The sequence below is a fragment of the Leptidea sinapis genome, chromosome 2 (assembly GCF_905404315.1).
Source record: "Leptidea sinapis chromosome 2, ilLepSina1.1, whole genome shotgun sequence".
In the NCBI taxonomy this organism is placed as follows: Eukaryota; Metazoa; Arthropoda; class Insecta; order Lepidoptera; family Pieridae; genus Leptidea; species Leptidea sinapis.
In genome coordinates this window covers 14612282-14756460 of record NC_066266.1, presented here as the reverse complement: position 1 = coordinate 14756460, position 144179 = coordinate 14612282, and the positions used below count along the sequence as shown (strand labels likewise).

The 144179-nt window shown below is 35.1% G+C and overlaps 2 protein-coding genes across 3 annotated transcripts; one reads left to right on the top strand and one right to left on the bottom strand.

The window, feature by feature from the left end:
* The first annotated feature begins 49392 nt into the window (after window positions 1-49392).
* LOC126976834 (uncharacterized) lies at window positions 49393-110583 on the top strand. 2 transcript variants are annotated; one of them, XM_050825471.1, is made up of 7 exons: window positions 49393-49416; window positions 49703-49776; window positions 99311-99387; window positions 102518-102567; window positions 104041-104197; window positions 105351-105466; window positions 106462-110583. In XM_050825471.1, exons 3-7 carry the CDS (start codon window positions 99318-99320, stop codon window positions 109879-109881), a joined length of 3813 nt encoding a protein of 1270 aa, XP_050681428.1. In that variant the 5' UTR covers window positions 49393-49416; window positions 49703-49776; window positions 99311-99317; the 3' UTR covers window positions 109882-110583. The 2 variants fall into 2 exon arrangements, with proteins under 2 accessions (XP_050681428.1, XP_050681419.1); XM_050825462.1 differs by lacking the exons at window positions 49393-49416; window positions 49703-49776 and having other exon boundaries at window positions 99303-99387.
* Window positions 110584-111183: 600 nt separating this feature from the next.
* On the bottom strand, window positions 111184-123342 carry LOC126977122 (ribosome biogenesis protein NOP53). Its single transcript, XM_050825828.1, has 8 exons — window positions 123150-123342; window positions 122718-122880; window positions 122289-122502; window positions 120102-120283; window positions 118863-118982; window positions 114534-114748; window positions 113181-113377; window positions 111184-111378 (listed from the first exon to the last, which is right to left on the bottom strand). Exons 1-8 carry the CDS (start codon window positions 123269-123271, stop codon window positions 111200-111202), a joined length of 1392 nt encoding a protein of 463 aa, XP_050681785.1. The 5' UTR covers window positions 123272-123342; the 3' UTR covers window positions 111184-111199.
* Between the last annotated feature and the right edge of the window lie 20837 nt (window positions 123343-144179).

Sequence of the window (144179 nt, the reverse complement as noted above, 5' to 3'; positions counted from 1 at the left end):
TAATCTATCCGGCATCCTGTGCAAAGGAGGCTCCCACTAATAGTACAGTATCGTGATTTTAGGTATGGTATCTACCACAATGGTGGTGCACTTGTTCTGTTGTGTTCTGATGTGAAGATTTATAGTTGGTGATTGAAGTAGGATAAACACGTGTTCTTGATGGTAAGTTTTCTGCTGCCCACTTTTTCCTGCAATACCATATGAATCTATGAGCTTAGCTGGGTTTTATGTAGGTGATTGCGAGCTTTGACGTAACCATGTCGTACTGACAATTCTATTATTCTAATTCTACTATTTCGTCAACATATCATAAAAAATAAAGTCATACTTAAAGTTGGAACATCTACCTGGAATGCACAATAATTACAAATACTGACCGGGACTCCCGACAGAAGTGATAACGTAAACTAATCTAAGTTAAACTATTTAATATTAAAACTTGAGAAAAGCTTAGATTATTACTTACCATTTATTAACAAAATTATATATATTTACAATTCTTGAATATGTACATTAGAACTTTGTCTATATTTACATTATTAGTATGATTATTTAATCCTATAAAAGTAACAATTGGTTAGAGTGAGAGAGGAGGAGCCTGCCTATCGCTGTCGTAAAAGAAAAGGACAAGCCAGACAGATTGACGCCGTAACGTGTTTCGTTACGAAGAGGCTTACCCTCCCATAAAAATGTATCACTTCAAAAATCAGGAGACGGTCTACCTAAGATATGGAAAAAAGAAAGAAAAGTTATATAATTAGTAATAGTAAGTAGTATTGTGATTTTGAAAATATGGGCTTTGCAGAGAAACAACGTGCAGCTTTCTTCAAGAGTGTTGCACATTCGTTTGTGGACTTCAACGAGCTGTACCCGTGCGGGCCACTGCAGCTCGTCATCGAACATCTCAACTCGAAGAAGACGCTGCCCATCGAAGTAAGTTGTTTGATACATGATAGACACTACAAGAGAAGTTGGGTGCTCCTTTTTATAGGCCGACGTGAGTATTTGCGGAGTGCGAGAACAGGCGAGGTTTCACTTGATGATAGTGAACATAATCACAGTGGGTCAAAAATTTTTAAGACACTCACTTAGTTCATAGTGTACTAAATTCCAAACAATTCAAGCAGCTCTGTGTAGCCCTCAGTCAAACCGTTTGCGCAGATTATAGGTCGATGTTAAAGTAATGAATTAATATTTTAACTTGTAACACTTTAAAATCGTAAAATCCATCTACAATCTGTGGGTGAGGGAATTTGGTTAGTCGCGCTGTGATTCCACATTGTTTTTTCCACATATCCAGAGCTACTACAAGTTGTCTATAACTGTGCCGGGATAGAAAGCTCTGGATATTGGTGCCAAACTATCTACCCCAGTTTGTTTGCAGGACTCCGATAGTTAATATAAATACATCAGTGCTGTCTTGTGCACCTTCAGGCGAAGAGTAAGGAGAAAGCTCCAAAACTAGGTGTTTTTAGACACGTTTTATGGTGAATATATATCATTTAGAGCTACGAACACTACTTTATCCTGTTACACATACCCTTAAGTTTAATTTTTAAGCTACCAATGCTTGCTGTTGGTTATAGTTAACACTCCAGAGTTATTTTTAACTACCATTTTTGTTTACAGTTACGCACGCTGTTTCTCATTTGTTTAGTACGAAACTCAGATGGGTTATTCTTATAGCTTGTACATTTATTGTGTAAGTCGATTTATTAGGATTAGTAATCAATAACAATGATTATAAGCATATTACTGTTTGCGCCTTACTTTTCGACAAAAGTAAAGTAAGAAAGTATTCGCTCGCAAAATATAATCAGGCGTTACATTTTTCATGCTTTGCAAACCAGCCAATTGCCAGAGTCCAGACATCATTTACACAGAACTTGCCGACTGCCGTACTTCGCTCAGCGCGCGAGTGATATACCTACTATTGATTCTGTGTTGGTGTAAAAAATAATAATAATGGGAAATAAGACTGGACGTAAGCCGAGAAAATAAGTGAAGTTGTCCAGAAAACGTAAATCAGTTCTTGCAAACGACGTTAAAAGACGACTCTAGCAAATACGAGATGCGTTCAGTAAGTACATAACTACCTATGTATATTAACATACCTAATATAATAACTGGCATTTTAATTGATAATTATTTTAAAACCAACATTTTCAAATATATTCAGCTACCTTGTATGTTTATATTGATATACCGAATCATGCTATTCTCGTTTGATAAGAACACCAAATAACAAATATTCTCAAGTCTAAGAGTAAACTACACAGCAGCGTAGTACCTTAGAAAAGTTTTAAGAATTAGAGTTACAAAAAATACCTATGCGAGTGCTGATATTGGTATAGTAAAAATATTTTAACTTAACTTAACTTAACTAACAAAATATTTTGTGTGAAACTGATAAAATCAAAATATATATCTATACACTATATTATAAGTATTTTTTTTTCAGAAGGAACGAATTTGTAGTAGAGGGGATTCGAATAATTAGCATGGCAATTTTTTTTAAAGACCTTCAGGAAGTTTCCTCATATGGCAACATAGACTGTGGATTGCAGTCTGTTGAAATAATAGCTGAAAGAAAATTAGGGCTAGTTTCCAATTTAAAAATAAAATGCAAAATGTGTAACGAAACTTTTTCCATTTGTTGCAATGATCCTGAAATCTTTACTTTACTTTACACTTACTACTGATACAAAATATTAAATTAAATACAGAAAATATTTAACAAAAAAAAGGATCTATCTATTAGAAAGGTAATCGTTACAAGTATTCAAAATCATAAGAACTCTGGCAATATTACTAGTTTACACAATGATATTATGTTGGCCGAAGAACATGCCTTTGGAGTACATAATACTTGCAAGACTTACTTATGTTCTAAGGTAGGAGAAGATGATAAAATAGACAGAACCATTTTCACAAACAGTTTGTGGCACAGAATAAGGTTTGTGCTAACACAAATAGCTGCTCACTCAAGAAGTATAATTGAAGACGTTGACAGCAATATTGTAGAGAGATATCATAGTATTACTGCAAAATTTATAGGCGGTAAGCGTGTAAATTTTTCACAAAAGTACCAATATCAGATGCGGTGCAATGCAGCAGCTTTATCATTCAACACCAATAAACATTTATCATTGCTGCTAAATCAATAATAGGCAGAAGTTCGAAAGGTGAAATAAAAAAGTAAGAGGCACGGAATCGAAAAAGTCTTGAACTTTCAAAAAAGTTTAAAAAAATTAAGATAAGGTTATGTGATCACAGCACTGAAACTTCAAAAAAATATCGAGATCAATGTTTAAAACCGGACATGACAGAAGAGATGCTGGAACAATCAAAAAAATTTTTTTTGAATAATCTGTAAAGAATAGGGATCAAATAGAGAGAGCCACAGTATTATAAAGCGTATCTAGTGAGTGATTAGAACTTAGGAGACAAATTTTAAATGCTTCAAACTTCAGACGTGTTATTAACAGACGTAAAGATCTGAGTGGCAGCAACTTAGTAAAAGATATTATATACAAAAAGTCTATCGGGCACGTCAACTCTATAAAACATGGACAAGTAAATGAAAATATTGCCAAAGATCAATTATCGAAACAAGAAAATAATATTAAAATAGAACCATGTGGACTTTTTATTGATAGAGTCTTACCATTTCTCGGAGCATCACCAGACGGCATTGATGAAAATACAATAATAGAAATTAAATGTCCAATAACAGCTTATCGGCTAGGTGTAAATGAAGCTATTAAGAAAAAAAATATTGTTTTATAAAATAAATGCCAGATGGTAATTATACAATTAATAAGGAACATGTATTTGGTCTGGGGAAAATTTTCCAGTGAAAACGGAAATAATTTATAAAATGACGAATTTTGAAACACTAAAGATTATTAAAACTAATACAGATTGCATGCTCCCCGAATTGGTCGATCCAAGACATACGAGGAACATGGCAATAAGGGACCCTCCTCACATAGTCAGTGCTATACGCAAAAGAAAACTGGAAGGGAAAAGGAGAATAAAAAAAATCAAAGTAAAAGACGAGCGGTAATGGAAGTCAATAATTTAAAAGAAACACTGTGATAAAACCAATCAAGAGGCACATCGATCGAGAAACGATCCTGTGTGTGTAACAGTACTAAAATTTGAGGAATTTTAAAAGCAATCAATAACGTTAACTATTCACAAATTTTCATTCAATTAAATCATTATATATTTTATATTCCACTAGCTGACCCAACAGACATTGTTCTGTACTTAAATTTACTTTTTTTTACTTACTCATGTAAGCCTTTCTGTTTTTGACGCTTGAGTATTTTTGTTGCGTCACTTTGCATATATTGTAATTGAAATGATTTTGTAAATTGCATTAAAAATAAACACTTGTAAAACCTAATCTGTTTTGAAAAGAGCAACCTTAGAGTTTCTTGCTCATAGGAAGCTCTGAGGCAAACTGTCTTCCAAATGAGCTGTATGAAAAAAATTTACATATTTCAAGTGTAATATGATTTACCTATGAAATAAAAATATTTTTGATTTTATTTAATATAAAAAATTCTGTTTTTTATGAATTTCTCAATAATAATTCATAACATCAAGAATTATTTCGTAAGCTATGCTCCCAGTTAGAATAATGATATTGTATGACATCAGAACTGTCAATTAAATTATATGGTTAAGAAATAATCGATTTTTATTTAAATCGATTAGTAGAAAATAAGATTTTTTATTATCGATTTTTAGTAAATCGATTATATAAATTACGTGTTTAAGTCGATTTTCGGAAACGGCTCGTATCTATGAGAAGATTAACGAAATATTGTTTTATATTTTAGGTTTTTAGACCATAACATAGTTGTACAGGATTTTTGCTGATCCTTTTAAGTATTTTATTTTAATACTAGTCAAATGTAAAATAAGATTCGAAATTGGTGTAAAATAATTATTATTTTATTGTTTAAATTTGAAGATTAACGAAAGATTTATATTTAAGTTTAGTTTTTGAGACTAAAGAGTAGTCGTTAGGTATTTTTAATTCTCATTTTAAGTATTTTATTTTAAAACTAGTCAAATTTAAAATAGGACTGGACATTTATGACAGTTTTTATTTTATTTATATTTTAGTTTCTGAGATAATAAGTTTTTCATTTTGTTGGGATGCTCAACATTTCATTTTTATTATAATAAAATATAAAACGATTAATAGACCGATTTTTGACAAATCGATTAATTATGACTCCGGAAAAAATATTTTTTTTTAATCGATACTTTTCCATTTATCTCACATCCAGTGTCAAACGATGCGTCAATAAATTTTCTCATAGAAAATATGTCCATACCAAACAAATATTCGAAATAAAAATAATTATGAGTCCCAAATCGTTATAAAAAGTATGCTATCTCTCAAGTTGGACTAAACTGCACTCCATGAAGCATTCCCTAATAAAATCCGTTTATTCGTTTAGGACTTAATTTGAAACAAACATCAAGACACTGGATTTATATATATTAACATTATATTAAGATAAATAGCAGTACCTGTGACAAACAACTACAATGAATATATTTTATATATCAAATCATGCATGTTAACCGTAATAGCTTAATTCAAATTGATTTGCTCTTAAAAGTGTGTTTAGGTATATAGCAAGCATGGATAAAAATATATGCTTTAAAAAGAACTATTTCATAGTACTGTACCTATTCCTAGTCACGGGATCGTAGATAACTAGCAGTTGTAATAATCTTAATTCTTATTAATTAAACGCTCAACTATTGGAAGAATTCATTATTGGTGTGAAAATTCCTAATTTGTTAATAATTACATGTCAACAAAATATGTAAGTAGTTAATTGCCAAAATGAATTTAAGTATTTTTTATCTCATTATTATGTATGAGTGTAGTCGAAAATATATACTTCAAGATTTTCGGCAGTTTTATTTACTAGAGAAACCCTGAGTCTCTACATAATATTATATATACCCATGAACTGGTACCTTTTTCCCAACTATAATATACATATAAATGTAATATTTCATATCTCTATACCTACTAGTTTTACTTCTTTTACTTATACTTATAATATATTGAAGTTTACTTATACACATAATTTTTTAAATTACCAGTCAATTAATACACATTACAAAAGATATATTTAGGATAGAGATTACGATCACGTATAACAGTCTATAATACTATATGAAACGTATGGTTACTCTACGAAAATTCAAGTCGTACGTTGCGGCAAAGAATAATATAATAATATTGTAATAGTACAAGGTCACGAGAGTCGGTACGTTCTGCCACGGGCCACGGCAATGTTGGTTGTGCGGTCGCTAGTCGTCACTCGTCGGGACTCGGGAATGAAACAAGCTCCTCCCATTTGCTCAAGGTTGCTGGCATTTAGTGTCGCCTTAATTGCTAATTGAGATGTTTGCAGGAAAGGTGTAAAAATTGTATCAAGAATACAATAAACGACAAAGATTAAAGGATAGAAAATTTTGTAATTAATTTCATATAATAAACGGTTCTATTTTTGATAATTTATCTAAAGAAATGTATTTTTCAATGAGATTTAAATTGTTAGATATGTATGGTCGCGTGTGAAGGAAATAGGAATATTAGATTATTCAAATTGCGAAATCAGTTTGGCTAAATAATAGTACCGGAGATTCCTGGGCGCGATGGTCTGCAGCTGGGGGCCCCCGCTAAGGAGCCCTCTAGGATCTCTTGGTGCTAAAGTGCGTGCGTGTTATTTCCTCTCGGCGTGTGTAGGAAAAGAGTTTTGCGTTGCATTACACCGAGAACATATTGCGATTAGATTATTGGCCACTGATTTAATATCAATTTACTATTATATAATAATATTGCGTTGGAACTGTATTGCTCGGTGACAACTTGGTTATAATATTATGCGGTGCAATAGACAACTGTTATTATGGTTAACGTTGACAGATGATAACGAGTCTGTTGTCTATGGTATTTCTCTATCTACAGGAAATCGTCGGCACTGTAAAATGGCCATAAACAAATTACAAGAAAAGAAATAATTGCGGCGCATCCAAGATATATTTTGTTACAACTTCAATAGTCTAGAATTGATTGAAGACAAAACTTAGCGCAATTAGCACTCAATAAAAATCATTTGGATAGTTATACATTTCCGCAAAATAACGCCTAATTCAATAATAAGTGTTGCCAGTTAATAATATAGTGTGGTGGTATCAGCAAATCCCATGCATAATGGGCAACATGGCGCTGTACCTGGAATGCGTGGCGGTGGAGGCGTTAGGTCCGGGCAGCGCATGCGCCGCACTGCTCAGCGGGCTGGAGCAGCTGGCGCGGGCGACCGTCCTCCAGCTGGCGCAGCTCGATGACGTGCTCCCCGCACTGCGCCTGTGCTGCGCCGCACTGCGCCTCCCACTCGCTCTGCCACCGCCACCAGCGCAACCGCCGCACCCACCCGCTCAGCCGCACCACAAGGTACGCGCACGTTTTCATCGGTTGTCTAACAGTGAGAGGCTCTATCTAGACATATAAATTATCTAACACAAAACCTTTCCAGACTCTCCTTGAGCCGATGTCGAAAATATTGAGCTACGGCGTCCAGAATTTCGTGTTGCGTCTATCGCTCGTGTGCGAGCTGTGCGCCGCCTGCATGCGAGCGTTCACGAGGGACAGGGACAGACTGCTGCTGTGTCGCGTGCTTGTGTACGAACTGGTGCAGGCGCTACGGACCAAGACAACGATACCTGACGACAACCTGTTCATACTAATACAGTTTGTGCTGCAAGGTACTGCATGCTTCCCCGTATTGTGTGTGTGAATTACCTGGCGCAGTGACGTAGTTGTGGGACATTCAGTGGTATCCAACCAGAACAGTAATATTAGAATTAAGTGCGGAGAAAAAACCCAAATAGACATGTACTCTGAAATGTGTTCTAGTTTGTTTAAAAATATAATTTTTTCCATGACTATGCTGTGACATAATGTGAAGTCATTGCTTAATAAGTGATGAGGTAAACCAAATAATTGTTCAGGCGCTACAGAAGGCAGCGATCGAAAGCAATCAGCCTGGAAAGGTCGGGAAAGGTAAACGAGATTTAAGAAAATTGTAATAGAAATTTACAGGGAAGCTCGTGAGAAATTCTTGATTTGGAAACATGATGGTATGCCTTTAAGTGGTACAGAAGGAAACTAGAAGAAAATATAAAAATAAAATAAATGCATTCGTCACACCTATCTTCCTGCAGACAGCGGTTCCTGTAGTTAAGAATAAAACAGGCGGTATCTCAGAGAAAGTTACCATATACTTTCCTCCATAGCCGCGATATTAGGAAACGTGTTTGATGGTCGGCTGGATCACCAACTTTGTAGATATGTGTAGTTAAATGATACCCAATTTGGTTTTAGACGAAATGTGTCCACAGAAACTGCTATATTAGTGCTCAAGCAGACTGTCAAATACTATACAGGCCGGAAAACACCTGTACAAGCTGCCTTTCTTGACCTTTCCAAGCTGTTTAGTTCGTTATGACAAGCTGTGGGTAGATACAGTGCTTTAATGTGCCGCCAGAGCTAGTTAGCATTTTAAAATATTGGTATAGCTCAGAAACAAATAGGGTTAAGTGGGCTGTTTCTTATTCAGAGCCATATCGTTAATACATAAACAAACTCATAAAAGTTTAGCAGAACTGGAATCGGCTGCTCGATTGATGGAACCAATATCTGGACGACCGCGCCTTGCTTGGATTTTCAAGAATGTAAAAACTTGAACAAAAAAAAACTGTTAGGAAATCTGTATTCGAACCGGGGTCTTCTGCTTTCCAGATCACCCAATGTTCCATCTAATCTATTATAGTCTTGTATATAGTGGCGAAATTTACTTTTGTATTCTAATATTATTGGAGCTGTTCCTCATTAAAACACGGATAAAACTAAATTTTTAAAATTTAAACCGAGCTAGATCGATTTATCGCTCCCCGAAATCCCCTGAAGAAGACTGAGCTCCTGATATTTAAGAGCAAAGGAAACACTGTAGACAATATCGGGCCTGAAACCCTTAACGAAGTTACACTTAAGACAGTGACCGAGTTTAAATATTTGGGGCACAATGTGACAGATGATATGTCTGACATCAGAGACATGGAGCGTAGGACGTTGGCGGTGCGATGTAATATGCTGGCCCACAGGTTTGCACGATGTAATAGTGAGGTAAAGCGTACTCTTTTTAAAGCAGTATGCTTAGTTGTCATAGTTATTTATGCAACTTTTGTAATAAGGGGTATTAAAACACGAATGTAGGTTTATGGGGATGTGATAATAGTATCACATGAGTGTTTTAATACCTTATTATCAACAGTTGCATACAAGATCTACACCCATAATATGAATCCTCTATAAAATATTCTGAAACAGTTAGCTTACAGCTAACATTAAAAAAGCCAGTCCTAACCAATCATTAAATCATTTAAATTTAATAGCATATTGCAGTTCGGAGCCACATAGGCAATACATTTTCTGGACCTTTTCTGTATTTGAATATCATTACTTCAGTTTTCGTCACATTATACAATAAATCATGTTTTTCCGCATATTTTTCACAGATGTCAATTAGGCTACGCAGGCCGCAGACCGAGCAACTGAGCAGAGCCATGTCATCAGCCTAGCTCAGATTGTTGACGTGAATAACTAACATAGTTAATAAGGTCCATTATTACGTTATGGATGAAATACCTGGAAATACATGTTTTATTATTATTATTATTATTATTAAAACTAGTATATAAATTGAAATAATATATTGAAATTTAATTCTCATCCATTGGTTGTGGTTCAGTAGACGTATGAGTTACAAGAGGCTGGTAGGTGAAGTATGGTCTAATTGACGAGCTAACGTTAGGGTGTCGAATTTGCGTGATGGTATGAGCGCGCATCGTGTTAATTCACTCTGATAATGTACGGTGGTTTGGTTCCGTACAGAGTAAAACACAAGTTAGGCTCAAATGGTATATTGAAACCTTAACTTATGCTATATGGTAAAATGGTAAAATGTTGGTATGGTAATGAGCACGCGAATCGATCGGCGGCTTGTCGCGAACTGGTTACAATATTACTTAGGAAATAACGCGAGGCGACGTAAACGCTGATACGCGAAACGTGATGTACAGTCGACATGCTGTTGACCGTACATGCTGCCACCGCGAGAGAAGAAAGAGTGGTGGTGAAGATGGTACAAAAAAGAAATGGTTATGGTTAGCGAGTGACGTGAGACAAGGTGATAAACAAATTTGCATTATCTAATGGTAACCTTAATGTCTCTAGCCACAGTAATCACTAAAATTATGCCTATGCACTACAGGAGAAGTGGATTGGTCTTTCACTTCATCACTACACTTATCACTATTTTTACTAGCACTAGATTGCCCGTGGTTAACTACACTTACACACTGGTCACTAACACTATACACAAACGCTGCGTTCGTCAGACCCCGCGGCTCAGGGCGCGGCGGGTGCGACGCGGCTGGCCCTGCGCCAGCGGCTGCCGGCGCGGGCGGCGCGCTGGAGTCCTGGCGTCGGCTGCGGCGCGGGCACCACCGCCGCACGGCGTACGCGGCGGCCCCGGCCACCAGCACACCCGCCACCACGTATATCGCGACGTAGTGGTGAACGTCGTGATAAGATATACCACCCTTTAGACCACTCTCTGAATTCATTTGTTTTATTTTTGCGCCTATATCATCTAGCTCCTGATCGTAACCACCCATCACTGATGCTGGCTCCGAAATCAGCGACACGAACGTCTTATTCTGGTTAAAGATGTGGTTGATGGGGTGAATGTCTATAGCTGGTATATCCGTCTGTATGGTTAATGTATTGTTCTGAAGCCTCCGAGCATAAATGGTAATGTCTTGTCCTTTCAGAACACAATCTGGACCCAACCTAATAATGCCGCTATTATTAAGATGATTGGAAAACATTTGCTCTCCACAGATGATACGTACTGGATACGAGTCGCAGCAAAAGAAAAAGTATGTATTGACCTCGCTTAGCTGAGACCACCAATCTAGACATTTGGCAGTTTTGGTTCTGCACTGCTTCGTCTCCTGGTCTTTGGAGCACATGACGTCATCATGACTCATATGAGAAATTGGTTTTTCCAAAGGACAAAGTTGTGTCTCAGTATCTAAATGAAGACAATTATTTAATTCTAAGTGTGATATGGTCATAAATGAGTCTCTTCGTAAGTTGATCGCAATGTAATCCGAAACTGGAACTAGGGTGACCATGGTTTTGCCGTTCCGTCTTGGTACAGGATAAATTTTATATACTTGGTAATGGTCTCTACTCACTAATGGTATTCTAATTTCAAAAATAAAATAGTCATTTAGCATTTTCGCTCTGACCTTGAGTAAATGGTACATTTTGGTTAATTCTGTATGCGTGTTCTCTATTGGTAAACTTAAATCGTTGGACAATCTTCCGGAAATAATATTTAATTCTTCTAGAAGCTGGTCGGGTTTCAAAAGATGTATGTTGAACTTCCCAAAGTACACCTCCGAAACAGTATCTAAAAGAACATCCTGCACATTCTTCAAATTCGACTCCAAGCTGTTAGCTGCCATAGCGCATAATAAAAATTCATTATTGTTTTCCACGTCTTTCAATTGACTCTTGACATCATTGGTAGCGTTCTTTAACTGGTTAAGGTAATGAGTAAATATTTTATATTGTTTGTCAATTGAGCCTTGCATCCTCTTCAATACATTATATTCTGCTTCTATTACGGAAGTCTGGTTTTTCCATAGAGCAGCAAGATGGTTTTGGTTTTCCCTAATTAAATCGATGTCCTGAATATACTGCTTAGCGAATTGGTCATCGAGTACACCGAACAGCGCGTGTGCAACATTACCCACAGCGTTGATAAGGCCGCGCCTGCGCCGCGCGTGCCCGCGTGGGAACTGCTGCGTCGACAGAATGTTATTGTAATGCGATAACTCTGTATAACTGTGCTGTAATTGTATTAAAATAGATTCACAATGGTTTCTGACTGACGATTCCTTGCAAATATATTCCATATGATCAATATATTTGGATAACAATTTACTGCCTTGCCAATATGGTTTTAAATCGTAGTATACAACTAGTTTCCATTCGTCCTGAACTAGTCGCATGGTTGATATTTTATCTAAATATAAACTTTGACTGTCGTTGAAGTTTATAGCGTTGTATGCACACGTGGCTGGTGAAAATAAAAAGGTAAACAACATAAGTGCCATGGTAAATAAATTAACAATTCCTCTTCTAGCTCGTCGCTTTGGTTTTGGTAAATCGTCGTTCGACTGGTGTTTCGGCTGGTTATGGTCAGTGGTTTCATGAATTTGGTTACTGTCTTCGTCGTTGGAGTGGTTAATAGGTAAAAGAGATAGTTTGACTACTGGTCGCTTCATAATGCCATTTTTGGTTTTAACAGAGACTACTCGAACTAGCCCATCTTGCCCCGGATGTAGCTGCACGATTCGACCGAGAGCCCATTTACCCGGTGGCAGGTTAGCATCGTGTATAATTACAATGCCGCCAACATTTAAATTTGGTTGTGAACGTCGCCACTTGGACCTAGCGTTCAACTGTGTGAGGTACTCCGCTCTCCATCTCTTCCACACATCTTGGTAAATCTTCTGCACTAACTGCCATCTGGTTCGTAAGTCGTGTTCTGACTCAACAATGGTCAATGTTGGTCCACTGGACAGAAAATGAGAAGGGGTCAAACAATCTAAGTCTTCGACGTCTTCACTCAGCGGGCACAGAGGTCTGGAGTTAAGGCATCCTTCTAGCTGAGCTAGAAGAGTAGAGAACTCCTCGTAGGTGAGTTTTTGTTCTCCTATTACTCGCTTCAGGTGGTATTTCAAGCTCTTCACTGCAGCCTCCCAGAGACCGCCTGCGCTTGGCCAAGATGGTGCGTTGAAGTGCCATTCTATCGACATTTCAGCTATTTCTGCATAAAACTGGGCATTCAATATGGTTTTCAAGTTAACAATCTCCTCTTGCAAAACTCTATTTGCTTTTATAAAGTTCGTCCCGTTGTCACTGTAAATGTGACCGGGCGATCCTCTCCTGGCCGCAAGTCTTCTGAGGGCTGCCAAAAATGCTGAGGCGGTGAGATCAGAGACCAACTCCAAATGTACAGCCTTGGTCGCCATACACACGAAGACGGCGACATATCCTTTGGTACATCTCACTGATCTACCCTTCGCAGACTTGACGTCAACAAAACCAGTAAAATCAACCCCCAAATGGTAAAAGGGGCGGGTCCTGTTGATTCTTGCAGGTGGTAAGTCTCCCATCAACTGGTCGTGTTTCAGGGGGTCGTGCCTTCTACATAGCACACATCTCCGTAGCCTCTTCTTTACAGCATTGTTTCCTCCCAGGATCCAATATTCTTGACGCAGCCAAGCAAGGGTTAACCGGGGACCCCCATGAAAGGTCATCTTATGCGCGTGGTCAATAATCATGTCAGTAAGCAAATGGTTATGTGGTAAAATACACGGATGTTTCATACTATCTTCTATTTTGGCGTTGGTCAATCGCCCCCCAACCCTCAAGAGCCCCTGGTTATCAATAAATGGTTTCAATTTTAATAATTTACTCTTAGGGTTAGGTTGGTTATGGTTTTTAATATATTGTATATCTTCTAAAAATTCTACTTGTTGTATATGCCTTATAATTAAGTTTTTAGCTTTTCTTATTTCTAATATAGTTAAGTAGTTTGTTTTATTAGTATTAAATGACTTAGGTGTAAAACGTAACACCCACGCAAGCACTCTTGAAGCTCGCGTAAAATCGCTGTATCTGCTAATTATACTATCTATAACCTTGTTTTGATATTTAATTGTGTTTACATTTATATTTAATAATGGTTTTTTAAGCTCTTCGCAGGTTGTATATAATTTATTGGTTAATTTGGACTCTTCAAACGATCTTAGCCAGTGGGGACCTATCCACCACATGGAATGGTTAATCAGCTGTTCTGTGGTAATGCCTCTACTTGCGCAGTCAGCTGGGTTGTCCTTTGTTGACACATAATGCCAGCTACTCGATGGTATAATGTCAATGACCTGCTTCACCCTATTCGCGACGAATGGTTTCCATTTACATGGGTCGCCGTTGAGCCAGCCTAACACAGCTGTCGAATCAGACCAACCGTAGATTTTGATGTTGTAATCTGATAGGCATTTACAGGTGATCTTCATGACCTTGGTAAGTAGAACCGCTGCACATAACTCTAATCTAGGTAACGATACATTTTTCTTTACAGGTACGAGACGAGACTTCGAAGCTACTAATACTACAGAAGACTGGTTGCTGGTAATATTGTTGACTCTGCAGTATACAACACAAGCGTAGGCATTTTGTGATGAATCACAAAACCCATGTAATTCAATGGTGTCGTTCTTAGAAGACTGCAACCACCTTGGTATGGTAATATGGCTAATTTTCGTGATGTCAGCCTCTATGGTTTTCCATTTTGTGTTGATGTCAGCTGGTAATTCGTCGTCCCACAGAAGATTTAAGAGCCATACTTCCTGGAAGAGTAGTTTCAACTTGGTGGTAACTGGTGAAAGCCATCCAAGCGGATCAAATATCTTCGATATATTCGAGAGTAAACTTCTTTTGGTGAGTTTACTGACTGGTTCGGAATTCAATTGAAAAGTGAAATAATCTTCGTCGGGATGCCACTTAAGTCCTAATGCCTTGGTTGATTCCTGGTATTTAAAAACATATGCTTGGTCTTCGCATGGTAACTGGTTATCTGGTAGTACATCTGGTTGATTTGACGACCACTTCCTTAGATTGAATCCACCTAACTTAAGGAGATTTATGAGGTCGGAAATCAGCCTCCTTGCAGACTGGAGGTCATGATGTCCATGGAGGAGGTCATCCATGTAGAGCCTGGTAGCCAGAACTTCTGCTGCTTCTGGGTAACGGTGACCTTCATCCTTAGCCAGACGTTTCAATGTCATCATGGCTAGGAATGGTGCGGCCTTGGTGCCGTATGTGACAGTGGTAAGTTGGTATTCTTCTAATGGTTGCTTTTCAGAGTCCCTCCACACGATCTTCTGGAGCGGCTGGTCATCATCATGGACATCTATAAATCTGAACATCTTCTCTATATCGGCTGTGAAGGCTATTTGGTACTGCCTCCACTTTAATATGAGAGTAAACAAATCCTCTTGTAAATTTGGTCCAGAGTACATAAGGTCATTCAACGAAAGTCCAGTCGAAGTTTTCGCTGAGGCATTAAAAACAACTCGCGTGGCAGTCGTCGTGGAATCCGTTCTGATTACACAATGGTGAGGTAAATAGCACTGAAGTATCGGATTACTATTACATTTCTTCATATGGTTTAAATTAATATATTCATGGATAAATTGTTTGTAGTTCTGTTCGATAATTTTATTTTTACAAAATCTGCGTTCTAATTGCCGAAATTGGGCTACGGCTTTGGTTTTAGACTCACCCAATTTTTCGGTAATCTCTGGTTTTAATGGTAACCGTACAACATAACGTCCGTCTGGTTTGCGCGTAGTATGCTGTTGATAATGATGAAGGCAATGGTTATCTTCATCCGTAATATTTACAGAGTTGTCTGAGATATCTTCAATCTCCCAGAACCGCTGTATATCCTGCAAGTCGACCATGACGACGTTGCAATATGTTTGGTTTGGTTTTATGGTACCACTAAGAATCCAACCGAGCTTGGTATTTTGCGCGATTGGTAGTGATGTGCCATTACGAATTAAACCTGGTAAAATAATTAATTCGTAAACTTCAACGCTTAAAATTAAATCTATTGGTCTACTTTTATAAAACTCTGGATCTGCGAGTGGTAACTTTTGTAAATACGGCCAAGCTGGTTTTTCTAATGTTTCGTGTGGTAAATTCCCGACGACATGCTTCATCACATAGGCTTCCGTTTTAAATGTGAAATTATTATGAAGAGATGACACTGAAAGCTGTGCGACTCCCTTACTATTGTTGGCTTTTGCGCCTACTCCGACCACCACACAGTGGCGCTTAATCCTGGGTAGGCCTAAAAGTTGAGCGGCATTCTCTGTAATGAGAGATGACTCCGCGCACGGGTCTATGAGGGCTCGCATGGTATGGTGACAGCCATCCATAGACATAATATTAACTTTAGCTGTTGCTAATAATTTGGGCATGGTTTCTTGTGGGGCATTGGTAACGCATATATTGGATCTTCTAGGAGAATTTTCGATCTCGGTATTTCTAGAAGTAGATGGTGCAAAAGTGACAAGAGCATTATGCAGAAGAGTATTATGCTGCTGGTTACAAAAACGGCAAGTTTTTTCCGAAGAACATTCCTTGTCATAATGGTTAATTAAACAGTTTTTACATAATTTGTTGGATTCAATGACCTTAAGTCGATTCAGCGGTGCGGATTCTAGAAATTGTTTGCATTTAAACAATTCATGGCAACACGTTTTACAGAGTATGCATTTCCGTTGTGGCGCAATATGTACTGGTTTCGTATTGACGTGGTTTATTACAGCTGGTCTTGGTTTAAAATTTCTGTTCATAAAATTATGTAAATGGTTATTGGTATGCTTTTCAGCCCATGGTTTTTGGTATTGGTTTTGGTGTACCTGGGATGAATTTGATTTGTTGAAGTCCTGCTTACGACGAGAGCTTTCTAACGAAGTAAATTTAATTTCTAAAAATTTCAAAAAATCTAACAAAGTAGGCAATTCTTTTGGATTCTTAAGCGACACAATGTAATCATTATGGGTTTCAGTATCTAACTTTTGGCACAAAATATAGACGATCAATGGGTCCCAGTTGGAAATGTCGATGCCCATTGCTTTTATAGAGTTAAGACACTCGTTGGTGGTGTCATGTAACCTTTTGATGACCGCTGCAGATTGATGTTGAATCGTAGGCATGGTTAGTAACAATTGTATGTGAGAATTAAATATTAACCTAGTATTATGGTAACGTTGGTTTAATATGTCCCAGCATACTTCGTAGTTTTCAGAATTGATGCGTAAATGGTGAACTAATTTTTCAGCCTCGCCACGGAGCTTACTTTTCAAGAATTGCATTTTCTGCGCATTTGGTAAAGATTTATTATGGTGAATTGTTTCGGAGAATAAATCTTTAAAACATATCCAATCTTGGTAGTTTCCGCTGAAGGTGGGAATGTCCATTTGTGGGGTTGAACGTTCCCTGTAAGATGACGACCACATCTGTCTGTTCACTGCCTTCTTCATGGTGTTGTATTTCTTCTCCATCTCAGCGAATGCTGTCTCATACTCTTCGTTGTCGAGCAGCCCTTCGCTGTCGATGTCCCAGTGAAGAGAATCGATGACCGACCATCTTGATTGGATAGTTCGTAAAATATCTTCGAACTCCCAGCGGTCGGAGCAGCTTTCAAGGTCGACAGCCTCTATGGTACGGGATAGCGCCTTGAAGTTGCTCTTCTGCTTTCGCAGCATTTCTTCGACCCTACTGGAGTTGCCCTGGTTCGATAGCTTTGGTGCAGGGAAGCTAAAAGAGGGACCCTCCTGAGCGGGAGAGAAAATATCGCGCCTATCTGAGCCCTGCGATAATGGTGTAGCAGGTCTCAGTAATGGTTTGCTGGGATCGCTGGTTACGTAATTAGAAATCATATTCCTAACTTCCTGGTAAAAATCTTTCGTCCGCTGGTAATGGTTTTCCGCGAAGTAGCGATGGTTAGGGTCTTCAAACTCAGCACGAAGCCTAGTATGGTTGGTCTGGAATTCACTCCAGTACGAGTCTAAAGCGTTGAGACGTTTTTCAATATAGGCGGGTGTCTTTCGTTCTGGCCCGTCCTTCTTGAAATTAACACACTGCGTGTTAATCGCGGACATAATCTGGTTTTGGGTGGTTAATAGAGCCTCCATGGTTACGGGTCAAAAGAGAGTGGTAAAGAGTGGTGAGTGATAAAAAGGAAAGATCTTACTTGAAGACTGGTACGTGGTGACCTGGTGTGTCCTCAGCAGTCTCCCCGTTGGTAGTCGCTGGTAGTATCGCCGATCTGGTGAACTGGTTACACTCCACACACAAGCACTTTGGTCAACACTAATTTGGTTCACTACACACGCGACGAATTTTGGTTAAAATGGTTAACTAATGGTACTGGTTAATAGAACGATGGATCACAATGTTTTTGTGTCCTCGAAATGGTTAAAAAAATTCTGGTCACTGGTTAACAAAAGGCCGAAGGACCACAATGTCCTTGGAATGGTTAAAAAAAATTCTGGTCACTGGTTAACAAAAGGCCGAAGGACCACAATGTCCTTGGAATGGTTAAAAAAAAAAATTTGTCACTGGTTAACAAAAGGCCGAAGGACCACAATGTCCTTGGAATGGTTAAAAAAAAAAAAAATTTGTCACTGGTTAACAAAAGGCCGAAGGACCACAATGTCCTTGGAATGGTTAAAAAAAAAAAATTTGTCACTGGTTAACAAAAGGCCGAAGGACCACAATGTCCTTGGAATGGTTAAAAAAAAAAAATTTGTCACTGGTTAACAAAAGGCCGAAGGACCACAATGTCCTTGGAATGGTTAAAAAAAAAAAAAATTTTGTCACTGGTTAACAAAAGGCCGAAGGACCACAATGTCCTTGGAATGGTTAAAAAAAAAAAATTTGTCACTGGTTAACAAAAGGCCGAAGGACCACAATGTCCTTGGAATGGTTAAAAAAAAAAAATTTGTCACTGGTTAACAAAAGGCCGAAGGACCCCATAGGTCGCTGGTTCAGATCCGGCTCGAAGGACCACAATGTACGGTGGTTTGGTTCCGTACAGAGTAAAACACAAGTTAGGCTCAAATGGTATATTGAAACCTTAACTTATGCTATATGGTAAAATGGTAAAATGTTGGTATGGTAATGAGCACGCGAATCGATCGGCGGCTTGTCGCGAACTGGTTACAATATTACTTAGGAAATAACGCGAGGCGACGTAAACGCTGATACGCGAAACGTGATGTACAGTCGACATGCTGTTGACCGTACAGATAATTTTTCTTATCTGTCTCTTACATGCGACCAAGCTTATAAGTGAGACATAGGTGGTTTTTTTAATTTTACGAATTGCATAATATTTGAACTCCGTACTGAAAACTGAGCGTGTACTGAAAGTGAAAAAACGGCGTTTCGTCGATTTAAAAAATATATAAACAGGAAAATATATTCAATGTTCCAGAAATATCGTTCTAAAGAAGGAAATATGGAAAGGCAGCTCATGAGGTACCTACCACCGGTTCCTGGTGGTTCATTCGATTAACAATCACTATTATTATAAAGAGTCAACTTCGACACTCATAAAAGAACAGAGTCATATTAAGAATTCTGTTAACGAATTAAGTAATAAAAATTTAACACATGAAGAAAAAATTACTATACTGAAGATTCTGTATACTCCTCGAGAAAAAGTGCTACTTATGAAAGAACAAACAATGTGTGACTTACGTGAACGTTTCACTAGGGAGTAAAATATAATTATTATGAGAATTACAGAGCAGTATTGAAACAATCCGAAGGACGTGAAGGAAGATGAAATGAGAATATATTCCATACTATGCAATGTAGTTCAAAATTGCCCTATGCCCATAAAAATATTTCGCATAGGAAAATTTGTATCAGGGAAACACCGCAAGATTAAGGTTTGTTTTGAAAATCTGCCAAAGCACTTCTTCGTAATAAGGCTAAATTCCCGGAAAACATTAAGGTCTACTCTGAACAAACACGATTGTCAAGTAAAATTTGGTAAAGAGATAAAAATGAGCTTTCGGTCCGATTTGAGAAGGGTGAAAAGGCCTTGACAATAAAATATATCAAAGGAATCCCTAGAAGAATCCACGTCCCAAAAAACTACAAGTAACCACCCATAAAAAAACTATATATCCACCAGCTAATAGTCTTGCTGCTCGTGATAATGTAACATGCCAGATAGAATATGATTATAAATGTATATATTTTAATAAATCCCAACTTAATTTCTTTTATACAAATATCCGCAAAAAAGGAAAATTCGACGAGTTGAAGAGGATACTGAAATCCATGCCCTGTAATATCCACTTAATACTTTTAACAGAAACCTGGTTAAAATCCGAACAGCATGCATTAGAAATGCAACTTCCTAACTATACAGATTACTTTAGCTATTGAACTGATAAAACTGGCGGCGGCTATCTGCATACGTGCATAATGACCTACAGCATAGTCTCTAGTTACCTCAATTTATGAAAATGGAAATAATTATCTTTGGATAAACCTAAAGAAATATTCGCTTGATATAGAATTTATTTTAAAATAAAATTAGTATCACCAGGATAGTAAGTCCTAGGTGATACTAATTTTGAGTGTATGAAGTGGTCATCCACTTCATACTACCAAAGTCAAGGACCAATTATGGACTGAAAAACATAATGGTGCCAAACTGTACAATGGCCTATCTTTGGATTTCAAAGATGCAGGAAATTTTAATTTATTCAAGCTCCGTTTAGCCAAATGTACTACAGACGACACATCCTGTGTCTAGAATATATAACATATTTAGTTTTATACCTATGTTTATCATACGGACAGTTTATATGTTTTTAATGAGAATAAATGATCTTTAAACTCACATGTCACATATGACTTTAAAGAAATCATTCACTTATACCTGGTAATACTTGAGTCAGCGAGGTGTGTATTTTTCCAGCGCTATCGCTTATATTATAAACTTTTTCACTTTATTTCAAATGGGATATGATGTCGTTTTAGTTCAAAACATCACTTACTACATTTACTGCAGACAAACATGGCTGTCAATGTTTACTAGGAAAAAGCTGTACTTTGAAATATTTTTTGATTCGAGGATTGTTTATCAGGTCATGGTTGCGCTTTACTCCTGCCACCCCAGCTGAAGGCCAGTGAGCTGCTGACTGCTGGCGCCGAAGGTCGCGAGGTCGGCAGTGCTCCTGTGGACTGCATGCGACCACATCTTCCCGACATGATCGACCTGCTTCACGACCCGAACTTTATGAATAAGATTAAGGTAATAAATATCACTACACAATATTTATAAAATAAAAGTTCTCCGCCGCGTCTGTCTGAGAATGTATGTTTGTATGTTCCCTAATAACTCCTAAACTATTCGACCGATCTTAATGAAATATTTTGTAATAGATTCGTTGGAGCTCAAGGAAGGTTTACATATATAATTTATATGGCAAAAAAACGTATGCCAGGTCAGCTAGTATGCGATAAACTCAAAAACTGATGCACCGATAGCGTGGTTCTCAAGGAAGGTTTGAGTATATAATTTATAAGTTTTTGTATACATATTTGTATATATTAACGATATTTGTTGGAGGTTTCGGAAAAAAATAAGCCGTCTGGGAGCTTTCAACGAAAACGCTCTAAGCCCTTTGAGTTATAACAAAATTGTGTATGGCGGAACTGTTTATTTTATATTCTACAGAAATGTCGATGTCGTACATATGTCGATCACTTAAGGATAACATAGTCAATTATATTCAAATTCAAATATTTTTATTCAAAATAGGATTTAAATCACTTATTGAACGTCAAAAACTACCACCGCGGTAAAGCGGTAATGTAAAAACTGTTTACATAAAAACGATATTAATCCTTATCATTTTATTACTACAGAATAAATTAAAATACGTTTTTGTTTAATTATTTCTCATTTATTTTAATGTGTAATTAAAATAAATGTAAGTTCCGATGGCATTAGACTACATTATTCCCGAATACTTACATCATTTTTTTTTCTATTGATAGAATAACGACTGTCGGTCAGCTAGTAGAATATAATAAGAATCATATTCAAAATCTCTTATTACGAGTGTACATTAGATTTTTTTCATAGATATAATTTGTATTTATTTGCTCAGGTTTCTATAACAATATCTTTTCAATATTTTAATAAAAATGTAACACCTATACAACTTCAGTATGTTTTACATTTGCCGGTGTATTATTCAAACCCTTTTCTTAGTATGACATGGAGATATCAAGTTGTAATTAATATTTAATACAAATAGTCTAAGACCGCACTGCTCGAACCTGCAAGTATCTGTTTTTCTGATAAAATTTATTTTAAATGAACGTTGAAATGAAGTATGCAAAATATTAGCGAATAGGTTGCCTATTAAAAATTTGCTGTAATTAATTTAGTATAATTAATTTGCTGATATAAAATGCAACTTTGTTTTTTTTAAATCTAGTTTACGTCATTATAAAGGAAAAATATTTATGGCCTAATATTACCTCTATTTGCGACCATTTTTTAAGTGGAAACCAAGTACTATCGTTAACAGTAAATTTAAAACTTCAATTTTGTAAAAAAAAAAACAGGTGACTGTAAATGATTAACAAAATATACCTGGTGGCAACCATTTTTTTTAATTCTCTACATAATTACCTCTAAAATAACGTATTATTTTTCTAATTAACTTTAAAATACTTATTCATTAAGGCCAAAAATTACAATTGTGAATGTAAAAAATCAAACATTTGATCATTTACTACCTCTTCAGAAAAGGTTGAGCTTAAAAATAAGGCAAATTGTCAAAACTATGTTTGCCACACTTTTAAATAAATACTTAATCCTTCATCATTTTACAAATTATTTTATCTTTATCATCAGGATTTTCTCGTTTCGTCACCTTTTCTCATGTAAAAGGATGTCTTAGTTCTCCTTTAGTACATTTTTTTTTCTTATATACTCCTAGGGCTCAGTGTCAAAGTCGATAGTGAACCGCAACCTGATCTGTCTGAACGAAGACACGTTAGGAGCCATCGTGAAGGGCGGCATAGCGCAGTACGTTGCCATGGAACTCGCGCAGGAACAGAGGAGCGGAAGACAGGAGAGGGCGCAGAACCGACACCTCGTGCCGCCGCCTGGGTGAGTTCTCTTTGGGTTGCAACCAAAGATTCGCACTAAACACGAGATAATAAGTTATCTAATCCAAATTTTCCAATCTAAAATTTTTGCGAAATTACGACTATTGTAAAGTCAACTGTGAAAACGTCGAAAAATATGAATTTAGAGTTGACCTCTTTGAGCAATGCACGCACACTAACACAAAGTGTCATATATATAAATCGCGAGTGTAACCCTGGCCTGTTTTTATCGGTTATTTTTTGAATTATCTATGTGACATTATTTTACTGGGGTTTGGCCCACTATCACTGATTTCGCGTTTTTTTTTTCTTATTTGACTTTGTTGTTGCATGTACTGGAACATCTTCATATGTCATCGATGGCAGGTCGCGCGAGGTGACCGAGTGCGTGGGTCGAGTGCGTGTGGTATCATGGCTGGTACTGGGAGCTCTGGTGAACGCGCGCGACTCGCAGACGCTGCACCAGCCTCTACCGCTGGACGCCACCTGTAACCTCACCGACCACCTCCAGGTTATCTAGCATATTATTTAATTTATTTATTTAGAAACTGAACAATCGCACAATAATAAATAAACTATATTTCACAAAAAAGGGTGTGTGTACTTTTGTACGTACACAAGAAGTTAAATAGTAGTGATAAGAGTAAATGGCTTCTTGAAGTGCTTCCTTTGTTGGATCACAAACCCCAACGTATTGAATACCGAATTGGCAATTTGGTCTATGTGACTGACAAACCGTAATCCTTTTTTATGGAAAAGGAGGTCAGAAATACGAGCGTAGGGTTCATCTGGTGTTAAGTTATTCGCCCACATTCTCTTGCAACACCAGAGGAATCACAGGAGCCTTGCCGGCCTTAGGTATCCATGTCGTATCGTCCGGGAAACATTGAACAAGGATGCTGATTCCACAGCTTTGGAGTACGTGGAAGAAAACTTGAAAACCGCACTATGGGCTACCACCACACAGCGCGGATGTAGGTGGCGGCAGTGGGGATGATATCCTAATTTAAGGTAGAATTCGCCGGCACGAATCAGGTTAAACTCTTCGGAACTCACCCCGTGATAAATTTGGTGGAAGACACACAATGAAGCGACGTCTCTACGCAACATCTGTCTATCTTTGTGAATGATAATATCTAAGTCTCCGATATAATTAAGATTTCATCATCATCATCAGCCGGAAGTCACAGTTTCTGAAGACGTAGGTTTTCAACCAGTGTGTGTTACCAGTGATGACTTACGGTACACAGACCTGGTCGCTAACTAAGGCCTTTATGAGAAAGCTCATGGTCGCTCATAGGGCAATGGAGAGGGTTATCCTCGGAAATTCCCTGCGAGATCGAATCAGAAATGAAGAGATCCGTAGGAGAACTAAAGTTACCGACATTGTCCAAATGATTGCGAAACTGAAGTGGCAGTGGGCAGGGCACATAGTTCGACGGAGAGATGGCCGTTGGGGCAGTAAAGTACGGAAGACGCAGTGCTGGACAAGATCGCCGGAATATGTTGGATGAGGTCAGCGCAGGACCGATCGTCGTGGAAATCTATAGGGGAGGCCTTTATTAAGATTTGTTAATATTTTATTCTTGATCTCATATTGGTAAACTCGTTGATGTTTCTTTTTCTTGAAAATGTTATTTGGTAGCATTTATCAGTATTCAATTCATTTTATTGCTTTTTTTGTTAATTATAGAAATGACGAAAGTAATGCTTACCAGTATAATCTAGCCAAGACAATTTTATATAACCTCAATCACAAAGCACTGCTGAGATTAATTATACAAGTTAAATTTGTAACCAAAACTTATGAACGATGCGGGAGTCGAACCCACCACCTCTCTGCCGCGCTCTTACCAACTGAGCCAACAGTTCGAGTAACGTATGGTTCGTAAATATTGGTATGTCTTGTTTAACTCTCAGGTTGTGGCTACGTACTTTTTGTGTGTCATGACAAAACACTCATTTATGTATTAATATGGAGTCTTGTTTCCAGATAATAATTTCGTCTTTTTTGAATGACGGAACTAATGCTTGCCGGTATAATCTACCCATGGAAATGATATATATCCTCAATTGCAAAGTGTCACAAAACTCTTAACAAATACTATCTTCGACTCATTTCATCTGCAGTCCCCCTGAAAACGAGATCAGGAAAGGTCTTGAAACGTCGGGTATAAACCCGAAAAAGTAAAATTTTTATTAATTTTTACTAATGAGAACCTATGGATTACGATTAAGTTTGGCCAGAGTAACTCAAAAGTGGAATTATGTATTTGTACTTTATACCTTCCCCCTCCCATTAATTATGATTCTTTAGAAAATTTAATGAATAATGTAATAAATGTTATACAACACAAAATGTCAAAAGAATCTATACTTCTTTTAGTAGGTGATTTTAATAGGCCGTACCTCCACTGGTCTCACTGTACAGACCGAAACTTATGCTCTCTGATTCCTAGCTCTCCTACAGATAACACAGACGCCTTGCTTTTCGATTCTCTTTCTTTCAACGATCTCCACCAAATGTGCAATACCAAACTTACATGGCAGATTCTTAGATCAAGTTATTTCAAACTCACCGAAACTAGTATCAGTGACCAAGGGTGTCCCACTAGTGGATTTGGAGACGCATCACCCGGTAATAGGTATTTCCGTTAATATTGTGGGTGCAACATTGAGGCCCCCAAAAATTAAAGAAACACCCATGCCTTATTTTAGCAAAGCTAAATATTACATCATTAGAAACGAGTTAGATAACATTAACTGGGAGGAAACTCTCGATCCTAGTTTAACAGTCGATGAGACAGTAGACGTTTTCTATGACATACTTACATCCATCATTAATAAGATTGTTACAATGAGTACGAATGGTCGGAGCAATTTCCCATTTTGGTTCAGTCGATCGTTGATCCAGAGTTTGAAGTAAAAGGCAAAGTACCATCGTAAATTTAAAATGTATGACAATCCAATGGATCAGTTTACATATAGGTTACTCCGCGAGAGATGTGACAAAATCCTAACGACTGATATAAATAGGTTGAAATCAGAAGCCAAACATTTAATCAAGAAGAATCCTAAATAATTTTGGTCTTTCACAAAATCTCTACGATCAAATAGCAGTGGCATACCGGATGAACTAACTTACTTAGATCAAAGCGTTCAAGGTGGCCAGCAGATTGCCAATTTTTTTTTGAGAATACTTTCACTCAACCTGTCAGCATGACCCAAACCCAAGAACTAAACACAATGAAATCGTCGAATGCCACATGTCACTTAGTTTATGTCGTTTCACAGTCTCAGATGTCATATCAGCGCTCAAAAGCCTAGATGCAAATAAAGGTCCTGGTCCAGATTCTATACCTCCTAGTTTCTTAAAGGCCTATGGCACAAAATTGGCTGAGCCGCTACGAATCGTTTTCAATAAGTCTTTACTATGTGGAACTTTTCCCTCAAGATGGAAGGTTGCGCACATCAGTCCAATTCACAAGAAGGGAGATCCTGGAGATATTATTAACTACCGGCCCATGAAATTAAATCTACAGAAGATACGATCATATTACAAAGTGATCTTGATACGATCTGCGATTGATGTGTTAGGAATAGGATGGTTTTAAATTCCTCAAAATGTTTTTACTTTAATTTTTATCGAAAACGTAATTCTTCACTACTTACTTACTTCATAAATGCGTGTCCACTAACAGAAGTTTGTACAATGCGAGATTTAGGCGTCATGGTTGACACAAAATTAGATTTTAGAGAGCACATTGACTACATTTCCAAAAAGGCATCTCGTCTTTCAGGTTTTGTGATTAGACAAACTAAATTTTTCAACGACCCTGATGTGTCGAAGATACTTTTTAACAGCTACGTGCGTAGTCTTTTAGAGTATTGCAGTCCGGTGTGGAACCCTACTTACAAAGTTCATATTAAGAGGTTAGAACAGGTGCAGTCGAAATTCTTATATCATCTCTCAAATTCAAGTAATCTTTGTCGTCAATTAGACTGCTACGAATCTAGACTTATGCATTTTGGCATGACGTCTCTTGTACAGCGTAGGAAAGTATCAGACCTTGTCTTTTTACACAAACTGATTCATGGCCACGTAGACAGTCCTCTATTACTAAGTAAAATTACCTTGGCTGTCCCACGGCATTGCAGCCGTATTATTAAAAGGGCAAACGTTTAGTCTACCCTCAACACGCACAAATTATGGTCAACATTCTAGTTTATATCGCATTTGTTCTCTGTATAATGAAGTCTGTCGGAAGGTAGACATATTCAATCCGTCAGTCCCTAGGTTCAGAAAACTTCTGCTTGATGAAGCGAATTATTGGCTTGGGGACTGTGGGGTTGAATTGTGTTCATAGAACACATTTAAAGTCATGCTATGTTCACTTTCAGAAGGAGGCACTCGCCCCAACATGTTAACGTATTTTTCTGTTTTATGCAATATTAAGGGTGTATCCCGTCTTAAGGTCGTCAAAAGGTCTTATTGGCTCAGTAATTTTACTAAATTATAGTTTTGATATGGATTCTTGTCTCCAGATAATAATGTCGTCGTACATCGAAGCTGGTAAGAGCGAGGGTCGCATGAGTGCGCTATGGCAGGCTTTCCTAGCGTGCCAGCTGTGGACCCTGTACCTGGAGCGAGCGGCCCTCAGCCACGCCCCCAGCTCCGAGCCGCACTACACCGCTGCCACGCTGCTGCTGCACTTGTGGTGCAAGCTGGTGCCCACGCTACTGCATCTGACGCATGCCTCCAGGCTGGTAGGTATTGGTATTGGTAACGGGCTTGTATGCGTGCGTGCGTGGTTCGACTTTCTTGGAGGTGCATAGAAAAGGGTTTTTGCGATGCGTTACACCAAAAACTTCTTGATCAGCTAGTCGACCAGTGCTAAGTTTTCTGAAGAACTTGCGTATTATATTAAGCGGAATTTATGCGTATGTGGTGATTTGCGTGAGAACTATATTGCTCAGTGATAATTTTGGTTATATTATTAGGCGGCGAATTATTATGTTAACGTCACAAATGACAATGCGTCGTTTGTCTATGGTATTTCTTTGTTTACAGGAATCATCGACCATAACTTAGCCACAGCCAAATAACAATAAAAATAATAATTGCGGCGCATCCAGCGCTCCTGTTTCCGCCGTTTAGACCGCTCAGTTGGGTCCATTTTGCGTGCAGTGTTGGCCAGTCATTCCTTATTTTGTGGCTTAATTTAATTGAATAACATGTCATTTTCGCCTATAATTTAGACATCACTTACCATATGAATGTTATTGTTTTTGTATTATACTGTGTTTATATTAGTTTATACCTTGTTAGCGGAATTTAATAAAAAAATAAATAAACACTCCTGGGGTGTTCGCAGACTTCCTGGAGCGACCTTGCATTTACTAAGATTTTTGCCCATTGGCCAAATAATTCTGACTAGTTCAAAAAGCTAAAATTTGGAATATAAGTATCTTGTTAAATTATTTAGGCCGACGCACTGCTCGTGTCTAAAATAAAGAACGCGAATATGTTAAGCTAATTCTAGCGTGTGGAACAGCTTGCTGAGACGGTGAACCTTCACCTGGTGAGCCTGATAGAATGTCTGCTGGAGAGCAACACGACCCTCATCAACAAGCTGCTGTCGCTGTGGACGCCGCTCCTGCAGTCTCCGCTGTTCACAGTGAGTGCAGTCCGCGTGTTGGCACTAGGACAGAACCTTGTCGTATTAAAGTGTTACTTGGTTAGGCCCAGGTCTGGCGAATACGGATTGTTTATTAATGTACCACGTGGGGTCTTTGTTATCATGGCATACTAATGCCATGCAGTGATCCGTCAACGAGTCGGGGCCAACTTTCGCCATCATTGTTGGTAGTTCAGTACAAAAGCACTCTGTATACCTATATATATCGTAAAACGGTACTAAATCTGACGCCCTCCGGTAACGTAAAAATCAGACTACCGGATATTGGCTTCGCGGCGATTAACCCGAACGTCCGTATAAAAGCTTCGCTTCAAAATAATGTCTATTCATCTGGTGTAATTCACTATAATATGCACAAATCCGGTCAAGCAATAACGTCAGATCTAATTAACTAATTCAATTCTTGTTACAGTTATTGTTATTTTTGGAGTCGGTGTCGGCCAAGGTAGGTTTTTAGCTATATACATAGATTTAGGTGAGATGTGCTTGTGTCGCACGTGCAATATGACAAGGCGAGCGCGGGCCGCTGCGGGAGGTTACCGATCCCAAAAATAATAATAATTGTAACTAAAATTAGATTATATTATATATTAGATTGTATAAAAATACGCAATATTTTTTTACTTTTTAGTGCTTATTATATGTATTGTCTTAGAATAGTTTTCTTTTGATGTTGGTTGTTTTTTTGATAATTTTTTTTTCCATATAAAGTAAGTAAGTTCGCGCCCGTCGCGGCTTCATCTTAGTTGCTCGACTTTTGTACTGGCAGTATCTAGGTATTGCTAAGTTTATAGGTTTCGGATAAGTAAAACCTTATACGGAACACGCTGCATCTTATAGTATAAATCCCTGTCATTTCGATCGGTTCAGTGGTTTCGCAGTATAACCGAACCTATGGAAGGCACTTTTGCACAGGATGCCGGCTAGATTATGGGTACCAACGGCGCCTATCTCTGCCATGCATCGAGCAGTAGTGTGTAACCGTTATTGTGTTTAGGTCTGAAGAGCGCCGTAGCTAATGAAATTACAGGCCAAATGAGACTTAGCATCTTATGACTCAAGGTGACAAGCGCTATTATAGTGTTGTTCAAAATTTTTGGGTTGTTTAGTTAAGAATCCTGAGCGGCGTATCAATTACCATCAGCCGAACATCCTGATTGTCTCGTCCCTTATTGTCATTAAAAAACACCGGCTCCATTAATTAGTATAGACTAAGTTATTAGCCAAACAATATGAATCAGATGCCACGTCACATCGCGGAGCGGCTGGACGCGTGTCGCGAGCTGCAGCCGGACCCTGTGCCGGTCCCTTGCTGCGGCGGCTCCGGCCCTCCACCCACCATCACCAGCACCACCGGCAGCCTGTCCCCTGCCAAGGAACACCGCCGGCTGTACCGACTCCTCACCAAGATGGCGCAGCTCGAACAACAACCGCATTCCTTCTACTTCATTTAAAAAAAAGCAATAAAACTGTATCTGGCAGGTCATCTGGGGCAGTATTGCCCCACCCCTCCTCCCCCCCCATCTATTACCGCAGAAAAGCAGCGATGAATACAAATTTATCGCTACCTTGCAGCGTCAGTGGTGGCTGTTGTAGGTGTACTTAGTTGGTTAAGCCTATGTGTATCACACAATGCGAATCGCATAGTATGCAAATAGAGGTCGTATCTGTTTTTTTTCACTCAGATCTGAACACTGTGGGCAGCAAATTTGTATTAAATGTAAAAACTACTCGGAATAATAGAATTATTTGTAGACCTAATGCAAAAAATCGAATAAAATGTTTAAAATTATATTGCTCAAAAACTTATTGAACAAACCACAAATGTTCTATACATTTTTTCATTTATTGCTTAACAAATTTAACGATATTTAAAAAAAATGTGTATCCACAATCAATCGGAATGACTGAGCTACAACAAGCATTCATAGGGGTAGATCGCGTATTTAAGAACTCTATCAGCTTAGAAATTTGACAACGATCCAGTATTCAAGGAAAATGAGCCTAACTATTCTAAAATATTTAAAACAGTTTATGAAGAGGCAAGAATGCACGGATGGGGGTGCCTCAGGGTTCAATGCTAGGATCTTTCTTATTCCGAGTCTACATTAATGATTTGCCAATGTAGCCTCGAAAGAATGTGAGATAATTCTTTTCGCAGACGATACTTCATTAGTTTATAACATTGATTCACAGAATTTAGATAAAATAAACCTGTTCTTGAAAAACATATCTTAATGGTTCAGGGTGAATAATTTGTCACTTAACGCGAGCAAAACAAATTGAATTTTCCTTTAAAACTTGTAGATTCTACTTTGTTTCTTGGAATAGTATTAGATGAAAAACTACAATGGGACGCTCATATTGAGGCAATCTCAAATACCTCAGTTCTGCTACTTTTTCTATCAGAACAATTAAAAATATTACTGAGACAAACACAACGAGATGATTTATTTCAGTTATTTCCATAGCATTATATCATATGGAATTTAGCTATGGAGGAAAGCAGCTGATATCGAGACAATATTTGTTTTAACAAAAAGGGCGATTAGGGCTATCTATAATCTGAATTCTAGAGAATCCCTTAGAAATCACTTTAAACAATTCATTTATAATAATATATGTATAGTTTATAATAGAAAGGATGAATACATTCAAAATAAAGTTTTACATACCATCAATACAAGAAATAAAATAAAATCGCAATTCCAAAACGACACTCAGTAAAATACAAAATTCGTTTGTTTGCATCAGTGTGCAGTTCTTTAATAAAATTCCAAATCATATCATGTCTAACACCTTCTAACTTCAAAAAACTTATAAAGAATCGCCTTATTCACAACCTTCTTACTATACGATCAAAGAAATTATAGAGGATAAAGAAGTATGGAAAATAGATGCTCCTGGTCCACCTAATAATAATTCTTCCTAATAAGATTGTATAATCGAATGTTACATGAATATAATATATTAGTTTGATTTATATAGAATCCACTATAGTTGCATTATATAGAATCATTTGTGGGCTTGCTTTGTGAGCATTAATTTTGTAATTTTTAGTTATCATGCGTAGGTATACTATAACATGTCGTCTCATTCCTTCAAATATGTGCGAGGGGAACGATGGCTGGTCCATGCGTCAACTCACAAACGGGTGCTGATTGTGTTGCCAGGTCGACCTGTTATAGTTAATATTTGTTAGATGCAATTACTAATTGTGATAGTAATCACGACCATCATGTTCACGAAGCATCCTTGCACAAACAATGAGTTCAAGCTCTAAAGGTTGATGCATCCAATATACGATAATTTATATTTTTACAGTTAATTCTTTATTACTTGTTATGAAATAGTTTATACTATTTAAACACGTCTCATATATTGAATGCAACACCTTACAAACGAATTTATTATGTATATTCCAGCCATTGTAAAATACTCTATTTGATTGAAAAGAGTGGCCGTTGAGTTTTTTTTTTATATGTTTTTCTCACGAGCTAAACTAAACATATGGTAAAGCCTAATTGAAAAAAAATATTTGATTTTGACTTTATTTTACTTTGTTTGACAAAACAACGATATTTATGAACAAATGTATAAATATTAACAAGGAGACTTACAGCTAAAAGACACAGCAAAAATATCAGTAACTAGCATGTACCAAAGACTTAGAGACTATTTTAAGTAATTTAACAAAATTATATTAATTATTCGTCTTCTATTATATTACGTTGTGCTATACCTTAGATCGTGTCAAGGCTAAAATATAATATTTAAGGTAAACTCTTTCAGATGTTTAATGTTACAGTTTTGAGTAAATGAATAGATACTTATAAGATAACATTATGTTATTGTATGTTTGGACTTGATTATAGTGACGTATTAAAAGGTTATTGTTGAATACAATAATACTGTGTTTTCAATCGGAAAAGTAATAAAATTAAGAAGTGGATCGAACAACGAAAGACGTGTCGTTGTTAAGACTTGAGGACCCTCGGAATGGAATCTTGGAGACGGTCAGTGGCAAAAGCTATGTTTATTTGTTTTAGCGTTGAATAAAACTTTGGGCTTCCTTATCATGAAGCCATCAACTACAGATGATTGATATATTTGAACTGTTTCTGCAAATTGATACTTAATACGTGAACGTCACTCCATTTACCAACGAATCGGAATTTTGAGTTTCAATGATAAGACGTGGCAAAAAACTAATTGCCACTCTCTTAAATCCATGAAAAATAAAAATATAAGTAGGTAGGGTACAGTAGGAGCATCATACATAACAGGTGTAACATAACCTATACACATTAGATTAATAAAGTTTTTATATGAACATAATACAATTCACTCTATACTAGGGTAAGGTTAAAATCGTGACGCTATGCAAATTCTTTTAATTTTTTGCTAAACGTGACATAATTGAGGTATAGCTTCAAAAGTATACCTAATGTTTAAAATTTTTCTTAATGATACCACAGATTGGGAATGGAGCGACCGACCTTAGGCAGGCTAAATTACAAGTTTAATTCTATGGTGTTACTTTGTAACGATGTTTTTATACAAAAAAAGAAGCCCGCTGAGTTTGTTGCGTCCTTTCTTCTCAGGTCTGAGGCATTGTCGTTGGAATGGGTGGTAGTTTTTGATTTTCAATAAGTGATATATCCTTTTTTCAATAAAAATATTTGAATTTGAATAACAAAAATGGAGTGAGTTCGCGTACAAGTAGTCTTTACTGTTATAAGTGATACCTATTGGACTTGGGTAGAAAAATTATAAAGCATACAAATTCTAGCAAAATGAAAAGGCATGAAAACTCTGAACCAATCAAAAAGGACAATACCAACCAAGATTATATTAACAAATGAATGCATATAAAAAGATTCTCGTAAGCCAACACGTTGTGTCATATAAGTACCTAATGTCATAATCATAATAATTTTAAACAATAATTACGTGCCAAGAGTGAAACGTATATCTGTGTCAACGCCTGCGAATTTGGCTTCTCAGTACTAGTGATGTGCGAATATCGATAAGCTTCGCTTTAAAAAAGCAATTATAGACAGGTGTCGTCTTTGGTACTCTAGTCTATCTTTACGCGTCAGGCAATTTCTGATTGGGTGTGCCGCTTTTAAAAGCTCCTCAGAGTATATAAGTTATATTAATGCAGTTCATTTTACTTATAATCTAATTTACTATGTCTCACCCACGAGCTCTATCTTTTCCGAACATATGGTAGCATCAGTAATTTAATTGAAATATTGATATCGACGATTCAAAACCACTTAGTTTATACCTATTTGAATAAAGTTTATTTGACTTTGACTTTGAACGGGAATTTGTCAAGCAATGGAGTGCGAATTCGAAAATTATGAATTGGTCATTCTTTATTTTCGAGTTATTAATGTTAAATTACAACGAGACAGCAAACCATTGGGCTCAAGTGTTAGGGCCATGAATTCAGGTTTCTGCCATAGTTTTTCAATCACCCCATAACTAGAATGTAAAACATAATATAGGTATTATAATACCACGTCATGATCACTCACTTTCAAGTGTCTCGTCTGTTGATGACGTCTTACATACAAAATCAAATGAAACAGGCATTAAAAAATAATACATAATATCTTCAAATGCTTTTCTGTAACCAATCTAAGCTAATCACTATCATAGAAACAGTATTGGAAAAATAAAGATTAGTAGACCATCGACACTGTGGGTGACAACACTACTTCGTTCTCACATTTCGACCCGCAGAGTAATTATAAAAACGTTTGATATTAACGTAACGAGATCTTTCTTTGTGTTATTTACAAATGTGAGCAGCAGCACGCGAGCTCGGCTAGAGATGTGTGTCGCGATAACGGTCGCTAGTGTTGTCCTATAACTCTTGTAGCTTCATTGTATCTACGTGACGACGTAAACCTCCGTATTGTCATCGGCTATTGTCTATCGAGTGCTGTGTGCAACAGTTTAATAATGGGCAGGTGTAAATTTTATTGGTTAGTTCCAAATTTAATTGAACAACTAAAAACGTTGACCTGAAAAGCCAACCAAACACGGGCTTAGTAAATAAAAATTTAATTTATGCCTGTGAGAGGCTTTTTTGCGCAGGATTACGGCTAGGTGGGCACTACAGCGTGGAATTTTCTAGAAACTGTGAAAATCATAATGGCCATACAAGAGACAAACAAACTTGTTATGCCTACTACTCGATTAAGTTGAGTTAGTAGAAGTCCTTGGGCGTCCACGTGGTTCCTTAAAGAAGTTGTCTGAGTTTCTTGCGACCGTTTTTTAACCCAACCATGAAATTTGAAAACTATTTTGCAATAATACAGGATTATAACCGTAATTCGATTAATAATGATGGTCGATCAATAAATCTGCCAAGTAAAATAAATATGTACCCAACTCACAATAGTAGTGTAAGCTGTCTTTATATTTAATGTTAGCATGTAGGTAAAGTGAACATTTTATCGTTACGTACTTTTTGATAAAGTATCTTAACAAAGTTACAACTCTACATTGAATATTTTAGAAACGAAAACTTGCTGTGTGTTCTACAAACAATATACAAGTCAAAATAGAACTTTTCTCTCGTTGTCTGTATGTATCCGTACGACGCATCACGTTGATGTCTGGCAATACATTTTGCAAGAAATGTCTTGCCTCGCACACCCACTTGGTGGAATCAATTACCGGCTGCGGTTTTCCCGAACAAATACGACTTAGGGGCTTTCAACAAAAAACCTTAAACGCCGGCAACGCATTTTTTGACACCTGGTGTTGCGTGAGCTTCTTACCCGTTTGCAGGAGTCAATATATAAAAAAAAGTCTGGACAAAATGCAAAAACTATTGAATAAAATTAATTTCCACACATTCACTGCGGATTATATGAATTATATAGTTTGTAAATTGTAACGCGGGATGAATGAGAGCCTCGCTTCGATCTGGCAAACTACTTCCCTCTCGTCTGAAATCGTCTTGTCACACAATAGCAATAGCAATGACAGTAAAATATGGAATATTTCATTAAAAAGAATGCTGGGAACGTTGCTTGAGCTGCTTCTTCTGTCTCAGAGCGCCATTTATTTCCGAAGCGGTGGTAGCGTTAGAAATAACATCAAAAAAATTCTACAGGAATCAATTTTGAGAAAATTAATGCCTTTTATGTACTGTTGTTTCATTATAGCATCAACATGAATGTAGCGGACAACAGCCCATATAACCCAATAATAATTTAAGCCATTATTCAGATGCTAGAATTTACTTAACTAAATATCTATCACTCTCTGTTTGTCTATTGACAAAAGAACTCTTCGTACATCTTATACTATTTTCTATCTTTAGCTATCCTAGACCATGTCTTGTCTGCTATCGTCCAAAGTCGTCTGACCATCTCTGGTTTTGTCGTCCCCGTTTCCTTTTTAGTAAATATAAGTCGATATGAAAAGAAAAATGCCACTTACCAAATATAGAACTCACGTCCCTCAAACATGAAACAAGACTTTCCTCTGAAAGTCTGATAGGACGTGCGATTGATAACATCCGGCCTCACATTTGGAAATGAAAGCTAATTGGTGAGCTCAGCTTCATTGAAGACTAGAGCGGCGGTTCCTGATGTCTAATCTTAGTTTTAGGTAATCCTTACATGAAGAACATCGCGTAGGTGTTATATAAGTCTGGGAAAGATCGACGACTCGATAACGCGGTCGTGTTTCGCGGCGAATGATGTAACAGTTAAACTTAATTTAGGTTTTCTTTTTTTATATTAATTGGATGAATCTAGACGAGTGGCCGTGCCATAGATATTTCCTAAATTAATTTATCTACATATTTAAAATAGTTTTTTGAAGTATTACTTATTTTGGCGCGTTAGGGAATAATTATTAGAGTGAATTTTATACACCCGGACGTTAGATTTATCGACCAAAGGAAAGGTTTCTCTGATGACTGATTCGATTGTACAAACCTTAAAGTTTAATGATGAGTGAAACTTATCAATCAGATTATCGAATCAGATCCGCAGGAGAAATAAAGTCACCGACATAGCCCAAATGATTGCGTAACTGACGTGGCAGGGCACATAGTACGACGGATGATGGCCGGTGGGGCAGAAAAGTCCTCGAACGGTGACCTCGTACCGGAAGGCGCAGTTATGGTAGGCCCCCCACAAGATGGATCAACGATCTGGTCAAGATCGCCGGAATACGTTGGAAGAGGACAGTGCAAGACCGGTTGTCGTGGAGATCTTTGGGGGAGGCCTTTGTCCAGCAGTGGACGTCTTCCGGCCGATGATGATGAACCTCACTTTATCTTAAATGATATGCTTGACTTTTCTTTCCAAATATTTATTAGGGTAAGTTTGCCATTTTGCGCCTTTTTCTGTCGTGAAGCAGTAATGTCAAAGTCAAAGTCAAAAATCTTTATTCACTGTAAAACTTAAGTTATTTAGTGCAAGTCAGGATGAAGTACAAAAGTAACAATAGCATTCAAATGAGTATAACAATATTCATTAACAAAATTTAGAACATTAATTCCAACTATCTTTATCATTCAAATAATCTTTCACATTATAATAGGCCTTAGATGTTAATTTATTTTTTAAGATACATTTAATTTTTTTAATAGGTATTATTTTAATTTCATTAGGGAGTTTATTATAAAATATAACACAATCAACTTTAAAAGATTTAGCAGTTTTACGGAGCCTAGTAGATGGAATTGCGTGTGTGTAAACATTATTGTGTTTTGGTCTGAAGGGCGCCGTATTTAGTGCAATTACTGGACAAATGTCATCTTATGTCTCAAGGTGATGAGCGCAATTGTAGTTCAGAATACATAGCGAATAGTACCGTTCAGAATTTTGGGTTTTCAAGAATCCTGGGCGGCATTGAATTGTAATGGGCGTATCAATTACCATCAGCTGAACGTCCTGCTCGTCTCATCCCTTATTGTCATAAAAAAAGTAAACATGACTGCCTTATATTATTTAAGCTATTTTCGATACAGCAGGTCAAACTTTTTTTTTATTTCTTTGATTAAGGCGAGTGTTACACATTTAAATAAAATAATGTTTAAGGGATTAAAACGCGTGTACCTAATTGTAACTATATTTTTACATTCGGTTTTTGCATAAATTACTATTTTATTATTACTTTATGTAACCCGACGTTTCGTGACGACGCGACGTTTAAGGGAATCCCCCTAATCTATTGTAAAAATACAGTTACAATTATTACACACGTTTAAATTGTTTTAAACGTTGTTTATAAGTCATGAAGCGACATCAGTTCTTAAGGGGCTTTGAGATGGGGAGAAGAACTGAGAAGAAACTCCCAGACTATCTTTTAAATCATAATATTAACATAATTGGCTAAATCTGAACTACTATATCTTATGTGGCGTGCGCAGAAATATATAAGAAAAATAAATAAGAAGTAGATAAACTAAGTACTGGCCACTTACTGTGTGTGTTTTTTTTATTGGAAAAGGAGGACAAAAGAGCGTACGCGTCACCCAGTGTTAAGTGATCACCAGCGATCACATTTTTTTGCAACACCATAGAAATCACAACAGCATTGCTGGCCTTTGACGTAGGTGTACGCGTATTTTACAAGGTAGGGACCTTGTATCGTCCCGGAGGGTCATTTTGCCATATTTGGCCACAGTTTTGTTGTACGTTGATTATAACTCCTTGAAAACTGCACTGTAGAGGAACGCCACACATCCAGATGGTGGGGATGATAACCTTATTTGTTACATGTCTTGCGAAGGTGGAATTCGGCGGCAGGAATCAAATGAAACAGCTCTTGGGAACACTACCCGTGATAAATGCGATAGAAGATACACAATGAAGCGACGTCTCTATGCAACGCTAAGTGATCGTGCCTTTCCCAGAGCACTGGGTCCCCGACAATTCGAACTGTTTTGCCTTGTACGCGGTCAAATGGTTCAAGTTGATGCTGGGGTGCGCCAGTGTGTACTGAAATTTTACTGCAAAACTGAATATTTAATAATTTTCGCATTATTTTAACTATTACCCGGTGTTGCTCTTGTAACTTATTAACGGTATAATCTCATATGATCTGCCAAGGTCCCAATTGAATTACATTTCTCATTATTACAATGAGTTGAACTGTTGCAAAAGAATATAGCTAGTAAGATACGCATGACCAATGTGATAGCGACGAGCCGACACTCATGTGACACTGATTGGTACCATCTTGTGTCAATCGAATTATGTCCGTGTTGTAACTGAGTTTTGTTAAAATTACGCTATTGAACTACACGTTTCGACAATGTGTAATAATGGAACTTTACTAACAATACTTAAATATGATTTGATTGCGAAAACATATTATAATGATTTGGGTTGTATATTATGTGTTAGTTTAGTGCAAGAAGTTATTCTTTTTCGGCGCAACAAAACAAAAATCATTAAATTTTTAATTCTTTATTCTATTTTATGTTTGTAGAAACAACAATATTATAATAAAGAAGGTATTAAATAAAACCCATACAATATTGTAACGCATAATTAAGTGAAATTTGACGTTCAATCAAATATAATACATATAGTTTTATACAATTTTATGTCGCAGAGCCAGACAAAGACGTGATCCGGAAAGTAATATATGATGCCAGGAATTTAATAATGAGTCGATATAAAACTTTGAATACTTACATAATACCAAAAGTTAGCTGTTATAAATATAAACACGTAGACAATTGAAAAATTCAGGAATTTCTCCTTGTAATGAAAATGTCACGACAATGCTTACCAACAAAAATTCGTGTTTGAAAATCATGCAATGTGTTTGGGGCTGTATCGCGGTACGCTACGCGCTCTTGTAGTAATGCGTTAAGACTCAGACCATACTCTGTGCTACGGGCTGATGATGTCGGTTAAAAGTTGGTGGACCATCTACTCGATCTGCCTCCTTTGCCAAGCAGTGATGAAACTTCACACTTTGAACCTAGAAGTTAGATCACTAATAAGCCTCATAATTATTTTTCTTTTGTAAACCATATTCTATATAACTATTTAGAGGAAATTCAACCATTAGGACATGGTCATAGAATCTTATTTCGCAGGGTAATAGTTGTAGTGTTGAGACATATAGCATGTGTAATAATTTACTTTCTTTTGTCTTATTGTTTACGGTTGTGCTAAAACAATGATCCAGACATAATCCTAGTCTAAGAGACAATGATTTAATACGCATTAAAGAATTGATATTCTATTTACCGCGGTCTTGACGTATTTCTGTCAAAATCAACTGTCATTTTACTTATACAATTTGTTTATATACCCAGAAGTGCGGGGAATTATCTACAAATAATAAAGCATTTAGGTTCGAAAGAGCGACATCTTAAGAAAATTTCTCTAATATGCAGTTTATTGGGGCAAAAGATACTATCAACTGTTAAGTAGCTCATTTTAGTTGAGTTTCCAGCAAACATGTCAAGTACGATGCGTTTTATGGCGGTTAGCTTACTGGTATGCTGGTTGAGTTGAAAGAGCCAATGGCGCATGATGCATAAATTTTCAATGAACTACAAATTTGAACTCTCTAGAATAAAAAATACTTCTGGCCTTTATACTACATAGTCTTATCAATGAAACAAATTTGTAAACGATAACGTCGATAAAAGTAGGTTATTGTAGTATTTAAGTAATATATTAATTGTAGATGCTTTAGGTCATCATGACGGGAAAGGTGATGGGAAAGAGACGCACTGTGTGAAGAGGATAATCCTGTCTAAAAAACATACGGGAGAAGACTGGATAACGTCCTGCGGACAACAGTTGCGTCCCGCCCGTGACAGGGACGTCTTAAAAAGCTGACGGAGAAGTTTCATGACTTAAAGAAAGAAGGAGAATCAAGCTTACTTAATTTTACTAAGCTCGTAGAATTATCTGAACCATTTAAAAGGTTCCTTTGTTGTTTCATTGAGCATATACTTCCACATCTTCTATTATCTTATAAAACCTACTAGAATTAGTTACAGGCAATCCCTTATTTCTTATATTATAATAATGAAATCACTATTTAGAGTAAAAAGGTTTGTGGATGTCATATTTTTTATTTATTTAATTTTTTCATTTTTATCAATGTCAGCAGCATGACCCGACAGTAAAATACGTGATGCTGTGAAAATAACTGTAGTACACTAATCTAGCGATCGCAACATTCGTGTAGGGTACACTTATCTTTCTAACGGCAAACTCACCCTTGCTATACCAAATCATAGACCATAATGAAACATATATAGGATAACCATTTATTCAATAACCGACAGAACAATCTAAAATCATCAATCGTCAGTAGCAAGTACTTAGAGATGGCAATTAATATTTAATTCGATCTTCAATTCATGGTATGTATTTATAATTAAAAGCGGTACACAACTCTCAGACTATATATTAGCGTTAGGCAATGGAGATACTGAAACTCGGTAACATCCGGCGCTTATCCTGAAACATCTGGCTTAAATAATCAATTGTGGGAATATTGAATACTTATGAGCGTATTATACTGCATTAATAACAAGTAAATAATAACACATTAATAATAAAGTGTCATAATGATCATGGTGCTGTCATCTATATGTTACAAATAGTTTTAGTATTTCGCTGGAAAAAATTAAATTTTCTCTATTGGTATTTTATGTTTGTAATGTTAGTTGACTATTTTTCAAGATGTAGAAATCTATAATTATTAATATATATTATATATGTAAAAATTTCTATGTTACGATGATTGTTACTCAAGTTTCAGTATTTATGGCAAGACTAGATATATTATATGCATTAACTTAGAACGTAAATAAATGATAAAATTTCGATTATTTCAAAGATTTAGTGGTTGTGACTTCCCAGTAAGTTGTCTTAGGATTGTATTGGGAATATCTCTCAACTTCCTTAGCGGATACATAATATTTGATAAAATGGGGAGTTGTTGTTCCTTAATGTGTAAACATCCGCTGCTGGTCCAATCGGAGTTTATTTATTAATTTTTCTGCCAGAACGCCTTTTTTTTAGTTAATATTATTTAATTTTCTCTTATTCCTTACAATAATACAGTAACGCCAGAATTACGGTCACGCATAATTCCTAATATTGGACTGACTAGTCATTTCAAACAAAGTCCGTAATCACAACAGATCAGCAACAAAGGTAATATGGCGTCAAATAGATCAAGGTTACATATATTTCGTTGTTCAAGCTAATAATGATTATCAGTACAAACATTAGTCATCGCAACTCATCACATTACCGACGTCTAAGTGAATGTTGTGCGAATTATTGAGTTATTCAGTAAATCAGCTTATCTATTTCCGCATACTACTATGCATTAATAAAATATTTTAAGTATGAATTAAGTATTTCTGCATTCATATTATAACGAAATGTTAATATTGATTGTATTTTTGTTATCGTATACATTGCGGACCAGTTAACTCCGAGTTTGGACAATACACACACATGCATGAAATAATATGCCAAGGTTACAATTTTAAAGCCTATAGAACAAAATTTATTTAATTGAATATTTATTGAATACATAGGCATCGGCAGGTAGTTAACTATACTCTGTTGCAATAAGGATGGAAGCTTGGCGTAATAGAGGTTTATTCGGAATAAAATGAAACCTCCTTGGACCCTAATTTGAAAGTGAAACTTTTTTCTCGTGACAGCTGGTGCCGCACAACCTCACCAAAAGTAGTGGTTAGTAACTTGAAGCCATCCCAACGCATTCACAATATTATGACCGGTGACTAATCCTACATTTATCAGGGTCAAAGCGTCAGTAGAAATTCTAGCTATTTCAAGACAAACCAACGCCTGCCAAAGTTAAGCGATCAAGAAGCGTAGGGGAAATTTTGATCGGTAGTTTCTGCACACTGACGGGGTATCTGACATCAATTTTATTACGAAATCAAAGCAGAATCGACACTGAATCGTATGGTATGAATTGAAAACCAAATCCACAAATTTACTGCAATGAGCAACAAATTACCGAACACCGGGATCCGCAGGCTACTGCCTCGCCATGACAACGTGCCTGCCCACTCAGCGCTAATAGCGAGGAACTTTCTGGAAATCACACTTTTTTATATATCCATGAATAACATCAGAGAGCATGTTCTTTGTTTAAAGGTTGAAGTTGTACCGGTTCCGGAAAACCGCAATAAGGTAATAATAAACAATAACTTTGATCAAAGTCTTAGGTAACACTAGTTGCACTTGCCAATCAGGCAGCGTATAACTTCTTTTTATTCCCGAAAATAAAAAAATCTGAATATGAGATTTCACCAACGGAAGATATGCTAATAGAGAGTGTCCTGAAAAGCTGTAAAAGAGGAGAGGCGGAAAATTTCTTCGAAAATTGGTTCAGACGCATACTTTGCCTTTTATCCTTTATCCTTTGAAGCTGGTTAATAGTCATTTCAAAAGATTTTTCTCACTTTTCCACACTAGCGTATAGGCGCTATTCTATAGTCTATACAAACAAATCATGCGAGGGAGAAAAACCTCTATAATGGAGATACAGCAAGATAGAAAAGGAAAGCGAATCTATTGTTACTGAGACCAATTTTGATTGACAGGTCGTAAAAAGTCAGTCAGTCATTAGCGCCTTAGTATTTTAAATATTAAACCACTGGCTAATGCACACAAATCATATTTGTCCATGCATTATCGGGCTGTCAGGTCGTCTATAAGTTAGTATATTCTAATCCCACATTTAGTATTTGAATCGACGAATGACAAATCTATAAAAGCACACTTTCTATGCACTCACAGACAACGTGCGAATACAATTTCACATCAATGTTAAGGAAATGTTATTTACAAAGGAATCAATCATGACGAAGGCTTTTATGTAAATTGCAGCGCATTAGGGCTACGCTAAATGTGCCACTCATAGAGTTTTGTAAGTTAATAAACAACTTAGTCGAGGCTACGTTGCAGTACACTCACTTGTATTATTATTGGGTTCCGTATTGTGTTTGTTGACAGATCTATACACTACTAACTAATGAAGGATATAGAATCAAACACACACGTACTAAGCAATCCTATACTAGAATATTAGTTGGACCCGCTTCAATCAAATCAAATCAGATGCTTTTAGACCCATACAAATGTATGTTTGTTACAAATTATGTGATTATGTATGAAAAAGCGGCTGTCGTAATAGAATTAAACGATATTTTGCGGCAATCTATTGCTATTTAAAAATGTTATTAATACTGTCACGAAGGATCTTCAGGAGCTGTTGACTTGCCAAACGTTGCACTATTTTGTCATACTGATCACGAAAGATGAGTATATTTTTTATAGTTTGATATGAAGCGAATCGCCAAACTCTACGTAATTTTTTTTTTTTATGGAATAGGAGGACAAACGAGTGTACGGGTCATCTGGTGTTAAGTGATCACCGCCGCCCACAATCTCTTGCAACACCAGAGGAATCACAGGAGCGTTGCCGGCCTTTAAGGAAGGAGTATGCGCTTTTTTTGATGGTACCCATGTCGTATCGTCGCGGAAACACCGCATAAGGAAGCTCATTCCACAGCTTTGTAGTACGTGGAAGAAAGCTCCTTGAAAATCGGATTGTGGAGGACCGCCACACATCCAGATGGTGGGGATGATATCCTAACTTGTGTGATATGCACTCTTTAAGAAAATTCCTGACGAAGAAAATAGTAACTATAAATATATACTACATTAATAGTTGTGAATTTGGAATAAAAAAAATTTAACCTTTTGTTTGTTAAATAAATGATAGAATTAATATAAATAATACCAAATAGTTTACTTTATATGTCTCCTTTTTGTTGATCAATATTTTTACTACTTCTATTTATTTAATTACATTAATTTAAGACAATTCATTATTAATTTAGACATTCTATATGAACATTACTAACTTGCATGTCTGTCAAGACGGAATATTTAAATCGGTAGCATTATCTTTGAATGTTTGTACAAATAAAAAAAAATTAATCACATCAACAGGGTCTTGAGGCACTCTTCGGTAGATGACGTGTATGACGATGTCCATAGAGCACTGACATCCCGACAAGGTAAGATCTATATTCTCTGGGACCATCTGCTTTAAGATTAGTTGGTGGTGGTGGTAAGTGGTGTTTTAAAGTACTGGTGTATGTAGAAGCCAAGTATCCAAGACAAACGGTTACGTGAAAATTATCTGTAACTGTCAAAATTAAAAAAAAATCAAAACTCAAAAACACTTTATTCATGTAGGTCACGGAAATGACACTTATGTATGTCAAAAAAAATATACAAATATTTTTTCTTATTGAATTTACCGCTACTCCGTAAAGGGTTGAGCAAATGAGAAGAAGTAGCAAAGAAACTCATTGCCACTCTTTTAAGTGAAGATTTACATTTTAATTGTTTTACAAATCATTTCAATTACAATATATGCAAAGTGACGCAACAAAAATACTCAAATGTCAAAAACTGAAAGACTTACACGAGTATCTAAGTGAAAAAAAGAAAAAAAAAGTAAATTAATACTTATAAACACAAGATTTATTGAGTATAGTAGATGCATCAATCCACATATACCGTAAATAAATAGAGGCATTATGTGAGCATTTCATAAAATAAAATATATAATAACTTAAACTATAAAGGAAATAATAATAATAAAAAAACACATCCAGCAGACCTCCCGGTAACAAGATCATCCAGCCACCAATGTCGTTTCAATAAATTTATTTTTGTTCAGTAAGATCATTGGAAGTTAATATTGCTTGTTGCTTGTTAAGCATCACTTTGAAACGTTTCGTTTTGGCAATTTGGGTAAGATTATTGTGTTGCCAAAAATGTTCTTTAACAATGACTGAAAGTAATAATTCAATATAAATAAAGATTTCACATGTTTTAATATTAATAAAGTATGAATATTGTTTTATACCTTACCTTACCTTCTCTGGTAGTAAGCCCTCACGACAGTAGTTTACAAATAAAGTTAACTATTTCTATATATATTTGTTTATAGAAACGAAATATTGCCTTGTTGTTTACTTTGATTGTTAGTATTTCTAATTTTAGATAGTTCAATTATAGAAACCGTCTGTAAATGAACAAATAATTATCGAGACTTGTAATTTTATTATTTCGATAGCCGACAAACAACTTTGGAATAAATAGTGTAAGAACAGTTTTAAAATAAGTGAATATATTTTCGAAGTAACTTTGAGACGAGTTAAACCTTGTTAGCTTCTTTATTATTAAAGATGTTTTTTTTTCCTTTTTAGTATAATCATTAAAGCCTTCACGTTAACGATGTAAAGATAACATTATAAATATTGCTTCAACTTAAGCATTTAAGCATTAAGCATCTGAAATTTTATTTGTTTCAATACTTTTTTCCTTTGCAATTATTTATCGTATCATAGAACACAAATTAACATTATATAAAGTATTTCGTTTATCTCTCCTACAAAATAGAAAAGTATATTAAAAGTCACGTATTTAATTAAAATACTTTTGATTGGTCAGTTAATTTTTTACACTAACATTAATATTATAAAAGCTCTTATATTGAGAAGAATTAGTAATGCAAAATTATTGATTGCAATTAATCAAATCTAATTATAAACGAAAAAAAAAGATAATATAATACTGAATCATTGAGATTTCAACGAACAAAAAGCCCACCGGCTTTTTTGATAAAGCACATATTTGCCGGGAGAATCTTTGATTGAAAATGAGGGTACTTTTTTGATATTAGAGTCAAAATAAGGTGAAAAATAAATAGTTCAAATCAAAAAAATTACAGTGTTTTGAGATATAAAGGTAACTTTTCACCAAATTTCGTGGAAAAAAATATTTTATAAAAGATAAAAATAAAAAGCCAAAAATTGGTTATATGTTTTTTTCACATAAATTTTGAGGTTATGTGAAAACATAATTGTAGATCTATTTATTATCTACAACTTTTTTCCATAGGACTTTTAGTTTCGCCGGAAATCGAGATAGACCGTTTTTTACCCTTAAACCTTTTGCACTCACCTCAGTTCTCCCCAAATTTATTTTTCCTTTTATTTTTGTTTTATTCTCGTCCTTTTCCAATAGGTTTCATCCTACTATTATTTTTTTTAAATTATCGATCTTGGGCTATATATTATAGAGAATCTTTTAAAAATATAATACCTGATACATATTATGCCGCATAATTGAGTGAAATAACAATATTTTAAATATTATTAAATTATTATTTTTTTAGATTTCATCCTACTTTTATTTTATTTTATTTTTTTAATTTTATTTTTTATGTATAAGAATATATAGCCCATAAATTACAAAGAAGCTTTTAAAAATAACGATATTTTATATATTATTAAATTATTTTAATACATAAAGAAATTATTTATTTTTATCTACAACTGATACATACTAAAACTTATTTAACCATCGTCTATTGGTTGTGGTTCAGTAGACATATGAGTTACAAGAGGCTAGCTAGCCGAGGAATAGCTACCAAGCTGAAGTATGATTCAAATGGTCTAGTAACTAGTTGACCAAGGGTGTCGATTTTGCGTGACGGTGTGCACACACAGCGTCAAAATTCAATCTGATATGTTTTCCTAACCACTTCAAAAGAATTATAAGTTCAAAATTTAACTCCAATGCAGTACGAAACCTTTGAGTTTCATGACGCGTACAACACCTTATCTGTGATTATTAATACATAAAAGTAGGTGGGAAATGCTGTTTTATTGTCCGTCTGTCTGAATGTAACAAAGGTGTTTAGATTATAAAAGTTGTTAATGATAATAAGTTTTTTATTTCCATTGTTTGTGTACTTGAAGCTGTGCGGTCACCGACAGTCAGGTGACGCAACTTTGAGCGGGGTTTGTTCCATGATGGGTGTCAGTGACGGTAGTACATGCTCAGTTTTATAAATCTTAATTATTAATAACTTATCAATGGAATAAGATTTTATAGGTATATTCAAAACACAGTTAGTTTGTACCTGTCGTAATGCCTACTTCGCTGTTAAGTCAAACTAATTACTCTTTTGTTGGGTTTTATTTGCTTTTTTTTGGAGATGTGTATATGATTGAAAAACATAAACAGAGAATAGTTAAAAATTTGTTACCATAAAGTGACTTTCTTTATTATACCCCAGATTATGTATGCAGCCATCATCCTCATATTATAAACTTAAAGATTACATTTAATATAACCAAATTCTATTTAAACAGAAGCCCGCTGAGTTTCTAGCACCCGTTCATTTCGGGTCTGTGGCCATATATTTGCGAATTTTGATGGTTGATTGGTAGATTTTGATTTTCTTTGAGTTATTTAGAGAATCCTAGTATGAATGAAATATATGAATTTATCCCTTCCTAAAAGGCTTCTGTGATTCGTTTGGTGTTGCAGAAGAATATATCGATGAATGGGATGAGAGAGGTAATCCAAAAATAGGGCTTTAAACTATTTCTTACGTTACAGTTAAATAAGTCCATTACAAAAATATTAAAATAAGCAAATACCTACATATCGCAGACCTATAAATTTGATGTTATTCATAACTATTTTCTAGCGACTGTTACACATTTTAATAAACTTAGTTCCTTAACAACATACAAAATGGAAAATACTACAAAAAAATATTTAACTATACATTTCCTTGTCATTATAAACAAGTATTCAGTAACTTCTTTTTTTTAACTTTTCCTAACCCTAAAGAAAAATAAAAATGCAATTTAATGTTAAATGTCGATAAAAGTGCCCTGCTTGAAATACTAGTAACTTAAATTAGTAAGTGATGCACGGACTTATTGTATGTATATAATATATTAATAGTAGCTAGTATATTAATAGTAGTTTTCTTTACGTTAAATTAACTCACATAACTCTAACAATAATGTACAGAAGAATTAGGTTATAATTATTATTATTATTAATAATTTTATGTATATTGATTAAGCATATGACTTTCTCTTTCAGTTGGGAATGGCTAGAATTAAATTAACATCGGAAATCACATTAACTTTCTATCATTTTTACTGAAAGAGTGCCAATGAGACTAACTCCTGAAAATAACAGATTACCCTTCTTTATGAAACAGTCGGGTAATATATTATTATCGATTAGATATAACTTAAAAAGTAAGATCCAAACACAGCAATGTTCAGATCTAAAATGCATTAAAATAAATGATAATTAAAATAATTAATATTTGCATCTAAAATTACATGTTTAGTTAAAACGGATCCCTAATTTTGATAATTTTAAAATATCATCATCAGACGAAAGTCGTAATAATATTTTTAAATGATAGTTTTAATTTTATGTAGTCGTAGTATTGTAAATATAGTTATAAGATTTATTTTTAAATATAATATTATATAAATACGCCATGAGAAAAACTGGAAATAAATGCAAAGCAATATATAAAATCCCACACAAAGAAATACGCCGTATCTAATTATAAAAATTCGCGAAAAATTTGAAAACTGCAACGCGTGGAATTTAGTTTAATTAGAAATATATCATGTGTGAGATATATTTCGTGAGTGTAGCGCAATTAAAACAATAGAAAATGCAGAACGCCAGCCTTGACACACCACCCTTACTTTCTACCATAAGATGACATTTACCTCCCCACCTTCAGAGGACGCTGCATCGCTGGACCGCACAACTGACAGTGTTCATCCGAGAGCCTAACGTACATCTTCACCAGACGGTACTGTATCGTGTTTATCAGAGCCTTTAAAAGTTTGTTTAAATCCTTCTCCATAAAATATTAAAAATCACAATAAAATTATTGTTTTATTTTGGCAATTTCGTAAACCATACTCTTATTTCATATTAAATTGTCCGAATGTAAATAGAAATTTAATTATGAGGTTATTTACGCAATTTTCGTGGGAACTTATTGTTTGAACAATAAAGTTTTTTAGTCACCTGTCTTATACAATATAGGAACAGATAGAGATTAGATGCAACCTTATGTAACTGTTCTATTGCAGATTCTGTAAACACTTTGAAGGCTCTAGAGGTGTTTGTGGTGTGATTCTGTGATTTACGAAAGGAAGAATATCGGGTGAGTTATATTTAATATATCTTGTTATTAATATTTTCTTAATAATGATACGGTATTTAATGCATTACTAGAACATTTTATAATACTCTTTAATATATTCCAAAAATATATACAGTTAATACAATTTATTTTTTATATAATATGAAATATTTTCAAAAGTTTATCTCGCCTATCAGACTGATAACTAAGTTAAAACGATTTTACATTATAAATTAAACTAGATCAAAACTTATTTTATTAAATTATATTTTTTAAGAAAAATGATTAGGATTTATGAATTATGAACATAATCTTGACCCGATTAATTCATATTCTCATAATATGTATTCTGTATCACAATAAGTAGTAATTAGTGAATGAGAGATTATTTATCACATGGGAACAACTTGTGCAATGTTGTGGGAATTTCGGAGACAGCCTTGATGAAGATGCCTTCACCCGTCAGCGAAAACATGCGACGTCGTTGGATAATATACACAGCGCTGATTTATTATATATTATAATAACACTTAATAACCTAAAAAGTGAAAGAATAGTTATTATTACATGTGTGTAACTTTTATGTTTCATTGTATTCAATTGTTAGTTAAGAAGAACAAACAAAATATAAATAACTATATAATTTTATATAATCTTTTCCGTGGGAATTTCACAAAGTTAACTATGGCACACATATTTCGTGATTTATGAGTATTTCAACGGATCATTAAACAAATATTATAAAAATATTTTACTTTTTAAATATAATACTTTTTAAAGGATTACAACGCCAGTAATTGTAACTGCGTTTTTATATCTGTGCAGTTACAAATACACGTATTTTAATCCTTTAAAAAGTATTTTATTTAAATATGTAACACTCGCGTTATACAAAAGAAAATACTATTTAACTTTTTGTCAATATGGCCTCATACATCTTTTGATATTTAAATGTTGACAAAACTCAAAAAATAAGTTACATAACTAATGTAATTAGATATGATAAACACTAAATAACTCGAATCTACAATCCGTTGCAAGACCGCGTACAAAAGAGTTCAACGCGCCGCCGGCCACACGCGATTGTTCGAACTAGAGTTTCTTTCGAGCTTCTATTTCTGCACTATTTGACCTGAGATTGACGGCCAGAAAGAGCTAACACATAATAATTTAGATTTTCTAATTAGTACTGACACTTATTGTAAGTGCTACTAAATAAAAAAGTTACTAAGAATTTGAAGTAATTATAGATTATGAACATATTGGTTTAAAAGAGTGGCAAAGAGTTTCTAGTCCCTTCTTCTCATTAGATCTCAACCTTTTCCGAAATGGTGGTAAATGCTAAAATATATAATTTTAGACATTCCTAAGTGTCATTCTTTTGACTTAAATGAATAAATTGGTTTTTGATTTGATTTGAAGCTAATTCAAGATTCCTTGGTGCAACAACGGTAGAGAGAGAGTCTAGGATAACTCGTTCCTTCATGACTGAGGATCGTGGACATCAAAGACTTTATAATCAGCATAGTAAGATATCATATTCATATATAAGGTACTCATACCTTACATGTACTTTTCTGAACCATTGCCTGTCATCGAATCAAACATTATTTAACCGAAATTTCCAAATGAACGTAATAACACTTAAACGTTGATTATCGATACCTCAAACGTTAGCTCAATTTTCTACGGATTTGTCAAAGTAGAATATAAAAAGGATTGAATCGAAAAATTTAATTATAATGTTATCTCTATTTAATTTTAGAAGATTATTAAGGAGATTGAATACTAACAGATTACTATTTATTTTGTATGGAGTACTAAGTATGTACTTATGTTAATATATATCTTCACGTTAGACAGGCGATAATTTTTTCGTCGTCATTATATCATTACGTGTTTAATGAAAAAAAATGAGAGTTAACCATTTTGTTCGTAAAATAATATATTATTGAATCTACGGTTAAGTTTATTATTAAAATATTAAACCAGTTATAGCGTCAATATTAGAACAGGTTCGATAGGATGAAACCTATCGGAAAAGGGAGAGAATGTAACAAAAATGAATGGAAAAAAGCAGGAGAATATAACACTGAATCATTATCCTTTTTCCATTTATAAATAGATCTGATTAATTTTACTGCTACGAAATAACAGGTATGAATTCTCTATGAAATGCGTTTTGGTGGGCTTAAAGTTTCCGAACATTTACTATAGTAATGTATATTTTTTTTACACCATCAAACAGGAGAGATCCCAAACAACAGAAAGCCTATCGACCATTTTGGAAAAGCTAATGTTATGAAGGGGAAATTTTTAATTGAAAGTTAGGTTGCCATTTCGATATTTGAGTAAAAATAAGGAGAAAAAATATTCAATTTTAAATCAAAATATTTACTTTGTATTTGGGATATTAAAATTTCACCGAATTTCGTGGAATAAAAAAACGATTTTGTTAAAGATGAAAATAAAAAACCAAATACTTGGTAATTTGAATTTTTCACATAAATTTTTAGATTACGTGAAAAAAGTGTGAAAACAAAAGTTTGAAATCTTTTTATTACCTACAACTTTTCTATTTAACTTTTTTCCATAGGACTTGTAGGTTCGCCGGAAATTGAGATATACAACGGTCTATCAATAAACGTATTACCCTTAAAATCGCCCCTTTTCCACTTCTGTTATATTCTCTTCCTTTTCAATGGGTTTCATCCTACTATAATTTTTTTTCACTTTTTTTCATTTTCAAAGCCTTGAAGGCACTGGTTTTTATGTTAAATCCTAACAATCACTTCTCACCTATTAAAACAATATCATATATTCTGTATATTATTTAAATGTTAAGGAATTTCGCCTTTGCAAGGCGAAAGTGGTAATTCCACTGATTATTTATAGACACGAAAGATATAATACGCCTTTTATATGCCCTTCAAATAAACAATAATATGCGTCCTTAATTATGTTGTTTTCCATATTATGTTGAAAACAAGTTATGTTTGTCGTAACATATTTTCTCTCACATAGGTTTTTAGAGATATACCTGTAAAATACAAACCTAATCATTTATAATCACTTCAGTATACAAATATAAGAAAACAAGTTATATTTGTCGTAACATATTCTCTCTCAGATAGGTTTTTAGAGATATACCTGTAAAATACAAACCTAATCATTTATAATCACTTCAGTATACAAATATAAGAAAACAAGTTATATTTGTCGTAACATATTCTCTCTCACATAGGTTTTTAGAGATATACCTGTAAAATACAAACCTTATCATTTATAATCACTTCAGTATATCATGTTGCCAAGATACTATTTCTCAGAAATACGAGGAAGTAAGAAGTTAAAATTAATATCAATCCTAAAGCAGTTAAAAATCGTAAGAACCTGACCAGATGAAAAACCTGACTATTACTTTTATATTTTTAAAAAATGTAGAAATCGAGAAATAGTTGTATATTTATTTACCTTAGGGAGCCACCATAACATAACATATTGTAACAACATATGGTAAACGTCATGAAGCTACATCAGTTCTTAAACTTAAAGGGGCTTTGATATGAGGAGAAGAACTGATAAGAAACTCCCAGCCCATCTTTTAAATCATATAACAACTTAGCCTACTTAATTTAAAACTATACAATTTTAGGCAGCCTGCATAGATCCAATCAAGAACCATGCGTAAGAAGCTATAATATAGTTGTTGAATTTATACTCAGTGTTTACAAATTCGTATAAATATAAGTCCTGTAAATATATAAAACTGTGTTAAATCCAGTGATTTTGGCAGTGACGTGATCCAAGCGCTTCCGGTTCTTTTTTGTTAAAGTAATTTTTTTCAGACTGACTACTTGATATTTTTGCTTAATATATTAAATAATATATTAAAGGAATGGGTAAAGATTGCTTCCTATTCGCATCTACTACAATTACTTTATCAGTATTTTATGAGACAGATCTGTCACGAGGCTCGATTCAGTCACAGTCAAATAAATATTATTCAATGAGGCTTAAACTAAACGATTCGTCACTATAAATATTTCTTTTAAATAACTGAATCTTCAAGAACATACAAAAAAGTCAACGCCCACTGTTTTGAATCAATAGAGTATTTTACAATGGCTGTAATATACATAACAAATTAGTTTGCAAGGTGCTGCATCCAAGACATGAATCGAGTTAAAAGCATTTTGGATATATTTCCTGTAACTCCATTGAAATGGCTTGACCGATTTTAAATTTTTTTTGTGTATTCGGAAGGTTTGAGAAAAGATCGTAAACTATGTATATAATATATAGGACCATCCCTAAACTTTTTTATTCCAATAATATATAAAATACATAATTATTATGTTTCAAGTCGAATCGATTCGGCAAAACTGCAGCCGGTATTTAATTCCACGAAGTGGCTGTGCGAGGCAAGAATTTTCTTGCAAAACGCGGGGTTGTGGAATACCAGACGTCAACGTGATGAGGGTGGTATTTTGCATTTTGAAGTAATGTCCAATGGTGGAATTCGGCTGCTGGTATCAACCCGAACAGCTCCTCTGAGCACTCCCCGTTATTAATGCGGTAGAAGATGCAGAGAACCCACATCTAGAATATAGTGTATATGTTATTTCCTTATGAATATAGAGCAAAAATATTAACTTCTTTCTTTTATTCTTAACCTTGATGCAGTTTTCACTTGTGCGGTCTTGAACACACACCGTTTTATTTGTTGTTTTATTAAATGCCAACCGAATGACGTCCACTGCCGGCCACCGACCACCCATATCACCACAACGACCGGTCTTGCACCTCTTGCATTCTGGCCTCTTACAAACCTTTACCAGATCAACGCTTTGTACCACAAAACGGGCTCAGAACCTAGTCCATCAACCATATGTTCTTTTGCATTCTTTTGGACAAAATATATACCTTATAATTAAATATTAAACTACATAATTCGCCAATTAATATTTTAAATATAGTTTAAAGGAATAAAACTTAAGAATGGCAATAAATCTATACTAACATTATAAAGAGGAAAGAATCGATGTTTTGTTTGTTTGCATTAAATAGGCGCCGAAACTACTGAACTGATTTGAACAATTCTTTCACTGTTGGGAAGCTACACTATCCCAGGGGGACATAGGGTATTTAAAAAAAATGGGGATCCTTCCTAAAACGCCAACGCCCAAGATGTAAAAAATTACGTAAAATATTATTTTCATCGCGTGCGCTGCGAAAAGTATTAATGATAGAATAAAAAACTTTGCAGAACACATCATTATTTACGAAAATTATCGCGACAGCGAAAGTTATAATAAGCGTTATTTTATTTTAAGAATTAAATTGAAAGTGCGCCACGTGCTAAGTCTTATACTCGTATGTACGCGGACAAAGTCGCGGGGTATCAGACGACACATTCATATAAATATATAATGTAAACTTTACCTTTTGGCTGATGCAATAATTCAGTATTATATTTTAATACGTTTTATTAGTTTGACCAAATTCACCAAATGAGGTCAATATGTACATATTGTAAATAATAATTCGCTGCCCTATCGGTTTCTTATTACATAGTTTAAAGCTTAAAACATTAAAAATACGATTCGATTATTGCTTATATGATTACATCAACACAATATATATATAAATAAAAATATTTTTTAATTTTACTTTCAATTGAACCGTTGATCGATAGTTGATTTTGGACTCGATATAGGTTTAATTAGGTACTGTTTTTCCGAGTATTGTAAATATTATATGGCAACGGTATAGTTAACGTAAAATCAGTTTTTTTTAAACATTTGCTAAAGCGAATTATTAATTTTCTAAAATTCTTATCCTCTTTTATAATTATGTTATAATATTGGCAATACAATGTATATGTAATCTTTGAAATAAATTAAATTAATTAACTATAAATTTATTAATTAATACATTTATAAAAGTCCTGACTAGTATTATTACTGCAAACTTGTCTTTGTTAGTTACACATTCTCAATCAGTCATCACATTATTTTGCACATTACTAGTTAGTGTTTTTATATTTTTTTTTTTGTATTTTATTCGGTTCGGTTTAGGTGTAGATTATTTCTTCTTTTTCTTCTTGTGTCTGTTCTTTACTGGAGGTTAGCGAATAAGCGAATTTTTCGCGATCTTGCGCCAAGCGAAATAGTTTTTTATACGCTGGCGATCTTCGTCCATCGTCCCGGATGTTCCACAACCAGGTCATTTTTCTTCTTCTAGCGCTTCGTTTGCTCTCTACTTTACCCATCATTGTAAGTTGGAGCAGTCGGCATCTCTCGTGTCTCAATATTATGATTACATTTAATTGAAACTATCATTACGGGAAAGCATACCAAAGAATACGGGCAGTATTTCCGCATTGTATAACTAGGCAGATCTGTTGACCGAAATTATTATATACCTTATTGAGGCGCGAAGACAGTACTGTACTTTCCCCGGCCTCTGGACTCCACGGGCCATGTGTCTCGACACAAACGGCACAAAGATGTTAGACTCACTGTGACCAGCATATTTGCGACGTTTGCTGTCTTCGGCAGTCGAAGCAGCAGCCCCAGCACCAACTGACGTAACTTGGATATGAGAAGGTGCCATAGTGTTGACGCAAGTCGCGTCCCACACGAGCGCAATTCCTCGAGCCCAAGCTTATGTAATAATTAATAATAATAATGTTATAATTAACAATTTAATCAATAAGTTAGTGTACATTTTCATTTAAAAATTTATTAATTCAAACACATTAATTTTTATTCAAAAATACATTCGAAATATCTGAGCTCTAAAGAGATCGGGCGCAAGAAACTAAGCTGGCGTCTTTTATACAACTGTACATATAAATAAAATTGGAGTGTATGTTTGTAATATTTAAATAACCGTTTTTTACTACATGTATATGAATATGTATACGGCATATGTGTATATACATACACCAAAATAACATTTTCTCTTTCTATCTGTCTGTCTGTTTGTTGCGGCTAATCTCTGAAATGGCTGGACCGATTTTGACGGGAATTTTATTGGAAGTTGGTGATGTGATAAGGAGTAACTTAGACTACGTCTATTTTAGAAAAAATCTTTTGTTTTAGAAAAATAAAGTAATGCCGCAATGTCCAAGAAACGGTTTAACTCTAAAAATAATTTATATGGCAAAACAACGTGTGCCGGGTCAGCTAGTCTTTTAATAAAATTTCGTTACATTATTTTTTTAACCTGTGGGCGGTCGCACCATTCTCAAGGTGTAATAAGAATGTCATTTATGTTTCCGAGGGAGAGAGTTAGGGATATATTTCACCGGGACACCACGGTGCGACATTTACGAAGGTAAAGTCGCGGACAGGAGCTAATAATAAGTAAAGGGCGAAATTATAGACGATTAATAGTTATCATTACATAACATAGAGCAATCTCCAGAAAATCGTGTGAATAGTTATAAAAGCATACATATATACAGCACAATGGCAGCTTTTAAACTAATTCTGATCGGTGAAGTTAATTGATTAGAGAACTGGCTATCTGTTATAATCGACCTTTGATTGATTCATATTGGTCTGATTTAGTGTGGTACAAGGCAAAAGAGTTTTAAATTAATTATATTAATATTCACTGACCACATTGTAAGTTTATTTAAAATGATAATGTATTGACCAGTGGGATGATTCTTTTGTTTATTCTTTTATTTAACAGTAATGTGTTCATCAAGAGCCTTGAACGACTAAAAAACTATTAGGTGTTTGCTTTCAAGCCTCTTGAGCGTGTTAGAAACGCTTTATACTGCACTAGCCGATTTCCTTCTATGCACATATAAGGAATTATCATTCGCAGTCTGATAGTGGAACGGAAAAACCACACTTCTCCATAGTACTGTGTCAACTGTCACTGATTTGATTCGGATTAAATCTGAAATGAATAAATGTCATACATTGCTGCTTATTGAGTAAGACGATTTTAAACAACTGGAGTATATGCGGCAATGTATTGATACAGCAGTCGAAGCTTATTACGGTGTAATTCTGGCATATTCTATATTTCGGCTTTGTTTTTTAATACGACGTGATTTGTCTATATGTATGGAACGTCATTGGCGCTAGCGCTAAACAGAATTCAAATTTCCGCTAAGAGTACATATCTTGGAGCTTATACTTACCTACCATCATTACACGCATTGCGCAACTATAATGTTTACTGGGAGTCATTATCTAGTAGCGAGCGACCTTAAGGGAGATTGCCTCTTGTTCGGTAGAGCGGTCATCTTACCTCCCTCCCTCCCACCCCTCACTTCCTAAGTCTGACATTATTACCGTGATGATGTGTTGATGGCACTTACTTATTTACATTATATTAATGACGTTATGGGAAGCGCTTGTATATTGAAATGTTGTGAAATTACTACAATACCTTTGGCGTAGAGCGTTCTGGTAAATTGCGTTTTTCTGAATTGCAGCGAATAAAGTCGTGTACCTTTCTTGTTGTTATTGTACAAGCCAGAGGTCTCTAAGATTGATTTTGTGGCTCCGTGGTGCACCGTAGAGAGTAAAATGGGACACCATAAAATAGTAAACAAGTGCACATTCCTGTTAACTATTTTTAATAGCGTTTTTTTTTTTTTATGGAATAGGAGGACAAACGAGCGTACGGGTCACCTGGTGTTAAGTGATCACCGCCGCCCACATTCTCTTGCAACACCAGAGGAATCACAAGAGCGTTGCCGGCCTTTAAGGAAGGTGTACGCGCTTTTTTTGAAGGTACCCATGTCGTATCGTCCCCGAAACACCGCACAAGGAAGCTCATTCCACAGCTTTGTAGTACGAGGGAGAAAGCTTCTTGAAAACCGCACTGTGGAGGACCGCCACACATCCAGATGGTGGGGATGATATCCTAACTTGTGGCGTGTCGTGCGATGGTGAAATTCGGCGGCAGGAATCAGGTTAAACAGCTCTTCGGAACACTCCCCGTGATAAATGCGGTAGAAGACACACAATGAAGCGACGTCTCTACGCAACGCCAAGTGATCCAGCCGTTCACAGAGCACTGAGTCTCCGACAATTCGAGCTGCTCTACGTTGCACGCGGTCAAATGGATCGAGCAGATACTGGGGTGCACCAGACCAGAGATGACAGCAATACTCCATGTGTGACCGGACCTGCGCTTTGTAGAGCGCTAGAATGTGGGCCGGCTTGAAGTGTTGCCGTGCTCTATTGATGACGCCCAGCTTCTTCGAAGCCAATTTGGCTTTGCCCTCCAGATGGCCACGGAATTGGCAATCGCTCGAGATTTCGAGACCCAGTATTCCGATACTAGGCGCGGCTTTAAGAGAAGTGTTCTCGAAGAGCGGTGATACGACAAATGGGGTTTTTTTAGTGGTAAACGCGCAAACTTGAGTCTTCTGGGGGTTAAATTGGACAAGGTTCAATTTACCCCATTCCGCGACCTTCTCGAGAGAGGACTCGATAGAAGACACAAGTTTCTCCCGGCACTGGTCGACGATTTCCCGAGAGAGACCTGCATGGCCCGTGTATACGGCATCACCAGTGCTGTCATCTGCATAGCAATGCATGTTGGAGGTGTCCAACATATCATTGATATGCAGAAGAAACAACGTAGGAGATAGCACACAGCCTTGGGGCACTCCAGCATTCACGGGCTTCGGGTTCGAGCAATATCCGTCGACAACGACCTGTATGCTACGCCCAGTGAGGAAGCTGGAGGTCCACTTGCACAAGCTCTCGGGAAGCCCAAATGATGGAAGTTTTGAGAGGAGCGCCTTGTGCCATACACGATCAAAGGCCTTCGCTATATCCAGGCTAACTGCCAGAACTTCCCCCTTGCTTTCAATAGCCGCCGCCCATCTATGTGTTAGGTATACCAGAAGATCACCTGCCGACCGTCCATGGCGAAACCCGTACTGTCGGTCGTTGATCAACTGGTGACCCTCTAGGTATACTAAAAGCTGGTGGCTAATTATGCTCTCCATGATTTTGGAGAGCAGGGAGGTGATAGCAATAGGCCTGTAGTTCGCCGGATCCGAACTGTCTCCTTTTTTTTGGATCGGATGGACAAGGGCTGACTTCCATGAGTCAGGGACTACGCCTTTGGAATAAGAGTGCCGGAATAAACGCGTTAGCACCGGCGTCAACTCAGGGGCACACGTTCTAAGCACGATTGGAGAAATGCCATCCGGCCCGCTCGACTTCCTGACGTCCAACGAAAACAGAGCTCGCCTAACAGTTTTCTGTCTGAACTGTACTTCAGGCATAGAGCTTTGACACCGCGGGATGGTTGGCGGTGTTTTTCCGTTGTCGTCAAGAGACGAGTTGGAGGCGAAAAGAGCGCACAGGAGCTCGGCTTTCTCTTTTGCCGTATGGGCCAGGGTGTCATTCCTCATGTGCAACAGCGGCATGGACGGCTGGTTGAAGTTACCAAGAGCAGCTTTCGACAACGACCAGAACTTGCGTGTTCCGGTCGGGTAACTGGAAAGCTGCTCGCCGATTTTGACGACGTGCTTAGACTTCGCACGGGCGATTTGCCGCTTAAAAAATCTGGAGGCACGGTTATATTTCCTCTTAAGAACTTTGCAGTTCGGATCCTTTGTGCCCTGCGCCGCAACCCAAGTTCGATACGCCTGTTTTTTGCAGTCAGATGCTGCTTTAACTGACGCATCGAACCAGGGCTGTGATCTGCCACCGATCGGTACTACAGAGCTTGGTATTAAAATATCCACGCCCTGCAGTATCACATCGCCTACTGCAATGGCGCAGGCACTAGGATCATCCAAAGAGAAACAAACCTTGCCCCAAGGGTAGGATGCAAAAAAGGAACGCATCCTATCCCAATCTGCTGACTTGTAGTGCCAAACGCGGCGGGTCGCTGGTGGTCTGCGACGTTGGCGTCGGATAGGCACTACACTCCTGACCAGGCAATGGTCGGACGTTCCAAGAGGGGCGTCGACAAAGACCTGGTAACCATCGGGATGTGTAGTCAGCAGAAGATCTAATAAGGACGGCATGTGGCTATCCACATCCGGGAGCCGCGTTGGCGACTCAACCAATTGGGACAGACCATACGCCAATGCAAAATTATGCACAGATCGCCCTGCGTAGTCTGTGGTACGTGATCCAAGCCATTCGGCATTGTGCCCGTTGAAATCACCCAAGACCACGATTTCAGCGGAGGGGATCTGTGCAAGCACGACGTCAATTGCAGCTTGAACGCAGCCCATGAGATGATCGGTTTCTGCGTTACCACTATGGGACCTGTAGACACACGCATAGATACGGACGCGGTCGTCTAAATCTACGCGGAGCCAGAGAGTAGACAGGTCCCTACCCTCAAAATTGCCGAGACGGCGACAGCAGATATCCTCCCTAACGTACACACATACCCCGGCATGAGGCAAAAAGTTGTGCTCAATTTTGTACCCGGGGTACGTTAAATATGACGTATCGCTAGGTCGAGATATCTGCGTCTCCGTAAGGAAACACAAGGCCGGCTGCGCCGTCTCAAGGTGGTGGTGGACGGCGATTAAATTGGAGTGAATTCCCCTGATATTGCAAAAGTCCACGTTGAGCGTGGAGCGGGGTGCCGTGGTGTTACTGCCTCGTTTGACCTCGGTCATGCGCGGTTCTGTGCCCACCCCAGAATACGAAGGGCGGCCCGAGCGAGAGTGCTCGGGGAGGGATTCTCCGGCTCTGGTAGAGCTGGTACCCTCCTGGGGTAATATCTTTTTACGGACCGCTCTCATAATTTGTGTGGGGGGGGGGGGAAGGGATGGCCTGGCGGTATCAAGACTAATCATTTGCTTAGACAAATGTGTGATATTTTTTTATTTAGTTATCAAAGTATTCCTGAGTATCAAATCTCCCTTAACATAAGAACTCAGCGTCACACTCTGGATATTTTAATTTATATGTCTAAAAAGATACCTAATATCATTTTTTTCTGCCTATCTGTATCATAAACGATTACATGATTTAAATAAGTCAATAACGTAGTCCTATTAGTAAGTTATTATTATAGGAAAAATATGTCAGAAGATATAAAATTTTAATAATATAATAACATATAATTTTAATAATAATAACAGCAAAAATAAAAAATGTAAATTTGTTTGAGTCACTCGGTGAATCATATTACAATGGTTCAAATAGTAACAGTCAAATCCGCAGTGCGCTACATTGTGTTAGCGTATCATGAACCCACAGACTGAAGATGTTTGATGATACATAATAGGTGGCAAATTGTATTTGTAATATTTGCCTGTACCCTATTTAGTTCTTAGCCTGTTAAGATTTGCGAACCCCGACAGAGAAATTTTACTTATATTAAAAAAAACCCTCTTTTTTAGGTTTAATTCTTTAATTATGTGTCATATTTGGAAATCTACATTATTCAGGAGAAATGTATGATACATTTTTTCAAAAAAAAATTGGGGTAAATTCTATTATTCTTTGATAACGATCAGTCTATATAGGCTTACATAAACATTACACAATATATAAATATTAAAAAAAACGTATTAAATCGTTTTAATAACTTCACACCTGTAATTAGACGTTTAATGTCAATATTTTTTTGTTAATATTGTGTAACTACGTTGTTTATACTATTATGAATAAATGATTTATTAATTGATATAAGACACTTCCTTGAAATTGTAGAGTCAATATTGTTTGTATATAATTATATTGTTCACGAGTAAGAAGAATATCTTCCCGACTAGCATAAAGCGCAAAACACGATATAATTTTCGAAGGAATTTTTGATCGATCTTCTTTGTTTGAAACTTTGCTAACATCAAATCGATACACTATAGCGAAATGCATATAAATATCGCTCAAATATTAACCAAACTACGGGAAGACACAGTGTTGCTAGGCAAAAGCTGCAATGAAGATGACCTCGAGAATTTGTCAATATTTAATGGCATTAAAATTAATTTAAACCACAAACGCCTAAGTATTGCAAAATTGAAAGGAGCATCTTTTGATCGACCCTTGACCTCGTGAATGCTTATTGTGTTAACTTTTATTTTATTTAATGTTAACTCCTACTAACACTAAATATGATAACCACTAGTTCCAAACCGTTAATCAACGAGAAAAATAATAGATTGGCTTATTATATAAGTTTAAATAATAATATAAATATAACTCGGTACTGGGTAAATGAGACATAAGATGTTATGTCTCATTTGCCCAGTAATTTCACTAGCTACGGCGCCATATATATATATATATATTATATGTTATGAACTACACAAACTTTTTGTTGAAAGTAACCTGTCAGTATTTTAATTAATCTAATGACTAAATAAATAACACTTCTTAGATAAAAAATAATAAAGTGAAAATTCAATAATCAATTAAAAGTAATTAATAGCAAATCATATATATTATCATACAGATCACAGTCGGCAGGTAAGGTGCCCATGAAGCCCTCTGTATTGCCAAACTTGTCCTTTGCCAGAGGTACGTATCAGATCTAGGGTAACCTGTCAAATCGTTTTGAAAATAAATATTATAAATCTGATCGATTCGATTTTTTATTGTGTATAGTAGCAATAGTCTGGTAACATTTTAACAAACTCTGTTCAAATTTTACCTTGCTATCTATGGCAACTTATGATATACATCCCGCTGACATGCAAACAGACAAACAAAATTTAAAGAACAGTTCATGATGGTTACTCTTCGAGTACCCTAGTACCCTAGAAACATAAAATCAAAACATGTTTAATGCAACTTGGTGCATAATTACAAGAGCAAAAAATTTGACGAGATTATAAATTAAAGTTGACTTTTTACCATTTTAAGTACATTTTAATTAATCTTGGTTTGAATAATTAGATCCAGTTATTTCCTTGTTCGTGGTTGTGACGTACAAACGGACATTCAAGCCTCGGCTGATGTTATTGTGGTGGCATTGATATATTGGAGCTTTCGAAATTAATACTTTTGTTTGTATTTATTTACTTTATACATTAATACCTTCTAATATTGTATTTTATTTTTCTTATCGAATCGAGATCGTCTCTGCATCTGGTACCAGGTCTTTCATTTCTTCTTTTGGCGCCGGATTGTTGTTATATTACTCAATCTTTCGTTACCAGCCCTTGATAAGTGGCCTGTCCAAATCTATTTCCTCTTTTTGCAATTCCAACAACAAGTCTTTAAGTTTACTTACTCTACATTAATGTGTTTTTTTTTTCATTCTTGGTTATTATGTTTTTTTTTTGGAAGTGGAAAATAAACGACCGTACGAGTCACCTGATGTAAAGTGATCACCTCTGCTTTCATTTGCAAAACCAGAGGAACAACAGAAGCGTTGCCGGCCTTTATAAAGGTGTTTTCCTTTTTTGGATGTCCAACCAATGTGAAAAGTTTTAATCTGGCTAACTGCAAGCCTATTGCTATTACATCCTTGCACTCCAAAATCATTGTAGTCTAATGTTTAGTTAATTTCTTTCCATATTTCTTTGCATAATACGCGGGGTCGATTTAGGTGTTTTTGATTTCTTGACTTTTTGTTTTATTATCGTAATATTTTTTTATATTAATGTCTGCAAGTTCTGCAACTGATTTTTGGTCTTCATAGTCATAACGCTATCCCTTTTTTTGTTTTTAATTTCTTTATTAATTGATGTTTGCCTGTTTGGTTAGTTATTGGCCCATCTTATTAAATTTATCTCCATTTTTACTTTGGCGATTCAGATGAAAGGAAATTAAATGGCTTATTACTGATGACATCATTTTTTTTACTGACAAAATTTTTTAACGAGTTAATTATTCGCATTAATCAAAATATGCATATTAATGCTGCATACAAGATGCACAATTACTGTGTGATTGTCTTGTCGGTTTGTCCACCTAACAGATACAATCTAACTTATATTGATGGCTCGAAGGACCAATAGTGAAGAGTAATGGAGATCCGGCTGACCTACTCAGAGCTATAACTAATCTCCGATAAAGGTTAAGTAGGAATTTGTTTAACGTTTTACCGTGTCGTATTTAAAATATTTGTATACTTTTAAGGATTGTGAAATTGATATTGTATGTTTCTATATTATTGTCCAGCGGTTAGTGAGGCTCCTGATCCCGAAACATACATTTGTATGCTGTATAGGAATGTCTGGTCGTGGATCTTTATTTATCTATGTCTGAGTTAGTAAAAGCCATCAAAAACATAACTAGTAATAAAACCAAGTCTAGCATCTCTATTCTTCTAGTACAAAATTGTGAGATCCATGTAATAAAAAAGCGGTCAGTTTATTCAGTCCCAACTTAACGGCCCTTCTGTCTTTTTTTATGACAATAAGGGACAAGACGAGCAGGACGTTCAGCTGATGGTTATTAATACGCCCTGCCGTTTAGGATTCTTGAAAAACCCAAAAATTCTGAGCGGCACTAAAATTGAAAATAGTGCTAATTTACACTTTCTTAGTTTTACTCTACTTAGTAAATTAAGTTAAAATCCAATTGCTTATTTGCCTAAGGCTAGATTCTAATCAAAATGATAAAAAAATTTAAAAAAAAATCTAATTTGATAACAAAAACAAATAAATTTTGTAATATAATATTTGGTCGCAAGTTCAGGATGATCGGTTTGTACTGGCTTTTGCACGCAAAGGTCACGGCGTTTTGAAAGTAAGCACTTTATTATCAAGGAAATACTCGTTGTGTTTGTGAACTAAATCTCCACACGATATTACACTTATCCAGTGCAATATAAAGTTTAAGTATTGTCTTATTTGGTCAATAGTAACCGCTCATTTTAAATAATTCACCATTTCAAAGGTGTCTTTGATCTTATACAATGAGTATGACAAAAAATATCTCAATAGCATTTCCAACCTTAATAATCATCGAATAAACTTACATATGAATTTAAAGACGTATTATTTGTTGATTCTCTATATGATCTAATATTTTACATTCGCGCTAAAGGAGAATGGCGAGATCTCAATAACCCTTGTGTTTTTACGTATTAATTTACACTAACTTTCATTTACTTACTCGTGTAAGGCATTGATTATTTGACGTTTGAGAATTTTTGTTGTATGAATTTACTTAAATTAAACTGAAATAATTTGTGGGACGCTACTTGCGTCGACACTCTGGCTCCTTCTCATGTCCAAGTTACGTCAGTTGGTGCTGGGGCTGCTGCTTCGACTGCCGAAGACAGCAAGCGTCGCAAATATGTTGGTCTCAGTGAGTCATACATCTTTGTGCCGTTTGGTGTCGAGACACTTGGCCCGTGGGGCCCAGAGGCACGGAGAATGTTCAAAATACTATCTTCGCGCCTCAATAAGGCTACTGGAAACCCAAGTGCTGGCAGCTATTTCGGTCAACGGATCAGCCTTGCTATCCAACGGGGTAATGCTGCCAGTATTCTTGGTACGCTTCCACGTAATGATAGTTTTAATTTTATGTAGTCGTAGTATTGTAAAAATAGTTATAAGATTTGTTTTGATTAAATATTTTATAATAATTTGTAAAACAATGAAGCTGTACATATTGTTTTAAAAGAGTGGCTAAAAGTTTCTTGCCACTTCTTCTCATTAAAGCTCAACCTTTTTCGAAGTGGCGGTAAATTTAAAAAGAAAAGAAATTCATTTGTGTTATTTACTTGACCTACATAAAGTGATTTTGATTTGATTTAAGCTTGCATGTATTTTGGGACCCACTGATATGTTGGAACCTTAGCTATAGTTGTAAAACGGGATAAAAGCAAATGGTAAGTATGTCTTAAACAGTGGGAGAAAAAAAAAAATAAAACAAACTATAATTATCATTATTAAGTAAATTATTGTACCGAGACATGTGGGTAGAGGTTTTTGTAACCGATAGACTAGAAGTGCTTACTTAATCATAGTGTATACAAGAAATATGTGTTAAGTAAGTAACTAGTTGAATAGGAACAACTGTATTCCATTTTATTCTTTCTACTGTGGCTTCTGTTGAAGGGACACCACAATTCAGCCAATGGTAAAAGAACGGTGAAAGCAAAGTAAATGACAACTGACAAGGGCTGTCAAGTGTCATTTCTGCATTTAGTTTAGTTGGTATTTACTTGTTTCTCTTTATTGTCTTTGACTCGTATAACATGGAATCTTAATAATTTTTATACTCGTATAATAATAAAAATCCATGATATAAAATAACGATGCTTTGTTAATTTTTAAATTATATGGGTGCATTTCTGCCATTCCCCTTTATGCAATAAATCATTCCCATTCAAATTTAGGTAAATAATGAGGTAATTATAAGGTCTTGACATATTAACTTTTTATGAAATTAATATAATGTGAGCACAGACAAGTTGTAACTGTTACTTCATTGAACATAAGTCCAATAAACTGTGTAATATAAAATGTAGAATACTTTCATTAGCGCGTGCGTGCCGAGCGGCATCACGCGAGTGAAAACACATCTTAATTTGTTACGGTTTGACGTTGTTTGTGGTAGGAAAGTGAAGTAATATTCATTTTACTACACGGATGATCTGTTGGTTATTCATTTAAATTCAACGTCACTATTATTTAACTTAACAATCTTAGCCATAGACGTGTAATGTAAAGCTTACATTTTTGTATGTTGTTAAATATAAATAATTTTATGATTATTAAATTGAGAATCTTCCAACATACAGGGTGTCCGGTAATGAATGGATAACCTCTAGATGGCTTACGGCAGAACACGTGCTCACACGGCTTACGTTGTATACTATATTATAAATTAAGTACCCAGCGCCCGCTCATTGCAGGAATGTCATGAATTGAATTTTCGTTGACTGAATTATTTGTATAGCGAATTTAAAGGTATATTTAAGTCAAAATAAGTAAGTTGGCTTAGGCACAGGGAAGGGTGCTGGTCTGGGATGTGACCTGCGTCGACTCTCTGGCTCCTTCTCGTGTCCAAGTTACGTCAGTTGGTGCTGGGTCTGCTGCTTCGACTGCCGAAGACAGCAAACGACGCTAATATGTCCGGTCTCTGTCAGACGACATATTATACGACGCTAATCTTTGTGACGTTTGGGGTCGAGACACTTGCCCCGTGGGGCCCAGAGGTGCGGAGAATGTACAAAGTACTATCTTGAAACCTCCCACCTGAAATTGTATAATATTACATTAAATTAAAATATGCGCTGGAAGTTTCTTATCAGTTCTTCTCCCCATGTCAAAGTCCCTTTACGAACTGATGTCGTTTCATGACGCTTACCAAGTGTTGCTGCAATATGTTATGTTATTGTCACTCCCTATGGTAAAAAATCTTTAAATAATTGTAGCATTTAAGCAACCTTATTAAATTTAATTAGTTAAAGAGTGCAGGTTGTAAATAATCTGGTGTTATATAATGATAATTGCGTTAGGTCGCTTCTCAGAAGATAGCATCGCTCGTTGCCACGTTTCTGTAGATACAGACAGACACACAGATAACGAACACACGTGGGAATTACGTGCTTCTCTTGTTTGTGATGTGGCACGACTGTGCTTTCTATTTGATTCAATCTCTAAATGTTTCTAAATAAATATGTTAAATCTATAGTGAAAGGGACATTAAAATAAAACAATATAAAAACTACAAAACTTTATTGGAATAGGTTTATATATCTCACAATAATGCAATAATTAAATAAACTGATCTTAATAATCCTATATCTGTGTCTATAGACAATACAAATTTTATCCATTAACAAAACGATAGACGAGATTGAATTGTTTACACAAATTATGTAGAAACTATTATAAAATATAATAAGAATAAAAAAGGCTTTTATTTCCTGTAGATTTAAATTCAGTTTTAAAATTTCCAGTTAGTTTTATTATACAGTTTAAAAAGATGTGGTGTCGTAGGACACCAGGTAGGAACGAAGTTCCTTCGGCTAATGTAGAATCCACACAATTTGTAAAAAAAAATCGAGTTCAATTTTATGTAGGTTTTCTTGATTTTTCTCTTAAATTTTGCAGATTAGTTTTTATTTAACTACACAAAAGTATTTAGGAAATTCAGTATTTTAGGAAATAATAAATTACGTAAAATAAAAAAAATCGTAATACAAATGATCAATTAAAATAACAAAATATGTCTCTTTATTTTTGTTTGACAACATAAAATTACATAGAAATAGAAACGACTGTCGCGCCTGCGCACGTCTCATTTAACATTTTTTTCAGTTCGGTCCCGCAGCAAAATCCCTATCTCCACCAAGCCTGCCGTAAGGAACTTCGTTCCAATAATAGTTTAGTATTATTATTTGTTTAGTTATTGTATTTAGGAAGTATCTATTCAACATGAACTCCAGAGTGGTTGAAGGCCTCCTCCAAAAAACTCCAAATGAGCAATCCTGAGCATTTTGTATCCAAAAAAGTCCGGCTATTTTCTTTAGTTCGTCCTTCCATCTAGTAATAGGCTTCTTATATTTGTTTTTTCAGAGTGGCGACCGTGCCATTTTGTGATTTGTTCATTGCATATTTGTTCTGTCATCCTAGCAACATAGCCGGCCTATTTTCATTTAAGGTTTTGTGTATATCCATACCATACCATACCCATCAGCGTTTATTATGCGCTTTATTTTGATGTGCCTTATTTTGTATACTTTTTGGAGAAACTATTATATATATATATATATATATATATATTTCATTAATATCGATAAACTTTTTAATTATGTTAGGCAAACTATTGCAATAGTTGTAAAGCGTCAGCGTAAGGGTTGATTTAATATCACCATTGAAGTAGATCGCGATTACGTCTGTAAACGAGTTACATTTGGTTACGTTTTACATTTAGTTCGTATTTCACCAACACACCGACTGGCCCTCGATACCAGGGCATCGGCAGGCTAAGCTGCTCCTAGGCAACTATCAACTTAAGCGTGCTAAACAATGCATAAGCTTGGACAGCAGACAACTGAGAGCCCTCACCGGGTTCCTCTCAAGCCACTGTAAGCTGAATGGGCACCTAGCCAGAATGGGTCTCATTGAATCAAACCTGTGATGATTCGGCTGCAAAGTCACTGAATACACCCATACACATCCTTAAGGAATGTGAAGCCATTGCCAGAATCAGGCTGGGGTGTCTTAAAACACCATCCCTCAAAGCAGAGGACGTGCCTGGCCTGGACCCTCTGAGAATCCTACGCTTCTTAAAAGGAATAATAGGTCTTAAAATAAAATTTAAATCCTGGCACACGTTTCCTAGTTTGAAGCCTCGATATTTTCACATCTCATTGTTTTTTTTAGACTTAGAAAATCAAGGGTAAACGGTAAAAAAAAACACAAACTTTGCAGTTATTACCTTAATTCCTTTAAGTGGTGAGTATATTCTTTTTTTTAAATAGGCCTCTTTTCGCCTCCGTTGAAAGTTTTAATCCTTAAAACTCTCACTGATACGAATCATATTTTGTGTAAAGGTTCATTCAAAACGTGTTGATTGAGAATTTCACCAGACGAAATATTCTCAGTAAAAGATGATCTAAATGATTCACAAAATATCACATCGTGCAAACTAGATCTGATAGGAGAGGTCGCGAGAGAACGTTCTGAGGTGACGAAATACATCTGTCATTTATAGTTTATGACAGTCTGATAGTTAGCTCATGGTAGAGATGTTGATTTATTACGTAGTACGAAGTATCTCCTAAAAAAATTATGGCATAAGGTATCTTAATGTTTTTATTTCATTTTCAATATTTTCGTTTTTACTGATGTGTTTCTTTTTTGTATCTGCTGTATACAATTTTTAATAGATTGAAATTAATACGCAAGTATCTCTCTCTACTCTGTGATTCAAACTATAGTTAAAGTATTCATATGAATAAATAAATAAATCTTAAAAGAAATCAAAATTGCTTTATCAATTTAGGTTAGAGAAAATCAAATGGCTAAGTGTACAATAATATGGTCCACACCACCACTAGAAGATGTTGAGCTTAATTGAGAAGTATCAAGAAAAACTTTGCCTCAATTTTAAATCAATATTTATAGTGTAATCATATCACAAATTATTTCAATTAGAATCTATGCGAAGTAATGCAACAAAAATATTCATACACTAGCTGTCCAAATAGACGTTGTTCTGTTCGTAATAAAAAAAAACTTCCGGATGGAATTTCGTAAAATTATTTTTCAGTTGACCCCTAAATTTCAAATCTCTAAGCGTTATGGTTTCAGAGATACCGTGATGAGTCAATACATAGGTGGAAATCTTTTATATATAGGTACCTATATATAGAAAACGGCTAAGTTGAAAAGAAAACACTTAACACGTCACTACTTATTCGATTAAGTAAACAATTAAAAATGTAAATTAATTATTAACTTTGATTTATTGATTAATTGCCTCAATTCTGTAAATAAATAAAGATATTTTGCAAGTACCATGAAAATATTATGATGAAATTTATAACACATTCGGAGCACTTTAATTCATATCATAGTTTTAAAATAATATCCCTACTTAATATTATAAGTGTAAATGTAAGTTTGTTTGTTACGCTTTTACACCGGAGCTTTTGGTACAGCGATAGACTAGAGAATCCATGATTCCCGCGGGATTTGTGAAACAATGAAATTCGCGTCGATGAACTATAACTATAACAATAGTAGGTTTAGTTTATATATAAATAAGATTCATATTATAATGTGTTCGGAACGGGAGCGAAAAGGGGAACCGGAACTGGAATAAGACATGAGATAATCTTCAATTCCAAAAATATTAAAGTTAATAATAGTCACTTTGTAAAATATTTCCTATTCGTTACATTTTCGTTGCCTAAAAATTTGTATTAAAGAAATACTATTCAATTCGTAACTCTTATATACTATTGAAAGATCTTGTAATGTATATTAAAATGGTGAATATTTTTAAAACTTTGAAAGAGAAAGATTTTGTTACTACCCATACCGTGCTATTACTAATCGTAATGCAATGTTAATTTAATTTTAAAATCACTTCTGCCTGTCATGTAATTAAGTAGTGACAAAGGTAAGATAAAGGGGGTTACCCCCTTGTTCATAATAGTCTGCTAACTTAAAGCATTGCTAATTCTCACTTTGTCTTCTTCTATTGGCCTAAGTCAGAATGAGAAAAAACACTCCTTTGCGGCTGTTCAAAGTTAGCGGACCATTATTATCATCACACCAATCACATTCACTCACACTACTCACATTCACTCACACTACTCACACCACACAACCTACTCACCGTTTCAGTTACTCAATATGGATACGATTTCTTCTTTTCTTTCTATGTAATTTTTTCTTGTAAGTTTTTCTAGTATTTTTCGTTTTTGTCTTAAACTACTTTGTCACATACTTATTGTACTGTTAATAGTATTCCTTTTAATTGGCGTATCTATTCTGTATAATTTTTAATATACTCTTTTCATTTTGTTAGCTGTAAGGAATCATAAATAAATAAATAAATAAATAAATAAATAAATAAATAAATAAATTATGGATAAGGGTGAAAAAGTTTTAAATTTGGAATAGCATTACTTCGCATTTATTAGACACAGATAAAGTTTTTACCTTTTCGTGTTTGTTAATCTGTGGTTAACAGTGATCTTCAAAAGTATGCTATATTGGTCTTGATGAAATTTTTGATTATGATTCTAATTATCGAATGGTGCCATAATACCTACACGGTATTTTTATTTCAGGATCAAAGGGTTTGATTCTTAGCTAGTATAATTTGTCAATAACTCAATGATCTTGAGTATTTTTCATTATTCCGCCTAGTTTTGTATTTGGCCATCCACGCAAACTTAAAAATTCACCTGTATAAATATGTAATAACTTGTTGCAATGATCCAATTCACGAGTTCTCATATAAGACGAGATATTAATTGAAATCGTTCTTCCATTCAAAATGTCAATGAGAACAGGCCCCCACTTAATGTGTTATAATTATGATTGTCGATGCAATGATTATTCAAATGTCACTTCTCGGACTAGTCTAGGCATTTACTAACGGCCGTTCCCAATATACTATCTACACATAGAGATAAATTACTACCTTCTACTGTCAGTAATTAGATGTTAATAATCTGAAGCTGTCCCATTATACCCGATAAGTCATTATTATCGCCTTATATTGGGACGCGTGAATTGTAATTTCCAAACAAACTTCTATCGCTGTAACTGTACATTAGATGCAATCCGTTAAAACCTTGTATTTCAACAAATTGTGTTGGTTTTTGAAAATTATATCATTTAAAAACCTTTGTCTATTTTTCATAATCAAATCAAACACAAGCTAAATAAATTTGCTTTAATCAATAAGTCTAATGAAGAATAATGGAAGTTTTTCAAAAAATATTTTTCAGAAAGATTAGAAACTGAATGTAGAAATCAGAAAAACACCTCAGAAACATTTCTTTGAAAGGTGACTTAAACTGTAAGACTATTTGTTCATTCTGCCCCCTTTTCCTATGGGCTAACACCGACTGACAGCTACAAAATTTCTAAAAATATCATTGTCCGTTCCCTTCCAACTACTTCTTAGAACTTAAAGAAGAAGAAACAATAAGTGTCATAACACATTTTGAAGACGATTTTATAATAATAATGAATGAACACAACAAATTTAAAAAGAAGCCAATATGCTATTGAATTTGGATAAAAAGTTAATGCTATTCATCGCACATTTACCAAATATCCGGAACGATATCTAACATAGTCGACGCATTTCAAAGGATCGCAATTATTTTAGAAGAATCTTTGGCGAAGATCAGATTAATGGTAAACAAAAAGTAACTGATAGACTAAGAACTAGATAATGAGTCCTGATAAACGACTCATAATGCCTAAACAATTTTGTGAAAACTTTGAAATTCGAATGGTATGTATGCAGCCGTTTACGAAATACCCGGGACGATATCTTATATAGTTGGCGCATTTAAAAGGATTAAAACTACCATAGAAGAATTTTCAGCGAAGATCAGATTAATGATAAGGAAAAAGGAAAACGGAAGTACTAGATTACGAGTCCAGTTATACGATACATAACCCCTAAACCACTTTGTTCATAGTACTCATTTGTAATCAAAGTGCAATATCGTGCAAAAATAACAATGTGACGTTATTACAACCAGTTCAACAGGATTAAGAGAATTGAAGGATATCAACAGTTATTTGCATTCAACACTTGTGACGCGAATAGAAAGGGGAACTCCGCAGTTATTGTCGTACTGTTTTTCTGTTGTCGCATATAAGGCCGGACATGCGAGCCGTTTGGTGTAAAGGTTGTAGACCTTTACTTAAGGCCGTTCCCAATATTCAGTCTATCTCTTACTTGAGATAAAAATCGTGACTATCGTTGACTTTTCTGTCCCAATAAACTTATCGACAGTAACTCACCTTATCCGTACACGCTGTCTGTCAATGGGACGATGCATGGAAATTGCAATTCACGCGTGCCAATATAAGGCGATAAGTATGACTTATCGGGTATATTGGGACAGCTTCAGATTTTTGACGGCTAATTACTGACAGTAGAAGGTAGTAATTTATCTCTATCTGTAGATAGTATATTGGGAACGGCCGTTAAGTAGCATACTGTTATTTGACAGGATGATACGCGCCAAACCTTGCTGGATTACGACTGGTAGTTGTGAGGTTGTAGTGTATTTGTTTTAAAGTACATATATTTTTTTCTTTTTGCGTCAGGGGGAATCTCTATATTACATGACGTGATTCTAGCAATTTTTTGACACTCCGTCCCACTCAAAGTGGTGAGTTTCTTGGTGGGATGATGCCCTCCCCGAATCCCAAATCTTACTAATATTTTAAAATACGTATTTTTATGTTTATATTCTCTATTTATACTCATAGCTTGATATATTAAAAACGCTTTATATGCAATAACGCTTTACTTGCTATTTAAATCTATTATTATACCCAATTTATTTTTACTTAATTTACTTCCATTACTTCACCTTTAAAAAAAATTTATACGTAAACGTCTCACGTAAACTGTAATAGACGCCCTCTCAAAGAAGGACGAACAAGTGAAACTAAGGTTCAGTATATGCCCCTGGGCATTTCGACCTTTAGATTCTCTAAGCGACAAGTCTAACAAGTCCTACTTTCTAAAACTGCCATGTCTGCATACACCTTCATCTCTTTCATAAATAGACACATTGGAATTTTCCCCGATACATAATAATAAAGTCTTTTTTTCCTTAACTTACAGATTAAATACAGTTTACTGAACTGAATTTGTTTATATTTACAAAAATCCCCAGGTATAGATGCATACTCCAATAGTTCCCAGGTTTTTCTTGTTTTTGCTTTCATTGTCCAGTCATTTCCTGCAATATTTGAATTTCGTCATCTCAACATACCTTAGGACGGCCACAAGCCAAAAGCGTCCATCTTTCATCAGTCAGTCGTACTACATGACCAGTCCCCTTCCACTCGACGTTTTTCATATGTTGTAGTAAATTTATCACATTTTTTTTCATATGTTTTTTGATTAGTAAAACCTTTAACCTTATGTTGAGGATGCTCCTTTTTCCATTTTCCATAGCACGCTTTTGTATGCTATTTGAATTTCTGACATAAGAAAACATCTATGACAATATTTACATAGACATTGTTTACGTTTTTCATCAAGTAATGACATAAAGACAGACGGCGTATTGTGTTGAGATATTTATTGAGTTTGGAACGATCAATATTATTGTTGAAAAGGCACTCAATTTACGATATTGCTATTGTACGATAAAAGGTTAAAGTTATTTTATATATGACGTTATTTATGTGACAAATATTGTCGTTTATAGTAATCACTCTATTCCAATTGACTATATAACTTTTATTCATCATAAGCATTATGTATATATAATAAATAATATTATATTTTCTCTGAGACATAATGGCGGGACAACCAAACCGTTGTCCTGATGGTAAGTATTGTCCATTACAATTCAGGCTCATAATTTTACTCATCGCTTTGAGACATAGAGATCCTAATGATAAAGAGTAAAAGCTGACGAACAACATCCTTCCAATCGAACCAAACAGCGTCACCTCATACCAACTAAACAAAAGTTTTGTGACCACAAATATACGGATATTTGTAAGAAAGTATATCGGAGACTTGTATAGACAAGTTCTTAGAAATAGAGACAACAGCGATATCACAAGAATGGAACAAGACCCTTTAACAACCCTATGCGGAACCGATTATAATCAGTAACGTGGAGGTAATCCACCGAAATAAAATATCTGTGCTTCAACTTTTTTACTAAAAAAACAATTTTTCACTAATCCAACCAAAATGAATTATTGTCACATTTGTCTTTTTTGTTCAAATAAATTGAATCTGGACCATCCAGTATACAAACATACATTTAAGGATATGATAATACGCTGCTATTGAACCAAACAGAAGCTTTCAATTTTAATTTGTAAAGTTTGAATACTTGGTTATAATATTTACTCCAATGGCGTATTCAACATTGATGCTGTTTATGCTGTCTGTCAGTGTGTATGCGAAAAGACTTTTCCCGATTTATCATTACGTATAATTAACAGTTATGCCGTCCTTCAAAATACAAAACTACTGTTTCACAACAAAAAATGGCGCCAAAAAACCTAATAATAGGTAACTCTCCGTGAACTTTATTTTTATTCCATTAAAACTATTACAATAAACTTTTATTTTTATACGAGTAATTATTTAATGTCGACTATTATCTTAGGAGTCCCATACACTCACACGCACATACATATCTTATATAATGACATATACATTATGTTTTTAAACATCAGTAGTTTCTCATTTGTCTTGCAATACCGATTGTTCATTCTTCGCAATTTTTATAAAGGCTCAGTGCTTTGACGGGTATCTGTTAACGGCCGTTCCCAATATTCTATCTACAGATAGAGATAAATTACTACCTTCTACTGTCAGTAATTAGCTGTCAATAATCTGAAGCTGTCCCAATATACCCGATAAGTCATTCTAATCGCCTTATATTGGGACGCGTGAATTGCAATTTCCATACAAACTTCTATCGCTGGTAGGCTATACGTCGTCCGTTTGTACGGATAAGGTAAGTTACCGGCTAATAAATAGACTGAATATTGGGAACGGTTGTATGACAATAAGTACATACATACTCGGGATATCTGACATTGAATAACCGAAAACATGCGGCAAAATCAATGTCAAATAAACATTATTCAATTAGCTTAAACTAAGTGACGATTAAAAAGCAATCGTGTATATAAATATTTCTTTTAATTTATTGAATTAACCATATTATTTATTATTTTCGGAAATAAGGAGCTCTTGAGAAGAACATACAAAAAACTCAACGACTACTCTTTTCATTCAATAAGAGTATTTTACAATGACCGTATTATACAAAACAATTTAGTTTGTAATGTGTTGCATTCAATATAATATGAAACGTGTTGACTCGTAAAGTTAAAAAGCGAAGTTTGTAAAGAATGTTATAAAAAATAAACTGTATAAATATAAATATCGTATATTGGATGCATCAACCTTTAGAGCTTGAATTAATTATTTGTGTAAGGATGCTTAAGACGGTGATGTTCCAGCGAGGTAATGCTATGTTATTTTGAAGTTCCTTTGAAGAATATTTGCACTAAATTATTTGGCGACCATCGTCTGTCAGTCCGTTCCCATTCTAGTCGTGAGTCAGTCTAACACCATTTAAATAAATCACGACACCTAACACTGGATGCCTTTCGTCACGACATTATGTGTATGAAATCTTGAATGTGAGCTATACTTATGAATAGCCAACATAAAACATATCTACCTAGCACAATCTCAGAAAGAAAGACAAGATTTTAAATTTATCAAAAAATTATTCTTATCTTACTTACCAGCAATGTTTCTGTGATTACACTACTGTATGTGCTTTTCTTCATATATCGATATTTCTTCTATGCGTGTGTTTGTCATTGAACTCCTCCAAAACGGCTGGACCGATTCTGATGATTTTTTGTGGGTTTCAGTGAACTTGAGAATGGCTTTGTTTCTCAATTCAGTCCTTATGTAATTCTCCTGATCATGAGTAAGTTAGTGAAGTCCTCCCAACGGCCGGGCCGATTTTTCAAATTTAAGACTTGTGTACAGGACCAAGTCTGTCGGGTTCGCTAGTCTATACTCATAAATGGAAAACTGATTTTTTTGTTTAGATATACTGCGAAAACTAATGAACTGATCGGAATAATACTTATATCATAAGAGGCAGCGTGTTCCAGAGAGGGTTTTAGTATAATATGATTGTGATTACTTATCCGGAACCAATATTATTTTTTACTTAGAAGTGCCTATATATTCGCAATATAAATAATTCAGTTAATGACATTTCTACAAACATCGAAATAACCAATCTTCAGATTATATTAATGTATCTCCAAATAATTTCTTTTAACCGCACGATGTTATCAATCGATTTATTTTTCTGCGCAGGTCAGGCCAAAGTTTGAAACTTTCACCAACTTTTGTCTTTGATTACACAACGTGAGACAGTACAAGGAGATATATAACACATTTCTATTCTGAAACTGAACCTCACTCGCATCACAAAGGTACATGTGCAATGATATGACAATTTTTCGTCATTCTATATAAGAGGTAGAGACCTAAATTCAGTTAAAGGCATAAAAGGCATTTATTTTCACAAAATTTATTCTTTTAGAATTCTTTTTGATGTCGTTTCTAATATACTAGATACTACTACCGCTTCGGAAACAAATGGTGCTCTGAGAGAGAAGAGTGGCGCAAGAAACTCTCCTAGATTTTTTTTTGCGCTCGTTTTAATAAAATATATAATATCTTACTGTCATTGATATTGCTATACAATAATCATAATCTAGTCCCAGGCTGTCCGATCATTTAGATATTCAGCTGTGGTGTAAGTAGGATTTACGACAGAGTTTTTATAAAACATTTAAATTTATTTATATATAATGGCTGAACAGTGGCTGGGACTTTATTATAAAAGCATATACCCTTTAACCTATTAAAAATCGTAGTTTATTATTCAATATTGTATTTTAATCTCAATGAAACTACTTGTTACCAAAGCTTCAAAAAAACAAGCTGATAGAGATGAAATGGCGGATCAAACTCTCCCAGTAGGATTAATTTCTGTAGTCCTTTATTAACTAACATCGCCATTAATATAATATTTCCATTAATACATATTAATTACGTCGGATACAGTTATATAATTTTATTTTTCCTATGTACGTACGTACGTGCCTACCCACTAAACACCACCTGAGGTTGGCTTTGGGCAAGTGCCCTCTAAGCCTTCATTGGAGGCGACCTTCTCTTGCGGAGTCAGAGTGGCACTCCCTATGGAATATCCGCTGGCATATAGGCTATACGAACCTTAAAAATACTACAACGTTTTAGTTTTATGATTTCAAAAAACATATTAAAATTTTTTGTTACAATTTTTTTTTCTATGAAAATAAGGCACAAAACGAGCAGGACTTCTTCTTCTTCTTCATACGGGCGCTTTCCGCAACTCGACGTCCATATGCGCCTATTTTGCTTGCTGAGCAGGGCGTTCAGCTGATGATAATTGATACGTCAAAAAATCTGGGCGGCACTTCAATAGCGCTCTTCACCTTCAGACATAAGATGTTAAGTCTCATTTGCCCAGTAATTTCACTAGCTACGGCGCCCTTCAGACCGAAACACAATAATGTTTACACATTATTGCTTCACGGCAGAAATAGGCGCCGTTACAGTACCCTTAATCTAGCCGGCATCCTGTGCAAGGGAGCCTCCCACTGGTGAACACCTGAGCATTTACATTGTATTAAAAAATAACTTTAAATTATTGATACTTTTAAGCATGAGATGAGAAATACGTCATAAATAGAGCTTAAAATTAGAATATAACACAGAAATAAGTGTAACAATTAAACGGAGAGGTGCTTGAGATGTTCTGCAAATGTCAGAATCGTGGAGACGCCGCCGGTTCTATGTCAAGGGCATGTTATCATAAGATAAAGGGACTGAACGCTGGGCGAAGGGCTCCGACTGGTGACCTTGACTCTCCAGTGAAACCAAGCACCCAGCCCGACAAGCACATTGAGAATACAAGAAATGTAATTTAGTAAGGTGCTTTTAATATTACTCGTATTTTATGGTTGTTAAGAATGTCCGACTTGAACCACCTGAATGTATGTTTCAGCCACGGACAAGTAAAAAAAGAAGGACTCCGCGCCGTGATATTAGCAAGTGAAGCACCGTTATGTGTGTGCGGTTACGGGGGATACTAGTTAAACAATTTTTTCTTCCTGAAATAATCATATATGGCTACAAATACTTTCGTACAATACAGTATCCTTTTTTACACTTTTTCACAACGCAAGACGGCATTTTAAAATATTTTATTGAGACGCAAACCGATGTGTCACAGACGATGACAATTCTCATAATGTGAAAATAGGCTGACAGTTCACCGCAATTTTTGTCGACACGAATTATCTACGCTTTTAATTATAATATTCGTCATTTTCTATTTTTTTATGTTGCTTCGAGACTAAAAAGAAATCACATTTTTTTAATAACAAAACGAACTCAGATAAGAACTATTTTAAATATATCGAGTAAGTTTTATTTTTATTTTTAAATTTCCGATCTCGTCACATTCGTATTGAGATTATATGACGAGTTTTGAACTATTTAATTGAGTCCGTTACATTTGAGGTTAACATGATGAATAATTAAAGTTATGTTAGCTATTTTCAAAGTCACAGTCAAAAAATCTTTTTTCAGAGCTTAAACAAAGCGCTTTTGAATCGTCATTATAAATATTTAATTTAAATTACTGAATTTACCATATGTTCGGAAAAAATTGAGGTCGTGAGAAGAACATACAAGGAACTCTACAGCTACTCATTTATATCAAATAGAGTATTTTACAATGGCTGTAATATACATAACAAATTAATTTATAAGGTGCTGCCTTGATTCTAATTCGTAATCATCAAAGTACACCGTGAAAAAGACCCAAAATTTTCGTTACATAGCTGTCTGACGTTACTGTAACATATTAGAATAAAAACTAATGGACTAGTTACTATAAGAGAAAAAATTACTAAACTAATTCCTACAACATTTTTATCTATCCAAGTAAACGTAAAAAAGACTTTTACAAGTCGATAATAGAGTCGGCTATTACAAAATCGGCGTATAGTTGCTCACACCTAATTATCAAGTCAATATTCATTTAAATCCTCTGGATAGCTTACAATGACGCAAGCACAATAACCTCGCATTCATAATAACATTAGAACATGTATAATGACGTTAGATCGTCCCATAGAGCACAATTTCTATTGGCTAGCGACGTAAGAGTCGATATATAATCAGAGAAACTAATTTATCACAAGACAATACTTGGCTACAATAGCGCCGACATCACGTACAGACGTATTGTCATTTATTATTTAATTCGCAAACCCATTATTATGTAACGACAGCTTTCAAATAGAACTCATTAATAGATATTAAGGCAAATATCTCACCGATATTCTGTTATTTTATTTATGAGAGTTCGGTTCCATATTTAGTTATATAACAGTGATCCATTTTAAAGTGAAACTTGTATGACATCGCCTCAAATTGTTTCGTCCACCTATCGCATGTCGCATTACATCTTATTTAAATTTGTTCATTCGATTACTATGCTGATAATATAATATTTGTAATTTTGTGAAAAAAGTAACAGTGACGTCTATCGAGGCTTGAAAGAAGCGAATTCATGCGAATCATTAATTCAGCAATTAGTAGGCTCTTTTGTACAGGATGCCGGCTAGATAATGGGTACCACAACGGCGCCTTTTTTTTGCCGTGAAACAGTAATGTGTAAACATTGTTGTGTTTTGGTCTAAAGGGCGCCGTACCTAGTGAAATTACTGGGCAAATGAGACTTAACATCTTGTGTCAAGGTGACGAGCGCATTTGTAGTGCCGTTCAGAATTTTTGGGTTTTCCAAGAATCCTGAGCGGCACTGCATTGTAATGGGCAAGGATTATCAGTTACCATCAACTGAACGTCCTGCTCGTCTCGTCCCTTATTTTCATAAAAAAAATACACAGTACAAAACTAGGTTTTAGGGAGAGCGCGGCAGCGGCCGCTCTGTATACTAATATATATCGTGTAAATCCGACGCTTTCGTGTAACGTTTAAATTATCAATTAAAAGGTTCACTTGCATCATAAATTCATAGAACAATATAATTACTTATTTTTCTAAGTAAATGTCATGACGTCATAAGTCAGAACGCGCTTAGCCTTGAGAAAATTCAGTAACAAATCGATTTTTAATTAGTGAATTCCTCTTATGCTGCAGTGAATGTCGAAGGCAGTGATCACTTAACATCAAGTGACCCGCTCATTTGTCCTCCTCTTAAAATAATTGATATTTAAACATTACGACCCCGGAAAAATTTACTTAATAACTTGGTTACATTTCTTTACTTAGCTATACTAGCTTGATATAAGTTCGAATGTGTGTTTGTTTGTTTATGCTGTACGCCTTTATTACTCGATTAAATTTTATTTCGAATTGTTGGCTGGGCCTATGATAATCTAAGTTTTATGTTTTCTTCAATGACACACACATCTTATGAATTGGGCCATACAAAGTGTTATATAATAACTAATCAAGCTAGTGATGAATGGTTCTTCGTCCATTGACAGACATTATTCATTTGTAAGTCATCTTACATCATTACAGAATCACATTATGTCAAACCGATAGTCACAATTGACAGGTGATGAGTTTGATGAAAGAAAACCTTTATCACACGACTTGAAGCCATCTGTAGTCAACTCACTTAGTCTATGCTAAGCATACGAAGCAACAACCCGCATTTGAGAACTGAGTGGATTTTTAAATATACTTTTGATATTTGAAGCACTGTATTAAAACTCACACAATTAATTTAATTCATGAAGTGATTTTTCATTCCGTGTACCACTTTACTCTCTCATACTGTGTTATATTTAGAGATATATCTCTAGATTGCTTTGAGACGCTATTTCAACTGTAGACGATCTCTGTGTCTCTTGATTATTTAACGAATAAATGCCCACAAATTTGAGTTTTTTTCTCAAGCTCAGTTTCACCTGACATGAGTCATGTATTATTATGAATCATTTATGTTTCCATGCAGCGCTATTGAGTGGGAGTGTATCAACATATAAAAAATAAGAAACAGAAAATTATCCCATCAAAATAGCAAATCGTTGACATATTTCAGTGACTGTTTTTGTTGGAGTTCTTTGGACAATTTTAAATATTTACTCATAAATCGCTTGACAAACTTGAACTCGGTTCCTCAGTCCCACCACTGATTCCTAGTTTGATAAACTTTGTAAGCACATTGTGTTAAAAAAAAATTGATATTTTTAATAATATCCAATATATTTTAAAGCCGTTTTATTCTCTACTGAAAACAATTAACATTTGAAAAACATAGAATGCAAAATGTTTTCCCCTGTTGTCTGTTTCGGGCAACTCTTCTCGAGTTAGGTCTAACTGTCAATTTTATTTCGTTTTCCCACCTTGTGTGCTACCTTATTCATCTTCTTTATCCGTCTCATGGGTAGCATTCTGTAACTCTCATGCTTCATTTCCCCACTTTATCTCGCATCACCAATCTCCACTTTTGTTAGTCGATTCATTTCAGTAAGTCGATAAGTTCGATAATTTAACTATATTATGATCTATAAATATTAAACAGAGGCCATCTGGTGTTCCCCAGGGATCCCACCTAGGACCGTTGCTCTTTTTGATATTAGTGAATGACGTTAGGAATCATATCAAATATTGTAAAGCATCTCTCTTCGCCGATGATTTAAAAATTTATAAAGTTATCAACTCTGCCTCTGAGGCTGCTTTTGTTCAAAGTGATCTCAATGGTATAAAAGATTGGTGCCTATTAAATGGTATGATCCTAAATGCAAGCAAATGTTTTCATATTAAGTACACTAGAAAAAAAAAACCGCTTGTTACAGTGTATGAGCTCGATAGCGCACCATTAAAAGAAGTGCAGGAAATTCGTGACTTGGGGGTAACTATTGATAGCAAACTAACGTTTATTGCACAAGTTAATAAAGTAGTTACCACATCCGCACGAATGTTAGGATTTCTAAAGCGAAACTCGTATTGTTTCGGCTCCAAAACGAAAACAATTCTATATAACGCTCTAGTGCGCAGTCATATCGAATATGGTAGTATTATATGGAATCCCCTATATACGATCCATTCGCAACGCATCGAGAGTATCCAAAGAGTATTCACACGACACCTTGCATACATTAGTACTGGATTCTCTCATAGACACCCGTACCATCAGCGCCTCAGGAAATTTAATATGATTTCATTGCTCGATCGGAGATCTCTTTCCGGAGTAATAGTTTTGTACAAACTATTAAACGGTCAAATACAATGTAGTAACCTCTTGCAGAATATTAACCTTACTGTCCCATATTTATTCCCAAGGTTCAAAATCAAGAGAATCTTCCAAGTTCCTTCTGTAAAAACCAACCTGGGAGTTCAGGCGCCTCTCGCTCGAATACTTCGCGAGTACAATAAGTTAAACTATACCAATTCAGAACTTGATATATTCGGTGGTGGGCTGGTCAGGTTTAAAGAAAGTGTTGTTAAACACTTAGCTCGTAGTCAATCGCATTTGTCAAATAAGTAGTTTTTCTTTTTTTTGGTCTTCATTATTTTTATTATTTTAATAAGTTAAAGTTATAATTTGTACTTTCATTTTTTATTTTTTTGTTTTTATTATAGTTTAGATAGTATAAGTTCTATTTTTCAGAAGTATTTAGGGAGTATTTTTTGTAATTTTTATGTTCACCATAATTGTCGTATACTTTAGAACTACTAATTGTAACATCAGATTAAGAAAATTGTATTGTATATGATGTGGTGTGCTTTAATAAATAAATAAATAAATAAATTTTACACAAGATAATTTACACAAATTATCTTGACCCAAACTAGTCATAGCCTGTACTATGGCTTACAAGACAACGATATATTTAATACAATATATTTACTTAAATATACATAAATACATATAAACACCCATGACTCGGAAACAAACATTTGTATTCATCATGTTATAAGTGATTGCACCTACCGGGATTCGAACCCGGGACATCCAGCTTAGTATTCAGTCAGGGTCACTAACCATTCGGCTATATATCTCTATATAAGCCGCTATAATGGCCGCTAAGTAGCCACTTACCCGTTATCACAAAAACATTATTACAATTTAAAAAAACATAACTCTCCAAACTAAATGAATTTTCTATAGTATCATTTCGGAGCAACCTGTAAGTAATCTAGTAGCCGCGCTCTAGCACTGAAACCTTGTGATAGGGTGAATAAAAACGTAGTTCCCTAAATATTTATTTATTTATCGAAACACAATGTAACATTACAGATTAAATCTAAAGCGTTCCAAAGGTACTATACTAAACAAAAAAACAATCAAAATGGTAAACTAGTTATCTTATTTTATAGAGCTTACAGGCATCATACTCTCAAATTTTTTCTTACATTCTTCGAACTTCGATAGGATGTTTCCATCGAGTATTTTCAAACAATATATAATATGTTTGAAAATTTCTATTATTTATTTTTCATGATTAAGATTAAGTACCTACCACGTGTTTATTTAAATATCGCCATTATAGTGCATCGCTGTATAAAACTCCGATTCCTTGATAAATAAAATGTGCAAATAAAATAAAAATATTCATTAATGTGTGTTAACTTCAATTAATTTCATGGTATTCTCACTTATGCCCATTACCATTAAAACGTAAAAACAATTCAATGTAAATGGCCGACCTTGCGCGTCATTGTGAAGCGATAAAAACAATGAAAGGCCGAAATATTGCGTTCGCTCGCTTCTATATCGCTTCGCATCTTCATCCGAACATGTTTTGCTCAGTAAGTAGTGCGTGAAAAGACTTATTTACAATTAACACTTGCAAATGGACTGTACAAAGTGAGGTTAATGCTAATCTAGTGATAAAAAGATGACTGTGTGTGGCTTAGGCGGCGATGTCATTGATGTCTTAAGAGATGTTATGGTAAATCTGGTGCTTCGCCACGTTTAACTGACACTTACAATGACGTTTCGTCATGAGGTTGAAGTTGGTTGAGGTTGGGCAAAATAGTGAGCCTCTTTTACTATTACTTTTAAATTTGTGTCCAATTAACTTACAAAATTAATGATATAAAAACTTTATAAGTTTTTTAAGACAGTAAGAAAGTCAAGTCAAATAAATTTTATTCTATAAGCTCTTTTAAAGCGCCACTATGCTCGGAAAAAGTAGAGTTCGTGAGAGAACATACAAGAAACTCAACGGCCACTCTTTTCAATCGTGTTCAAAATTAAAAGCGTTTTAAACATCAAATATTTCATAAATATTATCATATACATAGTTAACTATCATCAAATCTCGGCAACCCTTTTTGCTACATAGATTGACACGTATGAACCAGTCAACCACATAAATCTAAATATGAAGGCACTTTGGGTCAAGTAGTTTTAAAAAAAGCCTAATTTTAGTCGAATATAAACTCAGAAAATAAATATATGTTAATAATACGAATTTAGTTTGTATACTTAGAAATTGTTTAAATTTGAAAGAGCGACATTTCAAGTCAATTTCCTAATATGCAATTATTGGGGTTGAGCAGGTTATCAACTGTAAAGTAGATCCTGTAGATGAAGCCACAATACAAGAGTTGAACAAGATATATCTTACGTCATACAGATGGTTGACTTAGTTGGTAGGAGCGCTGGGACGTAACTCAAGAGTCGCGAGTTCGTATCCGGCATCGTATTCGTATCTATAAATTTTGGTACAGTTTAAATTTGTAAAAATAATCCCAGAAGCTAGGTACATCACTTAAATAAGAAACTCTCTTTTAATTATTTAATCTACTGCTAACAGAATATAGAAATACAATATTATGTCGCTAATTAGGTTCTACATAAGTGATACACAAAAAGTGCTCCAGATAATGAAGTCTCGCAAAGCATCTTGACAGATAAAGGCACGTTCACACGATCGTCGCTTTTTCATTTACTTACGCAACCTCTTCCTCGTTACGACACCGGTTCAAACAACATATATTATAACATATTAGTAACGAAAATTGTATATTTATTTTAACGCTGGATATACAGAAACAAACATTTAGGCTGGGTTGTTCGAACTAACTTTAGCAATAACAAACACGATAAAGCCCCGGTGAACCAAAAACTGAGTTGAACCATTTGGCAACTTTTACATGACGTCATAACTTTAACTGTTAACAGTAACCGTCCAATCTTTGCCAATTAAACCTATTATTAATTTTAAATAGATGACTTGATATTTCACTTTTTAACGTTAACTTTAACCATGCCAAGGAATTCGATGGTGCTACACATTCCGCAGTTCATGTTAAAGTCAGCGTTACTGTTAACGTTAAAATTGACTTAAGCCTTAACTATGACAGCTAATATGATGCAACTCAGCCTAAGATATATATAGTAACTAGCTGACCCGACGTAGACGTTGTTCTGTAAATAATAAAAAAAATACTGTTGTATAGGAATTTGTCAATAACATTTCATAATATACTACGGAACATCAAGAATTATTTCGTAAAATATGCTCCCTGTTGTTATAAAGAAATTGTTTCAGAGCAGAACTGTCAAACAGTGCGTCAATAAATTCTCTCATAGAAAATATGACCATACAAAATATTTTTTTAAATTAAAATAATTTTGGGTCCCAAATCGATATAATAATTATCCTATCTCTCAAGTTGGACTAGCACTCCATGAAGTAATCCCCATTTAAATCCGTTCATTGGTTTAGGAGTCCATCGCGGACAAACAACGTGTCGTTATATATATTAGGTTATCACTCAGTTTAACCTACTTATTTATTACTAACTAGTATTTGTTTTCTGTAGAGAACATTGTAGTTACGTTAATAATTTTTATTGTTCAATAAACCACACGATAACACCACAACTATTTATAAATATTTTAGTAAAACAACTTCTCACGAAATGATATCACAGAACCCATTTGGTATTTCTCTCTGTGCCGGCAAATGGATTGAACATTCATTGGCAGATATCTCGTGTTATTAACGTTTCTTTAATTTCAGAAAATTATTAATGTTTTCACGAAAAAAAAATATGAAAACAAATGGTGAACGAAATTCTGGTCCATCAATGATAAGATTGCCACGAATTTTACGCAGACAAAGTCTTGTGCGATCGATGTAAAAAGAATTACGAGCCGATTATTATTATATAATTTAGACTAACAATATTAATAGTTACATTGTACATGAGACGACATCGATACGACACTATGTCATCGGGTTATGTAAGGCAAATGATGAAACTGCACCGCGTAATAAGTTGATAATTGATTATTAAATACCAATCATTCTTCTGATAGATCCCCGTTCGTTTACCCAAGCGTCGCGTGCACCTCTGCGTCTGGGAATGTTGAGGTGTATGATACAAGCGGTAGCGTTTTATTAAAATGTTTCAATTTTATACAGCCCAGTACCAAATGTTAATTTTTTGGATATATTACCGCTTCATAAAGATTTTTTAATCACAATGCACTCTCGTCTATAATAAGTATACATACTAATTTACCAAATAGTTATTATAACAAGAAATTGTAAAGTCTTTATAAGGTACTTCTCAGCGAATAACTTTTCACTAATTATTATTTTAATTGCCTTGAATTTCATAGAAAAAGAAATCTATGAAAAAGAAAAATATCAAGTATAGTCCTATATATTTTTATTTTTGGTATCAGGTTACTCTGTCGTGTATGGATTATTTTTTATTTATAATGTTATTATATTTTCCGTTTTGTCCTATTACATTTAAAATATATTTAAAGTGGAAACTATGAGTAATTAAAGTAACTACTTAAAATGTAAAAGTACACGTAGGCAACGTTTATAATATATTCAAAAATGAAGCAAACACAAATTTATGCAGAAAGAATCATTTAAAGAAGACAACAACTGGCCACCGGATTTCTCAATAATATGATTTAGTAATATAGAGTATGGTATAGAGACCGCCCTCAGGCTATTAAACAATAAGTTTAATTGTACAATGTTACTTTGTATATGTTACTTTATTTGTAAAACATACTTTGATGGAAAAAAAAGCCCGCTGAGTTTGTTGCGCCCATTCTTCTCAGGCCAGAGGCATTCATTTTGGAATGGGTGGTACATTTTTTGACTTTCAATAAGTGATTTCACATCCTATTTTGAATAAAAATATTTGAATTTGAATTTGAATGGACTGAGGTAGATGGGCTCTGATACCACTTTGTTTATCTAATTGTACCATAGTGTGTGCTTAGTGCCCTCTAAAAATGTTTCTGCTATTAAATACCTATTTATGCTAATTTCAATATATATATTAGTGTCGGTTTGAATATTTTTTCATAGTGAATGTTTAAAGTTTCAGAACTGTATTATGTTTCTGTTCTGGTCTACGTAATTAAAACTGTTTTAGGATAGTAATTAATCAAGTACAAAGAAATAGCATTAAGCAACGAAATAATAGTACATTATAGTTATTTATTGCCATTCATTTATTAGACTCCTACAAAATGTGTTGTAAAATAGTTTCAATAAATTAAACTCAATAATTATTGTTATTATATAAAAATAAACATTAAAAGCGATTACAACTAATTCGAAAAGTAAAATATAAATAATTATTATTATATTAATATTATTAGCTTTAAGTCTTTGAATTGCGCCAATACAACACTTTCACTGAATCATTCACGATACACACGAGCCAAGCAAATAGATGAGGATTTTTGAGATATTTTTGTTTCTATATTGTAACTCAGATAATCGCTTGGGGTTATAAAGAATGACTTTTGACCTTTAGTGACTAACATAATTTTAACTCGATTTGATGATAGGAAATGGCACCGAATACTAAGTTATTCTAGATTTACCAATTCTCAACAAAAAATTTACGCAATATATATGATTATTTGGCAACTTTATATTTATAAAAAATATGCATATTAAACATGTGTTTATCCTGATTACATACATTGAATTCATAATAAGATCACACAAGTACTTAAATATGTTTACATAGTTAAGTTTTGGTAATTATAATTGTTATTATTAATAAATACGTTTTTTTATTTATTTTTTCAATGGTTTCATTTTCAATGAGACTAATTATGAACGCAGTGAGTTTTATACAAGATAGTATATATTAAATACTTTTATTAGATACGAACCAAGAGGGACTTTTCCATCTTTAAACCAAAAAATATTAGACGTACCCAATTCTATTTTTGAGCATTTTTAAATTGAAATCATAATATGATATTTAATGACACGCTTTTCTTTAGTTTATTTATCATATACCTTAATGGTAATTTTAAGAGTTGTTATTTTTTCAGCTCATCTTAACGTTTCTTTTATCACCTCATGAATAATAAGGTAAATTTCTTCTTTGTAATATCCATCGAATAATGTAAACGCGAAATTTTGTACGAATGTATGGATATATGTTTGTTACTCTTTCACGCCAAAATTACTTAATGTTTTATATATTTATACAATATTATTGATATATTTCAATACTATGAAATGTTTAATTTTTTTATGTTTCAAAGTTTTATCATGAAAACATGTTACAATGACCAACCGAGTCCGTGATATTATGGTGCGGTCCGGTGGCGGGCGAAATACTCAATAAATTTAATTCAAATTTTCAATTTAAACTAGAGGTCGCGACAACATATAGGCTACATATTATCACGCTAGGCACAGGTATTTTAAATATTTTTGGTGCTTTAAAGCGTCCACGCGGACGTCGTCGTGGGTAGCAGCTAGTTTTAAATAATATTAACTTATTATTTCATGTTCACGCGAATTTAGTAATAATTTCGCACAGCCACGACCAAGACAGCTTAGAAACTTACAGCTTTCCATTGAACGAAATATCTTAGCCGTAAATAGCCGGATGAAAGGTACCACACCACTTGAGGCTCAGGTCACGAGGTACCTTTTACTTGAACTTTCCACGGTCTAACATAGATGTGAATCTTTCTCTGAGGTAAATTTAAGTATTTGTATATAATACTTATGCCAGTATGCGATCACTGGCTTACGCTGAATCTGAATAAAGTGTCTCAGAAACTTTTAAATTAATTTTTCAATGATCAAATGATTTTCATTTCAGTTTGGACATACAAAATTAAAAGATTGTTGTTACTGTTAGTTACGGAAAAAACTGAAAATCGTTTAGATTAACGGACTTACAAATAGAATTGTCATAAAGTTATAACTAAGCATAAACCAAGAAAATGTAAAATGTTTACAAGTAGATATTTTGCTTACGAATGGTTTGTTGGGACGTATAACGTTTCCCGCGTTTATTTGCAAGGCAGCTTGTCATTCGGAAATTTCAGAATTATCATTGTACTCGTATTGACAGTGTTGTCGACGATATTGTAAGCATTTTGCATTTTCTTTGTTTATCATCAGTTATAACTTTATACCCAGTCTATTTGTAAGGCCGTAAAAGTTTACAGTTTGTGCTGCTTCGAGCTAGTTCTAAATTTTAACATTTTTCTTATTTGACCGAAATAGTAGATAAGAATGTCGAAATATACGGCAGTGTCGCAGATGCAAGCTCATATTACTTATATAATACTTATTATTTTACTGGCAAATTTCTAAAAGAAATTAAATGAAATGAAATTTATTTGTAGTGTCTTCTATTCGGCTCATTTAAATTAGCTATTCTATTATATTCTATGAAAATACACAAATCTATAAATTCTACAGCTTTTAGAGATTCTTATTAATGTGATCAGAGAAATTAAGGTCCTTATCTAAGATAACACCTTAAACTATAAATATATCTAATATATCTAATAAAAGTATTTAATATATACTATCTTGTATAAAACTCACTGCGTTCATAATTAGTCTCATTGAAAATGAAACCATTGAAAAAATAAATAAAAAAAACTGTCAACATTATATTTAATATTTAGATCAGTTTGTCTACGTCCTTTTACATAAAATTGCTTATACTTCGTTTTCAATAAAGCTAACCAAACTGATTAAGTTTGGCGATAGTGTGTATATATTTTGTTATAAAAACACACATTTAAGCTAAGTTATACGTCTAGATAGAGCCTTTTGCTTGGTATACATCTGATGACAGCAGACCAGGTTTATTACTATAGTGCGCGTGACAAGCTACGTCTTACACTCACTATTTGTATGTCACTTCTTGTTAGTGTCACTTCTTCTTGTATTGCTCAAAATAGAGGTTACTTGTAAATTTTTCATTTTCACAGATGTCACAGTCTGTTCTAGACGTATAAATTATGTAAGCTTAAATGTGTGAACTAAGTATTTAAGAATACATACATGCTTTATTGCTTCTATTGATATGATATATCTTTTTTTATGGTAAAGGAGGACAAACGAGCGTACGGGTCACCTGGTGTTAAGTGATCACCGCCGCCTTTCTTTACAAGACTAGAGTTGCCCTTCTTTAAGGAAGGTGTAGGCGCTATTTTTCGTGTCGTATCGCTTAGGAAACGCCGAACAAGAAAGCTTGTTCCAAAGCTTTGTAGTACGTGGAAAAAAGGTCCTTGAAAACCGCACTGTAGAGGACCGCCACACTTCTAGATTGTGGGGATCATATCCTAATTTGTGGCGTGTCGTGCGACGGTGGAATTCGGCGGCAGGAATCTCCCTGCTGAATGCTCTTCGGAGCATTCCCCGTGATCAATGGGGTACAAGACACACAGTGAAGCAACGTCCCTACGCAACGCCAAGTGATCCAGCCGTTCACAAAGTAATGGGTCCCCGACAATCGAGCTGCTCTGCATTTAACGCAGAATTGTTTAAATAATTATTTAATTTCTGTATAAATGCATATGCTTTTTGCACACAAACTTCCTACAACCTAAAATCTTATGTACTTCCTTGTCCTCACATAAAAGAACGAAAGACAGCGAAAGATCTTTAATAATATATTTCACTCAACTTTCAGCAAACTGTATTTATACTATTACAATATACCAACGTATAGGCGACCGAAGCATATGAGAAAGAAGAAAATCTCTAACGGAGATACGGCTAGGTAAAAAGGAGAGTGAATCTATTGTTACTGTGACCGGTTTTGATTGACAAGTCGTAAACAGTCAGCTACGCTTGGAATTACCGTCTTAGTATATTGCTTAGTATAAATAAAAAATAAGCCTTTACTGCTGTAACTAATAAAAACAATTTGTATATCCTTAACTAATTATTTACGATTTTTTAACAGCTCGTCCATCTTTCTCTCTTTCTCTCTCCATTCTTATCCAATATGGGCCTTTAACTCTTTTTAGGTCATCTTCCCATCGTTTAATTTGTCGCCCTTGATCTCTTGTGCATATTTCTTAGTATCTGTCAGGTCAACTAAACACTGTATAGCTATATTCTATTTTTTTATGACAATGGACAATATGAGTATGAGGTTCAGCTGGTGATAATTGATACTCCCTGCCCATTACAATGCAGTGCCGCTCAGAATTCTCGAAAAACCCAAAAATTCTAAGCGGTACTGCAATTGCGCTCGTCACCCTGAGACATAAGATGTTAAGTCTCATTTGCCCAGTAATTTCACTCGCTACGGCGCCCTTCAGACCCAAACACAATAATGCTAATTATACCTACCTAGCTTAATACTAAGCCTACCTTTCTCTTTCACCCGTTACACGTGGACCCGGTGATAAAAGCATTACATCAAACCATGTTATGATATAGAAGCTATTACCATATAATGCCTGTCGAACAACAGGCGTGTCGGTCGCGCACTCGGTGACGCCCTATTGTTTATCTAACGCTTACCGAACTATTGGCTTACGTAACGTAAGTTGTACTCGCTGTGAGCTTTTAAACGGAATCATACAAGAAAACAAAAAAGCAATTTCGTATCATAATATACATTAAGGCGCGGAACTGAGCCATCAAGCGCAGTTAAATGATGAATTTTGCAGATTCTGTTTGCTAAAAATTATTTGATTTTTTTTTAAATAATGCTGCCTTAGTGTCTTAAATTAAATTCCCTATACCATGATGTACATTTTATTTTAATATAATTATTCAATATTGAGTTAGCTCGACGTAAGAATTTGAAATAGAGTCCCATGCAATTTTTTTTCCAATGAAAAATACTGAAAAATAAAAAAAACCTGCTTCACTGCTAAGTACATAATAATTAAGTTTTTGAAAAAATATTTTATTATTTTATATTATGTAAATTATTATTAGTCTAAATTATTGTTTCAAGTTTTAAATCATTTAATGTAATCTAAGCAGGTAAATTTGATATGTCGTTTTTTAATATCAATGTTTGCTCTGTAACGGGCAGTCAGCAAATTAAGAAACGTGTTAATTCTTCATAAAGGTCCTAAAAATATGAGCGATAGATAAATACACAAAATATTGTATTTCTTTGTTCAATTTTTCTCTTCTGCCGGCACTCCCGGAGTGCATCCCGTATTTTATTTTGCAGTGAATCTTTTATACGGATTTTCGTACAGCTCGCTGCGCGGGCTCTCTAGCAGACGAGCGTCAGATTTTCGCGTTGTAACGCGTCGTGTACGACAGCGTCAGATTTAGGACCATTACACGATATATTATATAGGTATACAGTATATATTGGCTTTTCATTATGAACGGTTTCGAAAATTATTAAATTTAAAACTATGTATTTTTGAATACCCAGAGCATTTAATACCTTAGTTTAGGGATGCTCAAACGGTCGGTCGGGATCGACAGGTCGATCGCGAGTGCTTTTTGAGTCGATCTCGAGAAAAAAATCCGGTACAACAAACTAAAATACGAACGGTAATTACGTACCATCTTATGAAAGTATGCTCAGGACATGCAGTGTCACGCTTCAACATCCAAAGTCACTCTTTAGTTAAGCTTAGAACTTTAGAACGCGTTTGTTTTGTAAGAACCAATAAACTCGCAATTTAAAATAATAATTATCAGTTCTTTCATTGACATTTAAGAGCAGACCTTGACTAAAAAAATGCATATTTGGCGCAAAACTAATATCTATGTCATCGTGACACTCTACACCTAGACGAAAATCCTTCATCACACATACTTGAAGCCTCTCAGAGCCGATCGATCGTAGTCTAACAATTTTGAGGTAGATCGCCAGCAGTTCAAGCTTGAGCACCCCTGCCTTAGTTGTTGTCCTTATTTCTTCGGGTAGCAGTTTTTATCTCGGTTTTTTGCGTTAGCTGTGAAAGTAATTAATTATTATTTAGTATTTGGTTGTACATTGTGATGGAATTAAAAAAAATATAACTTTTAGATTTGTGAATATATATTGTAACAAGCGTAATTATTTTCAAATAATACGTATTGGATGTTGTAGTCACAATTAATTTTAGTGATTGTAGCAGTTATACATTGTCTTATCGAGATTTATTTTATTATGTTTGTAAAAACTTTAACAGGCGTTCCTTCTTTTTCTCATGGTTAATGTTGAAACGTAAATCGCTGTACAATTCTGTTGTGTTATCATTTATTAATAAAGAATTTTGAAATGAAAGAAAAAAAAATAATTATTATTTAGTAAAAAGTTGGATGAGTGCAATGCAGGACCGATCGTCGTGGAGATCTTTGGGGACGGCCATTTTCCAGCAGTGGACGTCTTCCGGCTGATGCTGATGAAGATGAAGTAATAATTGGTACTCATGAAAATTATATTTTGATGCCGCTTCAAAAGCTGTTAGGTTTTATTAAAGCATTCCTACGGAGATACATCAAAAGCGAACGGTGGTTCGTTGCCGCGACGGAATTGATTATTAAACTTTTGTATCACCCGAAATAAAATAGGTTCATTTCTCATTTATGGTGATAAATGAGTACGAGAAGATTCTGATTCGATAAATCTGAATTTTCGATCAGTTTAACCCATCCCAAGAAAAGTGCTCAACGCCGCTAAACAAGTTTTAACCTCAAAAATGCGTCTGGTTCCACCGGACCTTGTACGATAGGCATATCCTAGCGGCACTGATAATCTAGGCTGTTCGAGTTACTAAACACAAAGATTAACTAATTTGCATCAGATACTACAAATCTATTCTGAATAGTTGCTAGGAAGCGGCTTAATCTAATTCGGATGTAGTTATCGTGTGCATTGTATGTAACTCATCCGAAATTAAACTTTATTGTTTCTTAGTTGACCTCTGCGGTAACGAACTATATTGTTGTAACAAATTGATTTCTACAACTGATTGTAATCGCATCGTATTGTCTAACACTGATGGTATTTCGGTTAAAAGGATCATTAACAACAATATATACTTGACTGTCTGTCTTGTCACACATATAGTGATGTTGTAATAGGTTGATATAAGCATAAAATAATCCTATTTTAGTATGTTTCGCATTACTTGTGCAAAATATATAAAGCATATTACAATACATTTAATAATTTAATAATATTTTTTTTCTTTACTAATATTATTTGAATAATTCTTTCACTTTTGGGATGCTTTCACCATCCCCGGGTGAAATAGGAATATCAATGGAATCCTTACTAAATAAGATATTCATTACATCGAGAGTGCTGTGAAAACTATTGATGATAGAAAAAAATCATGTACTTTGAATTTGCAGAACACATCAACTTTTACAAAAAGTGTCGCGATGTCATTTTATGATATAAGAGTTCTTTTATTTTAAAAATTGAATTGAAATGTCGCCACCACGTGCTCAGCCCTACGCGGACGAAGTCGTGGGGTATCTGCTAGTCATATATAAGGTTAGGTTTATAAGCTACTAGATTTGTAGAATAAAAATATAATCTTTACACAACTGCAGCTTATCTTATATAAGATCCTAGCCACTAAGCTAGAGGTCCCGGGTTTGATTCCCGGTAGGTGCAAGCATTTATATGATTTATGGATGTTTGTTTCCGAGTCATGGATGTTTATATGTATTTATGTATGTTTAAGTAAGTATATTGTATTAAATATATCGTTGTCTTGAAACCCATAGCATAGGCTATATATGCCTAATTTGGGGCAACATAATTTGTGTAAAAAGTGTGTCAATATTATTATCTAAGCGATGAAGCAACTTGGGATGAGATTATGACTGTTTTAAGGATAGACTTAGAATATAATAGCGTATATTCGTCACAGCTCAATAATGTGTGACCAATTTTAATATGTCACTGTGTGCGTTAGCTAGTGATTCTAAATTCAAAGTACTAAAGAGCGAGATTATCTTAAATGCCAAGCGTAGCTGACTGTGTTACGACCCCTCAATCAAAATCTATACTCTAGCATTACTAGTGGGAGGCTCCTTTGCACAGGATGCCGGCTAGATTATTGGCACCCCAACAGTGCCTGTTTCAACCGTTAAGCAGTAATGTGTAAACATTACTGTGATGCGGTCTGAAGGGCGCCGTACCTCGTGAAATAACTGGGCAAATGGGACTTAACATTTTATGTCTCAAAGGTGACGAGCGGAATTGTAGTGCCGATCAGAATTTTTCAAGAATTTTCACGAGCCTGAGCAGCTCTGGATTGTATTGGGTAGGGCGTATCAATTACCATCCGCTGAACGTACTGCACATCTCATCCGTTATTTTCAAGTCTATGGTATTGGTATGACTTTAATGTAAACAGAATAAACAAACAAATACAAAAGATTGCTTTCGCAAAAGCAAACGTAGAATCCTAAGTAAGTGGCCATCAATTATAGTGGCAACTCTTCTCTGCTATTATCACTTAGCAAGCTAACAATTTGCATGGATTATTCAGTAGCTTTCCCCGGCAAGTTGCACCGACATGATTTATACCTACGAGAATCTTGCGCATCTGCTTATCAACCGTTGATCTTTGACATTTATTAGATCGCAAGTACTTTCTCTGTTATGCAAACAAATATTTTTGAATAAATGATAGACCGTGTACAATTTGTAATCACTGTGGTTGGATTGGAAATTCAAAGTTACTTACATATGAAAGTTAAGGTTGGTCGGCTATTTTATCGTTAATAATTATTTATGACTACGAAGATATTGATAAAATATTTAATATGAATATTTTATTAATTTATTCAAACAAAACAAAACAAAACTATATTTACAATACTATGACTACATAAAATTAAAACTATCATTACGTGGAAGCGTACCAAAAATACAGGCAGAAATTCCGCGTTGGATAGCTAGGCAATATAATGTTTTATTTATTCTAATATACTTTATTCTAATAATAATTATAACTATATTTAATCATCACTTTGGATAGCTAGGCTGATTCGTTCACTGAAATGGCTGCTAGCGCTTAGAGCCCTATTGAGACGCGAAGATAATACTTTGTACATTCTCCGCGCCTCTGGGCCCCACGGACCAAGTGTCTCGGCACCAAACGGCACAAAGGTATATCTCGATAGATAGATAGACTCACAGAGGCCGATATATTTGCGACATTTGCAAGTCTTCAGCAGACCGATCAGACCGTCGCAATGGGACATGTCCTGATGGAATGATCCTGGTGCCTTGGACATGAGAAGAAGCCTGAAGACACTTGCCATGGCGAAGGTTGGCTCTAAAATATATGGTAGGCTAGGCAAACGAAGGTATTTGCTGATGAAGTCTGAAGCATCGTCGTAACTTAGCATCTCTCGTACAATTTAGAGTGATTTGCTCGTGCAGACTAAAATACACGTTATCGGTCAAATTGCAGAGTACACTACCTATATTTGATTTAGTCTAACGATGAAATCCCGGGGCTTGTTTTTCGTGTGAAAAGCAATTAAGACGATGACTGAGGAATTTTTAGATGTTGTTGCCTTGGCAAGCATAAGCAAACCAAGTTAAATCTCCGGCTCCTTTCGGCGAAAACCCAAATGGCTCTTTTATGTCAGTCATTAACCGACGGCAGATTAGATTTCACTTGATTGTAGGTATGGATCAACTATACGATACTAGTTGGCTGTAAGCGAGGATGGCTAGCAGAATAATATTTTGTGTGCTATTCCTACTGACGGAATAATAGCCATTGACAACAATTTTATAAGGTTTATTTCAATAGAAAGCGGTCATGGATAATTATTAATTTATGTCTGTAAAAATCTATTTTTATAGGAAATTCTTCGGTATTATGTTCTAAATAGATGTCTTTACTTTTGTGAGTCAAAACGAGATTTTCCAGTAACATCGCTATGATTCTGTTTTTACGAAACCGTGGAAATTACAAACAATACCATTAGGTATATAATTTTTATAATTACTTATGTGTGTTTAGCCCTGTAGTGTCCATTGTTATAAAACACCCACAGTCCATTTTATCTGTAGATAGAATCTAATTATAAATCCTGCAAATGTTGGTGAGATTTTCAACAAATTTTCTCATTTTCCAGATCAGCAATGCGGTGGAAGCGAAGTTTGATGGCGCTGGATGGATTTCAGCTTTCTCTGTGTCTATTGTTTACTCTGTGTGAGTATATTAATTACATTAAAGTGCTAACATATGTTTATACACATCTACAAAACTTACGGACTAGTCGTGAGTTTGCTGAAGTTCAACATTAATCTCTAATTTAGGATTAGGTACGACCACATTCATGCATGCAAATTGTAAATCTCGACATATGTAAATCTCCACAGTGCGGTTTTCAAGGTACTTTCTACGAGGCACATCAAAGCTATGGAATGGGCCTCCTTGTGCGGTGTTTCCGGGATGTTACGACATGGGTATCATCAAAAATAGCGCGTACACCTTCATTAAAGCCTCTGGTATTGTAAGAGAATGTAGGCGGGGGTCATCACTTAACACCAGGTGACCCGTACACTCGTTTGTCCTCCTTTTCGATAAAGTGACGAGGAAACAATAAAATACAATTTATAGTTTTATGTTAGTTAGCCCTTTGGTAAAGGCGTCCCCAAAAATTATCCAAAATTCCCTGTCCCTTACCTTTTATCTCCAACTTGTTCCAGCCATATCACAAATTTTGCCCTCCCATCTCTTTCTTGGACTTCTTTTTCTCCTTTTTATATGAATAATTTGCCTTTCTACCACAGTATGAGTACTGCATATACTCAAACATAAATCTGGTACCTCTTATATGCTTGTCAAAAAGGAAATCGACAATTACATTCACGAATTGTATACAATGCCTTTCTTAGACGAGAGAATAATGTTAACAATTATCTGTAATGTCCAGTTATTAGTCTAGTCTAACAGCTGTATTATAACAGAGTAGGTACCCACTTTCACTGATAGTTGAGACATACGTGACGACCCAATATGGATCTGATAACTCAATTGAATCGAAACTAAACAGTTACAGCAAGTTTTACGTAAAATCTAACACTTTTGAAACATCTTGTTGAAACATGAAACAACGATATACCTACCCATAAAACTATGACTCAAGTTTCACATTTTTGTTATCGAGTTTTTATTTGTATATTTACATTAATACTTTATTTTTAGGTTGAATATTATGTAGTTAAGTTTTATAATTGTAATTCAACATAACAAAATCAAATCAAGTCAAATAAAATTCTAAAAGGCTTAAACTAGCTTGCTTGCTCTTGAATTTTGATACATTTTTGATTTAATATACTGAATCTATAATAGTTGCAACAAGTAGGTAGATCCCGTAAGAAAAATCTACAAGAATCTCACTAGACCATAAAGTCTTTTATAATCACTGTAATATAAAATAATCAACCAGTCGGGGGATTCTTAGTAAAGGATCCCGGATAGGTGGGACCACAGGCGCATTTTTCAGGATACAAGCAATAAGAAATAGAAACATATTTATTTTAACATAGGAAGTAACAATAGCATAACATATTTTAAAAACACTTGGTAAACGTCATGAAGCTACATTAGTTCGTAAAGGGGCTATGTCATGGGGAGAAGAACTAATAAGAAAGACCCAGCCCATCTTTAATATCGTATTATAGCCTACTTTATATAATTATAGGTGGCCTCGTTGAACCAGAACCATATATCTTATATAGAAAGCCTTCTTTTCCAAAAAGTTTTAATATATTTCTTAAATTTGTGCTCAGTGAGTCCTAGAAGGACTAAGACCTTTGAAGGAGCTCTTAACTCTAGCTAACCAATAACACGTGACATACAGTTTATTATTTCTTCTTGAATTGAATGAATTCAACATTGTTTTTTAACATAGCTACATTAAATTCGTGTTTAAGTGATGTATATTATTGTGTGTCGGCTTAAAGTGCGTTGTAACTTGTGGGATTACTCAGTTAATGATACTTAACATCTTATGTGTTAAAGTGACGAGCGCAATAATTGGAATCGCGCAATCCTCTACACTACAATGTATTGGGCAGGGCTAATAATACTAGCATTCGGTGAATGTCTTATAGCCTAAACACATAATTTGATTTGGTACGGCCGAACCATCGGTGGCGGTCTGGTACCGCATACCATATTTTATGGTATGTCGCATTATCCAACGCACAAAATTATTATTATTACCATCCGGACCGTACCTTGAGAGCGAGGCGCCCACCGGTTCGTCCGATGGTCCAAATCCGACAATGTGTTTAGGCAATTACTTCTCTCGCCACTTTTTCTCATAAACAAATAATACGTAAAATGAGTACTTTAAAGGCCGCAAACACACCTGATACTCCTCTTTTTTGCGCACTTACTAATTACTATCAGGTGATACGTACGCTCATCTGTCCTACTATTAATCCATAATAAAAATGTGTAGTTATGTGAAGATCTGATGTTGGGGAATAAAAAGCTGTGTTTTTATCTGTCGGTTGCATTAGTTTCATTAAAATGTCGTTTGCATCATTACAGCTAGTGGGAATTAAATTAGATACAAATTATATAAAATTACATACACAACTATTGCGTGCAATATTAGTATTATAATACTGCAGTTTTGTACTCGTAGAACATTCTCGAAAGAGAATAATTCTGTTATAGCTTAAACGCCACGCTCGTTTGTCCTCCTCTTCCATAAAAATAATACTATGATTACATTAAATTAAAACTATCATTACGCGGTAGTGTACCGAGAATACTGGCTGCATTTTCAGATTGGATAGATAGATTTTCTGATCCGTTGACTGAAGTGCCTTGAGTTTCCAGAACTGAGGCGTGTTATAAATGTGGTAATAACTAGCAAGCGACAGATGAATATATATAATATTAGATTAAGTATCAGGCCGACAGCACAGTACGACGTGATAAGGTCCGCATCAAATTACGCTACGCTTTTGGTCGTTTTGTTAGTGTGTTTCGTTTATGATTTTCTTTTAATTCTGTGCGGCATTGCAATTGCGCTCGTCAGTTTGAAATAATATGTTAATCCCTCGGTGTATGTAGAAAAAGAGAAATGACCAAATAAATATGCACGAGATATAAGTACATACAAATTCAAAAACACATTGGTACGAGGCGGGCGAAAATCGAACCGGAAGCTCCGTGGTGAGAGTCAACGGATCTACCTTTTACGCCGCCGCTTCTTTACTGCCGTTACTACGTTAACTCTTGTGTTTTGTCAGCGTCCAACTATCTCTAGAGTGATGCTTCGGGATGTGTATTTAAGTATAATATTATATTGTTACAGGTTCTGTACAAACAATTGATGCTGCACGTAGAACAGCCGGCCGACGATCGGTATGTATTGGTTTTTTAATCTGGCTACATTAAATGACCTTCTCGCGACCGCGCAACGTACACTCGCAATGCACATTTCGCAAAACACGTTTTTTTATTTTAATATGCTAATTAATTAATTTTTTGCCAGACTATATCGTTTTTTTAATGATTTGGGTTTAGTAACCATTTTGGCGTCCGGGAAACTCCGTTCAACTCTCGTCCCAAATACAGCAGTGTCTGAAGACGAAGGCAACACAAGGGCAGGACACATAGTTCGACAAACAGATGGCCGGTGGGGCAGCAAAGTCCTCAAATGGTGACCACGTACCGGAAGACGTAGTGTTGGCAGGAAAACATCCACAAGATGGACCGACGATCTGGTCAAGATCGCCGGAATACGTTGGACGAAGGCAGCGCAGGACCGATCATCGCGGAGATCTTTGGGGGAGGCCTTTGTCCAGCAGTTGACGTCTTGCGGCTGATGATGAACTATTTTGGCGCGAAATCAAGCAAATGAACCGTGTTGTATTTGCGTGGAGCGTCTGCGTCTACTCGTGACAATGGTCAGCAAATGACTGCTGGCTGTCCCTCGCAAGAGACCCCGATTCATTGCATACCAAGATTATTGGAATAATAATGCACCTTGATTTATCACACACAGTATAAATAAAAGCCGTATACTAAAAGATTGACAATCAAATTACCTTTGAGATTGCGAAAGTTTCATGTAAATATGCTTAATGCATATAATTTTGTATTTAAATCGGCTTTATTATATCTTTACTCACGGTTTATCGATGTATGTACCGTCTAGTTTCGGACCATTCGGAGGTCCTTCATCTGGGTGAGTGTAGTGAGTTTGCGATAATACATACGATACAGCGCTCGATTTGCGCTCGTAGTGCGCGGCTTGATAGGGCGGGGGACACGGGGTACACAGGTGATAGCGAGCATAATCATTAATAATCACATCTGCCCTTTAGCAATAGATTCGCTTGATGACCCATATAGCCGAATGGTTAGTGACCCTGACTACTAAGCTAGAGGTCCCGGGTTGGAATCCCGGTAGGTGCAATCATTTATATGAAGAATATTGATGTTTGTTTCCGAGTCATGGATGCTTATATGTATTTATTTATGTTAAGGTAAGTATATTGTATTAAATATATTGTTGTCTTGTACCCATAGTACAGGCTATGCCTAGTTTAGGGTAAGATAATTTAAAAAAGTGTGTCAATATTATTATAATTTCCACAAATTGTAATTTAAATCCCCAAAAATAACAGGTACCTGATACTTAGCAAGTTATACAATATGATTTATTTCTGAAAGAATATACTATATAGTTCAGAGGTATTTTCCTAGTCATTACATTCCAAAACATAGTCTCAATCTTCATTTATATCATTCTTCTTCTTATACTTTATTTCGTTTAGGTAAGAATCTTTAACTATTATTGAAACGTAATTGGGTAAACTTAACTCATTTCAGAGTCGTGAAGGATTGTACATCCCAGCGCCGAGTACTCAATCCATCCAGGCTCTGGCTGCGGCGATGGGCGCTGCGGAGTTCGAAAGTTACACGGAGGGCAAGGCACTAGTAAAGAGACTCATTCCACCCGCACAAGCCGACATTGTCGAACATCAAGGTATGTTTAACTTAATTTTTTGTTCTTAACTTACATCTCCATGGTTGAAACGTTTTTACCAGTCTAACGGCCGTTCCCAATATACTATCTACAGATAGAGATAAATTACTACCTTCTACTGTCAGTAATTAGCTGTCAATAATCTGAAGCTATCCCAAAATACCCGGTATATTAGGACGCGTGAATTACAATTTCCATACAAACTTCTATCGCTGGTAAGCTATACGTCCTCCCATTGACAAAAAGCGTGTACGGATAAGGTGAGGTCGATAAGTTTATTGAGACCGAAAAGTCAACTATAGTTACGATTTTATCTCAAGTAGGCCACAATTGAAGATAGAATGAATATTGGAAACGGCCGAAAGTGACGTTATAAATATTTATTTTTCACCAATCTGAGTGACACAAATGAGTTTGTTCTTTCGTGACTCTCTTGATACCAAACGCTTTGGCCGATTTTGATAAGTTATGATATTATCATGCTCACTTTGGAAATGTGGCGACGGAAGCATTCCAAACATCATACTCATTAACAAGCGATGCATGAGGTGATTGGTCGATTCGATGATCGAGAACTGCAGTTGCTGAAGAAGTTATATATTTCTCAAAAAAATATTGCCATGTTGATACAATATTCTTGTAATACTTATAACTTATTTACAGCGTGCGTAAAATGATGCGTCCATTGAACTCAATACTATTTTTTTTTATTGCTTTTCCTTTTATAAGTAACTATATTTTGTATTAATCTGTAGTAAAATCAAAAGTTTAATATTAAAGAGCGAGCAAAATCAAGAATGTTACTTGGCACAGTCCAGATAAGTGTGGGGTCATATTGCAGGCGAGTTAGTAAGATTATAAATTCACAACATCCGTTAACGATAAACCATCATAAGCTTATATTATCTATTAGTTTTTTTTTACGAAAATAAGAGACGAGACGAGCAGGACGTTCATCTGATGGTAATTGATACGCCTTGCCCATTACAATGCAGTGCCACTCAGGATTCTTGAAAAACCCAAAAATTCTGAGCGGCACTACAATTACGCTCGTCACCTTGAGACATAAGATGTTAAGTCTCATTTGCCAACCAAACTTATCACACTATTATATTCCTGAGATTTAGCTTATCATGAACTTTACTATCAACAGGTGTAATTGGCAAGGCAGGTGTAGATTTCCCAGCATTACCACGCATACCTAACACCGGATTCAACTGCAAGAACGTGCCTACTGGATACTACGCCGACCTGGAAACTGATTGCCAGGTATTTAAGATATTATTTTTATGGAAGAGAGGACAAACGAGCATACAGGTCAACTGATGATAAGTGATCAGCGCCACCATTCTAATCAAATTGAATCACAAGAGCGTTGCCGGCCTTTAAGATAGGTTTACCCGCTTTTTTGAAGGCACCCATGTAGAATCGTCCCGGAAACACCGCACATGGAAACTCATTCCACAGTTTTTTAGTACGTGGAAGAAAGCTCCTTGAATACCGCACTGTGGAGTACGCCACACATCCAGATGGTGGGGATGATATCCTAACTTGTGGCGTGTCGTGGGAAGGTGGAATTGGGCGGCAGGAATCAGGTTAAACAGCTCTTCGGAACACTCCCTATGACAATGTGGTAGACACAATGAAGCTTAATATATCCAAAAAGTTTTCATTGACCATAGATATTGATAGTGAACTGAATGCTTTTATTCATTATTCATTAGTCACTCTAGTGAAAGTAATACGACCAAGAAAATGATACAGCTAATTAACAGCGAAGGTGCAGCAATTACTCCCATTTTCCTGATTTCAATTTAGTGGACATCATGCGCATGTTATCGCCGCTCTTTGTTGCACCCGCCATGTTCTTACAGACCTTCAAACGACCAGGTAATTGCCACATACCCAGTTGGTCAGTGGAATTACTCAATAAACTCTAACCGTTCATTTCATTTACTATGACCATATATAACTCCGAGACCCAAACGCTAAGTGGCACCTATTCATATGGGCACTCTTTGCATATCACACGACCAGCGTCCAATAGTAACAAACACATATATGTTAATATAGTCAAAGATGTATTGAAATAATATCAGCTTATATTATGTGCAAATATCCATATTTGTTACTACTTGCACATTTCTACCTGGACACTCAATTTCAATTCAGATAGAGGATGTCGCAGGCCGACTACTCCTTTAACTTTTACTAAACCCATATTTTTACTGAATCTGAAGTTCTAAGTGTTTATTATCTTCCAGGTATTCCACATTTGTGACACGTCCCGCAAGATTTCCTTCTTATGTCCAAACGGGACCATCTTTAGCCAGTCTCATCTCATTTGTGACTGGTGGTTCAAGGTGGACTGCGCCTCTTCGCCAGCTCTCTATGAATCTAGTGTCGAGTATTATTCCAACGAGCAGAAGAAATCGCAGAAGATCACAAAAAGTCTCAGCAAAACTGCGGAACCTCAACCGTTTGGAATTGCAAATGCACGAGTAACAGTCACTGTTCCTACCTCAACCGAAAGACAGTTTAGGAGTAGGCAAAGGCAAACTGTTACTCCAGCTTCAACAAGCAAAGCTTCGCCAAGGAGTTACCAAGCACTTTTTAACATCAATCCAACACAAAGATCACTATCGCCATCTCCTTTCGAAAATAGGAGGAAGAGCTTAGTCCAACTTATATCAAACGACTTCGGGAGCATACCAATTAAGACAACCCTGCCAACATATTTCGATATACCAACACGAAGAGCGAACCCATCTGCTGGTGATTACAATAGTATTAAAGAAATGCAAGAAGCTGCAGAAACTGCTTCCTTTGCCGAAAATCAGAACAGACAGTTCCTTCGTGATTATAACACTAAAAATTTACGACCATATCCTGTTTATAAGCCTAACCTACCCGCTAATCCGATTAAAACTAGAAGTAATCCCAATTTAACAACACTATATAATATTCAATCTAAAATAACACCAGAGACTACAACAAAAAGGCAAACCTTAGTTCCTTATACAAAAAGTTATTTAAGTACAGTTGTGGAAAAACGAGAACCTTACACTAGACCGGGTGTGTCACTTCTTAGAACATTTCTTCGAAAAGAGAAAAATAGAACACAGCTTTACACACCGACTGAAAAGTTTATTGAAGCTACACCCAGAAGTGAGATAATAAATAAAGAATCGACGACTAAAGTACCATACAGTTCTAATACGGACAGCACATATGAAACTGCATCTACAAATGCTTTTGAAGTATTTTCGACGATTAATAATGATATCACACAGTCCACAGAACCAACATATCAGGAAAGACGAGAGAGATTGTTACAGAAGATAAACTTTGATTCTTTCGGACCGACGCAGCCTGTTCCACCTACACAACCTAATAGGTATTATGGGGATCAGCCTAATCGACCCGGCCTAGTTGTTCCTCCTTCTTTAACCCCAAAAACACTTCATTCGCTTGCTATCTACTATTCGACTGCCTTAGATAATCTCTCAACCACACAACGCCCAGACACTAACGAATCTACAACACAAGCCCTTGATGCAATGGATCCGATTGGCGAAGTCTTGCCCAATTTATTTAGCCGTCACACTTTAAACAAATACAGCAGTTTATTTGGAAACACGGCTAATAATGCCGAGCTCTTGGAAGAAATAATGATGGACCCAAATGGAACTTATAATGAACTGGCTGAAGATCTTAACATTCAAATGAGTCAAACCCCACTAGCCTCCTCTCCTCAAATACGAGAACTAGCACAAGTTTTTACACATGCACTATCGGCCTATCTTCAAGATCCTGTTCAGTTCAGAAAGGTTCTATCAGATATACGACCAACTCCTCCATCGTTCGGTGATATGTATGCAACTGATTATTTTACTAATACTGAACCAACAACCACAATAAATGAGGATGATGATGAAATTCTTGGATTTTCCGACGATCACAAAACTAAACTCCAGGACGGGAAATCACTGAAATTTAGGACAGATCTTACTACGACAGCTGAGCCAACGACTACTACACAGATACCACCTGTTACGTTAGTAACGTCTACGTCAACGACCTACAGAAACCCCTATATATGCTGTGGAAGAATATCAGCTTCTTACACAACTGCCTCAACTCCAATTGCAATCTCCAAAACGCCCTCAAGTATTGACGTGTCAGCGATTGATCAGAATCAAAATGAACATACTACCGATAGTTATACACTATCGAAATATGGCGAGATCCAAAATAACACAAGCAACAAAGTGTATGGCGATTCCGAAAACCTCTCTTATTCAAAACTTTTAAGTGATTATACACAACAAACGAATTTGCCTACAGCCTGGGGAGATGATATTTATGCATCAACACTACAACCAATAAGTAGTAACTCTCATCAGACATTTGAAAGTAAAAAAATTAAAGTAACCACACCATTGCCAGAAGCTACTGAGACATACTCTCCTGAAACAGATAGTAGTGAATTAGAAAACGAAGAAGAGTTACAAAGAGCTCATAGCCAATCATTTATAGGGCCTGCGAGCAACAGTCTAAGAGTTGGAAAACAATTTAATATTTTTGAAAAAAATAGCATAAAAACGCCATCAGAGGATTTAGAGGCTCCCGTGTTTTCATATGTAGATACAACAACACAAGCAACGAATACTGTCCAACAAGATGAAAATGAAATTTATACTACTACTCCTGTCATTACTAATAGTGAATCCACGTCCTCAGATACAGAAAAGATAACTCAAGACTTTCATTGGAAAAATTGGCAGAGCACTATAGTGGATCCAATCACATTAAATGATGGTCTAAGTCCATCTGGTCCAGACCAAGATGAACAGAAAAGTAAAGCAACCGATTACGAGCAGCCTACTACGACCAACTATCCAACCACTGAGCAGACATTTGCTTCTACAACAAATTACGAAATTACGACATTCTTGTACAAGAATCGATCAGGTAAAGCTTTACGAGAACAGACATCTACAGAAGGATCACAAGATTTTACAACGATGGCCGATACAGTAGTTGAAAAGGCAAAAGAAATTATGGGCGGTATGAACTCCACCACTACCCAAAAACTAATGAATGTAATGAAAAAGACTAAATCAAAATCAGTGAAACGGCTGATACTATTATTAGTCCAGACATGTGATGACGACCACAATTCAACAGCAGAAGCATCCAAGAAAGCGTTATTGGAAGCTCTTATGGCAGTGTCTCAAAAAGATATGGATGAAATAAAAAAAGAAGAAGAAAATGACACTGTAGCTCAAACTACGGATGCCGCTGATATCGATTATGTAAAGGCTACAACCTTCCAACGCAGGATGGATAGAATACCAATCGAAAATCGAAGTGGTAAAAGTTTAAATTTTGATGCCGATGCTATAAATGCACTTTCTAATCCAACAACAGCGACGGTAGAAACAGAAGAAACAGAGACTACAACACCAAGTGTAACAACAACGACAGTATCAACGACTTTACTCAGACGAAGAGGGGCGAAGAAATTTACAAATAGATCCATAGAAGAGTCTACGACTACAACGATCGATACACCTATTGCACAAGCGAGAGTAGCTACTGATGAAAGTAAAGGACAATCCGATACTAGAGCTATTGAACTTTTAAGATCTCTATATTCCATTGCTGCAAAATGGGGCTAGTATTACTTACGTATGTACTCATAGTTCGTTTTAAACTAAATAATGCATTTCAATAACAAATTACGAAACTTATATTCGACAGATTCATTCAAATTTGCCATTGTATCCTTTTATAATTAATAATACAAAATATAATGTAACTGAACTTATCATATAATATTGCTTATATTTATTTACATTTATAAATTATCATAGAATTAGTCTGCGATGATTAATCATCTTAAGACAAACATTGATACCACAACAATACCAATATTTTTCAAACTGTTATAACAACTTTCGCGAATCTTTCAAATTATCTGTTTTTTTTTATTTTTTATTATATATATATATATATATATATCTTTATATAGCTATACTTATATATAACACCTATTATAACATCAAATCAAGTAAACAAATTCGGATTTTTGAAAATGTATTGATTGTTTTGTAGATATAAAAATCTATAAAAAATTCTGTATAACTAGTTTTTATTTTACGAGTAATTTATTTTTCTTAACGTTAATTTCGACTTGCCGATAGTATTTAGTTAAGCGTAAGATGTTAACTACGATGTTAGATATAAATACTATTTTAACTCATATAAGTTATGTATAAATTAAAAGAAAAATGATCCAACTTTTACTGTTAGCATTATTTCTCTGTTATTAATTCCTAATATAACTGCCAATTGTATTGTAGTATTAGTTGTATTAAATAGTTGAAGAATTTGTTTTAAGACATCTTTAAGTTTATTAAAGTAAATATTTTTATACTTTATTTAGTTTTATTTACCTAAATCCAATTTGTATATTTGCATGTTTGGTACAACCCCAAAGATGAATACCATAAGACCAAACTGGCATAACGATATTTTTATAAAAAAGGACTTTATTATTCTCTGATTATTAGGAATGCTTTCCAAGAAACCAGTGCATGTTTTTTTTCTTTTAATGAAAATAAGGTACAAGACGAGCAGGACGTTCAGCTGATGGTAATTGATACACCCTGCCCATTACAATGCCGTGTCGCTCAGGATTCTTGAATAATCCCAAAAATTCTGAGTGGCACTACAATTGCGCTCGTCACCTTGAGACAAAAGATGTTAAGTCTCGTTTGGCCAGTAATTTCTCTAACTACGGCGCCCTTAAGACCTAAACTATAATATGCTTACTAATTACTTAGAGTAATAGAAGCCAACGTGGTACCCATCATCTAGCCGGCGACCTGAGCAAAGGAGCCTCCTGCTAGTAATTTTTTTTCAAATGGCTCAATGACACATTGGTACATGGCGGCGGGCATTGAAAGAAAACACAAATACCAAATAAAGATACATTTATTTACCCTTGGCAGTACCGTCAAGCTTATTGATATACTTCTGGACATCTGCATCGGTAACCTTATGTCCAGCCTTGAAGTAACTCTTGATCCTTCTCTTCTTCTTCATCATCACCTTCGATGCCGCGAGGGCGCCGCGACGCTGGAGCGACTCGAACCTCTCCCGGAGAAGGTTTGCTGAAGTAAAATTAAGTTGTTAAGTTTAATTAAATTTGGATCGCAATGAGCTTCAATACTCTTTGATTTTTTTATTTTTCTCCATATTTAAAAGATCAGTCGTATTGGTGTGTAGAAGGTGACGAGCAAAGCTCGAGCGTGCGTCACTTCTCGCTCGTGAGTCATTACTGGCTGGCCTACTCTGTAGAGGCCGCCGCGCGTACTTACGATTTCGATATCTACACGGGGAGTGAGACAGGCCTGGTAAAATGCTAAATCTTACAACCTGGCCTTATTATAGCGCTAGGAAAATACGTTCAATATGAATGCACACAAAGAAACACGCTTGCGAAATCTCAAACAAAACCCCTCCCAGTGCGCAATAACAATTGTATTATGTCATTAGAATGTTACTCAAACCAAAATGAAGCGGAATTTGCCATGGATCCCCAAACATAATATTGTACAGTAAAAGTAACAAGACATATCTAATTACTTAACCAAACAATTTGTAATTTTTCATCTCAAGTCTACTTCCTAATATATTGTATTGGGTTGAGCAGTTAGATAAACTGAAACTGTAATGTAGAGGGCGCCACAACTTGAGAAAAACTTAAACAAACCATAGCAAGATTAATGGATAATGCGTAATTCGGATGGTTGGCCAAGTGGTTAGAGAACTGGAGCGTTTCCAGGCGCAGGCTCGAATCCCATTTCATCCATAAATTTTGGCATATAAATTAAATAAAAAAGATTTTAAATGAGTATTTCATTTTAGTTAATAATATGTCAAATATTAATTGTGTGGGCTCCAATAAAAATGACTGTCTATTGTAACAACCAGACACTACTCTCTGTTTCCATTACGTTCCAGGCTAAAATGTACAAAACAAAATAAATCCTTAACCACACCATGTTTAGGGTGGCTACTCATAGATATACAGTTATATACTCAGTTCAATCAAATGTAAATTTTACTTATTTTATTAAGTGGGATTCAATTCCGAAATTTCTATTTTTTTATTTCTGATGTAATTTAAAATTCTTATTAAATAAAAATCAATAATATAACCTGGAAAAAAAAACATATTTAAAAATTCCTGCCCTAAAAGTACCCACTGAGACATATATACATTTGTACAGAATTTGTCGTCGATTGAGAAGGAGCATATTTTTATGATAAGAAATGACCAGAGACGCATTGTTTACTCCTAATGAAAAGCTATTATGTGAACTACTACTATACTAAAAGCACTCAGAATTCTTGAAAACCCCAATTGCACTTTTCTTTGAGACATAAGACACATAAATTTCAGCACTTTGTAACCTTATACTGCTCTGCAGCAGACAGAAGAGCTCCTGAAGTACTAGCTCTGTGCATCCCCGGGGTATAAAGATACTTGGGAAGTCCCAGGCCCAAGGCGACTTAGGGCATTTAACAGTGGGATGGTCCTTTGCACAGAATACCGGCCAGATAATGGGTACCACAAAGGCGCCTATTTCTGCCGTGAAGCAGTAATATGTAAGCATTATTGTGTTTCGGTCTGAAGAGCGCCATAGCTAGTGAATTTACTGGATATATCAGTCTTAACATCGTATGCCTCAAGGTGACAAGCGTAGTAGTCAAGGCCGCTCAGAATTTTTGGGTCTTTCAAGAATGACCAGCACTGCAATGTAATGGGCAGGGCGTATCAATTATTATTAGGCGAACGTCCTGCTTGTCATGTTTATTGTCGTCCTTACTGTCATAAAAAAGTACCCCACGTAGCCCATAATTTGTGATCAATAAATTATTATTAGCATTAGTAGAAAAGTAGTCTTACTGTTTGTAGACACAGTCCTCAGATCTCCGGAAAGCTGGTCCGGAGGCAGGAAGTCAGGCTCCACTGCAGGGGTCTTATGCGCGTTGAGATTGGGCAGTGCCGTCTTCTCGTGCTGTTGACGTTTCTCTGTGCGTTTCTTGCGTTGGACTTCGCCCCGAGCTTCCGACTTTGATATTGATGATTGAAGTTTACGGAGCCTACAAGCACATTTCAAGTCAAATTAAAATCACTTCATTCATCTAGGTTTTTTTTTCTGGGATAGGAAGACAAACGAGCGTACGGATCACCTAATGTTAAGTGTTCATCTTTCACATTCTCTTGCAACACCTGAGGAATCACAAGAGCGTTGCCGGCCTTTAAGGAAGGTGTGCGTGCTTTTTTTAAGGTACCCATGTCGGAAACACCACACAGGGAAGCTCAATCCACAGCTTTGTAGTACGTGGAAAAAAGTTCCTTGAAGGCCGCATTGTGGAGGACCACCACACATCCAGATAGTGAGGATGATATCCTAATTAGTGGCGTGTCGTGCGAATGCGGAATTCGGCGGCAGGAATCAGGTGAAACAACTCTTCGAAATACTCCCCGTGATAAATGCGGTAGAAGACACAATGAAGCGACGTCTCTACGCAACGCCAAGTGATCCCGACGGTCACAGAGCACTGGATAGTGGGTGTATGTAAGTCCAGGAAATGATACTTATGAATTTCAAAGTTATACTTTCTACCACTTCGGAAAAGATTGAACTTTAACTTGAAGTGGCAAGAAACTCATTGCCAAAATTTTAAAGCAAAATTTACAGAGCATGACGCATGGACAAGCCATCGCACGTGACACACGGAACACTCGTGGTGTCTATTGTATCGGTCAGTTTCGCCCATTTATGTCACAAACTAGCACTTATGTTACAATAGCACTTGTTACTTGGCAGGCAAAACAATTACAGCATATGAGAACATAATATGATGTAATAATTTGTTCGCCATTTTTTACATGTTTCAGTTCATACATATCTAGGTACTTAGTGTATGAAGAATACACGTCACACACATAATTTATAATAATACACTTTTACAGGTCAGTGTCGTATTACAAACTATTTAAGACATGTTTTTTAATAAAAACTGAAATAATGTAGTCTGATAACTTACATTTAAATGTTTCAAACAACTTAATCTTTTTGAGATATGAGGGTAGATCATTAAGAAGTTGTGCGCCCTCGTAAATAAACATACGCTTGCCATAATTTGTTTTAGTCTTAGGTAGGATCAAATAGCTGGCCCGACTCATGCTATGATGACATAATAAATGACAGATAAAAGTAGAGAAGTAGAAACATTAATTAATGTGACTCACTTGTAAAGATCAGTAATCTTCTTCTTATCAATCTTCTCTCGTTTCCGTCGTTCTTTCTCTAGTATCTGCTCTCGCTGCTTCCTTCTCGCCTTGTGGTCTTTCTTCTTGTTTTTGACGGGTGGGTTCACGGCTCTGTACTCATTGTCACTGGGCTCAGAGTCATCCTGGGGTTTATGAGGCTGCAGTCCAACACTCATTTCTTCTTCCCACTCCATCTAAAATCAAACAGTTGTTGTGGAAGTTAAGTGTAAATATTCGTTAGTTTCTTTCGTTGGGAACTTATTCGTACGAGAAAATCTTATGCGTTCGCGTCACCTACATGCTCATGACTGGCGCACGCGATAACTAAATAATTAAATAATAAATATATATTTAATATATAATTAAATTTAAATATATATTTAATATATATATAATTATAGTTAGACACTTTTTGAATGGGTTAAATCTCGTGATTTCGCCACACCAAAATGCTTATAGCAGTTTATCTGTAGCTAAACAGCTGTCATATTGGGGAACATTAGTGCTGTGCATATCTTATAAGTGAAAATCAATGCATTTGGTGAAAATTCCAATGTGTATATACTGTGCATTATTGAAATAGAGTTTTTGTTTGATTAATATATAATTGAAAATAAGTTTTAAAAATAAATTAAAATGAAAAATTTTATTGTTTTTAAACATTATGATATTACGAGTTTTAATACTAAAAGTCCTTAGATTTCACTTGTATCAGCAATCTCTACAACTGCCAGTTTTTTTCTTATTAATTTTATTTATTAACTTTCATTCCTTTTAATTTTTATTTTTATTACTTATCACACAAATTGTTTGAGACTACCACATTTTAATAAGATTTTTTTTCAATAAGTACTATTTTAATTTGAATACTAAATACCCCACAATATCTTTAAGTCTTTAAATTCGCTGAAATAGCACAGTACATATAAATATTGCAGCATTTTAGTGTGATATCACACAAACCAGTCAAACTAAAGAAGCTAGAGTGCGACGCTCAGTGCGACACGTATGTACTTCAATTCATTTATCTCATAAACTACTGCGGATCCCATTTTGAAACTTTTGTTACATTATAAATGAAGTTAAGGCTATACTTTGAAAATAAAAAAAATTATACTTTTAAATTCGCTGAAATAGCATAGTACATATAAATATTGCAGCATTTTAGTTTGATAACAGTCAAACTAAGGAAGCTAGAGTGCGCGCTCAGTGCGACACGTATGTACTTCAATTCATTTGTCTCCTAAACTATTGCAGATCCTCTTTTAAAACTTCTGGTGTATTATACGGAAACTTAAGGCTATCTTAGCCACCATATTTAATATTTAAAAATAAAAAAGCTTAATAAAAAAATATATCAAAAAATTACGAATTACAATAAGTATAATTCTTTAGAAGCTAATAAAGTGACAAATAAACATCATACAAATACATATTATGTACCCACGTTCATACCTACCACAAGTACAATTTAGCCAAATATAAACAAATTTCAGAACGCCGAAAGAACGAACAAAATTCAGAATTATTATTATTTTTATATTAGTATACACGTTTTTAACAATTCTTTGAAATTTTGCAATACAATTATTTTCAAAAAAATGTGGGATCTTGTTGTAAAAGCATATAAGTCGCACCACAAAAGACATACAAACTCGACTTAGCCGACTAGTAGGCATAACAAGGTTATTGTCTCCTCCTGATGTTAACATAATGATTACCACAGCCTCTAGAAAATTCGCTTATGTGCCTATGTTCATAAAATATAGAATATATTGGGTGACAACAATTAAGATGTTTTTTCTATAAATTCTGCTCTTAATGATTCTTTGGGACCCAGGTTATAAATAGCGCGAATAGCCCCCTTCTTAATATCGACAGCTTTGCCCCATACCAATATATCATAGGACATAATACTATAAAAATAACTAAACTAGGCGCGCGGTGTATGTATATACCCTTGTTTGTCATTATCATATATCTAAATAAAACACTTTATAAATGATTAAAATGTGTGTAATTGTACTTTGGATTTACATTATATTTTTGTGTAAAAGTTACATTTTTATTATTATTTTAGTTAAGACCAGACCTTTCCAGATCTCAATTTCAGGGGGACTCGGGTTATACAGTGTTTTATTTAAATATGTAACAATCGCGTTATTCAAAGAGAATACTATTATCATATCTATAAAAAAGGTAGAAATAATGTAGAGTGATATAATATATAAATACTATAGAAAGTGATAGAAGTATGACGCTAAGCCATTAAGTATTTAACTGTCTGACATCTCAGCACCTTGTGCACATTTAAGATAGTTATTTATTTAAAATGGGTCCGTACAGTGACCGATAATAATATATGCATTTCGCTTGGTACTTCATCGAAAAAAAATATATGAAACATTTCGCTCACAAGTGGAGATTTTAGATGCATATGTAGTAAATGATGATTCTTGTAGGAAAATATTCTTAAATTAATAAGTACTATTTTAATTTTATATACCCCAGAAATTTTTTAACCTTTAAATTCGCTTAAATAGCATAAGTACATATAAATATTGCAGCAAGAACTTAAGGCTATATTTAGAAATGAAAAAAAATATATAAAATTAGTCTAAGTTACTAAATTGCTGATTTGAAAAGTTTATGTCCAGTTTTATATTATTTATATTTAAAAAATCCAGTTCAATCCATATTTAATCATATATATAAAATTCTCGTGTCACAATGTTAGTTACCTTACTCCTCCGAAACGGCTTTACTGATTTTTACCAAATTTTATATGCATAGGTATTCAGTAGGTCTGAGAAATTTTAATTTTTTATTTTTAGACATTTTTTTTTTTAATTTATTTTATTCTGATTCAGCATTGAAAAATACAAACAAATTTAAATTTCTCGCCCTTCTACGATCTACAACTATTTTTGTACTACGATTTTTATATTATTCTGTTCCATCCACCAAACCGATATAGGGTTACAAGATGGCAATCGAATACAATAATTGTAGTACGATATATTTGATAGGTCTGAGAATCGGTTGCATCAAAATTTAATAATTGTTTTTTTTTTAATATGTTATATGGCAATACGACGTTTTTTTTTATGGAATAGGAGGACAAACGAGCGTACGGGTCACCTGGTGTTAAGTGATCACCGCCGCCCACACTCTCCTGCAACACCAGAGGAATCACAAGAGCGTTGCCGGCCTTTAAGGAAGGTGTACGCGCTTTTCTTGAGGGTACCCATGTCGTATCGTCCCGGAAACACCGCACAAGGAAGCTCATTCCACAGCTTCGTGGTACGAGGAAGAAAGCTCCTTGAAAACCGCACTGTGGAGGACCGCCACACATCCAGATGGTGGGGAAGATATCGTAACTTGTGGTATGTCGTGCGAAGGTGAAATTCGTCAGCTAGTATTTCAAAATTAATAAGCTTAATTCGCAAAATTATTTCCAAATAATTACGATTTTCAATAACGATAATTCTTTAGAGGCAAATAAAGTGACAAATAAACATCACACAAAAAATATTGTGTCATACCTACCATAAGTACAATTAAGCCAAATATGAACAAATTCCAGAACGCCACTATTTCTTCGCTGTCCACTTCACATGAAATGCCCCTAGTGTCAATTCCTTACATGAATAAAGTGATTTTGATTTGATTGTACTATCATCTATTGTGCTTAAACAGTAGTATGTAAGTTGCATTTATAAAACAAAAACTAATTAAGAACTTTGCCATGTGCCATTTTGAAGTGCTCACCAAAACATTATGATTACCACAGCCTCTAGAAAAATCGCTTAAGTGACTATATATGATAGAATATATTGAGAGAACACAGATAAGATGTTTATTTTTTTAAATTTTGTATTTGCTTTGTGCCTGAAACGCTTTTTTTAGTGATTTAATACTGAATTTACTTAATTATTAAAACAAGTGAACCACCACCAATGAGCGACAGTGACTGGTATAAGAAGAAAGCTTGTGATTAACACTTTTTCGTCATCATCGAGCCAGAACAGTAGGTGGCCATCTTAATTTCGACGTGCACGTCAGTAAAGGTAAGGCATGTCTTCCTGAATCACTGAACGCATCTATCGGTAGGGTTCTACAGATGATTTACCAGCTTCCTTATACATACAGTCCACTTAAATTCAAATATAATAATAACCGCCTTTTCGCAAATTCGCCTAAATAAATGGTCGTTTATCCTCCAAAATGAAACAAGAATATCAAAAAAAAAAATATAAGAAAAAATAGTCAAAAGAAGCACATCTGAAACATAATATATATAATCACCTGTTTCTCCTTAGCAGTCACCCTACTAAACATCTTGGTGGTGACCCGGTGAAGATGTTCTTCCTTTTTCATCATCTTCTGTTCATGCTGCACTACTGACTGCAGCAGTTCTTGGTGATCCTGTAAATTTACAACACATTCAAATTAAAAATATTATTAAATTAGCTTTTATTATACCCAGCAGCATCTTGGCAAATTATATTAATAAGTTTTTTTCTTATTTTGATATTAAAATGATTAGTCTAATGCTTTTAAACATTGAAATGTTACGTCATGTAGTATAGTATGTACCTACTCCTATTGTGGCTGTAGAAATGACAGATAAAAGAAGAGGAGAAGAAAAATAATATTTTAAGGAAATCATTAGAAAAATAAAAATTTGGCAGTCAATATTATATATATATTATGGTGGAGTCAAGAACGTCGAGCCAAGAAGCGAGTTCGGAGATAACTCGGTATTTGTCTGAGGTGTGATCAACGTGCAGTGTGAGTGCGAACGAGAGCGGGCACTGAGCGAGCGCCAAGCTACCAGGGAAGTAATATCGAGGTGGTAGTTGGTGATGAACAACAGCTCCTTATTACATAATCTATTAGAGCTGTGAAGTAAAGTAAAAACTTTGTGAAGTGAAACTGTCGTGTTAATTTCCCACAACAATGGACAACCACGAAATTCCTCACCTCCATCCTACTCATATGACAGGCTTTGCACCACCATATATAATTTTTAATATGCCAAACTTTGTAATAGGCAATACATAATATTAATTTATTTGTGAAATAGAAATTCTAAATCTCTTGCTAAATAAATAATGTCACACCTAGAACTTAATATCATACAATTCAGCTTTCAAACATTCTACATGATCTTTAATCCTCAGTAACTTACAAAGAACATGACAATTCGTAAGTGAGGTGAGTGCATTTCTCAATATAACGGACTTTCACATTCCGGCACAACACATGACTTTCTTAAATTTAAAGTAAACATTCCAAACAATATTTGCGTAATCTGCTAGTGACCCATACCAGAGCGAGCAAAGTATTGTTCGAGTGTTGACTTATGACATCACAGGTAGCGAGCACCGTCCGGTCGAAACTGGCGACATGCGCATACTTTCACAATTCCATAACTCGGAAATTTTTACATACAATTTTTATATTTTCTATAGAGAATACGAAAAGGTAAAAATTAGCATATGTGAACATTCTTCATCACAATATTAGTATAGATTATCTTACTGCGAATGCGGGGTTATAACTGATTCCCCCATGTGGCAGTTCCACAGCTTTGCGGCTTACAACAATCTTGGGTGGTGGTGGTTTAGGTCTTAGTCTGCGAGTTGTTGGCACATTGTGCAACTGAGCTTCTGTGGTTGTGAAATCACCAACCAGTGTGTCGGGGATACCCTTTGCTTCTGGCACTGAAATGTTTAAAAAATTTGCTGGATATTAAGATTTTTCAGACAAGCCAATAATGGTTTCAGTAATATATGTGTCCAATTGTCTATCAGTTAACGGGAAGTGTAATTAATTGAATGTGGAAACATTACATTTTTTTTTTATGTCTGTTTAGACTTACAATATACTAGTGTATGTACAAACAAAGTGTGCTAGAGATACCAACATCTGTAACGGAGATACAGCATATAAGCTGTTGAAAGAAACCAAATGTATAGTAATTGTAACTTAATTTGATTGAAACCTTGTAGAAGAGCAACCTCACTTGGGATTTGCTCCTAGGTATTTTGAATATATATAATTCTTAGCTCATTGTAACTAGTTCATTGTAGTATTGTATAGTATAGTGTAATTTAGTGATTATTTGTTAATTTTTATTACTTTTGATTTATGGTTTTTATTGTTACCTTTTAACTGATAGTGTAGTATAATTTATGGAAACTACGCTGGTGAAAGTTTTTTAGTTAGTAGTTCAGTGTGAGTTTTATGTTAATATTTATTATTATAATACTGTTTGTTTCCTCTACATGAATAAATAAATAAATATTTAACTAGCTAGCCAACATACACATTGACCAATAGGAATAGATCTCATATTATCAGGCTCAATATATATTATTTTGCAGATTAACAAGCATCATTTCAACCTTAGTAGACAAGTCTACAACTAGAAATTAAAATAAATACATTGATCGTAATTTTTTAGACCCATGTCACATCACTGAAGTATGTTAAATAATGTCTAAACACCTATGATTGTGAGTGATTGACATCTTGCAGCTGTATTACAGCTCTCCAGCTGTGGGGGTTATCACCAATCATCAAATAAATTCATGTCAAATCAAATTAAATTAGTAGTCATTTGAAGCTTCATAAGTTTTAATAATGCAGTGGCTTCTGCGGAAGACACACCACAACTTTGCTAGTGTCAGATTAAAAAGTGTACTTTGAAGTGTGTGTATTATTTTCTATGTTTATAGGTAATGATTGGTGCTAAGATACTGAATATAATACTGAAACAAATACACATGCTGTTAGACTATAAAGGACATACATAGATAAAATAACTTAAATGAACAAAATCACCTTATTCATCTAGGTCAAGGAGTTAATGACACTTAAACATGTAAAAAGTTTTTTTCTTCTTACCAGTTACTATCACAATGGAAAATGTTAAGCTTTAGTTTAATATAGGCTTTGAACATCGTGAATCAACTAGTGACTGGTATAGTACACCATGTGGTGTGAATGTGGATTACAATAGGTAAAAATTAACTACGATTTATTTTAATTTGTTTAAATTTCTATGTAGCAAATTGTGCAAACCTAATTTCAGATCCATTTATATGTTATTATGGTGAATCTAATTTAAAAATATGCCAAATTCAATTCCAGTACTGTAACTGATTAATTAAACTATCCCATCACTATCCAACCATTATTCATCTATCTAATTCATATATTCCATTTGAAACTTTGCAAGAAAATCAGTGGGTAAAAATTTTATTAAAATTTCATTCCATTCCATAATATAAATTAAATAACTCTAATAAGCAATGAGGACTATTTAATTCTTCATTCTATGATGAAATCCAAAGTTTGGAAAGCAAACACGATTTGCGAACTCTGAAGTGTGTTTTCATCAATTGTGAATTTTAGAAATGAGAACATATTATTAAGTATGTCTAATTAGCAAGATGTATGAAAATATATTTCAAATGAATTTTCACTTCCTAGGCATGAATTGTTCGATCCTAAATCCATATATTAATCCCACAAGATCTGCCATTCAATTCTATTTTCTGAACTATATTTTTTAAATATTAAATCAGAAGATTGTGGTTGATGATGAAAACAATCAAAAGCCTGAGAGAACAACAGAAGAGCCATGTGTATCCCGTGATTCCTCTAGGTCTCAATAATATTCCTAATTAGCTCAATATGCATCTAATTAAGTAAAGTACTTACAATCTGTACCCCAAAGGTTTTTATTATATGTCTGCCGAACATTCTTTGCTTTTTTCTTCTTTTGTATGGCTTGTCTTTTATCCTTTTTAGCTAGTTGCAATCTTTTCAAAATAGTTCCTTTCTCTATATGTCTTTTAGTTGTAAGCTTAGATAGATCTGTTGGTTTTGATCCCACTGGCTTTAAATGATTTCTTTTCCTATTTGGATCTTCCACCTAATAACAGGATAATAAGATTTTAGCAGGCTATTCTGAATCGTAAAATGAAAAATTAAATAACTGAAAATAAGATAACCAAAAATAATATGTTAAATTTGAAAATGGGATACAATTATACAAACAAACATACATTGTTCAAATCTGAAACTTCTATTACTACTAATATGGCATATCCTGAGTGACTGTAAGGAGTAAAATATATTATTTATTACCTTTGAGGAGTTCAGCAAGATTTCAAAACATCTTGGTGTCTCAACCAATTTAGCTCTTTTCTGCTGCTTGGCTGACAGAGGTTTCACATCAGGTTTTTCCTCTACATCATCGCCAATAGTATCAATTTTGAAGATTTCATCATCTGTTTTCTTATCAATGTGCCTAAAAAGGGATAAATTATTTAGATTACATATAAATTAAGTTGAGACGATGATGCTAAATTAAAAAGGCATAGCAAAGAACAATCAAATATTTACTTATGATAACACTCATAATGCATTTATTTTACGATAAATTATTCCATATAATTAATACATAGCTTTATTTTATATGATCAGTCGAAGTCTAGCTAAAGTTAATCTAAACAATTGATGATAAGATTCATTAAATGATTAATAAATAACATGAAATTATAGTAAACATAACCTCACCCAAGTCGTTCTTCTAATCTTTGTTCTTCTAAAAAGTCTTCGACATCTCTTATATCACTATGTTTTCGCCAAGCCGTTTTATTCCTTTTGGAAACTCTTTTCTTTTTCTTTTCTACGATCATTCTAAAAATTTAATTAATTCGTCTATATTTTCACTACAACACGAACCATATGTGCTGGAAAAAGAGATTTTTTTTTTTTAATTTATTTAGTGGTACGGGTTGCAAGTCAATAGGCAACAAAGAGAATGTATCAACTACTCATATTCACTACATGTACTGTCCACAGTTAACGAGCTATTTCAAGTCACACTATTTGACCGTATAACAGTCGATAAAAAATAGTGATGTCAAGTGACGTATTGAAGAGCAATGTCCTTCGCCCGTTAATCACCGTAACTGGATATCCACCGAATGTGATACGCAATACCAATGTTATGAAATTGTTAGTTTTCATAAAAATTCGGTGTTCAACCAGTGTTGGTTAGTCACTGATATTGACAAAGAAACGCAATAGGCCTGCTTGTCATAATTGGTTAACATTTTGTGAATAATTATAAATGTCCGTCAACTTAACTCGGCACCTGGCTCGAATGACATTTCTAGGATGTACGGTCAGCAATTAAAACTAACAAAAAGCGTTTTAAATCAAAGTACTTTTTTCTTTCGTTAAAAACGGCCTAAGTAGTAATTTATATTTCTATTTTCGTTAATACTTCTAATATTTTTTTAATACTCATTAATACAAGAAAAGTACCTCTCCCTACCTCTTTGTTTTAATAATTCTCATGTAGTTTGTGTATTGCATGTCATCCCACATTAAAATACAAACCTGGATAAATATGGGTTGTTTTACCTATATAGTTACAAATAACGAATAAACTTATCGATACACATGTCATTTCACTTCCAAATTGTTTGAATCACAGTATAATAATACTCCTAGGAGAGAAGAATTGCATCCCCATATAAAAAATGCAACCGTGATTTGAATGTTATTTTGTTGTTTTTTATAAAATGCTAACGACAGTGCCTTTGTATTTATTAGAAATAGTGCTAACGCTATAATTGGCTCATGGCTGGCACTGACCGGACAATCGTCGGCAGGTCAAGCCACGCTGAGATGGAGACGGCTCGCATCTCGATTCAGATGCAGAGTTATTATTATATATTATTACTATTTAAAGTACTTCATAGCAGAATTTACTCGAAATGTGAGTCCTTACTATCATATACCCAGTTTGGTTTTAGAAGCGGTTTGGGTACAAGAGATGCACTTTTCGGCTATCAGGTGCTGGTACAAAGATGCTGGGATATGAATAGAGATCTATTTGTCTGCTTCATTGACTATGAAAAGGCCTTTGACCGAGTTCAACATGTCAAATTGATGGAAGTGCTCCAGAAAATTGGCTTGGACTTTAAAGACTGTCGATTCATCAGAAAATTATATTGGAAACAGCGTGCAAACATTGGGGTCAACGGGAAACTTTCATCATACATCGAGATAGAAAGGGGCGTACGACAAGGCTGTATTTTGTTACCCTTATTTTTTAATTTGTATGCTGAAGCCATATTTACGGAAGCGCTTGATAATAGCACAGACGGAATATCAATTAATGGCAAAATGTTGAGCAATATTAGGTACGCAGACGACACGATATTAATCGCGGACAGTCTTGAGGGCCTTCAAAGACTAGTCAACTCCATAGCTTCCGTCAGTGCTGAGTATGGTATTAACATCAACACCAAAAAGACGAAGTACATGGTAATAAGCCGTACACCTGAGCTTACCACTTCTTTATCCCTCAATGGTAAAAATCTTGAAAGGGTTGCCAAATTCAGATATCTAGGCACAATGGTTGACGACTCAGGAGATCACAGCCTCGAAATACGATGCAGAATAGAGCAAGCACGCAACGCCTTTTCAAAAATGAAAAAAGTACTTTGTGACCGGAACTTAAACATCTTTCTTCGTATACGCATAGCGCGGTGCTATGTCTTTTCTGTACTCCTATACGGCGTAGAAGCTTGGACGCTGACAGAAGCTATGACAAAAAAACTGGAAGCGTTCGAGATGTGGGTGTACAGACGTATGCTGAGAATTTCTTGGACAGAACGCGTACGGAATAGCATCGTGTTAGAGAGAATGGGAAAGGCTACAGAGATACTTACGTCTATTAAGGAACGAAAGTTAGAATATTTTGGACATGTTATGCGTAATGTCAAGAAATATGAACTCCTTCAACTAATCATGCAAGGGAAAGTGGCAGGCAGGAGGAGGCCTGGCCGCAGAAGGATATCGTGGCTTAAAAACTTGCGCCAATGGTTTGGGAAGAGCACAAGATCTTTATTTAGAGCAGCTGTGTCCAAAGTTGAAATTGCCCTAATCATTGCCAACCTTCGCAAGGAGACGGCATGTTAAGAAGAAGAAGAAGAAGAATTATTACTATATATAATATATATATTATTATATATTTTCTGATTGTGTACGGCCGGATCATTGGGCGGTCCAGTGGATGCTGGCACCAATTGATCTCGTGGACGGTACGGTCCAAACGGTAACAATAATAATTTTGTGCAATGAACCATGCGACATACCATCGAATATGCTCCGTTACCATGAGGCCTACTCGCAAAATCGACAACGATGCATTTGAACGATACGATATTACTCCGATTAAACGCACCTCCCTTACTCTAACAAATATTTGGAAGTTCTTATCATTTATCGTAACCATAGACTAATATTTTGATGTTTTTCCGATGTTAGAGTGAAACCCTTATGTGGAAACCTTGAAAAACTAAATATTATCTGTGCTATGTCGCTGTTAAGGCTTAAAGTACTTGTGTCCAAAGCCGTTAATAAATTTAAAAAAAATGTCAAAGTCAAAACATAGTTTAATCGCAAATTTTGCATCATTTATACAAAATATATATATTCAAAAAATATGTAATGAATAATATATGACCATTTAAAATTGAGTAAACAAACCAAAATTGCGGATAAGAAAATGTAAAAAAAAAGTAACTCAAACCCTTTCGTCGACTTCCATATCTCAGGCGGCCATTTGCATTACTTTCTACGCATAAACGATCAATAAAACAACTTAAATTACTTGGTAGTAAAATAAACCTGTTGAATATGTAATTAAAATAATGCTATTTGTTGAAATTAAGTATTATATTATGTTGTTATATTTAATAAAGTATAATAAATTTAATAAGTTATTGTAATTATCAACTTTCTTAATATGTAGATACACAGTAGTACACTTTGATTTGTATTTCGGGTAGCCTTGCATTTAGTTAGAAGTCCGGACTTTTTAATTGATCTCGTGTAGATTTCGTTTCTCGTAAAGATTGATGACTTCTTGATATATTATGTTGTTTTATTATTATACTCCTTCCAATTAATAATAAAAACCGGACAAGTCAGTTACTAAAATCTAAAACTCCGGATTAATCCAGACGGGTGGTAACCTTAGTCCTAAGAATGTATTTCAAAACTTCAACTTAGATTTAATAAGAAACCGCAAGTTTTAAAGGCGTATGTTTGTTTAATTAATATATACCAAAAGACCAAAAGACATGCGGCGCTCCATTCGAAATTGAGGGCTGCATACGATGGAGTACCGATTTCAACTCTTCGTCGCATGCTTAGAGCGAAGACCCTCGAGGTCTGGCAGGAGCGCTACACCGCGGGTCAAACCGCGAGTGTTACGAAGGCGTTTCTGCCAGATGTCGCGGCTTCCTACAAGTTAGTTCGGGAGGACCCCTTTTCTTCTTTAATGGCCCAGATTATCACGGGCCATGGCATTTTCAGCGTATCTCCACCGGTTTGGCCTAAAGGATAGCCCAGTGTGTATATGCCACAGTCTCACTGACGAAAGCGCATTGCACCTGGTGCTCGAATGCCCCAGGTTCGGCCGGTGGAGATGCGACTTAGAGGTGGAAAGTGGAATGGCCATTGCTGAGGCAAACCTCCCAGCCCTTGTTACAAAACCATGGAGAAAATTGTTCGAAAGTTTTTGTTTTAAGATCCTGGCTGACGTGCTACCAGGAAATGGTAGTACAGTTAAGGTTAAGATATAGTATATAAATATTTTATAAAGTATAATTTTGTATAATAAAAAAAAAATCTATATATGTTAATTTAAAAGTAAGTTGTATAATACTGTATATGTAGGTTAATTTATGATATTGTTAGAAGTAAGTAGGCGTAAGAGTATAGACAGGTTCCCTATATTCAATTATAGGGACCTTTATACAAACCCTTAGGAATATAAGATTGTGTGCCTAGAAATAAGATAATAATGTAAAAAAAAAAAAGAATAATACGTAGTATAAGTCTGCCATTAGTAATACCACAACAAAATTCTAGAATTAAGTGTAATAAGTCTTAGGTGTAAGTAATTGTAATCATATAATATTATTAATAAATAATTACCCACCCCCAAACCCTGCAGCTCAATGGCAGGGAGAAAGTAGTAGTACTAGCTCCTCGGCCCTGGGACGAAAGTTGCCGGGATGGTAGGCCAATAGTTAGTAAAAAAAAAAACACCAAAAGACTCAAGAAATTTACTCCACAATCACAATAAAAGCACAACTACAACTTGAAACGATAATAGCAACAAAAGCCTAGAATTTGTCGTGGAGACAACAAAGAGAAACAATATTGTGTACGCTCAACTCACAACGTATTTTTTTTTATGGAAAAGGAGGACGAACGAGCTGTCGGGTGGCCTGGACACCTGGTGTTAAGCGTTTTCGCCGCCCACATTCACTTCAATTCAACACCAGAGGAATCACAGAAGCGTTGACAGCCTTTAAGGAAGGTGTACGCGCTTTTTTTGAAGGTACCCATGTCATATCGTCTCCTAAACACAGCACAAGGAAGCTCATTCCACAGCATCACACACACACACCACAGCTCATTGAAAACCGCAATGTGGAGGACCGCCACACATCGAGATGGTGGGGATGGTATCCTAACTTGTGGCATGTCGTGCGAAGGTGGAATTCGGCGGCAGGAATCAGGTTAAACAGCTCTTCGGAGCTCTCCCCGCGATAAATGTGGTAGAAACACACAATGAAGCGACATTTTTTGCAACGCCAATTGATCCAGCTGTTCACAGAGCCGACTAGGTCCACGACGATTCGATCTGCTCTGCGTTACACGCGGTCAAATGGCTGGCTCTGATACTGGGGTGCACCAGACCAAAGATAACAGCAATACTCCATATTATGTGGCCGGATCTGCGCTTTGTAGAGTGCTGTGAATAGAATAGAATTAGGTACATAGAATGTGGACCTAGAAGTATTGCCGTGCTCTGTTAAAGACTTTAACAAATTAGCTTCTTCGAAGCCAATTTGGCCCCTACAGATGACCGGAATTGGCAATCGCTCGACATTCCGACACCCAGTATACCGATAATAGGCGAGGCTTTAACAATAGTTATATAGCAAGAAAACTAAATATATTAAATTTACCGTATCAAATGTCAAAAATGTAGATGCAAGTGTTGTGTTAAACGCCGATAAAACCGGTGGAATCTGCTATATTTCTTTGCATTATTCCAAATTACAAAGGGAAAAACAATTCCATATTGAAGGACTGGCGAACAGACTTAGTTCTGCAGCATACGCGGTTTAAAAGATTAGACAATTAACTGACATAGATACGGCGCGACTAGTATACTTTAGTTTAGTTATTTCCATAGTATTATGTCCTAGGGTATATTGCTATGGGGCAATGCTGCCGTTATTGATACAATATTTGTGCTGCAGAAGAGTGCTATTCGCGCTATTTATAAACCTAGGTCCTAAAGAATCATTGAGAGCAAAATTAACAAAGAAACAAAGAAATTAACATCTTGACTGTTGCTTCTCAATATATTGTTTATAATGTAATGTGTGTTCATAGGCACATAGGTGAATTTGATAGAAACTGACATAACCATAAAGTTAACACCAGGAACAAACAAAAAATTATAATGCCTACTACTCGTCCACGTCGAGTTAGTGTTTTGCAGGGCGATGTATATGCTTTTACAATAAGATCCCGGAACATGTTCAAAACAAAAGTATTTCGTTATTCAAAAGAATTGTTAAAAAACGTTTGTGAGGTAAAGGTTACTAACATAAATTTACAACAAGATCCCGGAAATTGTTCAAAACAAAAGTCTTTCGTTATTCAAAAGAATTGCTAAAAAACCTTTCTGTGATAAAGGTTACTAACATAAATGACTTTCTTAATGATACCACAGATTGGGAATGGAGCGACCGCCCTCAGGTTATATTACTTTTGTAAACATATATTTTCGATGAAAAAAAGCCCGCTGAGTTTGATGCGCATTCTTCTCAGGTCTGAGGCATTCGTTTTGAAATGGGTGGTAGTTTTTGACTTTTAATAAATGATGCCACATTCTATTTTGAATAAAATTATATGAATTTTAATTTAAATTTGATGCCTTTGCTTAGTTTCGTTGTAAAATAATCCAGTTGCAATATCGCGCTATTTTCTGAAAGTAAGTTGAAATAAATATAGGTAACTAATTAATTGATTTGTTTTTTACTATTGCCCACAACTATGTTGATAAGCGTCGTGTGATACACGGGCGCAAAGAGTAAAATAATATTTCACGGGTGTGTAGATTATTGCAAACTCGTGACATTAAAAACCCTCGCCTACAACTCGTTTGCAATAACCTACTTTCCACCCTTATATCACAATGTCCTATTTATTTATACCTCATTGGACAGTAGGTGCGTATCTCCGGCAACAATTTTAGAGCACAAACTCTAAGATTTCTGCATTGACCTACAACTGCGCGTCCGTCACTCACTTCGCTCAGGCTGCAAATGTCTGGCACATAGTAATTTTCTTCAGTTACATTTTTCCGGTACTTTCTATATCCGGCTATAAAGATAAATAGTATACACACAGCATGGACAGAAGTTTGAAAGCGCGTCATTATAATAGGCGAACAAGAATGTCAAACTGTCTGCCCTTGTAGTGTAATATACTCTAAATTTTTAACCAAATAATATTGTTATCATGAAAGATAGATTGAGGAAGGTGGCACAGTAAGCCTTACGGAACATCTGTTTCATAAGTCCCAGCGTTGATCAACAGATCTGTATAGAATAGAGCACGTGATTCAGTCTCGCAACCATCGCTGTTACAGACGAGTTACCTTCGTAACTTGTAGCGTAAGAGTCAATTAATTGTTTCCTTCGAATTTTGAAATATTTACCGCAAATAAGATTTCAATTGTGGATGTGTGGTTGACATTCTGGTAACGGGAATCGCAAGTTGACGCTTACCTAATTTATGAAGTGAGAACTTCTTTAGCGTTGGGCACTTTTTGGCAGGGGAAAATCTTATGAGTTCGCTTCACCGACATTCTCATGATTGGCGCACGATTAAAATAAATTATTAAAAAAATATAAATATATACCTATCACTATTTATATTTTTATTAGGTCGTTGTAGTATATAATTTATATACTTCGCGTCACCGAAATGCCTATAGCGTCTATACTATATAGCTATAAATATTTTTTGACTTTGACTTTGACTTATACAGCTCACGTATTCTACAACATGTGTGTTGTGTATATCTTAAAAGAGAAATTGAATTGATATAGTGAAACGTTCAATGTGTATATACATACTGTGCACTGTTGAAAAAGTGTTGTGTTTTAAAAATAAATTGAATAATTTAATTGTTTTTAAACATTATGAAATTTCAAATATTAATTCTAAAAGTTCTAAGTTATAACTTCTATCGGCAGTCTCTACAACTACCAGAGACCTTCAAGAAAAGAGCATACTCCCTACCTTAAAGGCCGACAACGTATCTCTTGACACCTGATGTTGCGGATGTCCATGGGCAGCCTTACCAATCCCGTGAGCCTCTTGCCCGTTTGCCCCCTCTTATACATAAAAAAGGCCAATATTGTTATATTAGAAGGGAAAAAGAGTAGGTGGAATTGCCACCCAATTCTGAAAAACCAGAAATCTTAGAAAATATTCACCAGACCTTGAGTTGAGAGAATGATGTAAGATCTTCGTCTGTAGAAGTCGTATGTGTCCTAGAATAGCTGTATGTATGTCATTTGTTGCTGACAGCTCCAGATCATTGGCATTTGAGACGAATTGTAAATGTCTATTCAGGGCTTCGTACGCTATGCATCTAATAACCGTATATACACTAGAGGAAATAGGGTCTAGTACCTAAACGTGCCAAAAATTTTCATTGTAATGTACAATATTAATAGTTTTACTTACGCGAAATTTAAAGTTACTTGTAATATTAAAATGAATAAAAAAATTATTTAAAATCGTATAAATACATTTACAATACTATGATTACATTAAAATAAAACTATTTTTACGGGGAAACGTACCAAGAATACAGACAGCTAGGCTGATCCATTGACCGAAATAGCTGCCAGCGCTTGGGTTTCCAGTAGCCCTATTGAGGAGCGAAGATAGTAGTTTGTATAATAATTATAAATATCAACATCTCTTCGCCTATGGTCTAAATATAATGAATTATTAGAAATAGTTCTCTAGCAACGAGTATTCAAAAATACCAACAATATAACCGAATCACTTGATTTAAGTACCCTTACCGTATAAGAATTGCGATCAATGAATGTATCAGAAAGAACCCCATGACTCTCTCCGGTATTTCAAGTGAGATTCGACGAGTGAGGTCGACGATGATCACCTACCATTATATATAATATATTCATATTAATATTATATTCATTACATTTGGATATCGACTACGGCCTCAAGCACGGCTTTAGATGGTTTATTAGGGTGGGACCTGTGATGTTGTGCTGTAGCAAGGAGTGACAGAATCATATATTTGTTTAAAAGGTTTCAAAACACAGGAGAACGAAGTAACCCAGAATGGTCCTTTCAGCAAACCTCAATCCGGGTTTTAAAGCTTGTGTAACAAAAGAACAAACGTGTTTGACTTCAACAGAGCTGAAGTAAACTTCTAAATCTGCGTGAAGCAGACCTCAACATACATATCTTAAGCCTTTTTCTATTTAGATTTGAATTCCTTACATTTTTATCGTTTCAATTCAACCCTGGCAAGATCGCGAATGAAATAAACGAAAAAGAGTTTTATCATTTGAACTTATTTTTAAGCCAACAAAAGAGAGTCAAGGTTTAATAGGCGAAATGTTTTTGTTTTTATTTACTTATGCCTTTTAATAAAATAGACAGAGACACGTTTTGCCATAAATTAAAAACGCACATTTATTATATCTTGCCCAAGAAGTTATACCAAATTTTCGGAACGACTTATGTATCAAAATGTGTAAATATATATATATATACATATATATACATTTTATGCATGTTGGAATGTAAGAGCTAAATACAGAAATAGATGTTAAAATCAGTAAATACCTAGGAGAATTAGATTATGAAAACACTGAAAATATTTTGATCCCTTGTATTTAATCTCTCCAACCTAACTAACTCGTCCAATCTTGTTTCAAACACACACACACATACCCACACAAATTTGAATTCAAATATTTTTATTCAAAATAGGATGTGACATCACTTACTGAAAGTCACAAACTACCACTCCTTCCACAACGAATGCGTCAGACTTGAGTAGACACTCAAACATACAGTTTTATGCACGTTTCTACTTAACTTTTTTTGTCTTTTAAATTTGATATATTTAAATTTGTATATTTTATGAGATGTACCTAACTATGAGATTGATATTGATATTTTAGTCTCTTAAAATGTGCCACAGAAATTCCAAATGTGGACTGCTATGATTTATTGTTTATCCCACGATAACGTTCCCGACTAGTGTGGCGATTCAACTTCAATCACATTGTAGTCATACATACAAGCGTGTAAAATAATAATAGTATATTACGTACCTAGGGAAAAAAGCAGGTCATTCCCACCCGCGGAATAATGACAATCACCGGTGGCAATGTCCTATTTATCTCACGTGGTGCGTATACGATTTATTTTCCCACCTGAATGAAAAGCTCGCTTTAAGTCCCCCGGAACAGGGACAAAAGTCGTGTTGCCGGGAGAGAATCGGAAACTTTTGTCCCTATACCAGGGACTAAAAGACAGCTTTCATCGAGGTGGAAAAAACAACTTATTGTAATCTGTAATCTAATGACAATGCATAGGTATGTAAAAGGAACGAATCAAATAAATTTATTCTTGTTCTTATTCTCTTGTTTGTCAATGATGAATCAATCAATACTATAAAAACTTGGAGTAAAAATAATAAATCTGCCTGTCACTGTCTACCACCTAGGTGTTTATTAAGGTTATTCCACATACATGATAATTATATTTATATCTCTATGATCTATCTATTTTACCTCACCTCTGTCATACAAAACAAAATAATAATATGTATATCTACGAACAATTCTACGTAGTTTCACTAACCTTGTATCTTCAAAATATTTTATACAGAAAGTTGGGCAGCATTGTTCGAGGCTATATAAATTTAAGCATTTAGACCAAATCATTTTTACCTACTTGTGTAATGTAGTGTCTGAAAAAGACACTTGTCTGAAGACAATAATAACGAGGTTACCACCTTTTTCCGAAAGAGTAGGTCTGATTTTGGAGAGGGTGAAAAAAAGCGTATCAATTTATGAAAAAAAAGCGTATCAATTTTAGCGTACGTATACTTCTATAAGTGTAAAAGATTGTATCTACACGAAATAGAGTACGAAAAACTACTGTACGCAATGCTATGTAGACCGGTACTCTTTTCAATATGCAATGGATATGCTTACGTTTGTTAGGGTCGAATCTTACAACAGAATTTTGAATCTGCTCTCCTAAGCCGATTAAGATGAAATATAATATGTTGGCTGAGTTCTATTGACAATTTTTTTTATGACATACAGGATTACCGCTACATAAAAAAATATACGAATAGTATGTCAATACTGTCCCTAGAGCTAAGGAGTAACCTTAGCTTAGGAGCCAGGTTAACAGGATAAACATTAATGATATGAGTATTAAATGAAAGGTGAGATAACTACTAAAAACATTTTAAAAACAATAGTAGGGGAGCCTAACAGGTTAAAAAGGAATTTACTCGAGCGACGTCGGCACCAATTGGAAACAATTGCAAAAAAGTTTTGTTGAGGGTCACTGGCGGGAGGAGCGTACACAGATTTAAAAAAATGTACAAATAAACTGTCTCAAAGTAATCAAGATAGTAAGTCTTTTGTGGGGTGATCCAAGCTCCCGGAAAATGTTAAAAACCGTTTGTGTGGTAGAGGTTACTATAATATAAGTGACTTTCTTAATGATTCGACAGATTGGGAATGGAGCGACCGCCCTCAGGCTATTAAATAATAAGTTTCATCGTACAATATTAATTTGAAAACATATTTATTGATGAAAAAAAAGCCCGCTGAGTTTATTGCGTCCATTCTTCTCAGGTTTGAGGCATTATATTTTGAATAGGTGGTAGTTTTTGACTTTCAATAAGAGATGTCACATCCTATTTTGAATAAAAATATTTGAATTTGAATATACTATAAAGTTTACCTAGACGGCACTGTTTTTTTTATTATTTAAATTACTCGCTTAAGTTGAGGTCATCCTGAATTGTTGCATCAGTTAACATGGATTATATTTGAAATAAATTGTAAAATGGAGAAGGTGTAAATATTGAGTTAGAAGATTGGCAATAAGTTTTTTGCCAATTCTTTTCATTAAAGCGCAACCTTTTCCGAAGTGGTAGTAAACGATTATAAATTTCACATGATTTGTGATCTTGCAAATAAATCGGATTTTGTTATCCATTTAAATTTATATTGTGCGTTACCTTGATTAATGTTCTAAGCTTGGATTTCTAAAAAAATGTAAAAACTACCGTTATTCTTCACCTTTCACTTGCTACGCAACAGAAATGACTCCCAGGCAGTCTTAGGGTGCTTAAAGCACAGTGTTAAAGGGTTGTGTCAAAGAAGACCTGAAAAGTGCAAGTAATCATAGAAGAGGCCAAGACTCACAGAAAGGGTTGTAATGTCATTTTCGCCAACCTTATAGAAAAAAAGCATAAGGTAGTATTGTTTGCTGATGACACTACAATGATATTCAAAGTTAAAAGAAACCAACTATGACGAGGTAAACGATATTCTATCTGACATCGTGTACTGGTGTAGTGCTAATAACCTAATGTGCAAATAGCAAGAAAACCGAATGTCAATAATGTAGATGCAAGTGTTTTGTTAAGCGGAGAGGTGATAAAACCGGTGGAATCTGCAATATTTGTTGGCATTACTCTGGATTCTAAGTTACAATGGGGCCCCCATTTTGAAGGATTGCCTTATAGACTTACGGCCGGTCGCAATATACTATCTAATTTATCTCTATCTGTAGAAAAATTACTACCATCTTCTGCCAGTAATTAGCTGTCAATAATCTGAAGATGTCCCAATATACCCGATAAGTCATTGCTATCGCCTTAAAGTGGGACGCGTGAAATGCAATTTCCGTACAAACTTCTATCGCTGGTAAGCTATATGTCCTCCCACTGGTAGACAGCGTATACGTATAAGGTGAGTTACCGTCGATAAGTTATTGGGACAGAAAAGTCAACGATAGCTACGGTTTTTATCTCAAGTAGGCCACAACCAGAGACTGAATATTGGGAACGGCCGTTAGTTCTGCAGCATACGCGGTGAAAAAGATTAGACAATTAACTGACAGATACGGCGCGACTTGTTTAATGTAGTTATTTTCATAGTATTATGTCCTATGGTTATATTGTTATGGGACAGTACAACTTTGTGCTGCAGAAGAGGGTTATTCGCGCTATTTATAACCTGGGCCCTAAAGAATCATTGAGGGATTCTTTTTAAGAAATAGGTAAATATCTTAACTGTTGCTTCTCAATATAATATTCTTGATCATGTATGTACATAGGCACATATTAAATGAATTTTCTAGAAACTTTCATAATCATAATGTTAACACCAGACATAAACTTATAGTGCCTACTACTCGGCTAAATCGAGCTAGCAAGTCTTTTGTGTGGCGGTGATTATGCTTTTACAGCAAGATCCCAGAAAATGTTCAAAACAAAATTATTATGAAATACAAAAGATGTATTAAAGGTTAGGTACTATAATATAATTGAGTTTCTAAATGATATCACAGATTGGAGCGATTGCCCTCGGGCTATGAAAAAATAAATTTAATTGTACGAGTTTTACATTGTAACCATATTTTTATTAAACAAAGAAGCCCACTGAGTTTCTTGCGCCCGTTCTTCTCAGGTCTGAGGCATACTTTTTCGAATGGGTTATATAGTTCTTTACTTTCAATAAGTGATATAATAACGTATTTTAAATAAAAATATTTGAATTAGAATAGTAGAAAGTAAGAAACTGACTGATCGCGAAAGACGTAGAAAAACCCAAAATTCCATCAACAATACATCAATAACGCCATGCTTCAATGACCACGAATTATAAATTCGCGTTTCATCCGTTTACAGATTTTCAAAGAAACCTATTGATCAATTTTGTCTTCTTTGTTAGAAATAATAGGCAACATTTATATTAATACACCGGCGGTCACGATTAACTTAAATAGCACAGGACCATTATGTTTATAGAAAAGTGCAATAATTCTGGCTGTATATAAGTATTAATATTTTCAATAAAGTCGTGAAATATGGTGTACTTTTAGAGACTATAGTTCAGATTAAAAAAAAACCTATGCAAAGGAGATCTTTCTTTCACGCAGCCGTGACTTTCTTTACGATTATCTATTCTCGCTATAAACAATTTGAGCAATATTCAACCCGTGCACAATAGCAAAATTCTTGTAAAAGAAAAACAATTGTCAAAGGCAAAGCCTCTGTTTCTCTCCTCTGTCTCTCAAAGTTGTCTCTGATTATGGGCGCGTATTCGATTCACAACGAAAACTAAACGTTATTGAGTTTTTTCCAAAGTTGTATCGGAATGATGTATTTGATGAAATATTTTTTTCAAAATAGGATTCAAAATCACTTATTGAACGTCAAAAACTACCACAAAATAGATAATTAAAAAAATTGCTGCCTTAAGTTTAGATTTAGTGCTCTACACAGTATAAATATATAATTTTTAATGACAGTTTATTATAGAGAAGGCAATGCCTTTGTAGCATTTCACGACAATAGACGTCAGAGTTATCTTTCAGGACAAATATAACGATTGTATCTAGGTATAATGTTTTATTTATGCCTATCCATTGTTGCACATTAGTGCACCGGAACAATGGAACATAAAGTCTAAAAGTACACTACAGAGTCCTACAACGATAATATGGCCATTATATATTTAAAAAAAAAAACTATTCTTTAACCTTTTTTTTACAAGTATTTCAATAGAAACATTACTGATATATTTATTTAGGTAAATACAGGTATTGCTAAAATATAAACCGGGGTTTTTTAGTCATTTTTATGAACACCTCTTTTTACTGAATGTCATGCTCACTAAAATGAAGTTGCTTACGACGGCGTCGTCCCGGGTTGTTGTCGTCATTCAAATATGTACGAAGGGTACGATGGCTGGTCCATTCGTCATCTCGTGAACGGGTGCTGCTTGGGGTGCCAGGTCGACCTGTTATTGTAAATACTTAATATAATTACTAATTGTGAGAGTAATCACGACCACCATGTTCACGCAGCATCCTTACACAAACAATGAATTCAAGCTCTAAAGGTTGATGCATCTAATATACGATAGTTTATATGTATACAGTTTATACTTTACTGCTTTTTGTGGAGTATTTGATATTTAAAATGCTTTCAACTAACACAATTACAATTGAATGCAGCACCTTACAAACTAATATGTTTCGTATATCCATTGTAAAATACTCTATCGATTGAAAAGAGTGGCCGTTGAGTTCCTTGTATGTTCTTCACACAAGCTCTACTTTTTCCGAACATATGGTAGATTCAGTAATTTAAAAGAAATATTTATAGTGACGATTCAAAAGCACTTAACTTAAGCCTAATTGAATAATGTTTATTTGACTTTGACTTTGAATTATTTTAAAAACATTATAAATCCTCACGCGCCACCATTTGCCGATCAATTCATACCGGGTCCGCTAAATCGAATAAGCATTCTTAAGCACTTTAATAAAATAGTTATTTAACAAGATTACGCGATGTCTAGTTATTGTAGTGAAATTCTTACACCATTTCACGAATGACTGCAAAATCATAATGTTTGAGACTTACTTAAGTATGCTGGTTTCTAAGTAAATTTCAGATCACTCGGTAATTTTTGGGTTTTTTCAGTATTGCATGAATAAACATCGTGAATCTGAATGTAAGACCTTACAAACTAATTTGTTATGTATATACCATAGGTACTCTAATTGATTTAAACTAGCGTCCGATTAGTTTCTTGTATGTTCTTCTCACGAGCTCTACTTTTTCCAAACATTTGGTCGAATCAGTTATCAAAATGAAATATTATACCTACTTAATGACGATTCAATAGTGTTTAGTTTAACTTTGACATTGAACATTTATTAATGAACAGATAATTTATACGTCAGATTGACTTGTTGCAAGACAACCGATGAAAACAGGCCAGGTTTTTTAATTTAGTGTACGTGACAGGCTACTTCATTGCTCAAAATAGAGGTTAACAGTGAACCTTAATTTTATTCGACGTTTTCACAGCTGCCGCTGTCTATCTAGACGTATAAATGATCTAAGATCGAAGCGTGAAACATGATTTTATTATTTATTTAATCGAAGTACTTGTTATCTTTAAAATACTGCTATCTTATGGGAAGGTCATTTATGCCTCTGCGGAGGACATTTGGGGACGTGGACTCGACGGATCCTGTGAGGGCATTGCTCCTTGAGAAGATGGCATTTTACACCATTTACAAAATTGCTCAAGTTTTGGGGGCTTGATCTTCCGAGGACGGAGGATATCCGAGGTATTCGAGGAACAAACATAAACTTGTTATGCCTACTACTCGGTTAAGTTGAGTTAGTAAGTCTTTTATTGGGCGATGTATATGGTTTTACAATACGATCCCAGAAAATATACAAAACAAATGTGTTAAGTAATTTAAAAGAATTATTAAAAAACGTTTGTGTGGGTAAGGTTATTTTCGCATAAACGATTTTCTTAATGAGACCACAGACTGGGAATGAAGCGAGCACCCTCAGGCTCCTTAATTATAAATGTTTATTGTACGATATCACATTGTAATCCATATTTTTATACAAAAAAGCCCGCCGAGTTTCTTGCGCCCGGTCTTCTCAGGTCTGAGGCAATCTATTTTGAATGGGTGGTAGTTTTTGACGTTCAATAAGTGATGTTGAATAAAAATATTTGAATTTGAATATTCGTAAAAATTGCAGGTCCTGTAGAGCGGCATGTAGTAATAATGGTGAAGATAGGTTGACGAGACTGTCTCGCAGTGAGATTCATCAGTATTGATCGAAGGGACGAGACGAGCAGGACGTTCAGCTGATGGTTAAAGACATGTCCTTCCCATTACAATGCAGTGCCGCTCATGACTCTTGAAAAAACTAAAAACTGTGCGGCACTACAATTGCGCTCGTCACCTTGAGACATAAGACGTTAAGTCTCATTCGCCCAGTAATTTTACTAGCTACGGCGCCCTTCCAACCGAAACACAATAATCCTTACACATTACTGCTTCACGGCAGAAATAGGCGCCGTTGTAGTACCCATAACCTAGCCGGAATCCTGAACAAACGAGCCTCCCACTGGTAAATAATTATGAAGTGAAACCAAATATTTACGATCACTTTTCTATGGGTAAGCTTCGCTGTAAAAGCATAGTTGAGGCGTTTGTCCTGAAGGCAATAATATATATATAGGCAATAAGGCTATAATGTTAAGTACACAGAAACAAATTCTGTGTTCTGGTTAAGTAATATTGTATGTTAAATTTATTTATGGAAGAGAGCACAAACGAACGAACTGATGTTAAGTTATGAATGATCGCCTGACTGCCACCAACATTCAATTCGAATTCAAAACTCCTTACTGTAGGTACATCTTCAGGAATTTCTTTAGCACGACATATTTTGAAAAAAAGAAATAAACTGAAATAAACTTTACAAATATAAAATATAGATGAGTAGATTCCTGCAACATCAGAAGTATCACAAAAGAGCTGCCGGCCTTTTAGTAAGATGTACCTACGGTTTTTATTAACGGTACCCATATCGTATTGTCCTCGAAACACTGTACAAGGAAGCTCATACCACAGCTTGGTTGTACGTGGAATAAAGTCCTTGAAAACTGCACTGTGGAGGAACGACACATATCCAGATGGTGGAGATGATATCCTAATTTATGGCGTGTCGTGCTTGACGAGTCGTTATAGCTTTCATATGAAAAATGCTGAGATAATTTCACATGTCACGTGATACGTCTAGATAGGGCCCTGACTGTTAAGCAACGCATGATAACAGGCCAGGTTAGTAACTTTAGTGTGCACGACACTCGTGGTACGTTAGTCACATTGTTTTAGTGTGCGTGCGTTGCTGAAAATAGAGGCAAACAGTTTACCGCAGTCACCGCCTATCTAGAAAATGCTTCGCACTAAGGTCGACGCCATTACGCCAAAATGGCAGTTTTATACTTAAGCCCGTGTTATTGGCGATTGTTCTTGAATACTTAGCACATTGACGTAAAGATCTTATCAGAATTAATAATCCTACAAACCCTTGTGAGTATTTTTGAGTTTTAGAAATGTTACGAATAAGCTGTCTTGTTTAGCTTGTGAAATGTATTTGGCCAGACAACTATGACTAAATAAAGTAAAAGATCGTAACGAATGTTTGAAGTTGAGACTAGTTAAGACACCTCGGTTTCGTTGAACCATTGTGCTGAAACAATTGGTGTACTACGCAACAAAATGAAAACCGTAATTTGATTCTTTTTAATTGCAACAATTGATACCTTCTACCGTATTGATTAAGAAATCATTAAAATAATAATCGTTTAAGTATATTTTTATACATTGTTCAAAAGAGAAAGTAAGAACTGTATACAGCCACACTCTTTGTTAACATTGATGTAAGTACAGAGACAGTATGTATTCTGATTTCATAAAAGCTTTTGATAGAGTGGATCACAAAATATTATTACAGAAGTTGGTGACAACGGTATTCGTGAGAATTTGTGGAAATGGTTCACATCATATATTCGAAATGGGGCGTAAAAAGTTATAATTAATCCTTTTGAGTGTGTATCGGTCCCCAAAACTTCTAGCGTCATGCAAGGGTCCAATCTTGGTCCAATTCCTTTCATCCTTTACATTTATAATCAGCGCTTCTTTCGTATACTTTACTAATTTTACTAATATGCTGTCTAGTTGAACTTGTGAAATGTAAATTGCCAAAAAATTATGACTAAACTAAGTAAAAAAACGTAAGGAATTTTTGAAGTTGAAACTAATAATAACTAATAAGACACCTAGGTTCCGTTAAAACAATTTACTAATTGTTTTAACAAAACAGTTCAATAGTATACTTACTCTGCAACAAAATGATGACCGTATTTATTTAATTGTCATCAATAATTGATACCTTGTACCATTTTGATTAAGAAACCATAATAATAATCGTTGGAATATTGACGGGAAAAAGAATTCGTTATGAATCTCAAGTTTTTTCATCATTAATATTACATATACGATAAAATTTCAGCAAAGAGTATAAATTTAAAATCCTAAGTGTTAAAATATTTTTTGAAGAAGTAAATAACTATTTTTTAGAAGATTTGTTCTTTACTCATAGCCCATACATGACCGGATTTTTCTTGCAATGTAATAAAGTATATTGGAAAATGATTGAAATATGTTGATGATAGATTTGGTAGAGGTGACCCTTGTCCAATTCTCATAGATACCGTTTATACACTCACGTAATAAAGGACTGACAAAACAAATCAAAATAAAACGGATTTATAAACAAGTCTAATTTGGATAATTCTAATAAAATTTGACCTAATTGAAATTTTTAACTTTATTATTTAACACTATTTCAAAAATGCTTGAGCTTTAATGAGAAGAAGTGGGAAGAAAGTTATTACCACACTTTCACTTCATCTATATTATTATATATTGATATTAAAATCTGTGTGAAACGTTGCAATAAAAATACTCAAACGTCATTACTTACATAATAGGTGAAAAAACCATTTAGTAAATTGAGAATTTATTAAAACAAAAAACAAGAGTCATTGAGTACAGTAGATGCATCATTCCACACACACTGTAAATGGGTATTATGCGAATTTTTACCAACATTAATAAAAAAATATATTTTTTTACAGAAGGTAATAACTGTATACAACCACACTCTTTGATAACATGGATGCAAATAGACGGACAGACAGTGTGTGTATAAACTTCCGAAAAGATAAAGATAGAGTCACAAAAATTTCACAGATCACAAAATATTGTTTTAAGCTATCTTCATCTTAAAACAGCATTAATGGGAAATTTGTGGAAATGGATTAAATCATATTTTCCAAATAGAACACAAAAAGTTATAATTAATGGTAATGAGTCTACATCAGTCCCTATAACTTAAGGCGTAGCACAAGGAATGATTCTTGGTCCACTTATTTTCATCCAATACATTAATGACGTTAGCACTTCTTTCTAACACTCTCATTTCTTACTATGCGGTGATCGTCAGCGTATAGTAAGAGAGAGTATAGTAGAGTATAGCAGCGTATAGTAGAGTCTTCGAAAGAAGTGCTTAAAAATATCGTACGATCAGCTGTCTAACTGCCCATCTTAAATTACATGAGGACCTTGACAGATTTTCACTTTACTGCATCAAAAATAAGCTGTTGCTTAGTGTGGACAAATGTGAAGCTATTAGGTACTTTGTGGTTATTGGTGTGTGTAAAATTTTATATGTATTTTTGTAAATGTTTTAGATACTGTTTGTTTCCCAAAAATAAATTAATTAATAGAAAAGAAATATAAGCGGTTATACCTATGTACTATGCAGCAGCAAATTAGATCGAGTACAATCTGTTAAAGATCTCGGAATAATTTTGGACAGCCAACTTACTCTTGATTTGCATGCTCATCATATGTGCCATAAAGCTTATAAAATTTATTGTTTTGTAAATCGCGCAAAAATGATTTTGGTCGTCCATCAAAATATCTACAACAAATCAAGTGTACGTAACCAATTATATTATGCGACCATAATTTGGAATCCCTTTTACTAGATACATAACCTTGAAAATCCACATTTTTTTCGTCTATATATTCCTGAACTTAATTATAATTCGCTTTCTTCGTTAAAGTTTCCGTAATATGAAGCTTTAATTTATATAACGGATGTTCAGTTACATGATGTGGCATGTGCATATGGGCGGTTGACTCGCATATGCCAACCATCCCACATACTTGCCATCTTCTCCTCTCCTCAATGACATCCCGAATTAATGTAGGAATACGCTCGCATATGCGGCGTCTGACCGATATCAACAACAATGTTTTACAATATTACAACAGTGTTCAATTGATGGCGTCGGTGACGCAATACGTAGCAACTAGCTCCGATGTTTCTGAGCCCTGGAGCCCCCACGGTTCGACCCTCACCCGAAATAGGCGCCGTTGTGGTACCCATAATTTAGCCGGCATCCTGTGCAAACGAGCCTCCCGGTGGTAAATGCCCGTAGTCGCCTCTTACAGACACCCTTGGGCCCGGGACTTTATGGGATTATTTACTTTATCGGGATGATACCAACAGGTGCCCCGTATATATGATCGTTTGCTCTCCATATCCATTAAAGAAGCAAACTCTTTGTTTTTTTTTTCAATATTTATGTGTGTACGTACAAATTTTAACATTCAAATCATGCCATACAGATTGCAATTCAAAATCAAGACTGATTATTTGACTTCATGTTACAAATTTAGCAAATTTCTACACGATTCGAGTTAATTATTCGATTT

Coding starts and splice junctions, on each gene's coding strand:
- LOC126976834 (XM_050825471.1), top strand. CDS start 99,318: ATGCGGTGGAAGCGAAGTTTGATGGCGCTGGATGGATTTCAGCTTTCT. Junction 99,388..102,517: donor GTGTCTATTGTTTACTCTGT/GTGAGTATATTA, acceptor ATATTGTTACAG/GTTCTGTACAAACAATTGAT. Junction 105,467..106,461: donor ACCTGGAAACTGATTGCCAG/GTATTTAAGATA, acceptor ATTATCTTCCAG/GTATTCCACATTTGTGACAC.
- LOC126977122 (XM_050825828.1), bottom strand. CDS start 123,271: ATGATCGTAGAAAAGAAAAAGAAAAGAGTTTCCAAAAGGAATAAAACG. Junction 113,378..114,533: donor AAGATTACTGATCTTTACAA/GTGAGTCACATT, acceptor ATGTGCTTGTAG/GCTCCGTAAACTTCAATCAT. Junction 111,379..113,180: donor GAGGACTGTGTCTACAAACA/GTAAGACTACTT, acceptor ATTTTACTTCAG/CAAACCTTCTCCGGGAGAGG.